Source organism: Haematobia irritans, chromosome 2 (genome assembly GCF_050003625.1).
Source record: "Haematobia irritans isolate KBUSLIRL chromosome 2, ASM5000362v1, whole genome shotgun sequence".
Lineage (NCBI taxonomy): Eukaryota > Metazoa > Arthropoda > Insecta > Diptera > Muscidae > Haematobia > Haematobia irritans.
The window spans coordinates 90119950-90264128 of NC_134398.1; the positions used below are offsets into that span (position 1 = coordinate 90119950).

At 34.1% G+C, this 144179-nt stretch overlaps 3 protein-coding genes and 3 long non-coding RNA genes across 6 annotated transcripts; all 6 read right to left on the bottom strand.

Annotated features, from left to right (window-relative positions):
- Positions 1–3851: 3851 nt before the first annotated feature.
- On the bottom strand, positions 3852–50521 carry LOC142225735 (proton-coupled amino acid transporter-like protein acs). The gene is made up of 5 exons (XM_075295564.1): positions 50366–50521; positions 49958–50294; positions 11372–11908; positions 11146–11318; positions 3852–11018 (listed from the first exon to the last, which is right to left on the bottom strand). The coding sequence occupies exons 1-5, from the start codon at positions 50490–50492 to the stop codon at positions 10774–10776; spliced, it is 1419 nt and encodes a 472-aa protein (XP_075151679.1). The 5' UTR covers positions 50493–50521; the 3' UTR covers positions 3852–10773.
- LOC142225736 (uncharacterized) lies at positions 36984–38288 on the bottom strand. Its single transcript, XR_012719391.1, has 3 exons — positions 37841–38288; positions 37314–37537; positions 36984–37246 (listed from the first exon to the last, which is right to left on the bottom strand). It is a non-coding gene; the product is annotated as an uncharacterized LOC142225736 (long non-coding RNA).
- A 10044-nt stretch (positions 50522–60565) lies between the features above and the next one.
- Positions 60566–62712, bottom strand: LOC142224755 (uncharacterized). Its single transcript, XM_075294542.1, has 3 exons — positions 61849–62712; positions 60656–60725; positions 60566–60609 (listed from the first exon to the last, which is right to left on the bottom strand). Exons 1-3 carry the CDS (start codon positions 62710–62712, stop codon positions 60566–60568), a joined length of 978 nt encoding a protein of 325 aa, XP_075150657.1.
- An 8011-nt stretch (positions 62713–70723) lies between these two features.
- Positions 70724–72696, bottom strand: LOC142225737 (uncharacterized). Its single transcript, XM_075295566.1, has 2 exons — positions 70972–72696; positions 70724–70916 (listed from the first exon to the last, which is right to left on the bottom strand). The coding sequence occupies exons 1-2, from the start codon at positions 72361–72363 to the stop codon at positions 70908–70910; spliced, it is 1401 nt and encodes a 466-aa protein (XP_075151681.1). The 5' UTR covers positions 72364–72696; the 3' UTR covers positions 70724–70907.
- A 44917-nt stretch (positions 72697–117613) lies between these two features.
- LOC142224387 (uncharacterized) lies at positions 117614–118057 on the bottom strand. The gene is made up of 2 exons (XR_012719137.1): positions 117962–118057; positions 117614–117896 (listed from the first exon to the last, which is right to left on the bottom strand). It is a non-coding gene; the product is annotated as an uncharacterized LOC142224387 (long non-coding RNA).
- A 9929-nt stretch (positions 118058–127986) lies between these two features.
- LOC142223223 (uncharacterized) lies at positions 127987–129043 on the bottom strand. Its single transcript, XR_012718634.1, has 2 exons — positions 128937–129043; positions 127987–128871 (listed from the first exon to the last, which is right to left on the bottom strand). It is a non-coding gene; the product is annotated as an uncharacterized LOC142223223 (long non-coding RNA).
- Positions 129044–144179: the final 15136 nt, after the last annotated feature.

Genomic DNA, 144179 nt, shown 5'->3' on the forward strand with positions numbered 1-144179 from the left:
ATGGCCCTTTTGAAATACCCTGGTATGACCATTGAATACAAACCAGGGAAACAAATGCTTATAGCGGATTGCTTATCGAGAGCTCCTTTGTCAGATTGCTCAGAGTTTAATAGCGAATTGTCTGGGGTAATACATTCGGTGGTACAACGTGTTATAATGTCTCCGCAGAATAAGAAGGTTTATGTTGATGCGTTGCAAGGAGATGAAAGATACAGTCGTGTCGTTGAATATGTTGCAAATCGATGGCCATCATATCACCAACTTGATGATTTGAGTCAAAAATTTCATAAGTATAAACATGAACTTCATTTCGAAGATGGGTTGTTGTTCAAGGATCACAGACTAGTAGTACCGACTAAATTGCAAAGAGAAGTTTGTTTAGGGCTGCACGAACCTCACTTGGGCATCGAGAAGACTTTGGCGCGGGGAAGAATGTTATATTTTTGGCCGGGAATGTCAAATGATATAAAAGAAGTGGTTATGGCTTGTACCGTTTGTGAAAAGTTTAGCCGTATGAATACGAAAGAGCCTTTAGTTCAGGACTCAGTGCCTAGATATCCATTTCAAAGAGTAGGAGTTGATATATTTGAATATGCGGGTAAGAATTTTGTTGCTATGATAGATTCATATTCGGGAATGGTATTTGGGGAGCATATAGGGGAGAAGTCTAGTCGATGTGTAATAGGAATTTTACAAGACATATTTTGCCGGTATGGTTATCCTTCGGAAATGAGATGCGATAACAACCCATTTGGTTCCGTCGAATATGCGAGGTTTGCGAATGAATGCAACATTACCCTATATTTTTCCAGCCCCCGGTATCCGCAAAGTAATGGCATCTCGGAGAAAGGTGTAGCCATAGTGAAGAACATTTTAAAGCGCTGTTTCAGTATGGGGGAGGTACATAAATTTCAGTATCGACTTCTTGAGTACAACACGACTCCGGTTGCTGGTATGGGGCAATCGCCATCGCAATTGTTCTTTGGCCGTCTGATCCGAACACGTCTGCCCTGTGCACCACATTTGTTAGAACGTAACACCTTGTCCGAAAGTCTTATACAGGGGAAATTATGTGAGAAACGGAAAAGTCAAAAATTTTACTATGGCCGTGGATCGAAAGAATTACCAACCTTGAATCCGGGGGATAAAGTTATCTTCAAAAAGAACAGTAAGGAATGGTCCAGTGGAGTTGTAGTAAGAAACTTTAATAATCGTTCTTATATTGTTAAAGATATATATGGAAATCATTTTCGTAGGAACGGAAGATTTATTAAAAAATCTTTTAGTGATAGTGTTAAACCAATGTCTGAGGGAACGTCACTTGTGAATCCATCGATTGGGGTGTGTTTGGAAGGAACACTTCCCAATGATTGTTTGAATAAAGAAGTCAGGTATGATTCCCAAGAAGACAGAGGGGACTTGGAAGATTCCAATGTAACGGTAGATGATGATCGAAGTTTTACATATATAAGTTCCCAGGAAAACAACGTAAATAACGATAATGCCCCAACGCAACTTGTGGAATCATATACCACACGGAGTGGACGTTCCATCAGACCGCCTCAGCGATATATAGAAATCTAAATTCTGTATTTGAATTAATATAAGATATTTATATACAAATTTTTTAAAAAAAAAGGAAAGCGTGTAATAAGTGGGATTCTAGTATTTTAATAACATCTGGCATGTCTATTAAGTATATTGTATTTTCGTATGGCAACCAAAACTATCATAAAAGGTCATTGTATTCTAAGCGCCGGTAGCATAAACTTGTAATAAGAACAGAACGTTTTATAATAAAGAGTTGTGAACTGTAATCAGCAGTGTACTGTTTTACTAATAAATTTGATACTTAAAACAATCGGTCATAATCTGTTAGTGTAAATGGTTTATTGTCAAGATCTTTATCCATTAACTGAGGTGTTCGACAGGGGTCAAATTTGGGCCCACTGCTCTTCTCTATCTATTCTATCGATCTTCCCCGTCATATATCGTGCTCCAAGGTGCATTTATATGCCGGCGACGTACAAATGTCTTACCGAGCTCGAAAATTGTGTTCGCAGATTGAACCATGATCTGGCGAGAATTCATACCTGGGCGAGTGCTAACGGTATTTTCCTAAACCCTTTAAAATCGAAGTGTCTTATCATAGGTAAGAGGAAGTCGATCCGATCCGATATAATGTTGTATCAGTAACATCAGTATATCGCTTGTAACGTCGGCAAAGACTATTGGGGTTATTTTTAATGATACTCTGACATGGTCGAATCATATTTGCTACGCTATATGACAGAGCTATGCGAAACAACGAACATTCTGGTCGACGCATTCTTATACTCCCTTAAGAATCAGATGTCTTTTTGCTAAGACTTAAATTTTACGGGGCTACTGTACGGTACTGAATTGTTCGCTGTGATTCTGCGAGTCGGAGAAGACTGAATGTTCTTTTTAATAGTATAACGCGCTATATATTTGGTTTGAATCGCCGGGACTCCGTTACACAATACTCACGGACATTATATGGCGTATCTTTTGATGTTTTGATTTCAATCAGGAGCCTTCACTTTCTCCACAAAATCGTCTACTCCAGTGCACCTGAGTATTTATTCGAAAGACTTCGTTTCACTCACTCCAGTAGGGGTAAGTAAATTATACCGTTAATGTAACGCAGCCTTGTTTCCGAATGGTAATTCTTCGTATCGTCCGTTCGCCTTTGGAACGCTCTACCTATAAATATTCAAACTGTTAGTGACACCAAGAAATTTAAGGCGAAATTGTTTAATCACTTCGCTATCACTTGAAAGTTTTTGTCTCATTAATTTTTTATTGAATGTTGTGTGCTTTTTTTTACCAATATAAATGTAATTTTTTTTTTATTTTTCACAGCTAGTTCATTTATTAAATCATTATTCTACCAATTTTAATATTTTTATAATCATGATAGTAAACCTATAGTTTAATTGTTAACTTCTATATCTTGTCACATTTAAATTTCTATAATATTTATTTTTGTTACGATTATTCCAATGTTGGTAAATTTAAATTATCATTAACTTCATTGATATCTTATACAGTCGTACTCAATCAGTTCTGAAGTTTCCTTTGCTTTGTTGTCTTCATCCTTCATCTTCATCTCTGTAGCCTTTTGTCTATAATTATTATTATTTTCCAATTACTTTTTCTTTCTATGTAATTATATAAACATTGGATAATTGTCCTGTACTCTAATTATAAGAATCTACTATTCTTGTTATACAGGGCTTTGAAATAAATAAATAAATCAAATCAATCACCGTGGTAACGGGAACCTTAAAATAATAAATATGACGATAAATCTCCACTTGTGGCAGCACTGACTTTTACAGAACTGTCGGATTGCTATCTTAAATATATATATTATAATTCATTAACTCATATTTTTTTTCATTTCTAAGAAATGCACTGCTGCAACACTAAATCCAAAGACAATATACCTAAGGAAGATGGGAAATTGGCATGCGTCACACCAAATGTTGCATTGACGGTGTTAGTTACATACATATTTGTAATTTTTTTATTTGTTTTTCGTTTTTATTTTTTTAAATGAAAAACTTAATTTTCTTAATGAAACAATGTTAAATTTTAGGCAAAAAAAAAAATACATTTTCCCCTTTATGGAAGTTTATTTCCTGCACTTAATTTCTTTTTATTTGCATTTTAATGCTATGTCAACACTTCTCGTATACGCGTTTGGTTCGATAAACGAAAAATATGGAACTAACACCGTAAATGGCTTAATGTGCTCAGTAGCCAATTTCCCATCTTCCTTAGCTGTATTGTCTTTGACTAAAACACTAAGATAACGACAAATATTTTGAAGTAATTGTAATTTTTATTGTCATATTTAAACATTATATACATATAACTTATAATGAAAGGTATGAATATATTTGTCATACATTGTAGTTTGCGTTTATGTGCATTATTATTGTCAATTGATTAGTTTCATCTCAATCACACATATTTTTGTGTAACATACGTAACTACAACACTATATCGACTGCTATAAATCATCACAATATAATTAAAATATACTTTCCTCCTAAGTATTATGATAAATCGCCTCTTTGGCATCAGTGATATTGGGCCTAAATACAACTTCGATGTCCAATAAAATTAAAGAATTTTGATGTAATTAAAATTTGTTTTAGTGTTTCCAGATTAATTAGATTATAGATTATTAAAGGGGTTTTCATATTTGGACATGTTTAGGGGTAAAAAATATCTTACACATTATAAAGTTTAACAACTGCTTCTGAATTTGTTCCTTTTTTGTTAAAAAAAAAGTTTCTTACTATAAGCAATTATGTTTATTTTTCTACGCGAATTTTCAATTATATATTTTGTAATTCATTTTATTTAAGACATTTATTCATTGAATTATTTTGTTTTATCTGTTTTTTAAACTGATAACCAAATTGTATTATTATATTGATTAGGAAAACCATGTTGTACCTATATACATTACTAAAAACTTGTTGGATGTTTTTAAAAAATTTAGAACATTTTACGGGTTTTTCCTTAATATTTAGGGGAAGGTTCGAAAATCACATGGCAACACTGAAGTACATCCCAACGAATTTGTTAGTAGACACAGCATAACAATCTGCTAAAACACCAGTCTTCTTAAAACGGGAAAGCAGTCTATTTAACTTGATTACCCATAAACATGTTTTATTTTAAGATGGGTACTATGTTCGGTTTTCGAGTTAAAAAACCACTTTATTTTCACGATTGCTTTGTCTTAAATAATCAAAATTATAAATGAAAACAAACATATTCCTGTAAAGTCTTGCCAAAATCTAGAGGAACAGTATATTGAGCTATTTTAATAAAGTAACCGCGAAAATTTCAACGCGAAAAGCGAACATAGTATTTACCTTTAGCTGAAACAGCCAATAGTTAAACTGAGGACTATCGTTTATATATAAACAACTTTTTGGTTCTAGAAAATAAATTGTGTAAAATTTAAGAACCTACAAGTTTAACGAATTGTTGTCTGCTAAACTATAAAATACAGAAATATAAAAGACTGCTTTTTTATCAGACCAAACATGACCATGCCTGTTTTTGTGTTTTTAGTTTTAAATTTCACTTGTGAGAAACGAACATGGATTCCTGCTAATAACATCGTTCATACCATTTATCATACACAGAAGTACACGAATATAATCCTGTGTCGGATCTACTCAGAATTCGATACCCCATATTTAACAATGTCAATAAATTAAGTATTATCGAGTATAATTACAACAAATCAAATAAAACATTATCTAACTGTACACAGAATGTTTCAGGCGTATTTGTTTAAGTTTGGCGAAATTTTTTAATTTACAAAAAATATTCTCTCATCACGCGACAATAAAGTGGTTATATTTAGGCAACTTTATTACAAATTATGTATTACATTTAATTAATAAACATTTGGAATGGTAATCGGGCAAATAACTAATTTTTCTAAAATAAAAGTTAGGTATGGAGAGAAAAAATACTTAACTAATTAGTTAATTTCTAAGAACATGTTAGCGCAAATGTTTTAATCCTCTAATACGTTGTAATGAAGACTACATTTAGGCGGTCTTCATTACAAATGAAATATTTTAGTGAAACCCGCAACAAGGCAAAAGAGACTATATAACATATACTGGATTTATAGTATCGAGTTTTTGTTTTGTTTTTGATACAATAAGGAAAGAGTTTTTGTTTGATTGTTTTTATAAAAATTTATAACGTTTGTCCAGTTTTATAAAGTTGCAAATTCACAAGAAAGCGTTTTTTTAATAGAAACGATTTTATATTTAATTTCCACAAACTCCATTATGTTTCTTTTAGAATTCTGGAGGCTAATCACGGCATTCGATATCGAATTCATAATCGTATCCAAAAAATTGTTGATACGATTAAAAATTTGGATCACGGCATTCGATCGAAATTTGATGCAATTTCTCTAGCATTGCCATCAGCAAAAAACGAGGCAGAACAAAATGAAATGACAAAATTAAGTTAGCGGCACAAAATAGAATGTAGAAAAATACATGTTTTTGAAGATTTCAAAGTAAATTGTATTAAATTATATCTTATGGACCCATATATCTTTTTACATTCCTCCGAATTGCTTCCCAATTGGAGGATGAGATGAATATAAAATAATTCGGCGACAAATAAGGAATAAAAGTGCACATTGTTATTGGTGTAAATACATGGATTTGAAATGGTGTGCACTGTTAGAAAGTCAACTTTTGCAGGCTCAATGGACGATATCGGCTGACGAAAGAGGCGTTAAAATGGAAAATAATTTTTGGTGCCATGTCAACGTCAATTCTATCGCTTTACAATTGTCCGCCGTCTTAAAACTTTTTGCCAGTGGAAGCCTTCAGTGAATCTATTCTTACAAGGTGGTCCAGAAGTGGATATCAATCTAACATGTGCACTTTATATATGGTTCTTTGCCAAGCTAGGATGCTCGCTCCCGAACTCGACTAAGACCAATTTTTGTTTAACTTTTATTGGAGTTGCATTAGTCCTAAATATTCAAAATATGTTCATTATATGTAAATTTACTACAAATTAGCAATAATTCGAACTAAAACTAATATATTTACTATTCCTATATGGCGAAAACAAGTGAAAATTTTTTTGTGATTGCAATTTACCAATCGAAAAAATTGTCGATCAAAAAAACTCGATATCGACTCCCATGATCCGAAAAATTTAGATCTCGATCACAAGTTCTCGATATCGAATGCCGTGATTAGCCCCCTGTTTTGTTTTAAAAATATTCCATCTATTTTCATATTTCTTCAATCTAAAAAAGGAGTTCTGGAGTCGTAAGTATTAGGTATAAGCACAAAAATGTAGTTTCATTGAATTTTATATGTTGTTATTCGATTTTTCCAATACTTTCAACATAATAATACTATTGAATCTCAATGGTCAATAGAAATTTCAAACATAAAAACATCAGCGTTGGTGTATTCGTTAATTGTTTTTAACATTTATGCACTTATGAACGGCTTTGGGTTTTAACAGCGTTTGGACTACACCCAAAGAAATTTGTTAGTAGGGACAGCAGAAAAGTCTGCTAAAGCAGCAGAAAGTCTGCTGAAAAAGGGACAGCAGTCACTTTTTGCTGAAAGCAAACATTTCCTGCTATTTTTTAAGCTCGATTACACTAAAACATGTTTTATTTTGGCTAAAACAAATGAACATGTCAGCTTAGGAGCTATCCTAACATAATTAAAACAATATTTTATGAATGTCTATAGTATTTGACCAAAAATCTGAACATTTATTGTGTTGAGTTGAGACAAACAAAATGTTCGCTGATCGTATTTAGGAGCTTGTAAGTATATTACAGTGCAAAAACATACCAAAAACTACTTTTGGTTCTTAAATATGCTTTGGAGAAAAATTTATAACCTAAAAATTTTATAAGTTGTTGTTCATTAGGTCCTGAAGTACAAAACTATAACAGCAGACGTCGACTGCTGTTTTCAGCAGACTTTTCTCTATGAGTGTACTTATTCCAATTAGAATTACTATAACTATATCCTAATATTTCGGAACATTTAGAATTTTTATATAACATTTTTATATAACAACTTATTTTAATTGCTTAGACCTAAACCTATTCATGCCCCAAAACTACTATGGAATGGAAAATTGCAACACTAGAGGCGTATGTATTCAAAAAGTACAGGGGCCAACGATAGTCACCACATGCAACTAAAAATAAGAATTATTACAGGAATTTTTATATCCTTTTATTACTATCACTTGATTTTGTAATTTTAAATGAATATATTCAACTATAACAAAATTATAGAGAAAACCCGTTTAGTCTACTACTGAATTGTTATCACTTTTGTTAATAGCAAACGCTGTCTGCTGTTTTTCAGCAAACAAAATGCTGCTGTTTTAGCAGTTTTTTTTTTTGCTAAAACAGCAAACAATCTGTTATTTTGGAACAGCAAACATACTGCAGGAAAGTCAGTTGTTTGCTGAAATTTTCTGCTGATCCGAATAAAATTATAAATTCACTACGGTCAAATGGACAATAATAAAATGGTACACATTATATAACATGAAAAATTAAAAACAATTCGAATTTTTTATTATGTAATAACATTTGTGAACAAACTATCCTTTTTAGTAATTTACATTTTTTTAAAGTTAAAGTATTAAATGGTTTACGGGTTTCATTTCAACATATCGTTAAAAAACGACAAATTGTTTTGCTGGGACAACAAACATTTGTAGTTGTCATAGCAGTAAAAATGTTAGCTATTTCAAGTAACGCAGTTTGCTACTTTAGCAGCGATGTTTGTCAAAAACTTTTAGCAAACACGTTTGCTAATTCAGCAGCATTTGTTTGCTATTTTAGCTGTAAAAATGTTTGCTGTTTCAACTAACGAATGTTTGCTGAAACAACTATATGCTACTGCTGTTCCTTTTTCAGCAAACAAAAACTCCTGTATTAGCAAACATTTTTGCTATTATGAGTAACAAAATTTTTTGGGTGTATATTTTAAAAATCCATATTCTTCAACAACATAATTATTAACTTAACATAAAATTGATTTAGGGTACCACAATATATGTATTTTAGTTATATAGGATTTCCCTTCAGTAGTGAGTAGAGTAGTGAGATTCTGCCTAAAGTTTTGTGGTAAATTTTAGATTTTATTGTTTAAAGTATATTTCAAATCTCCTGTGTCCGAGTGAAAGAAGTGGTAACACTGGAATTAGAATCACCCAAAAGCTTTAACATACATAAAATGCATGTTCCACAATGCGCCTAATAATATTAACATTGTATTTTTAATGAAAATTTGTTAACGGGACCCAAATATTATGCTATAATCACCATTTCGTTAAACCCGTATTCATTATAAACGTTGTCATTTATGTAGAGAATTTAATACATCAACATTTGGACTGAAAATAAGTTCGTTAAAGCCTGTTTTCGCAATAATCTTGTTCGACTGTATATATAAAGTCTATTTGCGTACTTTTCCAGTAAAAATTATCCAGCCAAACTTGCAAGATAGTAAAAATGGATTTTACTCTATTTGATAAAATTAGAAAAAATTTCCGCGAATGCCATCAATTACTAATTTTTCATGAACCATTTTACAGGTTTCAAATCAATTATAACAACATATTCATATTTTTTAACACATTTGTTGTTTAAACTGTTAAATATACTGCACGTATGATTTATTTATGACTAAAAACATCTGGGGGCTAATCACGGCATTCGATATCGAGAACTTTTGATCGAAATCTAAATTTTTCGGATCACGGGAGTCGATATCGAGTTTTTTAGATCGACAATTTTTTTCGATTGGTAAATTGCAACCGTAAAATATTTTTTTATTTGTTTTTTAAATTGTTTTAGTTCGAATTGTTGCTAATTTGTAGTAAATTTACATATAATGAACATATTTTGAATATTTAGGACTAATGCAACTCCAATAAAAGTTAAACAAAAACAAAGAACCATATATAAAGTGCACATGCTAGATCGATATCTAAGAGATTGTGATCAACCAATTACCGGCCAGTCCGTGACAACATAACGCTTCTGGACCACCTTGTAAGAATAATGAATGATGAATGCTTCCACTGGCAAAAAGTTTTAATACGGCAGACAATTGTAAAGCGATAGAATTGACGTTGACATGCCACCAAAAATTATTTTCCATTTGAACGCCTCCTTCGTCAGCCGAAATTGTCCATTAAGCCTCTTTCTAACAGTGCACACCATGTACTTACACCAATAACAATATGCACTTTTATTCCTTATTTGTTGCCGAATTATTTTATATTCATCTCATCCTCCAATTAGGAAGGAATTCGGAGGAATGTAAAAATATATATGGTTATGGACCCATATATAATATGATATAATGCAATTCAATTTACTTTTTACTTTGAAGTCTTCAAAAACATGTGTTTTTTTACATTCTATTTTGTGCCGCTAACTTAATTTTGTCATTTCATTTTGTTCTGCTTCGTTTTTTGCTGTTGGCAATGCTAGAGAAATTGCATCAAATTTCGATCGAATGCCGTGATCCAAACTTTTAATCGTATCGACAATTTTTCGATAAGATTATGAATTCGATATCGAATGCCGTGATTAACCCCCTGGTATGTGATAACTCTTGCAAGTTTTTACTGGGAAAAATCTCCAACAAAAAAACTTTTCTATTTCTAAAATGATTGAATCTCTCTCTGGCCCTCTTTTGATGGCTTTGCGAAGTAAACGAACAACTTCCAGTAAAAATTTGTGATATCTACAAAAAATTATAGGATATTCGAACGGAGCTATAGTTATGTGTTTTTTATCACTAATTAAACTATATTCAATTAGCGTCTATTTTGCACCACAGATTTTATGCAATGTTTATAACACCAATGCATTACAAAGCTTTCAAAATTCATACATACAAGCAGTACGTTGTAAGCACATTTGACTATTTTAGTACATTAAAAATTTTACGTGTACATTTTCGTTAAACTAAAATTGTAATAATTATAATAGACACATATCACTATTAATTGCAGAATTATTTTTATGGGCGTAGTGTTTATACTCTATTGACAGTCAGTATTAACATTTTTGTAAATACACACACACATAAAGATAATGAAAAATGCTTATCATACAACTATATTAATAAATATTCCTTTGTCTGATCAAAAACGCAAAATTAATTTTGGTGTGTATTTTTAGTTAGCATTAGGATTTAAAATCTGAGCAATACTTGCATATGTTCCGAAGAAAAATCCGCATAAACCAAAAATTAATATACCAATGTCTTTCAACAGGATCCATTTGTAGCGTCCAAACCCAATTGGCCAAAATGTTATTATTTCTAAAAGTGGGGGAGCAATGAGAGCTAAGGTAGAACTACTAACTGCACCAACCAGCGATATTATAGGACCAAGATTTGGAATACATGCAGCAAGAATAACTGGAAAATAAACAAGATTTAATTAATCATAAAATAAATAAACAGACATTGCTATAATAAATGTCCATTTCCAATACAGTTGTATAATTTGAAGCAAAGTCGGTGATAGTCCATTAGTAGTACTTACATGTGAAAGTTACTAGTCCAGCACGTGTTGTTGTAGCCGCAAGTTCCTTTGCTCTGGTCGTTTCAAAATAGCCTTTAACAATAGGCTCAACCACATTCACAGGTACATAAAATTGCAGTGAATACGACAGAAATATTGCAATCGCCATAGCAATTCGAACCATTTGTGATAATCTATGAAGTCAAGAGAATTATTTTTTTTAGCTTAATGAAAGTGTAATTCATACATATCATCCTGTGGCAAATTCAATGTTATGCTGCCTTTAACACCGTCTCCATACTTCAAATATCCAAAAAATCCAACTGACGTATATAAGCATGCTACAATTACCATGCCAGTATTGAGTACACCAGTAAAGCCTCCAAAATCTTCTGGGGTTTTCATATTATTTTCTAGCGGTAGCACAACCCCTATACCCTCGAATGCATATATAGCTGTTCCGAAATACAATGGAAGTGTGGACCAGGAAGCTAAAGGTTTGACAGTATCCGTGCTGGGTAAATTTTGTAGCATGTAAAAGAATGAAATAGCTAATCCAGTCACAGTTAAAATAGCCGCAAACAATGAAACAGGAGTTAAGTATTTAAGATTCTTAACTAAATTTAATAGAATCATTGGTATTAACAATAACATTAAATAAATTCGAACATCCAGTTTAATAAAATAGTGATCTATAACTTCTTTTATATTGAGGGCAACAAATAGAAAGTAAACGCAACAGAAGCCAATTTGAGTTATAAAGAGGAATGTTGTTATCATTTTCCTGGAAATATAAAAAAGAAATATTAATAAAATTTAGTAAATGTCATCGCACAACAGTAAGTTCGAAAAAGGACCAATCGAGGATGAAATTAATTGAAAATGGGTCTCAACTAAATAAATAAGACCCAAGGCTGTTTGTAGGTGAACTACGTGAATAAGGCCAAAACTCCTTAAATACCCAGATTCCCACTACCTATCTTAAATATTTCGCAACACCCAATAAATAACTATTACAAAGTGCGAACATTTTTATTTATTATTATTATACCCTGCGCCACACTGTGGAACAGGGTATTATAAGTTAGTGCATATGCTTGCAACACCCAGAAGGAGACGAGATAGACACATGGTGTCATTGGCAAAAATGCTCATGGCGGGCTCCTGAGTCGATATAGCCATGTCCACCTGTCCGTGAACACATTTTTGTAATCAAAGTCTAGATCGCAGTTTTAGTCCAATCGACTTCAAATTTGGCACAAGTATGTATTTTGCCTCAGAATAGAACCCTATTTTGGAAGAAATCGGATCAGATTTAGATATAGCTCCCATATATATTTCGCCCGATATGGACTTATATGGCCCCAGAAGCCAGAGTTTTACCCTAATTTGCTTAAAATTTTGCACAAGAAGAACAATTAATACTATAGTCAAGTGTGCAAAATTTTATTGAAATCGGTTCAGATTTAGATATAGCTTCCATATATATTGTTCGCCCGATTTACACTCATATGACCACAGTAGCCAATCCTTTACTCCGATTTAATTGAAATTTTGCACAGGGAGTAGAATTAGCATTGAAGCTATGCGTGCCAAATTTGGTTGAAATCGGTTCAGATTTAGATATAGCTCCCATATATAGCTTTCGCCCGATTTACACTCATATGACCACAGAGGCCAATTTTTTGCTCCGATTTAGTTGAAATTTTGCACAAGGAGTAACATTTGCCCCTGCAAATGTTACTAAGCAAGCGTACTTTGCGCTTGTTGAATCCCAATTACGTCATGGTATAACAGCATTCGGAATGTGGTACATATTGCAAAATCTTACAACAAACGCGAAATAGAATTATAAGGATTTTAATGAAGAACAAACACAACCAAGGTGAAAGCGTACAACAAGGAATCAGTATTCAGAGCTCTGCCAAACAAAACAACTTTCTGAATTTGAAAAACCTATACAATTTTGAACGAATTTCGTGAAGACAAATTACTGAAATCTATACAACGTTCATATAATTGCAGAAGAGGGTAAATTTAGAAACAATTACGGAAAGAATTCCCTAAACATACTAATGCGAAGAATCTGCAATTGAATACCAGTAGATATTGTGGAGATACGGAACGTTTTCAGAAGGAAAAAGAAAATAAAAGAGCACTTAATATCAATGCAATGGTGGTGGGTATAAATATGGGAAACATTTAAATCTGAAGCAATTTTAAGGAAACTTCGCAAAAGTTTATTTATGATATATATATATATATATATATATATATATATATATATATATATATATATATATATATATATATATATATATATATATATATATATATATATATATATATATATATATATATATATATATATATATATATATATATATATATATATATATATATATATATATATATATATATATATATATATATATATATATATATATATATATATATATATATATATATATATATATATATATATATATATATATATATATATATATATATATATATATATATATATATATATATATATATATATATATATATATATATATATATATATATATATATATATATATATATATATATATATATATATATATATATATATATATATATATATATATATATATATATATATGTATGTGAGATGCATACTTTGGCGACAGTAAAAATTTTAATTTGTCTCTGATTTTACAATAGTTCAAAATAGTTTTGTTTGCCACGGAAAATCAGTTCTATTTCTTGGCATACATTTTTCTTGTTCTGATTTTTTATAGATTTCATTAAATTTGGTTAAGTTCAAATGCCGTTTTCTTAGCTTTTGTTAAATCATATAATCATTTTTAAATGTTTGGTTAAGTTCAAATGCCGTTTTCTTAGCTTTTGTTAAATCATATAATCATTTTTAAATGTAATCCCTCCGTTAGGATTTGTCTACACCTTCTCTGCCTTTCGGTACGAAAATAGGGACATTTTCTAACGTCAAATGCCATCATCAACCCCCGCCTTTCGGCATCCAAGCTTTTTAACATTCTTACTTTGGGACTTTCTCGCTTTGGTATTTCTTCTACGAAGGTAAATATTGTTTGACGGGCAATAATTAATTCAATAAAGCCCAATATTTTGGTTCAAATTCTAAACCAGTTCCTTTTTATTTCTTCTACTTTTATGCCACGCATTCATTGGTCCATTCGAGCCGAATAATTATTGGAAAGTATTAATTCGGTGTTTTTTATTTCTTCTTCGAAGGCAAAGGCTACGCCACCAACAACAACAAACGATTGACGATCACCATCCTCTACGAGGCATTTTCAATTTATTACACAAATATTTTTATTATCAACAACCAAGGTATGTACTTTCAGTGATAATTAAAAAGTGAGCATATCCTTCGGTGTAAATATAAATAAAAACAGAAATAAACATTCGCTTACGGTCGCTTTACAACTCGTATTTTATATCGGTTGTACATTAAATCTCTACGAGAAAAAATCAAATTATCCGTCGGTCTTTAATACCCAGTTATACTCCTATAAAAGTGTTGAAAAGTGCTTGTAATTCTGATTTGTTTTCATCCAAATATTCTACGTCAAAGTTGAATTCAATTTCGCTGTATTTCTCCATTTCATTACATTCATATTGTGTGTTTTTCTTTTGGTTTTTTGATCTTCGATCTGCATAGAAATAACAAAAACAATTGCATTGGTTGTAAGCATTGATTTGCCTATAGGCATCAATAGTAAAGTGTTATACAGTTGCCGTTCAACTTGCTATACACACGTACGCACACAGGTGTTACATCCAGCATACGTTCGAACGTTGGTTTATTGGCGTTGGTCGCTTACACACGAAATTATTAAAATAATTTTTTTGCGAGTTCAGTTGGAAAAAGTATTTATTGTTGATTCCTTCGGATATCGGCCCTTGACTACTATCGTTCGTGTTACGTGATAGTGTACCCTACAGTCGGTCGATAAAGACAATAAAATAACACAATTTGATATATATTATATTATTTTGATATTGACATATTTGAGTTTCCACGAAACTTTTTGATTTTTATATTATTGTTGTTGTTGGACCTTACCGTTTGGTAGCGTGCACCTTACAGTCCGTGCACCCTACAATCGGTCAAGTTGACATTTTACAATTTAAAGTTCACGACTTTTTATTGTTTTGTAATTTTTCCATTTGGCAAGTGATATTCACGATACACTTGCACAAATTTTGTGTATCTACGTACACTGGGAGAAATTTTGGATAATATATACACTGAGAGAAACTCTCTCGTAATACATAAAGTTTTCAATTTTTTCGATAATTCGCCACGCTAAAATCATTCTTTGTATTCTACGATACACTGAAAATAATTTTTGTATTCACGATACACTTGGAAAAATTTTTTGGTACACAGGGTACACTGGAAAAATATTGTAATATTTTCCAAATAAAGATTTTGCATATATTTCGCCACGCGAAAAAGGGTTTCTTGTATTTACGATACACTTGAAGAAACTTCACGCGTTTTCATACACTTAGAGAAATTTTTCGCCAATTTTTACAAAAAGTTAAGATACTTATAATTTACCTTACGGAGCTAATTTTAGCTGGTATTTCCAATACACTGTAAGGAAATTGGTGTACCGACGATACACTGTAAAAAATTGGTTGACTCCGTACCCTGTGAGAAATTTTCTGATCTCATTTTTTGTGTTTTGTGGTAATTACGTCACCTTGTTCACATTTCTGGTACTTTCGGTACACTGCGGAAAATATTGTGTGTTGACGATACACATTTCGCATACACTGGAAAAAAACTGAATTTTCATTTGTTCGACGACAAATCGAAGTAGCGTTTGGATCGATTTATACTCTTTTCGAGAGTTTTGGACATCACGTGTCAATTTTTTCGCCCTTTAAGTTTGACAGTACTTTGTCATAATGACTACTACACCACTAACTGCTTTCACAAGAGCAACTAACGCAGTAGTCCGATTTGAAACGAAGTTTCACAGTTTGCGAGACGATGATCTAACCGCCTATAGACTAGAATGTTATGGTTCCGAGGCTAAGTCGTTGTGGGAAAAAGTTAATAGCTTATTCGACGAATGTCTTGACTTTGTGCACACAGAGCAACGTCATCGAGGCAGTCGCCGCTGCTGACAGCAAATATGATGTGGCTTATTATTGTTATCTGAACGTTATGGAATCAATTCAACGTAAATTGGATGCACTACGTGCACCATATAAGCATTCTGCTTAATCGCCTCGGTTGGAGGACCAAACATCACTTTTGAATGTTTCTCATAGGTCCGCCTTCAGAGGTTGCCGAAATGTACTGTTACACTTTGGGAACAGAGTATTAAGGACAAGTCTGCTTTGTCAGATTTGGACTTCTTTCTCACGGAAAGAATCCAGACATTGACATGTCTTCGCGATATCCGCGGCATTGACGCCAGGCCTCCATATCTGCTCCGGTCGTTTCCGCACCGCTTATACGAAATACCGAGGTGGTATCGTTGGATGCCCATCAGCCTTCTACGTCGACTGGCATTGTGTCAGGAACGTCGAGTAGACAGGTATTCCATACTTCACGTACTGGAAATGTATTATTAGGGACTGCAATGGTGAATATCGTTCAACAGGGTATCACGTATCCTGCTAGGGCCTTAATAGATCCCGCTTCGGAATCATACTTTATTACGGAAGGATTGCGGAACCGACTTGGACTGAGTACGTCTTCGACTTCGGCCACAATTTCTGGTGTGAATCAAAGTGTTTCGATCACGTCGAGAGAACTTTGTTCACTTTGCATTGGTACCCCACTAGATGAGTCGCTCCTACTGGAGACTACAGCGTATGTTCTTCCGAACATTTCCGGCAACCTGCCATCTTTTTCTCTAGATCGTGACATTGTGTCTAGTATGCTAAATCTACGTTTGGCCGACCCCAATTTATTTGTTTGTCGTCCTGTTGACCTTCTATTTTTTTATTTATTTGAATGAAATGTCAGGCTGGTACAACAAGAATTTATTCTTATAAATGACAGTACCAACTTTATAACGATATTAAGTTTTAGACATTTTTTAACAAGTTTATAAACATTTTTTAACAAGACGGATTAACTTATGCATAAAACTTATAAATTTCTCTCTTGAAGTGACTGGCATTGCTTAATATTTGTAGTTCAGGGGGTAAAGAGTTCCAAAGACGAATGGTAAAAATGAAGAATTGTCGCTCCGATACTAGAGATTTGAAGCGTGGTAAGATTAATTTCTTTCCTCGATTTGACCTAGAAAAACGTAAGCGGGTGAAGAGGTATTGCGGCACTTTCGTGTAAATAATCTTATGAAGCATTGTCAGGCATTGGGCTTTAAGCAAGTTATCGAAGGATATATTGAATATTTGGTAAGAAAACGCTGATATACTATCGCGACGGTTTTTATTGTAAACATATCTGGCGATATTGTTATATGCAACATTAAGTTTTGAGCGGTCATTGAAATCGCAGTTTGCAAATACTTCACATCCGTACATTAAAGCCGGGGCCAAGTATGCTATTGGGCGCGGATCTTTATCCGAAAATTTTATTGCACGGCACTCGGACGAATATTTTGGAATCGCTACTAGCGCAAAACACAGTCTTCGGCTGGGTTGTCGCGGGTCCTATCCCTTCCTCGAATATTTCTGTCTACACGACTTCTGTGGACCTCTCCAAGGAAAATAGTCTTGACGAGACACTTCTCCGCACTTTGGGAACTAGAAGAGTTTCCCCGACGTCCTCTCTTATCTGATTCAGATAAGTTTTGCGAGGAAAATTATAAAACGATAACCCGACGGTATTCTGAGTGAAGATACTCTTCCTCTTGAATCTTATTTCTTCGGACAAATCGGAAATCAAGGACGAGTTGCCTGACACAATTTCTTCGAAATTAGGCATCCCTCTTGTGAAAACCATGAATTAAGACGATTCACCACGACTTTGTGCGGGGGTATATTCAGTTATACCATATGAGGCCAGTTTAGGTTACGCCTACAAATGAAAATTTGTTATCTGCCTTATCGCCGGTCATCCAACGATAAAAAGACAATTTGACTTCGATTGGTTTTCACTGCATTGAACGACATTTTTACACGTCGGTCCGACTCAACAATCAGACTTGTTTCTCCTCGTTTTGAGGTGGAGGTTGTATAAATTCGTGTACAATTGCGATATCACACAGATGTATCGCCATATATATGTTGACCCGTCCTAGACATTTCTGCATTGAATACAGTTAAGATATTCTCTGCAAAATATTATCCGGAACTTTTAGTTACAGACAGTGACTTGGACAACTTTTGCATTTGGTTGACGGCACGGAGAATGTTTCCTCTTTATGTACAAGTCCTACGGAAGTGCATGTACGTTGACGACGTATTGACGGGGTACAATATTTTGAATAATGCGTCTGATTCAAAGAGCAACATACACCACAATTCTAAGCTGTCTTCTAACATTGAACGCGACGCTATTTTACCACTACTGGTTTTAACAATGAGATTATGTGGAATGCTTTACAGGTCACGCCTTGATGATAACCCAAGGTTATATTTGCAGAACTGTCTGCTTATCTACGAAAGCGGAAACTTTACATGCTACTTTTGATTTGTCCACGACATTCTCGGCGAGAACTATTACTCCCCACTACGTGGAAATTATGTCGTCTTCGCGATATTCATCCGGGTACTAACGGTCGTCGTTTATTCAAATTGATTACATGCTTGTCTTTTAGGGTGTTAACATAGGTCTATCTGTCGCGCAATGCTCGCGTCCTCCCTAGTTTTTGTCTACGTGGAAAATCTATGGTTTGATGGCCGCGTTCGAATCGCAATAGATCGGACTACAAGTTGTAAAGCGACCTACGGTTTCTGGTTACCCTGACCATTATGTTACTTTGGTTTTCCGTTCCGAAATCTTTCTATATTTTCATAGATAGAAAACATAGCAAAGATGGCCGCCACCCTTCCAGAGTCTGAGGACGACGTCCCCATGTTGGATGAGGAACGGTAGATTAATTCAAGCATCGCACCCCTTGCCGATGAACATACCATCAGTACGACTACTGATTCTGCCATTCTGGCCGACAATGTTGCAACAGCAACCAATAAAAACCCGTTGACGACGGCTTCTGGAGTTCCTCCAGGAGAATTATTTGTGGCTTAGCCACCCTTTTCACCAGTCGAAAGAACCAGGGCTCGAGTATATCGACATATAGGCATGGCATCTTTAACGTGATTGCAAAGAATTCGGGCCGATGCGCTTTAAACGAAGACTCTAGACCGTAGTGGTTCACAAAATGAGACCACAAATATACTCTAGCCCCGGTCACCCATGGGCCCAACTCACAAAGTTTGGGTGGGTTATATCGGGTCCATATCACACTTGGGTGTAAGGTAGTCTTCAACTGCCTTCTGACTTTACGAGTCTTCGACACGAGCACATTTGCAACAATACTTTATGAAAAGAAAAACGAAGCATGAAATGGAAAATATAACAAGAAAAAGCAGAATTGAACTGAAATAAAATGCTCTCTTTTTGTAAACTGAAATGTACACTCTGTATACTTTCACTATTTCATTATTGAACATGTAAATATTAGTTAACTTATTTTTAAATTTTGCAACATGGCTGGATGTTGCAAGGCGGGCGGCAATGTTTAAGTTCAAATGCCGTTTTCTTAGCTTTTGTTAAATCATATAATCATTTTCAAGTGTAATCCCTCCGTTAGGATTTGTCTACACCTTCTCTGCCTTTCGGTACGAAAATAAGGACATTTTCTAACGTCAAATGTCATCAACCCCCGCCTTTCGGCATCCAAGCTTTTTGACATTCTTACTTTGGGACTCTCTCGCTTTGGTATTTCTTCTACGAAGGTATATATTGTTTGACGAGCAATAATTAATTCAATAAAGCCCAATATTTTGGTTCAAATTCTATACCAGTGCATTTTTATTTCTTCTGCTTTTATGCCACTCATTCAAAATTTATTCACTATTTTTATTAATTTATCTTCACACCTTCTATCATCCACGATGTAAGCCCAATTCTCACTTTTTATCAGCTTATTTACTTTATATGAGTTTATACTGTTTTTTTTTTTTTTTTTTTTTTTTTTTTTAACGCAATTTTCACTTTGCTGCAACGCGACATTGGCATCACTGGTCTCATTAGTTTTGGCATCATCCACACAACCGAATATCGAATAGTGATCTGATATGGTACTCATAACAACAGCTGATTGTCCACTTACGATTGGCTTTGTATTTCTTACAAAGAGGTGGTCTATACATGTTGCTTTGTTTTTATTTAAAACTTCTCTTGTGTTCTCTTTCACAAGACATTGGAAACCAAGAGCTGATATCATAACAGGTTGGCTGATAACTCCCCGGTCTAACAAAGAAAAACACAATTTTTTTGTCAAAATTCGTTTTTATTATTCAACATAGTTCCCTTCAAGAGCGATACAACGATTATAACAACCTTCCAATTTTTTGATACCATTTTGGTAGTACTCCTTCGGTTTTGCCTCAAAATAGGCCTCAATTTCGGCGACCACCTCTTCATTGCAGCCAAATTTTTTCCCATCCTTTTAAGGTCTGAGAACAAGAAAAAGTCTCTGGGGGCCAGATCTGGAGAATACGGTGGGTGGGGAAGCAATTCGAAGCCCAGTTCATGAATTTTTCCATCGTTTTCAATGACTTGTGGCACGGTGCGTTGCCTTGGTGGAACAACACATTTTTCTTCTTAATATGGGGCCGTTTTGCCGCGATTTCGACCTTCAAACGCTCCAATAACGCCATATAACAGTCACTGTTGATGGTTTTTCCCTTCTCAAGATAATCGATAAAAATTATTCCATGCGCATCCCAAAAAACAGAGGCCATTACTTTGCCAGCTGACTTTTGAGTCTTTCCACGCTTCGGAGACGGTTCACCGGTCCACTCAGCCGACTGCCGTTTGGACTCAGGAGTGTAGTGATGGAGCCATTTTCCATCCATTGTCACATATCGACGGAAAAACTCGGGTGTATTACGAGTTAACAGCTGCAAACTCGGGCGGCACCCATTTTGCACAGAGCTTCCGCATGAATGATATGACCAACACGTTCCTTTGATATCTTTAAGGCCTCTGCTATCTCGATCAACTTCATTTTACGGTCATTCAAAATCATTTTGTGTATTTTTTATGTTTTCATCGGTAACCACCTCTTTCGGGCGTCCACCGTGCTCATTTCACCACGCTTGAATTTTGCATACCAATCAATTATTGTTGATTTCCCTGGTGCTGAGTCCGGAAACTCATTATCAATGCAAGTTTTTGCTTCCACCGTATTTTTTCCCTTCTTTTATTTATATATAATTCAACATGCATTGATTCAAAAGTTGAGGTAATTACATTCATTCTTTCAGCGTTTAAGCTAACATTAGTGTATATCGCAATTCCTCCCCCTTTACTGGACTATTCAAAAACATTGAATTGAAATTGGGTATATGATAAAAAGTGTTCTCATCATCGACAATATTAGTTTCAACAAGTATTCTTATTTTTATTTTCGATATAATTTGTTGTATACTAGCAAGGAAGAAGTTGAAGTTTTTTCTTAAAGAACGAATGTTTAAATATAATAAAGTTATTGGGTAATTCAGTGCCTAATTCCATTGAAACTTGATAATAATTTACAATTATTTTCCATGTTTGCTTTATTTTACACGTTTTCTTTTTTCTATGCAATATGAAAAGATCGATGAGGTATTCTATTTATTTAAATTTTTTTTTTCGAGTCTATTTTCTCGCAACTATAGTTTAAATTTTATGTGTAAACTTGATGTTTTGTTGTAATATTTATTTATTATAAGTTAACAAATAAGTTCAATATCTGCTTCACTATTTATTTTCAGAATACTTTCATTCTTCATTTTACGACCAAAAATATCACCTTCGCGAACCCATATAAATTTCCACTTAGACTCCTTTGCTTTTTTCTTAGCTAACCACAACAAACGACGTTTCTATGTGGTTAGTTGATCATTAATGTATAGGTATTTGTTGTTCTCATCATTTCTATCTTCATTTATGTCGTTCGCGTCAACTCTGCGTTTGTTTGTCTTACTCATCAATTCTCTCTTTTTGCGAAGAGAGCAAAATTCAACTATGACTTTATTTTTCCTTTTATTTTGTACGCGTTCTCTATGTCGTTCTCATTTATGTCCGTATCTAATTTGTTTGCAATTTTATCTATTATTTCATCCACGCTTATATTCTCATTTTTGATGTTGTTTATTTCAATGTTCTATCTTGAGTTTTTGTTCCAATTTGTTTGTTATTTCCATTTCATTTATTTTTGTCTCTTTTTCTTTGTTTTGCATTTGGAGCTCAGACTTGGTTGTTTAAATTTAAAAGGTTTTCGTTTATTTGAGTTAGTGTCCCTTGTTGGTTTTGTAAATGAACATTTATTGATACAAGTTGAGTGGTGATGTTGGCTAGATTTTGCACCATTATTTGCATTGGATCGTTCTCCACATTTATTTGTTTTTGGGTTGGTGTAAGAAACACAGGATTATGATTTGGTTGGTGTAACACAACACAGAAATATGGTTTGGCTGTGGAGAGAGGCTTTTAAAATGTTTTGTTGAATCTTCAACAAATTTAACGTCGTTGTAATCTTCTTCGTTTTTGTTTTTGTGTACTAGTTTGTTCTGATGTAGATATTACCACTTCATATGCAGTATTAGAGTTTTTTCTTTCTCTGCATTTATGACATTTCCATGCCGCTTTTTTCACTGAGTTCATACTCGCATACGATGATTGTTGCAGCGAACAACAAGTAGAGAAATGAAACAAACAATATGCTTATCTTTAATATTTAAACCGCATTGGGCACATATTGGAAATTGACTGCAGGACTTACCATCGCGTTAATATACGAATAAATATTTAACGATTTTTTTTAATCTGTGAAAAACTGTAAATTTTCGAAATATTTGAGCACAGTCGCTCAAACACTTCCTTTCGCAATGAAGGCTAGAGAGAGACTTATTCTTGATGGGGTCGAATTGATCTTCCCGGGATCGGGCGGCTTCTAATGTGCTCATACAAATATTCCTCTATTTTCCGATTGATCCAATATATGACAGCTGTATGTGGCAATCAATAGGATTATGTCTAGGATGTGGGTCTTGGGCAGCATTGTTTTAGAATATATTAATTCGCCTATGGTACTTTGATACAGAGAACGAAAACAAATAAAACGAAACGTTTCTATTTGTTTCGTTTCGTACAATCCACATAACTAAAATGAAACCCAGGATAACGGCACTTGCCTTTGGTTTTGTATTGTTTTTGTTCGTGAGTACAAACTCAACCATTTCATAGAAAACAAAACAGTACACACTCATTGCAAACGTTTGCTTATTAAATCATTACAATAAGAAAAAGCTCAAATGTTATTCTTTTTTTGCATTATTTGTTCAATTTATTTTTGGAAAAATAACACCTGTTATATTGCTAAATGAGAATATTTTTGATTATGTCCCATTGTTATGATCGTTTCGCATAGCAAACGTTTTATTCCCATTTCGTTACCGAACGAAATAACTTGGCGACGCAAATCCGAAGAGTGTTAAAGCAATCGTTTTGTTTTGTTCTCTTGTGCTTTGAAATGTTCGTTGTTATGTTTTCATCTGCGTACAAAACGATTCACGAATATTGACAGGTTTGTGACTTTGAATGATATGTACGTCAATTTGTTTGTTTGTTTTCGTACTCTGCTTTGATATAATTTGCTAGATGCCGTAGAATTAATACCGTTGTCTAATATTACTGAAATTTTCAAATTTCTTTTCTAATTTAAAATTCAAAAATTGATATTAGTATGTAAGGCTTAAAGGTAGGTACTATGTTTTTCAGTTGAAAAACTGACGTAAAGCGTTGAGATTAATTAGTTTCAAAACATGGCGCCATTTGCAATGTGAATTAAGAAATAATTTATTTATCAAATGATTTGTGTGAAATTATAATATATTGTGGTTCGCGTTGTTATTTAAAAATGCAATAAAATCGATTGACGAAATAAAAATAACATGAAGTGGTATTTTCGTAATAAACTAACAATCACAATCTAGTCGCTCCCTACTACATGATAGAATAAAAATAATGTATATAACATGAAATTTGTAGAAAAGTGTTAACAAAATAAAGTTTTATTTAGTCAATTTAATTTTACAATCGTTTCTTTTTACTGGGCATAGGGATAATGAACACAAATGCTGGCATTGCATCGTAATTATAAAGGAGGCAGTGCGATTGATTTTGCAGTACTATAGTAGCATGGTTCTTAAATAAAATGCAGCATTATAGAATTAGTTTTTCAGAACAAAGTTATATCCAAAATAAATTATAAATGCTTATGCCACATAAACAACTAATTTTTTTTTTTAAATAACAAAATAATTTCCAAAATGATTGCGATAGGCTGGAATGAAACGATTTAATTTCATTTTGGCTTTTGGGAGCAATATCACCAATTCAAACACTTCTCGTTAAATTTCATTCAGCGGATCCGATATAGAATGTTTATATGTAAGTTAGATCTTTCATTGTTAGTCCTAACCTAGCCAACCCATTTTTTTATTCCAAAATTATTTACTGTAATTTGTATGCCCTGGAAGCAAACTACATTTTCTAAATTCACGCTGTTCTCATCGGGTGTGATTTGAACTTTCAATTGACCTTCAACTGGTGTGTCACGATGCAACTGGTGTGTCACAAAGTGATTTTTAAATAGTTGGAGGATAATCTTTTGAATGTTATTTATGGTCATGCACACATTGGGCATTAGCTCAATTTCTTGTTCAGCCCAACTTTTGTTGTTATCTTTTAAAATGTATGGTACAATAGGGTACACTTCTCTGTAGGCCTATAAGAGGATAATTTTGAAGTGAATTAACCAAGTCGGGATGGAGGCTTATAAATTTTTCTTCGTTATTGTCGGCATTAATTATGCATATAACATATCTTGAATTTCATCGATTCAAAACACTCGATCAACTTCATTTTACGGTCATTCAAAATCATTTTGTGGATTTTTTTGATGTTTTCGTTGGTCCTCCTTGCTCATTTCACCACGCTTGAATTTTGCATACCAATCAATTATTGTTGATTTCCCTGGGGCAGAGTCCGGAAACTCATTATCAAGCCAAGTTTTTGCTTCCACCGTATTTTTCCCTTCAGAAAACAGTATTTTATCAAATCACGAAATTCCTTTTTCCCATTTTTTCACTATAGCAAAAGTTGCTTCCCAATAGACGCTCTATCTCACAAACTAATTGACTTACAGACGTCAAATTTTGACACGAATCATTTGAAGGTTGGTACTATATAAAAATAATATGCATTTAATACTAGCTACGCCATCTATGTGTCAGACCGGGGACCTGTTATTTTCAATTTTATCGATTCAAAACACTGGTTGAATTTTATAACGTGACTGAAATAGTTATCGGAACTTATACATTGGGAGAGTATAACAAGAAACATTCTACAGTAAACCAGCCACTTTGCATTTCAATGTATTAATTTCAGTCAACGAAGAGTACCTGGTATAGCACACTAACATCCCATTATCTTGCGAAATATAAGTCGGGAACAGTGACTTTGGCTTAGGAACTACCCTTGGCAAACAAAAACAACAAGTTTCACTTTGACTTGAGCTATTGTATGGTGTACGCGTTTTAACTGGTCACCGCATGATGTTATTCCCCCGATGTAACAACATTGGCAAAAGAAATGGCGTTATTATCCTTTGTGGGAACCGTGGTGGTGACCACTGGAATTGAAATTGCTAGTGAGGCGGCAACAGCATGGGCGTAAATACACTCTTGTCCACTGGTATTGCAATGCGATTGAGTAGATATTGTGGACACCAACGAATTAAGTTTGTTGCTGAATGAGCCCATTGCTGCGCATGATGTAAACGTTTGTATAACACCGGAATTATATGTTTGTTAGATGGGCGTTATAATTGATATCGTTGAAATTGGTATCCATTTGGAAAAGCTGAAGAAGATAATGTATCACATGTTGTAAAAGCTGTTGCAGAATGTGGTAAGACACCATGAGTAGAGCGGCATGGGGTTTATTCTTAACAATTATTAGTGTCCAGTTCTGTGTGAGATTTGGTTGCAAAACAATCTAAAAACTGGTAGAAAAAAACTTCAAAAAAATTATTATGAATGCGTGTGTGTAAACAATCTAATCAGCTGCTGCGTATATATATGTAATCATTTCGTGACGTTTGGCGATGTTGTCAATTAAATTTCGGAGAAATAAACGCGGAATAATTCCAAAATGGCTGTTTTCTTCCTTCGAAATCTACTGTCAACACTCTCATTTTTCAACGCGAAAGAATGGTTAAGTGAAGTTTTTTTTCGTGCCAACAAACATAGTACCCACCCTAAGACGCGAAAAAAACTTTTGAAAATTTTTATTAGTTATCGTTTTGAAAAAATGTTCGAAAGCTTTTTTTGCACATTTCCCAGACGTTGAATCGAATACAACCAAAGGTTATATACTAGCAGTGGAAAGCATACAGGTCTTCAAAAATAATCGCTTCACCATAAATATACTCAAAAAGCGCGAGCGTGATGCTCTCATTTCTACTTATAGATTTTGTCCTCTCTTATAAATTAGTTATGTATTCTCGGCCATTTTCATTTCATTTCATTTTATTGAGTACCTACACAACAAAATTAAAATCTTATAATTACAGTGCAGGATTATAAATGTTAAAACATCTCCGATTAATAATAAGTACAATAATTAAATTTAAAGATAAAAAGAAAATAAATTAAAATTAAAATAAATAAAAATTGTATTAATAATAGAAAAAAAAATATATATATATATAGAAATTACTTTTAATATTCAATTGCATTGTATTATTGATGATTGAAATTGAAATTGTGATACTATATTATATCAACAAGCAAATTTTTAATGATAAATATTCTAATTTTGAAATACATTTTGAATACTCTTCTTAACCCTCTAATGCCCCAATTTTTTTGCCAGCTGATTACATTTTCAATGTTAACGGCACAAAAGCAAGAGAACTAAGCAAGAAAAATTTATACAGTAAAATTCAGCATATGCTGAATAGTTTCAAATAAGTTTTCTTTTTATTTTGCCCATTTTTGTTGTCTTAAGGTGTGTTTTACTAAAAGCTTCCCTATTAAATGAAGCCCGCCTTTAGGCATTAGAGGGTTAAAAGATGATGCGTTGCTGATACATTGTATATCGGGTGGTAGAGTGTTCCAGAGACGTATTGTGCCAATAAAGAACTGCCATTCGGATACAAGACTTGTCCTTATAAAGGGTAATGGCAATGAAAAAGTATCTCTGGTGTAAACCGTCTGTAACCGATTTTTAAGATAGGAAGTTATGAGAGAGGTAGCAGTAGGTGAGAAATTGAAAAATCTTTGAAGTTTTAGACATAACATTTTGTGATCAACAGTATCGAAAGCCTTTGAGTGATCTAAGAGTACAAGAAAACTAACATGGTTCTCATCAATATTTCTCCTAATTGACTCCGATACTTCGATCAGTGCACTCAAACAACTATGATCTCTGCGGAAACCAGACTGCCTTTCAGATAACAAGTTACCGCGAAGAAGATAATCATATATCTGCTTATGTAAAATCTTTTCGAACACTTTAGAAACATAACACAAAATAGCAATGGGTCGTGACTCTGAATTAGATTTCGGTATCGGAATAATCTTTGCATGCTTCCATATCGTGGGATAAGTACTGGAGGGCAGAATTGTGTTAAATAAGTAGGTGAAAAGAGGTATAAGTTGAGGGAGCAGTATTCGTATAAACCTGGGGTCCATTTCATCCAGGCCAATAACATTCGACTTAACCATGAAAAAAACTCTCTATGACCTCATCTTCGGTAACGCACCTGAACTCGAATTCGTTCCTCTCAGATAAGTTTCCTCCTATGCCGTCATCCGTGTCATAGAAGGATGTGTCCGTCGGAGGTGCAGGGATATTAGTAAACATCTCGTTCAAGTCATTTGGATCACCTTGATAACCGCCAGATGACCTAGACTTCCCAACGCCAATATCATGTATAATTCTCCATTTTTCCCTGGAATCTACAGCAGAATTGAAACGCACAGAGTAATACTCAGTCTTCGCCGCATTGATATTTCTGTTCGCTATTCTCCGCGCCGATCGATACTCCTCTAGAAGATGTGGTAATCTAAAGCGCTTCCATCGTGAGTATGCAATATCCCTTTCCCTAATAGCAGTCTTAATCGTGTCGTTAAACCATGGTTTAGTACCTGATTTCACTTTGATCCTCTTAATAGGCCCAGTTGCGTTATATAGATCACATATAGCATTTCGCAAAAAATCGAATTGCTGGTCAACAGATATGAGTCCATACATGTCATGCCAATCTATTTGTCCAAACATATCCTGCAGTCCAATATTATTCATATTACGAAAATCACGGTACGTGTATTCGATCTGATCCTTCTGTAATTCAAGATTATAAGACAGGAATATAAGGTCGTGTTTCGAGAAACAAGGAGCCGAAATCTGGTCGTACAGGAGGACGTCAGACAAATTATTTACAGAGAACAAGTCCAGAAGAGTATTAGAAGAGGAAGAAAATTGTGTCGGATTCGTATTATTAGGTGTATATAAACCAATAGCCAACATATTATCTGTTAATGTGGAATTGGTAATGTGGAATTGAAACTGATCCATACTTATTGTATTATTGGGTCGATAACAACATCCAACTAAAATCTTCCTTGAAGTACACACAAAAAAAATTTTTCTGGTTCAATCACGAAATTAATTGATCCAATTAATTTTTTAATTGAAATGTCTTCAATCACAGAAATGATAGTATCAATTAAAAAAATAATTGAAGGTCAATTAAAAAATTAATTGATCCAATTAAAAAATTAATTGATACTATTAATTTTTGTGATTGATTTTTGTTTCAATTAAAAAATTTGTTGATTCAATTAAATTTTTAATTGAATATTTTTTAAAACTCAATTATAATTTTAATTGGAAAAATTTTCGTGAAAATTTTTTCTGTGTAGACACAAGTTCAACAAATACATACTCTATTCTCTCATCGCGGGTAGATTTCGTACGAAACTTTGCCTTCAAGGTATTCCTCACAAATATTGCGACCCCTCCTCCACGGCTTTCCCTATCATATCTGAACACGGAATATCCCATTAAATTTATCAATCCATTGGGAATGGATGAGCTTAACCAGGTCTCTGAGACGCATATAATGTCAGTACCCGTATCTACCCCTCTCTCCCAAATGTCTAAAGCCAATAGATGCAGCATGACATTAACGGTATCTGTTCCTGTCTTACTAGCATATCCAGTGTGCGGTTTAAGTTGAAATGGGGCCAAATTTGCTTGGTGTCGTTACAACCCCTGCAATTCTCCCATAGAACATTTGCCATCATAACAGCCTTCTCACGCAGTATGAGCTTGCAGCAGGTAGCCAGGGGCATACCAACAGATTCTAGTTCCCCTGGAATATGTTATGTAAGGTAGTCCCTAGCCTTGCCAACTCATCCGCTTCGCAGTTCCCCGGTAGGTTTCTATGGCCAGGCACCCATATTAGGTGAATATTGTGCTGCTCAGCCATCTCATTTAGAGATTTGTGGCAGTCGATGGCCGTTTTCGAGTTAAGGAACAAACAGTCCAAGGATTTTATTGCAGGTTGACTGTCTGAGTATATATTAATGCCAACATTTTTTGGAACATTACTTCTCAGCCAATTCGCCACCTCTCATATTGCTAATACTTCAGCCTGAAAAACACTACAGTGATTAGGTAATCTTTTCGTTATTCGAAGTTCCAGATATTTAGAATATACTCCGAAACCCACTTGTTCATCCAATTAGAGTTTCAAACCTTTTGTCGAAAAGTGGTCTCGCCAAAGTATAATCCACTACGTTAGGCACATGTGGCATTATTTTGAGGACCGAACTGTGACCGTAACTTTTTCCGACCACAGCGATAGCTCGCGCAACCACACAGCCGTTGTTGCAGCTGACTGTTTGGCCAAAATGTCTAAAGGCAATAGATGCAGCATGACATTAAGGGAATCTGTTCCTGTCTTACTGAATGCCACGCCATACGCTGAACTTTATCTAAACCTGTCGGTTGCTGATGTGCCGGCCGCCAAACTACAACACCATATAGCATTATAGGTCTAACCAGTGCCGTGTATAGCCAATGCACAATTTTCGGTTTTAGTCCCCACTTTTTTTCCTATTGCCTTTTGCACGAGTACAAACCTACCGTGGCTTTTCTCGCTCTTTCTTCATTATTAAGCATAAAGTTCAGCTTCCTGTCCAGAAAAACGCCAAGGTATTTTGCACACTACCAAAGGGAATTTCAATACCCCCTAACGATATCGGCTAAACCGTGGGAGTTTTGCGATCTTTGCAGGATTTACTCCAAGACCATTCTCTTTCGCCCATTTCTCAGTCATCCGGAGGGCTCTCTGTATAACATCTCTGATCGTGGATGGGAATTTTCCCCTGACTGCTAGAGCCACATCGTCTGCGTATGCCACCACTTTTATCCTTTCTTTTTCTAGGGGAACCAGAAGATTGTTTATAGCAACAATCCAAAGAAGAGGTGATAGAACTCCTCCTTGGGGAGTGCCTCTGTTCACATACCTTTGTATGTTTGCTTGTCCTAGTGTGGCCGAAATACGTCTCCTCATTAGCAGTTCGTCTAGCAGCCTAAGTATACCCGGATCAACATTCAGAGTTTCCAATCCATTTAATATAGAGCTCGGATGGACGTTATTGAATGCTCCCTCGATGTTTAGAAACGCCACAATTGTGTATTCATTGACAGATAGTGAGGTTAGGTTATGTGGCAGCCCGATGTATCAGGCTCACTTAGACTATTCAGTCCATTGTGATACCACATTAGTGAGCTTTCAATAAAGCTGACTAGTTCATGCAAAGCGGTCTCAGTAGACCTGCCCTTCGAGTATGCATGCTGTCGTTTCGAGAGCAAACTTGAATCGACGCTAGTTCTAAGGTAAATGTCTATCATCATCTCCAGAGTCTAAAGTAGCTGATTGGTCGGAAATCCTTCGCACTCGAGTGCGAGGCTTTTCCCGCTTTAGGTATGAAAACTACTTTTGTTTCCCTCCACTTTTCTGGAATATATGCTAAGTTTATACATCCTTTATACCACCGTCAACCAGGGGATAATTCTTTCAGTCACTGCTTGTGACTCCGCCGGAGTAATTCCATCAGGTCCGGGGGATTTGAATGGCTCAAAGCTATTTAACGCCCTTTTTATTCTAGCTTCCGATACAATTTCCTCGATAGGAAATGACCTCTGAGCCACAGTGACATCGCCAGAACATGGTTCAACCGTGTGATTTCCAGGAAAACCTGGAGCAGAGTTAGTGGATGCTAGTACCTTCCGTAGTCTGGAAGCCTCGGACGTATTCTCAATACTGCTGCAGTACACATTCCTAGAGTTATGCTGAGCCATTCTCAGTTCTCGCTTGTATCCTCTCAGATTCTTCTTGTAAGCGTCCCAATCCTCAGGAGCTCTAGTGGACTATGCTTTGTTAAAGAGCTTCCTGCAGGATTTTCTCATATTACTTAACTCCGTAGACCACCATGGTGGTCGATTTTTTCCCTTGGCTTCCCTCTAGGGCATGCAGCTTTCAGTGAGATGTTGAAGGCCTTAGTAATACGCTCCACTGCGTGTTCGATATCTTCCACAGTGCTCTCCTTCGGCTTCGCAAGATTTTTCATCTTCAGACTCTTCATCTTCTTGTCCGTTTCGGAATCCATTGGCTGATCGCTTTTGTATACCTTAATATGGATATCATGAAAGCCATAACATACACGGCCTTGGGTCTGGGCTAGATGTGGCATCGACCCAATGGTCAATATAAACACCGCATGTCGTCTTGGTCCATCCACCTCATCCAAACGACCAACCTTCCAATCGGCGGTTGGAAGATTTGGGTTACATTCCTTTAGTCTGTTTAGTATTGACTCAGGATCAGGAGGGTTTGCAGGTATACATGCATGTGCTCTAGGTTTAGCCGATGTCTTTTTTATCGACTAACTCCAAAGCCGCTCCTTCCCAAACTTCACCAATTAACATTAAAGCAGCTTTAAAGCAGCCCATAGACCTCTGGTCCGCAAATGCTATCGTCCTTGATACCATCCAGCACCTTGCCGTCGAGGATTTGGTCCGGGAAACTTTTTTGAGTCTCTGAGTAGATACCAGACATCGCGTTCTCAATTTCCCCCATTTTTGCTTTGGAACCATACCGTCCAATGCTCCTTTATTAATAATAGCCATCACAAGGCTGTATTTTGCAACTGAGGCAAACGATATTTGATCCCGTTTAGAGGATGGCAGTTCATCCGGTGATAGCTCCCTTTCCGTTTGCAGGAAAAAATGTCCCATTGTTCCGCATGAGGAAGGCTGTGAAATAGATTCGCTTGATACTGACGTTCAACAAACGGATGTGAGTATACAAGGTTTTCCTATTTTCTGCATAAAGGTAATTACTGTTTCTACAATGAAATAATCCGCTATTAAAAACACGTCCGTTCAGTTCGACGGTTGAATAACATTATCAACAATGTGATGTATTGATATTGTTTCGTCGTAAACACTTTAATCCCGATTTATTAACTACCCTTCCAACATTTTTTGAATTTGACGGCACTACTGAGAATCCCCACCACGTCGAAAACAATCGTACACGACATCAAAAACTGGTCGGAAAAGCGCCGTCATTATTGAGAAGTTGTACCACGCCAAGTTACTACAAAAAAGTTTCTCATAAGTGCAATTATTAGGTGTCTTTTTAGATTAGTTTAGAACGACGCCAATAAGAGCCCCTGCAAACTATCAGAAAAGTGCATTTAAGGTACTTGTAAAAGAATCATTGTGGTCAAGTAAAATACGATTGTGTAGATGTTTATTAATTTGATTAAACATTTATAAATAAAAAATATAAATATAACATCTTTCCGTTTATCCCATCACATTTAACATAACTTTTTTCATTAATAAAAGAATCATGTTGATTTACACGTTGCTGATAGACGCTGCAACATGTAACTGTTGCAGCGTCTATCAGCCGTTTTTTATCCTCGATGGAGGCAGCGTGTATGGAAAAATATCTGAAAAAACAATCACTTAATTCCATTTGGAAAAGTGAAAATTGTTCACCATATACCTTTCACAATTTAATAGTAATAATTATGTTTTCAGAACTTATTTTCGTTTTTATTTAAATAAATTATAATAAGCTAGTTGCGCTTGGCATTTCACAAAATATAAAACGGCTCTTCTAACAATAGTGTTGGCAAAATACTTTAAGGACTACTTTAAAGACTAAAAGAAAACAGATTACTCGTTTATCCAGGACATCTCCAAAAATATGCAACACTGTCAACAGCTGTTTAAAAACAATCACAGAAAAGATGTGAAATCTTGCATTTTTAATGTATGAAATGCTACAATTAGTAATAAATATTTAATGCTTCGATTATTTATGACACTGTATCACTTTGAATTTCATGTTTTTCGATAAAATAGTCACAATAAATTGCTATTGTGAATCGAAGAAGCGTCACTTTATCCAAATACAATCTGGCAACACCGGCGCGACTTGCACTGATTAGATGTTCTGGATAGAACACCAGTGCAACGATGTTCTGGATAGCCCATACAAATGTTGCATCCAGTGCAAAAAGAAAACAGCCCTAATGTATCGATACCCTCACTAACGCAACATGCTGCTTGAAAGCTACCTTACTTAACACACAATATGCAAATTACGTTATTGTAGTCGAATATGTCAAATTTGTCAAATTATCAACCAACACAAACAAACAAATCGAAGCAAAGCGGTAAATACAAACTAAACAGCGGCAAAATTAATAAAAAATAAGAATGCTTCAGCCTCTTAAAAATTTACAACAGCCGGAAGGATTTATGTTCTGGTGCAGCAGGTGGTAGGCCATATCATTCATATTGGTATGGATTTGTAAAAAAGAATGAAAATGGAAAGACTGTCGCGCAATGCAAGAAAATGTATCCGTAACACGGCTGGTAATAGGATGAAATCCCATCGGTAAGTATTTTGCAGTGCAAGTTTGTTTATTTTAATATTTTCCATTTGCAGGGAAAAATGTCCCATTGTTCCGCATGGGGAAGGCTGTGAAATATATTCGCTTGATACTGACATTCAACAAACGGATGTGAGTATACAAGGTTTTCCTATTTTCTGCATAAAGGTAATTAATGTTTCTACAATGTATATTTTTTATACACGTTGCCACCATCAACATCCCAAACCAACAACAAAATTTTTTTCGAAAAATAACGAAGACAGATAAAGCCAATCGGGCAGCTAAATTCTTTTTGCTTGTAATGTACCTTTTGTAACAACAAACAAATATTTTAAGGAATTTTGCAAGGAATTTTTCATCTTCACGACACGTCTTTGGAACTCTCTTCCAAATAACATATAAATAATAAGCAATTCTAATGCATTTAAAAAAAGCTTTACAAACTATATATATTAATAGTTCATATGTTCATTATAAAGACACTAAAATGTTTTTGTAAGATATATTTTAAATGTCTATTGTTTCTGTTTCTTATTTACTTATATTACTTTAACTTTAATTTTTTTAATGATTTTATTTTTTTTTTTATTTTTGTTTATTGTTTACTTCTTGCATAAAAATATATATTTTTAGTACAGTCATTTATAAGATTTTGTCTTGTACTAAAATGACACAGATAAATAAAGAAATGAAATGCATCCAACTTATAAAGCTCCAAACAGAAAAATATTAGGTGGGCCACTTTTAGACGCACTGCATCAAGAACAAATTGATTTTAATAAGAAATATTTGATAGAAGGTATTATTAATAGATAGAAAAATTCCGCTTCCAACACAAAAAATGTAGCTGCGTTGTTGCACAACTGCGATCATAGAATTTTTCTCGAATCTTACGACTTCTCCAACATTAGAGGAACTTCTGAAAACCTTGCGGATATTGTAAAAAAGGCGTTTAATTTGGGCAAGGATAGATATGGTGTCAACGTTTTTGCAGTTGTAACAGACAATGCCGCTAAAATGGTCTCGATGGGTCGAATTATTAGCCTAATTCATACAACTTGTAATGCACATACCGGAAATTTGCTATCGAAGGATATAATTCGCAAATATGGAAATATTACAGATTTAAAATCTACTTCCACAATTAAATCTGGTCAACAACGCTAAACAAGACTTCATTCACAACTGGTTGAAAATGTAGAAGTGTTTCAGGAGGACGAAGTCTACGAAAACTTTGCAGTACTTGGCAAAGTTCATAAAATAATCAACGAATTCAAAAAAGTCCATCTCGAAAACAAGGTGTGTTTACTTGGCCCTGTGGCCATGCTAGTAAAAACTGCCAACGATTAGAGTTCTCCATAGCGGATTCTTTGGAAGGATGGATAGACCTACTTACTAATGCAAAACCGGAATTGTACGAGGTGGCTAAAGAAAGATGCAAAATCAGCAATGTGGAGTTGACTGCAAACACACACAAGGCTTTGGCAAAATTTGCACGTAAGCTACTAATGATACCAGCATCCACAGCCCAACTGGAAGGAACTGGTCACATGTTTACACTGACCTTCGAAACAGGCTAGAATCGGAACGATCGAAAAAATTGTTGGAAGTATATTTTTCTTTAAGAATAGTAAAGGCGACTTTAAATTTAATATAGAGGAAATAGATTCGTTTGAAAATGAATCTACAATATATTTTATGTTTGCTTAAATTAGTCATATGAAATATATAGAAGAATATGTTTAAGTTTTGATAGGTTGGATGAATTGGCGATCTCAAAAAACGTTTTACAAAATAAATTGTCTGGAAAAACTTTTCTTTATTTTTAATTTTTCAATCAATATTTTGATTGAATCCAAAGAGTTACAAATTACAAACACATTAAATTTTGTTAAGTTTATATTTTTTGTTTATTTTTTTGACACGCTAATTGTTAATGAAATCATTAAATAATCTAATTCTAATAAAAATTTACATAATAAAAATTTTTATGTGTGTGTGTGTTTTTTTTTGTCAAAAACTTATTGTTTTTGCTATGTAAGGTAAAATAAAGGTGGAGGTAATGTGGAATAATATGGTTAAAGTTTGCGTTTGTAGTGGACGATGAAAATGCACAAAATATGTTGGTTTATGATTGGCTAGAAGAGCTGGCAATGAAAATTAAGTTTTTGAAATCAAATGTGGTAATAAGCAATCGAAATCTAGTATGCAATACGATTGATAAGCATGATTTCAGAGTGCCGTGATACATTCACACAATTTGTTTTTTTTTTTTTATTTCAATCACGAAAATCGTGGATTCAATCATTTTTTTAATTGAAATGTCTTCAATCGCGCAAATGATAGTATCAATCACCCATTTTGATTGAAAACCAATACGATTTTCAATTAAAAATTTAATTGACTTTTGTCACTGAATCAATTAATTGTGTGATTGAATCAAACGAAAACGTGATGATTTTTAACATAAAATTCAATCACAGTTTTAATTGAATCAATTAAAATTTTAATTAATTTCGCGACAAAAATCTATCAACTATTCGATTCATTCAATCAAATAATTAATTGAAATTGGCTATAAATTCCATTCAAAAAATTTATTTGAAATAAAAGAAAATATGTGTTTCTTATAAAACATATTCAATATTTTATTATTTTTTGAATTATGCAATAGACAAATAAGTTTGGTTCTTCTCATTTGTGTGTTTTGTTCTAACATAACTTACACCTACAATTTCTGTCAATAACAACTATAGGGTCAAAAAATAAACTATATAAATCATTATCTTCCTTATCATAATAACCATGTCAGCATGTTCCTTCTAATATGTAGATGCGCCTAGATTTCCAATAAATCAGCAGCCTGTAAGCTAAATTAGTTTTTCTGAAAGTAAACAGAATAATTCGAATTTAATTTTGTTCAATTAAAAGTTAATTTTGTTAAACATTACCTGTATATAATATCAAGTTCAATTCTTAGTTCCAGTTTGCAAATTTATAATCTTCTTTTGCAGTTGTAGTCTTTTAGGTGGTGCATTAAGGAGCTCGGTAATTTAATTCCGTTCCAAAATTTCCACGCATTGAAATCGTCTATTAAAATTTGAACCAATCAAAGACCAAAATTATGGGGAAGCAGTGTAATATTTGGTATTATATTGATGATACTTTGCAAATTCTGGAAATAGAAGAAAATATAAATGGAAAATATATATTTTTATTATTTTCGGATATTTTTCATATTTTTAAATCCAAAAGAAAGAACTTTGTACCATTACATAATTCAGCTCATTAGTTTATATATCAGATATACTGTTCTCTACTTGGGTTCAAACTGAAAGAGTCAGGTAAAACAAAAAAGCAATTTAATGCCAACGCTACTTCGCAAGGTGAATCTTCCAACAAACCCATACCGCTCTTGGTTTTAAGAAAACTAGGAGTGAAAAAATTTATAATTTTAAAAGATCAATAAGGTACCCACCTTTTGATTGCAAACATATTCTTATATATTTGATAAAATGATGGAGTTGATGGGATAGATTGGTCAATTTCACGAAATAAAATTGGTCACTAAAAGAAATGAATAAAAAATATATTATTTTAGTCGGTTTAATGTAAACAGGCTTCAATGGAAAACGGTATTCATATTTCACAATTCCTTACCTTCAATAAACGAAGATTGTTTTCCATTTTTACAATACCACAAAACACAAACACAGGTTCAAATGCGTTCTGTCATATATTTTTTCAAACCTTTACCACGGGGCCATTTGTTGTTGCACACTTCATCTATTTCAACCCTTTGCTATGATTTGTTGTTGCTTTCAAAATATTTATGCACACATTTTGAATGCAGCAGACAGAATGTCGCTAATCATGTTATTCAATTTACGCGAAAAACAATAACCCAACCGTTCGTTACGAGTTACATCCACAGACTGATCTCTCAATCACACATTGTTGAATAAATACCCATTCTGTTGTTCTCTTTTCGCTCTTTCCATTGCTCAAAATTATTCAATTTAAATCACAAAGGTGATTGGATAAATCCCATGTATAATTGGAAACGGAAAAATGTTCAATCGTGTTTGTAATTGAAAATTATTTCCGAATTGATTTACAAATTGATTGAATCAATTAATATTTTAAATGGAAACGTAACAAATATCAATCATTTTTTTAATTGGTTTTTATTCGGATTTGATTATTTAATTGAATCAAATGCAGTTAAGTGTTTAATTGAAAAAAATTGTGGTGATAATTTTTTGTGTGTTGTTAAAATCATTACAAGAGTTAAGCAGTCAATACTCAACTGTTTTTTCACCTGAATTGGGGTTGTGTATAACTTTAAAAGCCAACATTAAATTGAAGGAGGGGCGGTCCCAAAATTTTTATGCCATATAATTTTCACAATACGAGACTGTACGGTCGGAGTTAAAATGGTTGGAAGAACTGGGTGTACCGAAGTCTGTTTCAACAAGTGAATGGGCAGCGCCGATGGTGGTAGTTAGGAAACCAAATGGGATGTTGCGGATCTGTGCCGATTTTAAAGTGAAGAATTATTCCACAAATTACAAGGAGGTCAGTTCTTTACGAAAGTAGATTTGAGCGAAGCATATCTACAGGTGGAATTACCGGATTGTGCAAAGAAATTGAAGGTGATAAGCACTCCATTCGGGCTGTATCAATTCCAACACATGCCTTTCGGTGTATCTAGTGCGCCAGGGTTATTTCAAAGACTAATGGAAGAGGTTTAAATGGTTATTCCTCAATGTGTTATTCCTCAATATTTAAATGGTTATTCCTCAATGTCCTATCATCGTCACTAGGTCAAACAATGAAAATCATATTCGGAATGTAAGAGAAGTACTTTACAGGTTTGAATCGTATGGGTTAAGATGTAAGCAAGAAAAATGTAAATTTGCCCAAAAGGAAATTGAGTATGTTGGACACATTCCGTCCGAGAAAAGAGTTCAGGTAATTCGTCTTATGCCACGGCCACAAAAGATACACGAGTTGGAGACGTTTATTGGAAAAGTTAATTACTATAATAAATTCATCGATAAATTTTCAACACTCGCCGCACCTCTAAATGAGCTTAGGAAAAAGAATGTGATGTTTAAGTGGACCGAAAAATAGCAGTATTCATTTAATCAATTGAAAGATGCGATAGTTAAAGCGACAAAACTAGATCATTTCGATGACAATTACCCCATCATACTGGCAGTCGATGCATCCAGCAAAGGTTTGGGCGCAGTTATCTCTAACAAATATACTGATGGGACAAAGTGGCCGGTAACGCATGCTTCGAAAACTGTAAATAAATTACAACAATCGTATTCGCAAGTGGAAAAAGAAGCGTTGGCGGTGGATTTCGGTGTCAAGACGTTTCATCAATATTTATATGGATGGCTTTTCGAACTATTCATAAGGCTTTGACGACAATTTTCCACCCGGCTAAAAAGTTGCCTATTGTAACCCTTCATCAGCTGTAGCGATGGGCTATCGAGTTGTTAGGGTGCGAGTTTTCAATTCGGTACAAGAAATCGTCAGATAACGCAAATGCTTCAACAACAAGTTGTTGAGTTGTTACATGATGGACACTGGGGTAAGAGTCGTATGAAATAAATGGCCAGACATTATGTGTGGTTTCTCAGCATTGACAAGGCAATAGAAGAAAATCACAACAAATGTAAAATATGTATTGAATCAACTGTATGCCTGAAACGTGAGTTCGCAGCTTGGCCAGAAGCAAGTCATCCATGGGACCGAATTCATTTGGATTTCGCTGGTCCATTCCATAATCGAATGTGGCTTATAGTGGTAGATGCCTACTCAAAATTTCCATACACCATAGAACTCAATGCAGCCACGACAGTGTCAACAATTGCATGCCTCCAACGAATTATGTCGATCGAGAGACTCCCTAATACCATCGTGACGGACAATTAGACGCAATTTAGGTGGTGTGTAGGGTGACCTATTGACTTTTTAAAATCTCTGTAACTTTTTTGTTTATGAATATACGTAAATACTTCAAAAGCAAAAGTTTCATATTTTGTTAAGATCTTTATAATGGTTATCAGAAATGAGCATCAGAAGCGTATATGAAACGAAATAAAAAAAATTAAAAATCAAATTTGACGTCGGAGTCAAAAATGACCAATGCACGAAATATAGCCCCTGATCAACCACGAACAACGATATGCGTTTCTTTTCGATCGGACAAATGACGACTCAGCACAATAAATATACATATACCTGGCAACCCTACTATGTTCAGCTGAACAAATTTTTGCATTCGGGAAATCAATTGAATTATAAATAATAGTAGAACATTAATTGATAAATAACTTTGGTCATCAATCAAGTTGCTACTCATTTTATTATATATTGGAGTTTCTGGTGTTTGCTGCCGCTATCTTGAAAACGAGTCGGTTTTTTTACACGCATTGGTTTGAGCTCTATCGCCAACTGCAATTGTAAACAAATTCTTCTTCTTCTATCATGGCTCCCGCTAAACCTTTGATTTGCCCTTCTTGTGAAAAGCCAATTGGGAAAGTTTATTGTGTTGGATGCTCTAAATGCAGCAACTTTTTCCATCCAAAATGTATTGGTTTAACTGATACTGAAGTTAGAAACAATAAGTTTCTTGGATATACATGCGATAAATGCACTGTTACAAGCAGTAAAGTTGTTGGTTGTAATGAAGTCACACATGAGTCTGAGCCATCGAATCATTGTTTTTCTGATATCATTATTAATTCGCCCGAGCAATGTGATGATAGAATTATTGAATCTCCTAGAGGTGGCATTTCAGAGGCTAGTATGAATAAACGTTTCAATGATCTATCGGAGACTTTGAGAAAGAGAATTGATGAGCAAATAAAAAAATGCACTGACAATTTCCACGCCACAGTCGACGAAGTTGTTGGCTCCTTTCGTCACGAATTTATGGGAGAGCTGTGCAAAATAAAAGAGCAGGTAAAGCAATGCAATGTGAAAATTACAGCTATGGACGACTGCATAACTCAACTAAAAAAAGAGATTTGTGATGTGAAGAATGAAGTTCAATCACTTAAGGTGATTACTTCTCATGTTAAAATCCTCCAGAATAAAGTAGAGTACATGGGGAAGCAGAATAATATATTGAATCGGCGGTTAAATCGATCAAATATTGTCATTAGGGGTCTTCCTAACGGAATTCGTAACCTTAATGAAAATATTATTAAAATATGCAGCCTTTGTAATGTAAATGTTAACAGCACAGACTTGCAGCACTGTTGTTACCTTGGTAGTGGATCGTCAATACTAGTCAAATTCAATTCCGTACTTATGAGGGATATGGTTATGGCAAACTATCATCGCGGCCAGCCTATTAAGCTAAGTGCTGTAATGGGAGGAGATTTACATTCTAGAATCTACTTGAATGACCATTTAACTCCAGTCTCTAGCCGTTTAATGTTTCTTTGTCGTAAGCTTTGGAGTATGAAAAAATTTCGAAAATACAAATTGGAGAATGGTGATGTTCCTAATGTTGTAGTAACTTTTTCTGACGGTACGGAAAAATATCTCACAGTTGAGGATTGTGAGAAACTTCTTCAAGAAAATGCCAGGAGTGAAAATTTTTTGCAGACGTAACTACATCTTTCTTATAATTATTATGATACTCTCTTATAATTATTATTACACTTATGATCTCATTTATACAGTGAGCGGAATAATGGGGTGTACATACGTATTTGTTGCAAACTACTTTATTTAAATCTTTATATTTACAATTTTATTAATATAAAGTCTTTATTTCTCTAATTAAATTTAAACATAAAAATGAATAACAACCCTATGTTCAGTCTATTTTGACGCTCACTGTATGTACATATGTATTTATTTCCTCTTTTATTTGTACACACAACAATTTTTTTTTTTTTCTGATTCCATCACGAAATTAATTGATCCACTTGATTTTTATTTTTTAATTGAAATGTCTAATCACGGAAATGATAATGTCAATTAAATTATTGATCCAATTTAAATTAATTGATACTACCAATTTTTATTATTGATTCTGTTTCGATTGAGGGATTTCTTGAATCAATTAATTTTTTATTGGAAAATTTTCGTAGTTGTTTTCTGTGTAGATTCACTGCACACATCCTAAAGTAGTAGTACTAGAGTTAACGTTTCTGAATTACTATGTATTACCATGTATTTTAATTGGTTTTCCTTGCCACAGTTTAAACATGATTTTACTTCATATCAAATTTTATTTTGTGTTAACTATTCGGTTCCCCAGCATAGGCTTTCTTCATTTGATTTATTATTATGGGTTATGACAATCTTGGACCCATTGTTGATAATGCTTCTTATTTCAGAGACAAGTTTAATTCACAACAGGGATGCTTATCATTCGGTCACTTGAACTGCCAAAGTATTCGCCCCTCTACTTATAATACGAAAATTAATGACCTTGGAGCCTTACTTTGAGGCAGTAAGTTCGATTTATTTGGGGTATCTGAGACTTGGCTCAAGTCCTATGTAGCATCCAAAGCTGTTTCGATTCCTGGTTTTTCGTTTGTACGTAACGACCGTCCTAATGTTCGTGGAGGCGGAGTTGGTATTTATATCTCGACCAAACTAAAATTTCGTATAGTTCATCGCTCGACGGATTTCGGGATCTGCGAATCCCTTTTTATAGAGATTGGTTCCGGTGCTAGTAAGATTTTATTTGGAGTGGTCTATCTGCCGCATGGCAATATTTCTTTATTTGAGAACACTCATTATCTTTTGTTTGCGAGGTACGAAAATGTGGTTGTTGTTGGAGATTTCAATTGTAATTTATTTAATGTCACCCGATCCTATGACATGCGAGCTTCATGTTCACGTATGGGTTTATCTATTTTTCACAATTCTCTACCGACGCACCATGATATTGTGCACTCGTCTACATCGTTACTTGACTATGTACTGATAAGCGATATTTCATGTCTTAGAATGTCGGGCCAGATCCAGTGTCCGTCAATTTCCCGTCATTCATTAATTTATGGATCTGTTGATCTGGGCCTACGTAGACATTGTAAGTTCTTAGAATTTCGGGATTACAGTAGAATCGTTTGGGCTGATGTTATTGCATATTTGTCATCTATTGATTGGTACCCTTTTTTTGCGTGCTCTGATATTGATTGTCTTGTTACATTCCTAGGTACTCATTTTCTAAATCTTTTTGGATTTGTCCCGGTTGTTCGACGTTATGTATCCGAAGATTTAAGTTCTTGGCTTAAATCAAGGGATATCCTAATGTCGAGATCTCTCAGGGACATTGCGTACAAGGAATATCTTAGGCATCCGACTGACGTAAATCGTCAGGTTTATCGTAAATATAGGAACCGAGCGAAGGCCATCCTTCGGAGGGAGCGTAGACGTTACTACACGGAGGCTTTTAGTGGTATGGGTACTTCACAGATGTGGAGAGTTCTCCGTGAAGGAGGTTGTATATATAGTGATGATGATTTACATGGCGTATCTTTTGATGCGTATGATCTCAATAATTTCTTCGTTATGTCGAACTCGAATGTAACAGACAGACCGGATTTGAGAAGTGAATTGTTTTCTGATTCGCGCTTTTCCTTTGATTGTGTTTTCGAGGAGGACATTATCAGGGCTATGGACCGTGTTAAATCTGGCTCTCTTGGCGTAGATGGTATTCCCATTAAATTTATTAAGACTTTTTTCCCTTATATTTCTCGATGTCTATTTCACCTATTTAACACTATGTTTATGACATCTGTTTTCCCCACCGCCTGGAAGAGAGCTCGGGTTATCCCTATTCCGAAGAGTAGGAATGTGACTTGTATTAATGATATGAGACCTATTAGTATTCTCCCAGCTCTATCCAAGATTGCTGAACATTTAATTAAGAGACAGATACAGGAATATGTTGACGACCGTCAGATGCTTAGCAGTTTTCAGTATGGTTTTCGGACAGGTCTAGGTACTTCCTCATTGCTCTTGGATTTGACGGAGACGATAAGGGGGTTTGTTGATACTGGTGAGAGTGGTGTGCTTGTTGCTCTGGATTTAACCAAAGCATTTGACAGGGTAGATTACATTAAGCTGATTGGTAAATTGAGGACCAAATTTTTATTTAGTTCTGATGCCTGTAAATTGATTTTTTCGTACTTATCAGGCCGCTCCCAATTTGTCCAATTTGATGGCATTACGTCCGATACACTTTCAATTAGTAGTGGCGTTCCTCAGGGCTCGGTCCTAGGTCCATTGCTTTTTATTCTATATCTTAAAGACCTTTGTAGCTGCATTCCAAAGTACTGTATTCCTTTCCTGTATGCTGATGATATCCATCTCTTTTTCCATAATAGTTGTATTTCTCAGCTTCAAACAAGTGTTGACTGTGTCTTGAATATGGTTGGTACTTGGTTGGAGTCTAATAATTTAGATGTCAATGTCTCGAAATTCAAATACTTGCTTTTTGGACCAGTACTTGAACAGCCGTGGAGAATTGATGTTACTTATAAAGGTACGCCAGTTACAGGTGTTGATGTGATGAAATGTTTGGGTGTTTTTCTAGACGGAAAACTTAATTTTGGGGCCCATATTGATTACTTGTTTTCGAAGGTATTAATTTCCCTACGTAGGCTCTACAGTACTAACATGTACTTACCCTTGTTTGTCAGGAGAAAACTTGCGTTTGGTTTACTTATGTCGAATATTTGCTACTGTATTGAAGTGATTTCCGGTACGACTGGGGAGAATATGCATAGGCTAGAAAGGATATTCAATATGGTAGTACGTTTTGTGTTCAGTTTGGGTCGATTTGACCACGTTTCGGAACAAGCTATTGAATTCCTTGGGATGCCTTTTGCACTGTACGTTCAATTGCGGAACCTGATCTTCTTTTATAGGGCCATCCATTGTGGATCTAGGTTGCTTTTTCTTGATAAGGTGTTTTTCTCCAGATCGACTCGCAATCCACAGATTATGTTGCCTCGTATATCGCATTCTATATGTGAACGTTCCTTCATTGTCCGCGTTGCTCGTATATGGAATAGACTACCTTTAAACCTTCGTAGTTTTAATTTTCCTATTAATACTTTTAGAGCTAGGTTTTTGGAGCTTTCTTTACCACGAATATAATCATTGTTAACGCATTATCAACGGGTGTTCCATAACTCTAAATACACATTTGCAAGTCCTTTGGCTGGGGAGCCATTTTTTCAACGCTTAATATGAGATATTTACTATATCTTAATATATATTTAACATTTAGTATTTTTACTATTTATAAATATTTTTTTTATTATTATTTCTATTTACTACACCATTGTCTTAAAGATTTTATCTAGTTTTTTTTTTTATATATACCATTGTTGAAGTTTATATTTTATTACAATTTTGTGTGATGCAGGATTTTAGGTCTATTTATTGACTTTTGTATCACTTTGTACGATAATAAATGAAATGAAAAATGAAATAAATTGTATTTCGGGGAGTCGTAGGGTGCACGGAAAAAAAGTTTTGGTGTTGTGAAATTGTCTTCGAATATGCTATTTACAAAACTGGGGGGTGACCGCATCGACTTTTTTTCATGTACATTATACAAACTGAAAACATTGTTCTCAAACGACACCTACACCGCAAAACTAAAAACTGTAGAATTTTCTTAGTTGTCATAAATTTCTATACTGATTGACATTTATCTTCATCAATTGTCATTCGATCACTTCCTTTTGAGCTTTCTTAAAATGAGCATCGAATTGTAATCCTTTCAAAAGTGTTTGTTAATAAAGAATATTTTTTAAATTACAACTCTAAAGGCCGACACACAATGAACACGCAGCTTAATTCTTTGCTTCAAAAAAGTTGAAACGGTCATAATTATATGAGTGTGGGCACAATAAATATAAGCTTGGCGCCGAAGCGTGAAAGTAAGTTAAATAAATTTTAACTTTTTCGGCTTCTATTGGCTTCTTTGCTTTTGACGTTAAAAACATTTGTTGCTTGCAGGTTTGTATATGGAAATATAGGGTTGTTTATGTTGTGTTGGAAAAAAGCCGTTTAAAGCTAAGAAAAAAAGCTACAGCATACGCCTGCTTTTTATGCCCACCACCATAGAATGGTGACGGCGGTATAATAAGTTTGTCATTCCGTTTGTAACACATCGAAATATCGATTTCCGACTATATATAAATTCTTCATCAGGGAGAAATTCTAAGACGATATAACCATGCCCGTCTGCACGTCTGTCTGTTGTAATCACGCTACAGTCTTCAATAATGAAACAATCGTGCTGAAATTTTGCACAAACTCGTCTTTTGTCTGCAGGCAGGTCAAGTTCGAAGATTAGCTATATCGGTCCTGGTTTTGATATAGTCCCCATATAAACCGACCTCCCGATTTGGAGTCTTGGGCTTATAGAAACCGTAGTTTTTATCCAATTTGCCTCAAATGTTTTGATATAACATAGCCTCCATATAGACCGATCTCACGATTATACTTCTTGACACGCAAAAAAATTATTCTTTCCTCCCAAACGAAATTTTAGACAAACAAAGATCGTTTCTCATTTGCTTTTCGCTGTAAGGAAGTTTCTTTGAAAGAAAAGTATATACTTTTTGTGATAAACGTTTATTCTTTTCCAGGATGTAAAAACAATTTCATAAAGACTAACTCAAAAAACAATCTTTTCTGGTTAATTGCATTTTCCCTCACATCTTTCTCACTTCCACGTGGTTTTTTAGTTCTTAGCACCTAAATATTTCTGTAATACTAACAATGTAGAAGAAATTATTCGATTTTATAAATTTTCTAAATTTTACCTTTCGCCTGTACGGAGAATCGAACCGCGGACCATGCAATTTGTAAGCCAACACACTATCCACTGAGCTATGTAGCTGTTATTGTCATCAATAGACAATTATCCATATAAGTTATATTTATATAGCATAGCTTGGAGCAGTGGCTGCTCCTTGCATACTAAGGGTACTGGGACCGAACACCAAAAAGTTTTTTTCTGTTTTACATATATTCCAGATATGTTCGGAAAATTCCGAAAAGGTGTTCATTACATTACATACTACTATATTAAATTTTTACTTTGAAACTGTAAAACGTGTCTTATTAAAGGTTTAAAGTCACAAAAGAACAGTGCTTGATATAAACGAAATGGACTGTGTTGTTGGTTCAAGAATAATTTTGTTTATTGGAAAAATAAAAATTTTGTAACAAACGATTTTTTGTTTTGTTGAGAAAAGTTTAAAATTTTGGAAGAAATTCAAAAAACTCTAACAAAAGAAAAACGTTTTCGGTACACGTTTTCCAAATGTTTTTTTCTTTGCGTGTAGAAACCGTAGTTTTTATCCAATTTGCATGAAATTTGAAATCTAGAAGTAGTTTAAGACCATAAAGAGGTGCGCCGAAAATGGTGAGTATCGGTCCATATTTTAGTATAGCCCCCATAAGACCGATCTCTCAATTTAACTCCTAGGGTTTCTAGAAACCGTAGTTTTTATTTTTATTTGCCTGAAATTATAAATATACTGGTATTTTAAACTCACAAAACGTGTATCGGATTTAGATTTTATCGGTCCATTTGGTAAGGCTTCCATATAGACCGATTTCACTTCTTGAGGGTATAGAAGGCGCACTGATCATGAAAATTTGAAACTGAATGTAAAATTTCCAGATTTTACTTCTCGTAATCATTTATATAATGGGGTTGAAAATCTACAGATTTAAGATTTCAAATCAAGACGTTATTTCATAATTTTCTTGTACACTTACAAGAGATGTTAATGATTCGTCTAAAACTCAAACAAAATTGGCTCTTATAAATCTTTATATTTATCTTGTACTATCACCCTCAGAAAAAATCGCTTCTCTAACATATGTTCCAAACATATTTTGCAGGAAGCACATATATTAGCGGATACTGCCGAAACATTAATATGTTTGTTTTATGTGAACATATAAGTTGTGAAGCATTTTGAGCCCAAAAATATTATATGCTTGGAAGAATTTTCCCCAAAGAAGATTGTGTTCATTCCCTCACATAATTTTCACTTCCACGAATTTTTTTAGTTCTTGGCACTTTTTTCTGTAATACAAATAATGTTGAAGAAATTATTCAATTTTATAATTTTACCTTTCGCCTGGACTGAGAATCGAACAGGGAACCATGCAATTTGTAAGCCAACACACTACCACTGGGCTACGTAGCTGTTATAGTTACCAATAGACAAATATCGTTATAAGCATAGTTTGCAGCGCCCACGAGCCGATGCAAACAAAACATTATTCAACAGAAACATATATTTGTTGGCCACGTGGAGCAGTGGTTAGCATGTCCGCCTTGCATGCAAAAGATCCTGGGTTCAATCCCTACTCCGACCGAACACCAATTTTTTTTTTAATTTTTGTATTTATATTTTTATATTATTAAATGAAATTTTTACAATGAAACTTCGAAATGTGTGTTATTAAAGATTTGCAGTCAGAAAAGAACAGTGCTTGATATAAACGAAATGGACTGAGCTTTTGGATAATTTTTTTTATTGCAAAAATAACAAATTTGTAGCAAAAAACTGTTTTTGGTATAAAAGCTTAAAATGTTGGAAGGAATTCAAAAACTCTAAAAAAAAGAACGTGGAGTCGAGTATAAACATACATAAATAATTTTATAATATACACATAAATTTAGTTAGCCGTGAACAGTTTTTTACTAGCATTTAACACCATTTTAAATGCATTTAAAACTTATCGTGTTTTGTACTTAATTTCATTTTTACCCTTAAGGCCGGTATTAAGTTGGCATTATCGTTCTAAAATGACCCTGTTTTGCCTTTTACTTTTCTTTAATAATTCATTTTAAAGAAAATAACCTTTTTCAATTTTTTAGCAAAACTCGAACTTAATGCCCGCTTCCGAATGTCTATTCTCTTTACACGAGTATTCAAATTAAATAATATTTAGACTTTCTGAAACAACATACAAGCAGTTTCACAGAAATTGCTCTCTTTTGATTCTCTCGCTGTGTTATGTTGATATCTCTCGTCAACCCTCCCGGTTTCCATCTCTATTTCTTTCTCTATACTCTCTCTCTCTGTCGCTCTCTGAATAAAATATCACAACATATATATGTTTACTCGAAATTTGTAAATTTATATATGTTTACATTCACACATATTATTTTTATGAAAATATATTCTAACATATTAACATAATATATTCTAACATATTAACGTATGTGTCCCAAACATTTAGTGTTAGTTTAGGAACATTACATGTTTGCACTTAAATATATTGTGTTTAAAAATTGTGCCCGAAACACATACATTTTGTTTATATCGGAACATATGAAAAACATATTTTTCTAACAGTGTAGTTGAACTGCCCTGCTTGGGAGAATATCTGTCACCAAACCCCCCTGAAATTTGAAAGGAAACTACAATATTTGATTCATGGTGGTGGGTATTTAAGATTCGGCCCGGCCAAACTTACTGCTGTATATACTTGTTTTCATTGTGTTCGGCCTTAACAGGTACCTATTTCAATTATAGTCAAATTAGTAATGTATTTCACTTACCTTGCCAACGGTCCATAACGTCGTAGTGATAAAGGTCCAGTTTCAAAGCTCCAATATCCAACATCAGAAAAATTTAATGAAGGTTCATGAATTCTGCAACTTAACTCATGCGAACACTTTACCAACATATGCATACAGTGGGTACATATTGCCCCCATTATTAATGTTCCAAATAATCCCATGTATAGACCAGCATTTTTAAACGCATCCGGCATTGCGAGTATTCCCGTGCCAATATTGCCCTTTAATAAATGTATCATAGTATCCAAGTTTGATGTAGGATGCTCTAAACTACGATGCATTATAGGATTGTAATCTGATGTATCCGAATTATTGACTGTGAAATTGAAATCAAAATGCATGTATTAAACATAAGTCCTGCCACATGGACCGTATTAATTTGTTTACCTTGCGTTTCGTCATTTTGGACATTAACAACCATATTCTCAGGTGAGTTACGAATGTCTGGGCGGGGTAAAGTATTTGAAGCGATCTCGGTACTTTCAGTTCGCAATAAAGGCTGTCTTTCTGACATTTTGGAGTCAGCATTCTGTTCGAAGTAAAAAATAAAGCAATATATAATAAACATTAAACATTATCAAAAACCAATAATGTTGACATTTGGAAGATTGTGTAAATGAAATATGGATAAACGAATACAATCTGTAGAATATGAGTTTTATATTAATATGAATTTAAAAAATTTAATATCTGACTAATTGCATATTCCCCACACATTTCTCACTTCCACGAGGTTTTTAGTTCTTAGCACCTTTTTCTGTAATACAAACAATTTTGAAGAAATTGTTCAATTTTATAAATTTATTAAATTTTTGCCTTTCGCCTGGACGGAGAATCGAACCGAGGACCATACAGTTTGTAAGCCAACACACTATACACTGGGCTACGTAGCAGTTGTCATCAATAGATAATTATCGTTATAAGTTATATTTATATTGCATAGTTTGCGGCGCACACGAGCCGATGGAAACATAACATTATTCAACAGAAACATGCATTTGTCGGAGACGTGGGGCAATGGTTAGCATGTCCACCTAGCATGCCAAGGGTCGTGGGTTCAATCCCTGCTTCGACCGAACACCATTTTTTTTACTTTTTTTACATATATTCCAAAAATATAAACGACTGAGCTTTTGGATAAAATCTTATTTTTTTAATGCAAAAATAATAATTTTGTACCAAAGAATGTTTGTATAAAAGTTTGAAATTTTCCAAGAAATTCAAAAACTCTAACAAAAGAAGAACGTGAAGTCGTGTATAAACATATTTAGGAGTGAACTATTATCTAGCATGCCAAGGGTCGTGGGTTCAATCTCTGCTTCGACCGAACACCATTTTTTTTACTTTTTTTACATATATTCCAAAAATATAAACGACTGAGCTTTTGGATAAAATCTTATTTTTTTAATGCAAAAATAATAATTTTGTACCAAAGAATGTTTGTATAAAAGTTTGAAATTTTCCAAGAAATTCAAAAACTCTAACAAAAGAAGAACGTGAAGTCGTGTATAAACATATTTAGGAGTGAACTATTTTTTTACCAATGTTTAACACCATTTTAAATGCATTTTAAATTTAGAAATACTTTTTTAATTTATTTATTTAGCATAGCGTGCTACTGATTTTAAACAATACTTCGTTAAATTATTAAATTGGATTGGGTAATTTTGACATTACAAAACTTGATCAAAAATTTTCTTTTACATATGAAATGAGAACGTTTTGATAAAAATTGATTCTACTTACAACTGCAATACTTTCGCTGTCCCCCAGTTATCCGTGTGGATTTTCTAAATCAACTTATCGGTTTCCACGCAATTTTTTGTTGTTTATGTCTTTGAGATTCCAATACCTTCAAATCGGGCTTATTGATCTCCGTGGGCCGTTTTGCAACAATGGAGTTGTGCACAGACCGATTAATATATATATATATATATATATATATATATATATATATATATATATATATATATATATATATATATATATATATATATATATATATATATATATATATATATATATATATATATATATATATATATATAGATATATATATATTATATATATATATATATATATATATATATATATATATATATATATATATATATATATATATATATATATATATATATATATATATATATATATATATATATATATATATATATATATATATATTAATCGGTCTGTGCACAACTCCATTGTTGCAAAACGGCCCACGGAGATCAATAAGCCCGATTTGAAGGTATTGGAATCTCAAAGACATAAACAACAAAAAATTGCGTGGAAACCGATAAGTTGATTTAGAAAATCCACACGGATAACTGGGGGACAGCGAAAGTATTGCAGTTGTAAGTCAATAATACAACATTGAACCATCTTATCATAAAATAACTCATATACTAGATTAAGACTTAGAATATTATTTGTAGCTCATAATTTGATATAATATTCTTATTCCTTGTAAACTTCTCCTCCGGTATGAGTACAACGGAAGACATACCTAATGGAAATCAAAGGAATTTCCACGATCAATTGCTCTTCCAACAAAACACGACACCTGGGGCGCTCGAAATCTCTGCGGCATCTGTGAAACTGCCCCAATTTTGGACAAGTTGTCCGGAGGCGTGGTTCATTCACTCAGAAATACAGTTCGCAAATAAGGGGATCACGCAGTCCAACACAAAATATGAACACATTGTGACAGCATTACCTGAAGAGGTTGTAATGACTGTTTTAGATTTTATTCAAAACCCGCCTTCTGATGATAGATACGAAAGAATTAAACAAATTTTGATAGAGCGTCACACAATTAGTGAACATAAGAGACTAGACAAAATTTTGTCGAATACGGAGATAGGGGATCGTAAGCCATCCGAATTTTTTAGGTCACTATCGTTGCTAGCAGGTACCAACTTTGGGCCTGATTTTTTAACAAAACTTAGGATCAGGAAGTTACCCAAAAAATTAAGCGTTGCTTTGACTGCGTCTAATTTATCGAATTCAGACCAATTAACGAAATTAGCAGATAACTTGTGGGAAGTAATGCAAGAGGACACTGAGCTTGCAAGTATCAAGCAAACAAATTCAGGTAACGCCAATTCAAATAATCTTGAAACAATGGTAAATACTTTGGCCCAAGCCACAAATAATCTGTGTGAAGGGTTTAAAAACCTTTCGCTAGAAGTAAGTGCGATGAGAAGGAATTGGGAAGACAATCAGCGACAATCGCGTAGTTTCAGGCTTAATAGAGGAAGATCACGCTCCCGCAGCCGAGGATGGCTCTGCAAGTTCCATTATAGATATGGAGAAAACGCTATAAAATGTGAACAGCCGTGTTCTTTCGTAAATCGTCAGAACCAAACAAACGAGTAAAACCCATTGCCGAGGCGACTGACAATGGGCAAATAGGATTAGGAACACGTCGCCTATTCATATATGACAAATCAAATAAATTAAGTTTTCTAATAGACAGCGGTGCTGATATTTCTGTGTTACCAGCATCCATTTTTAAATCCTCACAAAAAACATCAGATATTGTTCTCTCAGCAGCTAATGGCTCCAGTATAGTGACATACGGTAGAAACCTTCTCCAGGTGAACATGGGACTCCGCCGTGAATTCCCATTCGTATTTACTATTGCTAAGATCGAAAAACCAATCATCGGCGCGGATTTTTTACACAAATATGGCCTTCTAATTGACGTGAAGAATAAAGCATTGTTGGATCCCCTGACTAAATTGGCCACTAGAACCTTTGGTCAACTGTGTAATATCTCACTACCAAAGGCATTCGCGGGAGAAAACAAATACACTGAACTGCTAAGGAAATATCCTACACTGATTTCGGAACCTGACTATTCAAGACCCGTTAAACATTCAACAGTACACAGACTTACCACGACAGGACCGCTTCCTTTCTCGAAACCAAGAAGATTGGATCCTTTCAAATACAAGGTTGCAAAGAAAGAATTTGAGTTTTTAGTGAAGTCTGGCATTTGTCGACCATCAAACTCATATGTTTCTTCGCCCTTGCATTTGGTTCCTAAAAAAGAACCAGACGATTGGCGACCGTGCGGAGATTTCAGAAGGCTGAACGTTGTAACTGTACCTGATAGGTATCCTTTACCGCATTTACATGATTTTAATAACAGCTTAAGAGGCACAACAATTTTTTCCAAACTTGATTTAGTCCGGGCATATCACCAAATTCCGATGGCAGAAGAAGATATTCATAAAACCGCCATAACTACCCCTTTCGGCATGTTTGAATTTTTAAGGATGCCTTTCGGACTCAGAAACGCTTCTCAGACCTTTTAGAGGTTTATAAATGAAGTACTAGGGGAATTCGATTTTGTTTTTGCATATGTAGATGATGTTTTAATTGCCAGCAAATCTGAAGAAGAACATTTAATGCACTTGGACATAGTTTTCCAGCGGTTAGATGAATATGGACTAAATATAAAGCCAGGGAAATGTTCTTTCGGAAATGCAAACTTAGATTTCTTAGGTCACAATATATCCCAAGAAGGAATTAGACCAGCCGAGTCTAAAGTTTCAGCCATACGTGAGTTTGAACGACCTACCTCCCTCAAGATGTTACAGAAATTTATGGGCATGATAAATTACTATCATAGATACATCCCAAGATTGGCGGAGCTCGCACACCCTCTACAAGAACTAATGACAGAATCGCAAAAGCGAAAAAAGTATCTGATAAATTGGAATGATATTGCCACTTCAGCGTTCGATAGAATTAAGTCTTGCTTTGCGGATAATGTGTTGTTGAACCACTCTATTGAAGACGCCCCTTTAACTTTAACTGTAGACGCATCAGAGATTGCAATAGGTGGAGTATTGCAACAGGTAATCGGAAATCGGGTTGAACCGTTGGCTTTCTTTTCCAAGAAATTGACAAAGTCAGAATCTAAGTATAGCGCGTTCGACCGTGAACTGTTAGCGATTTATTTGAATATCAAACATTTCCGATATATGTTAGAGGGCAGACAATTCACCATATATACAGATCATAAACCCTTAACTTTCGCACTTGATTCTAAAACAGAAAGGAGTCCAAGACAGACTAGGCATTTAGAATATATAGCTCAATTCACGAGTGATATTCGGTACGTTCGAGGAGAATCAAATGTAGTGGCTGACGTCCTATCCAGAAGCTACAGACTGGAATCGATGGAAAGAAACGATATCAATTTGAGGCGGTTGCATGTAGAACAAGGTCGTGATAAAGAGCTTACAGAAATTCGACATAACGATGACAAGCATTTAAATTTGAAGCTATATAAAATTGGGAATTCAGAAGTGGATCTGTGGTGTGAAACTTCAATGAATACACCTAGACCATATGTTCCGCATAACATGCGAGAAGAGGTGTTTAGAAAACTAAATTCGATTTCACATCCAGGCGTTAGAGCCACTAGGAAGTTGATTTCTCGTCGCTATTTCTGGCCAAACATGCGTAAAGAAATAAATACGTGGGCGAAGAATTGCCTTTCGTGCCAAAGATCAAAAATTCATTGACATACTAAATCCCCAGTTGAAAGAATAGAGGTTCCTATGGGCAGATTTGAACATGTACATATAGATATCGTTGGACCGTTACCACCTTCTAGTGGACATCAATATATTCTCACAACCATAGACAGATTTTCTCGGTGGCCAGAGGCTTATCCGATTAAAGATATATCTGCATCGACTGTAGCTAAGTGTTTTGTGGTAAATTATATAAGCCGTTTTGGTGTTCCTACATATATAACTAGCGATCGAGGTTCCCAATTCACGTCGAAACTTTTCTCCGAGTTAACTCAAATGTTAGGGTGTCACAAGATAACAACAACGGCTTATCATCCTCAGGCCAATGGTATGGTAGAAAGGTTTCACAGACAATTGAAGGCATCAATTTTAGCAAGTGGGGAGAGGAATAATTGGTACAATATTCTACCAATGATATTGCTGGGATTAAGATCAGTAGTTAAAGAAGATATTGGAGCATCACCAGCCGAGATGGTATATGGTCAGACATTACGACTGCCAGGGGAAATAGTAGTTCCAAGTTCGTGCGAGGCTACATCAGATTTTGTAAACAAATTACGAGCACATTTCAGGAATGTGAACTCATCACAAAAAGGCCAATGAAAATGTGTACATTCCTGCTGATCTCACTACTTGCGATTACGTATTTATGCGTGTCGAACAGAAGCGGTCATTACAATTTCCATACGAAGGTCCTTATCGAGTCTTAGAAAAACGGGAAAAATACTTTAAAATTGACATTAACGGCGCAGTTCGTACCATTTCTATTGATAGGCTAAAGCCCGCATTTATGGAGAGTCCTAACTCAGGAAGGTGCGAAGGGAATGGCAAGAAGAAAAAAAGCGTAACATTTAACTTACTAGATATAGATTCTCCTGGAGGGGGAGTATTGTAGCTACTTTGTTTTCTTATTTAAAATTTAAATTAAAATATTTCATTTTGTAACAGATAGACATTGAAAATATTGTTAGTGAGTTAGTTGTCATAATTTTTATTCACTGGAATGATATTACAAAGAACAATAAAACTATTGGCTTCAATTAAATACTTAACGGTCTACAAATCATTGGACACTCGGGAAACGTTGACCCTTGGCACCCACACACCCATAGTGATGAAGTACCAATTTCGAAGCCTGATCAACTTTTAATTTGGGAATGCACATCACCCACTGATATACGAAATATGAGAAAACTCGAGTTTATACCGGATATGCAGAGAAAGAAAACAGTATTTGAGATAAGTGATAGCAATGTATCTGTGATATACAGTGATAATCCATCGAACACTAAGGTGACTTTGGAGAAACTTATTTTGAAGATGCAACAGCAACGGATAAAAGAATTAGCGATGAGCAAAAATGATGCATTGTTCAAATCCATGGCCATGGAAGAATTCAAAGCAATTATGAATAAATTAATACAAAAGAATAAAGTAAATTGAAGATAATAGCGGAATACCACGACTCACCACACGGAGGACATTTAGGAGTCCGCAAAACATTACTGAAACTAAAGCAACGATACATATGGAAGAATATGTCGAAAATGGTCAAAAGATATGTTCTAAGTTGCCCACAATGTAAATTAAACAAACAGACTAGACACATAAAAGAAACACTTACGATGACAGATACACCAGGAACAAGTTTTGAAACTGTATCAATAGATACGGTAGGTCCATTAAGGGTTTCCAATAACAACAGGTACATATTAACCATACAATGTGGGCTAACAAAGTATGTCGTAGCGTATCCAATGGAGTCAAAAGACGCAAAAACCGTTGCGAAAACTCTAGTAGAGCAATTTATTTTAATTTATGGGAATTTTAATATTCTAAAGTCGGATAAGGGTACTGAGTTTACGAATCAGCTAATGGCGGAGGTATGTCGTTTATATGATATAAAGCAAATATTTAGTGCTCCATACCACCATGAAACATTGGGTTCAATAGAGCGAAATCATAGAGTTCTTAACGAATTTTTATTAAATTTCACCAAATTTTACGTTTGCCTATAATACGACACCACATGTTGATACTAATTATTCACCATATGAGCTAGTTTTTGGTAGGTTACCTTATTTACCGAACGATGAGATAAGAAAAGCTAATAAATGTTATAATATGGATGATTACGCCAATGAATTGAAGCAAAGACTTAAATATTCTCTTGCTAAGTCAAAAGAGTATTTAGAGAAATCAAAAATAAAGAGAGTTCATAGTAACCAAACATCTAATCCACTTATTTTGAAAGAAGGCGATTTTGTACTTTTACGCCAGATGAATAGAAAAAAGAATCAATCACCGTATTTAGGCCCATATGAAATTGTAAATAGAGAGGGCGTAAATAGTTTTAGAAATGTCGATGGAAAAATAAAGAAATTCCATAATAATATGTTAAAACCATGGAATTATTTAACAATGAATTCAACCTAATTGTGATTATATATTATATATATTATATGAAACTTTTTTGCATTATGATGATAAGAAAAATTTATTGTAACTGAATTGAATAATTTAATATTTATAAAAATAATTTTTTCATATAAACATTCAAATAATTTTTTTTATAGGGTGAGGGTGTAGTGTAAACGGTATTATATGTGTGAATCAGCTGTTAAGTAGTTTGAGAATAATTGTATTTTTTATCAGCTGTTTAGTTATAAGTTTAGATCATATGTTATGTTTAAGGATTGTTATTTATTTTTAGGGATAATGTTGAAAAAAGAATTAAAAATTATAAATACCGTTATTTAAGTATAAAAGATGAACAATTTTCAATAAAGTCAATCATTCAAGTTCAGAAAGCCTAAACTGGCATTTCATTTAATTTAAAAGGATAAACTTGCTGTGGCACTGAATCTGTGCCTGCAAGAAAATAAACAAAACTTTTCTGCGGTGGCGTTTTTAAGCTCCGGCTTAAAAACGCAGGCACAATAAATGTAAAAAACATAAATTTGTCAACATACCACACAGCTTCATCCACAACAACACAAAATTAAAACGACAAACTTTACAACTGAATCGTTTAGTGCATGTTCGTTCATGCTGAGAAGCAGCAATGTATTGTGCTTCTTGTTACATATCTTACACGACCGCGATGTGGCCCCCCTCAAACGGTTAAAACACTACCTTTGCGTCTGGGCTTGTCCTTTCAGGCTCAGATAGCGGCAAGAACTTGGAGCAGCTGTAAAACACATCCTCTCCTTGAGGGCACAAACTGCATTTGCTTACCTGATTTTCTAACGTATTTACAGATGACATTTTGTTGCCTATTCCTTCTCTACTGCTTGCGGAATCTATCGTTTGAAATTTGAATTCCAAAAACAGCAGTAACTCAATTTTTAGAGAAATAGATATAGAATAACTTTAGCTCAGAATGTAAAGCAAACTCTTTAGATGAAATTCAAACCAAGCGCTATTTACTGAATGGAAAAAATCCAAAGTGATTATTTTACCAAAGAAACTGTTATCCAGAAAATATACGCTCCATAAGTTTATTACTTAATATTAGCAAAGCTTACGAACAACATACACACAAAGAAAAAAAACGTGTGAATTGCTTCGAAAATTTTAAACTTTTATCACAAAAAAATTCGTTTGTTACAACATTTTTATTTTTTCAATAACAAAAATTATTTTTGAACCAATAACGCAGTCCATTTTGTTTATATCAAGCACTGTTCTTTGCTGACTTTAAGTCTTCAATAAGACATATTTTACAGTTCATAGTAAAAATTTAATATAGTAGTATGTAATGTTGAACATCTTTTCGGAATCTTCCGCACATATCTGGAATATATATGGAAAAAAAACTTTTTGGTGTTCGGTCGAAACAGGGATCGAACCCACGACCATTGGCATGCAAGCTACCACTGCTCCATGGTGCCCAACTAAATGTATGTTTCTGTTAAATAAAATTTGTTTAATCGGCTCGTGGGCGCCGCAAGCTATGCTATATAAATATAACTTATATGGATAATTGCCTATTGATGACAATAGCAGCAATATAGGTCAGTGAATAGTGTGTTGGCTTACAAATTGCATGGTCCGCGGTTCGATTCTCCGTCCAGGCGAAAGGTAAAATTTAAAAAAATTATAATATCGAATAATTTCTTCTACATTGTTTGTATTACAGAAAAAGGAGCTAAGAACTAAAAAACCTCGTGGAAGTGAGAAAGATGTAAGGGAAAATGGAATTAGCCAGAAAAGATTGTTTTTTTGTGAGTTAGGTGTTTATGAAATTGTTTTTACATCCTGGAAAAGAATAAACGTTTATCACAAAAAGAATATATTTTTCTTCCAAATAAACTTCCTTATAGCGAAAACAAATGAGAAACGAACTTTGTTTGTCTAAAATTTCGTTTGGGAGGAAGGAATTATTATTTTGCGTGTAGAGAAATTTTGTAAAGAAAATAATTTACTTAGTGAAAGACAGTTTGGGTTTCCATACAAACATTCTACAATCAATGCAATACATCTATTACTTTCAGATATTAATTGGAACTGAAACCAACAACGCTATACAGGAGCTTGCATTATTGATATGGAAAAAGCGTTTGATACTGTTTGGATTCCTTGCATAATTTTCATATTGATGACTTATGATTTTCCTATACATTTTATTGTACTCATTCACAATATGATCAGTGATAAAATTTTCAGAATTCATAATCAGGAGTTATGTGGTAAAAGAACTTTTAAAATGATTAATGATCTGAAACAAGGAACGGTTAATTCACCGATTTTATTCAATATATTTTTTATCTGATATTATAAAGAAAATTCAAAATAGCATCTCTTATGCTGATAATATTGTAATATATTACGCTGACAATGCAGTAGAAATGATTAGATGGGCTTCAAAGTTTGTTTGATCAAGTTGAAAAATATACTATAGACTGGAACATGAAAATCAACACCGACAAGTGCGAGGCAATATTATTCAGGCCGCCTGTTAATAAATGTAATTATAATATAAGAAAAAACTGGAAGCTTTTTGGGATCAAATCTAATAGATATGACTCCACTATCCCAAAAAGTGTATGGGTATGGGTCCGTTGGAAGATTCACCTTCAAGTTGCGAAGTTGCGTTAAATTGCAATTGTGTTTTACCTACCTTTTTCAGCACATATGACAACTAAATGAGCTGCATTACAATCTCTATGTAATGGTAAGAAATTTCTTTCCTTTGGATTTAGAAGATATGAAAAACATCGGACAATCGCAATAAATACTCGTACGTAGTCTACCAGTCTATTGGAATGCCGGTTTGCAGAAATATGACGATAAAAAATACACCGAAAAAAAGGTACCCATTGTTTACGAAAAATGAATCAACACATAGTAAGAATGACCATGATTTAGCGCCAAAGATTTTTTCATCTAGATAAGTTCATGATTTTCTTATATTCCTATATATTTGATAAAATGATGGAGTTGATGGGATTGATTGGTCAATTTCACGAAATAAAATTGGTCACTAAAACAAATGATTAAAAAATTTATTATTTTAGTCCGTTTAATGTAAACAGGCTTCAATGGAAAAGGGCATTCACATTTCACAATTTCTTAGCTTCAATAAACGTAGATTGTTTTCAATATTTACAATGCCACAAAACACAGCCACAGGTAATTTCAAATACGTTCTGTCATATATTTTTTCAAACCTTTACCACGTGACCATTTATTGTTGCACACTTTATTTATTTCAACCCTTTGCTATAATTTGTTTTTGCGTTCAAAATGTTTATGCACACATTGTGAATGCAGCAGACAGAAAGTGGCCAATCATGTTTTTCAATTTACGCGAAAAACAAAAACCCAACCGTTCGTTACGAGTTACTTCCACAGACTGATTCTCCATCACACATTGTTGAATAAATACCCATTCTCTTGTTATCTGTTCGTCGCTCAAAACTATTCAATTTCAATCACAAAGGTGATTGAATCAAACACATGTTTAATTGGGAATTGAAAATTATTTCCGAATTGATTAAAAAATTGGTTGAATCAATTAATATTTTAATTGGAAACGTAACAAATATCAATCATTTTTTTAATTGGTTTGTATTTGGATTTGATTAAATAATTAATTGAATCAATTAGCATATTAATTGAATCCGTTTCCAAATTCAATTAAGTGATTAATTGACAAAATTTCGGTGATAATATCAGCACCGCTGTCTATTAGAAAACTTAATTTATTTGATTTGTCATATATGAATAGGCGACGTGTTCCTAATCCTATTTGCCCATTGTCAGTCGCCTCGGCAATGGGTTTTACTCGTTTGTTTGGTTCTGACGATTTACGAAAGAACACGGCTGTTCACATTTTATAGCGTTTTCTCCATATCTATAATGGAACTTGCAGAGCCATCCTCGGCTGCGGGAGCGTGATCTTCCTCTATTAAGCCTGAAACTACGCGATTGTCGCTGATTGTCTTCCCAATTCCTTCTCATCGCACTTACTTCTAGCGAAAGGTTTTTAAACCCTTCACACAGATTATTTGTGGCTTGGGCCAAAGTATTTACCATTGTTTCAAGATTATTTGAATTGGCGTTACCTGAATTTGTTTGCTTGATACTTGCAAGCTCAGTGTCCTCTTGCATTACTTCCCACAAGTTATCTGCTAATTTCGTTAATTGGTCTGAATTCGATAAATTAGACGCAGTCAAAGCAACGCTTAATTTTTTGGGTAACTTCCTGATCCAAAGTTTTGTTAAAAAATCAGGCCCAAAGTTGGTACCTGCTAGCAACGATAGTGACCTAAAAAATTCGGATGGCTTACGATCCCCTATCTCCGTATTCGACAAAATTTTGTCTAGTCTCTTATGTTCACTAATTGTGTGACGCTCTATCAAAATTTGTTTAATTCTTTCGTATCTATCATCAGAAGGCGGGTTTTGAATAAAATCTAAAACAGTCATTACAACCTCTTCAGGTAATGCTGTCACAATGTGTTCATATTTTGTGTTGGACTGCGTGATCCCCTTATTTGCGAACTGTATTTCTGAGTGAATGAACCACGCCTCCGGACAACTTGTCCAAAATTGGGGCAGTTTCACAGATGCCGCAGAGATTTCGAGCGCCCCAGGTGTCGTGTTTTGTTGGAAGAGCAATTGATCGTGGAAATTCCTTTGATTTCCATTAGGTATGTCTTCCGTTGTACTCATACCGGAGGAGAAGTTTACAAGGAATAAGAATATTATATCAAATTATGAGCTACAAATAATATTCTAAGTCTTAATCTAGTATATGAGTTATTTTATGATAAGATGGTTCAATGTTGTATTATTGACTTACAACTGCAATACTTTCGCTGTCCCCCAGTTATCCGTGTGGATTTTCTAAATCAACTTATCGGTTTCCACGCAATTTTTTGTTGTTTATGTCTTTGAGATTCCAATACCTTCAAATCGGGCTTATTGATCTCCGTGGGCCGTTTTGCAACAATGGAGTTGTGCACAGACCGATTAATATATATATATATATATATATATATATATATATATATATATATATATATATATATATATATATATATATATATATATATATATATATATATATATATATATATGTGCAATTCCGATTAATATATTTTGAGTTGATTTGTTACTCAGGATTCAATTTGGTTTGGCTATGGTCTAACAATTGATGACTTATGTATGTAGAATTCCTCTGACGACATTTAGGGTCAATATCTAAAGTGAATTAATTTCCCTCGAGGAAGTCGCCTGATACATCTAGTTTGGACTAGCCAAATTGGCAGGATCGCCAGTTGTGGGTGCCAAGGGTCAACGTTTCCCGAGTGTCCAATGATTTGTAGGCCGTTAAGTATTTAATTGAAGCCAATAGTTTTATTGTTCTTTGTAATATCATTCCAGTGAATAAAAATTATGACAACTAAATCACTAACAATATTTTCAATGTCTATCTGTTACAAAATAAAATATTTGAATTTAAATTTTAAATAAGAAAACAAAGTAGCTACAGGTGTCATCGTTATGTTTTTGTGCATGCAACTCTTTCTGCATGCTTCTAGTAATGGCTAGGACTTGAGCGTCTCGCTCGATTGAAGTGGGAATCATCGCTTTCAAAGTTTCGCTATTTATGTTTATTCTTGACAAAGCGTCAGCATTTGTATTCATCTTCCCTTTTTTGTACACTATTTCAAAATCATAGTCACATAAATCCATTCGAATACGTGTCATCTTAGAGGATGGATTCTTATGTGAGAACAATGAAACAAGTGGTATGTGGTCAGTCACAACTATGAATTTTCTGCCATAAAGGTAGGGTCTAAAAAAGTTGATTCCCCAATGAATGGCAAGGAGTTCCTTTTCTAACACTGGTTTATTTAAATCATGTTTTGATAGAGTAGCGCTGGCGTACGAAATTGGTAAATCGCTGCCAATTACCCCTTGAGACAGAACTGCTCCCAGAGCATAATTAGATGCGTCTGTCGTTAATAAAAATGTTTGTGAAAAATCCGGGTATTTTAGTACAGGAGGTTTAAGTAAGCTTGTTTTTAAAGTTTCAAATGCACTTTGGCACTGTAAATTCCATTCGAATTTCTGATTTTTTTTCAGAAGCATATTCAAGCATTTTGCTTTATCGGCAAAGTTCGGTATAAAGCGCCTGTAATAATTACAAAAGGCTACAAATTGGTTAGTAGTTGTGTGGCAGACATGATAATCACTTAAAGGATTCAACTCACAATCAATATTATCTATAGTTACATCTTTATCAGTGGAGTTCAGTAATTTAACATGAACAACCCCGTGTGCTGGTATAATGCAATTGGCTAGATAAACTCCTTCTTCTAATTCTTTGTTGAGTACTATACTTTCTTCTTCAACTTTAATGTTCAGTGGCAAAATGATTTCTGACCTTGATGGTATGGTTATACAGCGGTGAGTCACCGGTCTAGTACTCATGGGTAATACCACATCTGTATTATTTACGTTAAACGTAATTGTGTATGTCTCAAAATCAATTCTGCATAAATATTCAGATAAAATATCTCTTCCTATTATTCCATCAGTTGGTATAGGAAAATCGCCTTGAACCACATAGAAATTGTGCACAATGGCATCATCCTCCATTTCCAAACGTAAACCTGATGTACCAATACATTGAATTGCCTCTCTGGTGATCCTAGTTAACCTTGCTGTGTCTCGTGTATTTATCCTCATAAAGTCTTGAACTTTACATACAGAAATATCTGCACCAGTATCTATCATGAATGTTAACATTTTACTTGAGCAGTTCAGTATTACAAAAGCATTTGTTTTCAATTCAATATTAAATATCCTTAATTTTGGGCCACTTGGATGACTTCCTGCGTCATCCGGCCATTTGAGTTTTCCTGTTCACACGTACAAGGAAAAGCTCGATAGTTTCTTCCACTACTGTTTGTATATGTACGGCCTCTGCCACCAAAATTGCGACTTCCAACACTATTATTGTTATTGCCATTTCCATTAGAATATGTTGTGTAATTACTATGATTTTGCCGATTATCTCGATTAACGTGGCGAGAGTTTCCTCTTTGATTTTCTTGCATGCCCATATTATATCCGTTACCACCGCGGTAATTCTTATCGTCATTGTGTCTATAATTGTAATTATTATGTGTGTTATCGTATCTGTTGTTTGGGTTGCCGTACCTCGTATTGTTTCTGTTATTTCCATCATATCTATTTCTGTGGTAGGTATTACCTCCACCAGCCCTATGAACCGGAAAAACTTGCCTTGTTTCAACACCTAAGCTTTTCTCAGCTGTTAGCCAATAATATCGGTTTAAATTCCGAATTTACACCCTTCATAAAACATTTAACGCCATATTTTCATTTGCCTTGTAAATGGCATCCTTAGTGTCCTGAGTCGGATTTGTTAAATTCCTATTTCAAACCTGCTGATCTCATCACTAAGTTCCGAAATTTTCTCCCTAAATGATGTCATGCTAGAATTGCCCTGTTTTGTATTTCCTAACTCCGTTAAAATCTGTTGTATGGACCTCGGATTAGGGTAAGCGTCTTCCAATGCTTTTTTCAAACCCGCGACGTAGTCGGTCTATTAGATCGGCCTAAAGTGCTCCTTACTTGAGCCGTAAGTTTGAAATTGTAGACGTACTTAACGAATATCTCCTTATCTTCATCTCGAAGTAGGTAATGCAGCAATTCTGACTGCGCAATAAAATCCTCCAAATAGTTGAACGAGCCCTTAAATACTTGTAGGTTTTTACCCACCATTGATATATCAAACTGAGCCATAGTTGGTAAATTCCTTATATCCTTGATATCTTTTATTTTAACATGTTCAATTAGTAATTCAACTTCCTCCTTCAAATCAAAAAACTCTACTTTCAATTCAGCTAATTCTTTACAATCAAAAATAGTATCATTCACCGTATCCTGCAAAGTCTTTAATCTTTCTAATTTAGTTTCTTTATAATTTTCAGCCAACAATTTATTTTTACTTTTCTTTAAATTGGATTTCAATAACTCTAATTCATTAATACAATCTTGCAATTTCTCCATTAATTCGATTTCTTTTTGTTTAATACTTTCTTTTTTTTATACAAATGTTTTTTATTATTTTAATTTTTTTCGATTTTTCTTAAAACCTCAGAATATTAACTTATTTCAAAGTTCAAACGTGTATAATTCAAGTGTGATCGCAAAAATTCAAATGCGAACGCAAAATTTAAAACGTGAACTGGATAAATCGTACAATTTTATCTACGCCGTGTGAACCTCCCTTTTATGTTATAATCGATTATTTGGTATTCGATAATCGATTACAACACTTCAATTTTGACATTTTACTTTCATAATCGTTTGTAGATGACGATTAGTTTTACCATTCGCGAGTGATATTGTTATTATTTTATCTCAATTTTGTATTAAATATCTCCCGCGTATAAATTATTTCATTTCGGTGTTCAGAATAATAATAGTAAAAATTCTAATTCATTCTAATATATGTATTTTCTTTTCAAATAAATAACTATAATACATGTACAAAATGTATATCAGTGTTGTGTTTTTTTGCTTTCATGGTGTTTTAATGTTGTACGGTGTTTACATTTGGTTTCTTCTTTGGCATTTCGGCTTCTATTGCATCAATCCTTTGCCATATTTCGCAAGATCGTTGCCAATATAGTGGTGGATCTGCATTGGCCAATTCTTTTAACGCAGCCAACTCCCGTCGCAGCCGCACAATACGTCACCTCTTCTTTGTTTGGGTTTTTGTGTCGGTGGTATACGGGTCAGTCGCTCTTCCACTGCTCGCTGCTGTCTCTTTAAATAATCTTCGACAGTCAACTTCTTGGGACCCACGTTCAGCGCAGCTGGAACGATATCCTCACTTGGTATTTTATCCTGGTCCGAGTTGGGCAGGATCGCCATGTAAAGTTTGTCGTTTTAATTTTGTGTTGTTGTGGATGAAGCTGTGTGGTATATTGACAAATTTATGTTTTTTTACATTTATTGTGCCTGCCTAATTGTTTGCTGGCGCTTAAAAACGCCGCGGGCAGAAAAGTTTTGTTTATTTTCTTGCAGGCACAGATTCAGTGCCACAGCAAGTTTATCTTTTTAAATTAAATGAAATGCCAGTTTAGGCTTTCTGAACTTGAATGATTGACTTTATTGAAAATTGTTCATCTTTTATACTTAAATAACGGTATTTATAATTTTTTACTTCTTTTTTCAACATTATCCTTAAAAATAAATGGCAATCCTTAAACATAACATATGATCTAAACTTATAACTAAACAGCTGATAAAAAATACAATTATTCTCAAACTACTTAACAGCTGATTCATACATATAATACCGTTTACACTACACAGTACGTCGAGGACAGTCAACGGCGATTGTGTAGTCAGCGTCGATGGATGGTGAAAGTACGAGGAATGTATATGTAGGTTAGGTTAAAGTGGCAGCCCGATTATGATTCAGGCTCACTTAGACTATTCAGTCTATTGTGATACCACATTTTAGTGGTATACTTTGTCCAATTTAAAAACACTTTGTTGGGGTTTTCTTTTTGTTATTTTTTTTTTATTTGTTAAGGACGCCGAAGTCTTTTCGGTTTGACGATCGTATACAAAAGTGTCTGGTTAACTCACATGACAGCTAACGATTTATGAAACTTAACTTAATCGATAACATGGCAACTTACGATTACTAGCTTAAACGTAACTTAATCGATAACATGACAGCTTACAATTATTGGCTTAACAAACTACTTACAGGCTAGTTATTGGAACGTTACATACCAACATACTACAATTCGGCCTTCCTGACTAAAAGGATCCCCTGATCCGTATGCCTAATGAAGTATGTGAATTCTCTCACGCGACACTTTCCCCTTTTCCGCGAAACCAGCGCTTAATATTCTGAACTGCCCACACTCCTTTGTATGGTCTCTGAGCTTGTTGAAAACCATCTACATCTTCTACAACGTATCTATCGTTCCTTAAAACTTTCGATATCTTATAAGGACCTTTAAACTTGGGGATTAATTTCCTGGCAACTCCAGAGTTACTATCAAAGTTTCTAATCATAATATAGTCACCTATTTCGTACGTAGCTGGATTTCTACGTTTGTGGTTAACAAAATCCGCGTTATATTTTTGTGCCTTTATCTCCTTTTCTCTTGCCTTTTTTCTAACCTCTACAATATCTTTATAACAGTCGTTCATAATATTTTCTCTAACCTTGTCCACAAACTTTCCTTTTTGATTTACTCCAAATAACATAACGCTTGGGTGCTCATTTATAGTCCTGTTTGCTGTGTTGTTCAACACGAATTCAACAGATTGAAGAACATCGTCCCAGGATGTCCTCTTCTCTGGGTCCCTAAGTTTCGAAATCATCGGACCTAGGCTTCGGTTTATTCTTTCTACTTGTCCATTAGCCTGTGGAGAGCCTGTTGCAATCGCGATGTGTTTAATATCGTTTTCCTCCATAAAGGTTGCAAATTCGTTAGAAGTGAAACTGGTACCTCTGTCAGAAACTATACATTTCGGGATGCTATAATAACGAAAATATTCCTTGAGTGACTTGATCACCTCTTTAGTTGCCGTTGTCTTAGTTGCATAAAGCTTAACAAACTTGGAGCATGAATCCACTACGAGAAAAATATGTTTTCTTGTGTCGTTGCCATTTATTGGGCCATAATGGTCAATATGTAACATCTCGAAAGGTCTAGAAGGTTTCGGAATGTTATGTAAAAATCCCTCTACTTTTCCACTTTTATCAGAAAATGCTATGCATTTCAGACAATTTTCCACATGTTTCTTCACTTTAGCCCTTAGTTGTGGAAACCAATAACTTTTCTCAACCAATTCAGTAACTTTGTTGATGCCTACATGACCCATCTCATCGTGATACTTGTACAACACATGAGACTCCATAGCACTAGGAACATAAAATCTCAACTTGTCCTTCTGTATCTTCTTGTATATAACATCATTTCTCATCTCGTATAGTTTGTGCTCCTTATTCTGTAACTTTTCCTTTAAACGTCGTATTTCCGGGTCTCTATTCTGGCATATTACTAAGTTTTCCTCAAACGTGTTTGTCTCCACTACCATTATTTCCTGGCATCTACTCAAAGCGTCTACATGCTGCATACGCTTTCCTGACCTATGTTCAACAGTATAATCAAAGTTCTGCATCTCTAATGCCCATCTAGCTATTCTAGGATTCAAATCTTTTTTATTCAACGTCAACATCAATGAATTACAGTCCGTGACAATTTTAAAAGTCCTTCCATGCAAATAGGCCCGAAACCGCCTCAACGCGTATATAATAGCCAAAGTTTCTAGTTCATAGCTATGAAATTTGGATTCTGATTCTGTTGACCGTTTCGAAAAATAAAATACTGGGTGCCACTTCCCATCTCCTTTCTTCTGTATCAGAATTGCACCAAACCCTAATGCACTGGCGTCGCAATGCAGCTCTATTTCTGCCTGAGGGTCGTACAACGCCAAAACAGGTGACTCCAAAAGTTTATATTTCAATGTTTCAAAAGCCTGTAATTGGTCATATCCCATCTCAAATTTTCTATCTTTCTTCGTTAAATCATATAGCGGTTTTGCTATTAAAGAAAAATCTTTAATGAATCTTCTAAAATAAGAGCACAAACCTAAAAAACTCCGCAGTGTGTGAACTTTGTCTGGCAGAGGAAAATTTCTAATTGCCTCTAAACCTTTCTCATCCGCACGAATACCTGCCGCATCAATGGTGTATCCAAGATACTTAATACTACTCCGGAAAAATTCACATTTGTCGAGGCGCAATTGTAATCTGTTATTGACAACCCTTTTCATAACTTCTTCAAATATTTCCAAATGTTCCTGCATACTTTCTGTAGCTATCATAATATCGTCCAAATATATTATAACTTTTCCTTGCCGTACTAGGTCCGCAAAAATTTTATTCACAAACATCTGAAAAACCGATGGTGCATTTTTAAGCCCAAATGGCATTCGTAAAAACTCGTATTGACCCAAAGGCGTCACGAAAGACGTATATTTCACGGATTCTTCACTCATATAGACGTGAAAGAATCCATTCCGCAAATCCAGTTTCGTAAAAACTTTCCTGTTTGTCATTGTCTCTAGTAAATCATCTATTAAAGGAATTGGATAATTATATTTCGCTGTAATCTTATTCAAATTTCTAAAGTCAACACACATTCTTAATTCACCAGTTTTCTTTTTAACTAAAACAATTGGAGAGGCAAATTCGGACTCACTAACTCGAATTACCCCCTTCGCTAAAAGATCGTCTAATATTTCCTGTAAGGCCTGTTTCTCGCTATACGAGAGCCTGCGTGGTGGACAATTGAATGGTTTAATATTGTCAACAATTAGATTCATCTCTACTCTTGTTTCTGGCTCAAGAGGGCGCTGCATATTTATATAAGTGTCTCTAAAAATTTTCTCTGTACTTTTCCTAACATTTTGGGGTACGTGAGATTCGAACTTAAAATCTATCTCCTCCTCATCCGAAAAAAACTCAACTGACATGATCATTTTCTCGTAGCTAGTATCGTCGTGGCTGTACATTTGTTCTGATTCAACTGGTTCACCGAAAAATATTTTTGAATTCGTACTCGCTAAAAAGTCTCTTCCCAATAAAATAGAATACTTCATAGACTCAGCATTTACCACAATTAACTCGATTTCAAAAAATTTATTATTCAATTCAATTAAACAAGAACATTTTCCTTCAACTTTTAATTCAGAGCGATTTAAACCATATAAAGAAACTGAGTTGTATTCAGATATTTGAAATTCATTGGGCACCACATCTCTCCTTATGAGGCTAACCGGACTACCAGAGTCTATCAGGCATTCTAAAGAAAACTTAACATTAATATTATCATCTAAGCAAAAATTAAAATACCTTACATAAGTGTTGGTTTCCTTAAGGGTCTTCTTCTTATTTTGTTCACAACCAGAGACTGTGTGTCCAGTTTCCCCGCAAGCATAACATGTGCCAGGTGCTCGTCTGGGCTTACTACATTCTGCCGCATAGTGTCCAATACTATTACAATTATAGCACCTTACGCCAGCCTTTAATGTTGTTGTTGGTTTTTTCTTGGTTGGTTCAGCCACAGCTGATTTGGGTAACTTAACGTTTACCAATGATTTCAGCAAGTCCGAGGCTGTTTTATGTTGTTGCATTGAAACTTGCGTTCTCACCTGAATATTCGATATACCATCGATCAAATACTCTAGCAACTCATCATCGTCGAGCTTCAACTTACTGGCCAACATAATTTTTTCACCATAGTACTCACTGAAATTCTCTCCAAAACACCACTTGCGTTGTTCAAATTTTCGACGAGTCTCCAGCTTTGTCTCTCTTGAACCGAACGTCATACAAAAATGCTCCAGTAACTCATCGACATGTTCGTTTGGTTCACTACGTCTCGTGTGCAACCATACCTGGGCTTTGCCGACTAATTTTGTTGCGAACAAAGCACGGAACATGTGATCATCGAGATTGTACGTTTGTTTGATGTCTCTCAATTGTGTGACCCAAAATTTCCCATCTGTCGTTCCATCAAACTCTGCAACAAAATTGCTAAGCATATGGAGCGAAACACCAACAGAAGAAACCTCGGTATGTTGTCCAACCATTTTTAACATATGGTTCTCTCTAAGCAGTATGTCATGCTCACGTTTCAACAATTCATTTTCCCTCTTAAGTAAAGCAATTTCTTTGTCTCTTAAGTCTGAATCTGACAACACACCGACTGCGCCAACAGCGCTGCTTACGTTGGTATGTGTGTATGGTGTTTCTGTTGTGTATACGATTTCATTTTCCTGTACATTTATCCTTGCTTTATCCTCGTCAGCTCTTTGTTTGTCGTTCGGTAATTCTTTGTTGATCGTAACATTGTTGTTGCCTGCAAATTTTGTCTGTAAGTTTTCAATAATTTCGTCTTCTTGCTCTGCATTTTTTTCATCAGCAATTTTATTTCTGTTTGAACACCCGTTACTTGACATTGAGTTGTTGTTGGTTTCTTGCAAATCGTCACCAACCGACACAAGATGATGGCCTGTACTTTGGCATAACTGCACATTTTGCATCCAATTTTGTTGTTGATGTTGTGTCAATTCGCTTAAATTAGCAAGTGGATCTTCTTCCATACCTTGTACCACATTTTTTAAAACGGCTTCAGGCACCTCTTTTAAACGCAGGATTAATTGTCGTTTTGTGCCGTCTGGTAAAACATTCAATTTAAGGCATAACCACTGCAATGTTGTTAATGGTAGCTTATCCAAACACTCCATTTTATCGGCAAATAAATTCTTTTTAACACCTTCGAACGATTACTTGCGTTTTGGTAAGGCCCACTTCTGATATACTTTAGTGGTATACTTTGTCCAATTTAAAAACACTTTGTTGGGGTTTTCTTTTTGTTATTTTTTTTTTATTTGTTAAGGACGCCGAAGTCTTTTCGGTTTGACGATCGTATACAAAAGTGTCTGGTTAACTCACATGACAGCTAACGATTTATGAAACTTAACTTAATCGATAACATGGCAACTTACGATTACTAGCTTAAACGTAACTTAATCGATAACATGACAGCTTACAATTATTGGCTTAACAAACTACTTACAGGCTAGTTATTGGAACGTTACATGCCAACATACTACAACATTAACTAAAGTACCTATTATGGCTGCTAGCGCCACATCATCTGCGTATGCCACCACTTTTATCCTTTCTTTTTCTAGGGAAACCAGAAGGTTGTTTATAGCAGCATTCTAAAGAAGTGGTGATAGAACTCCTCCTTGGGGAGTGCCTCTGTTCACATACCTTTGTATGTTTGCTTGTCCTAGGTGGCTGAAATACGTCTCTTTATTAGAAGTTCGTCTAACAGCCTAAGTATACCTGGATCAACATTCAGAGTTGTCAGTCCATTTAATATCGAGCTCGGATGGACATTATTGAACGCCCCTCCGATTGGGGTGTGGTACGTATGATTATTTATGCCCTATAATATACCCAACATAAATGATCCACTCCTATATCGTGACGTATCTTTTACTTACTTCCTTTAATTACAGCCGGTCATCATCAAAAGAATGGTTTGAACAGCATTGTGGATGCCACTTTGTAGCGGTTTAAATATCGTCATTTGTGACGTTTAATTGAAAAAAATGTCTTTTTTGAGCGCCAAATAATTAACAAACATTGCAGTGACATTTAAAAATATTTCAAATAGGATTTGGCTGTGAACACTGTATGTTAGTGCTGATTGCTAAATGTTACGAAATTTATTTAAAGTTGGTTGTGCCAACAGAATTCGAAACAAATGCTTCAAAATATATAGATATATATGGGCATCTTCGAACTATATCTATGTCCCCTTTCATCAGGAGAACTTTTAAGGCAGCACATGCAGTCTTACAATGATGAAGATTTATCTGGAGGATCCGTAGGACCATCGAGATTTTCAACAACCGTCACATCAGTCGCTTTAATCGAGTCGTCAAGAATGTTCAACCATTTGTCTTGTATCACAAACGAAATTCTATTGAAATGATTGTCAATCATTTGTAAGCATTCCTATTCCCTATTCAACCGTCGAACGGAACGGACGTGTTTTTTAATAGCGGATAAACTCATCGTAATAAGTACCTACTACGAATTTCAAGTGTGTTGGGATATTAAGCCACCATGCAGCGAAATTCAAAGAAATCCACTGGGTTGCTAACTACAGGGCCCAGTGGACGGGTATCGACTGGAGTTATAAATTTGGGCAATGACCAAGAGTTAGGCCTATAGTCGACCTGTAGACGGGTCGACAGGTGGCGACACTTTGACTAGTCGAACCTTTTCCAAGGTTACGGCATCAAAAGGAGGTAATCCCTCACGAAAGAGATTTAAGGAACGCATAAATGCTTTGTTTATCCTAAAGAAATTAGGATCAGTCGACCCAAGCACGTTGTCGACTAAACAAAGCGAGTTCTTAAAATGGGCTCAAGGAATTCTTCCAAGCACGTTGTCGACTAAACAAAGCGAGTCCTTAAAATGGGCTCAAGGAATTCTTGAGGCTGGAAAAAGGGAACAATCACCGGATGAGCTGCCATCCTCCAAAAGGGATCAACGATCGTTTGCCTAAGTTGCTAAAGACAGCCTTGTGATGGCTATCATTAATTAAGGAGCATTGGACGGTATGGTTCCAAAGCAAAAATGGGGGGAAATTGAGAATGCTTTGTCTGGCGTCTACTCACAGTTGCTGGAAAAGTTTCCCGGCCCAGATCCTCGACACCTAGAGGCTGGTTGGTATCAAGGACGATTTAAGCTAGTCGCGTTTGAGGACCAGAGGTTGTAACGATCTACCATACCATGTCCCTATTTCCCTTGGAGTTGGCTACCTAGTGGCCCCAGCTATGCTCAGTCGTGGGGGCGTTCTTTTCCAACAGAAATAGGAGTCGATGCGAATACATAAAGAAAACTTTTAGGTAGCTCTTAAAAATATTAATACGATAACTGAAAAGAAAAGGATTAGATAGAAAGATATAAGGAGAAGGACGTTATTAAGTAGGTATTAAGGCACTTAATACCTACTGACCTCGAGAGTATCCTTTAGCAAGAGTACCGAACCTTTCGTGAATAAAAAACTATGTTTACGAAAACATTATAATGTATATTAGAATTCAAAGGACAACAAATGGAATGAGATTAAATAATATTTAAACAATGATTTTTATAGAACAATAATTGTGTATTATGGAAAATGTAACGAAAAAAGTCCTATGATATGTTTGGAATTATGATTAACTAAATTAATGCAATAAATCGTGTTAAAATAATATATAGAGAAAAAAATGAAAAATTACGTTATAAAATGTACGTGCTTCATTTGTTCTTTCGAGCATAAAAAAATTATTTATTTAATATGAAAATTTGCAGTGACTTACCATTGCTGTCCCACACCAAGGGAAATATGGCCATGGTAGATCGTTACAAGGTCTATAGAATGTTTTAAAGCTGCTCTGTTACTAATTGGTGAAGTTTGGGAAAGGCTTGCTCTAGAGTTAGTCGAGAAGAAAGACATACAGGCTAGACCAAGAGCACATGCGTGGATACCTGCAAACCCTCCTGACCCTGAAGACTGAAGCAATGCAATCCAGATCTTCCAACAGCTGATTAGAAGGTTGGCTGTTTCGATGAAGTGGATTGACCAAGACGGCATGCAGTGTTTATATTGAACGCTCAGTCTTTGCCACATCTAGCAAAGTCTCAGGGCCGTGTATGTTATGGCTGTCATTATATCCAAATGAAGGTATATAAAAGCGATCAGCTAAATGATTCAGAAATGGACAAACCCCTGTCTGAGGGAGATACCAAAGATGCAGACATGGATAGACACCGTATGCGAGAGGAGGTTTCTACTGCCTCAAAACTCACCAAAGTTGAACCTATGGTTATTGCGAGAGTCACCGAGATCTCTGAAGAGGACATTCTTGATGACTCGATTGAAACGGCTGTGTGACGGTTGTTGAAAATTTCGATGGTCCTACGGATCCTCCAGATAAATCTTCACCATTGTAAGGCTGCATGTGCTGCCTTAAAAGTTCTCCTGATGAAAGGGGACATAGATATAGTTCTTATTCAAGAACCATATGTTTATAGAAACAAAATATGTGAAATAAGTACTCCAGGGTTCAAACTATTACAGTATACTGGTAATGATGTAAATCGAGCCTGTATAATTGCTAAAAACGAGCTCAACTTGTTTCTGCTTCCTTCAATGTGCAATAGAGACACTGCACTATGGGCGGAAATTAAAAACTTGCGGCAAAAATTATTTACAATCAATCTAGTATCGCCAAACATGGTATATCGAGATATCTTATCAAAATCAAATGTTACCAACAGAAATGGAGTCAATCCCTCTTATTCCAGGTGCGTTACTTTAGAGGGGTCGAAATTGTAAGTCCACTTGGAGTACTATAGAATATAAAGGGTGATACGGTCAAAATTTGGTCAATATAAACTTGACGTATTTCTTTCAATTTTGCATTTAAAAAACCTGAACACCCCTCATTTTGAAGGTGTGTGTGTAGAATGTTGCTCCTATTTTGATTTTGGAATTCACTCTTCAGTTGTCAAAATGCCGTCTAAGCAAGAAGAGCAGCGTATCAAAATTTTGCTCGCGCATCGCGAAAATCCGAGCTACTCGCACGCAAAGCTGGCAAAATCGCTAAAAGTTGCCAAATCAACCATTACAAATGTAATTAAAGTGTTTGGGGAACGTTTGTCGACAGCCAGGAAGTCTGGATCGGGGGGAAATCGAAAACCGGAAGCCGCTGAGACGACAAAGAGAGTTGCCGGTAGTTTCAAGCGAAACCCTAACCTCTCCGAGATGCCGCAAATAAGCTGGGTGTATCGTCTATAACCGTACATCGAGCCAAAAAACGAGCCGGACTATCGACTTACAAGAAGGTAGTGACTCCAAATCGCGATGATAAACAAAATACGACGGCCAAAGCGCGATCCCGGAGGCTGTACACGACGATGCTGACGAAGTTTGACTGCGTAGTAATGGACGACGAAACCTAAGTCAAAGTCGACTACAAGCAGCTTCCGGGACAGGAGTTTTATACGGCAAAAGGAAGGGGAAAGGGAAAGCAGATATTTTCAAGCACATAAAACTGTCAAAGTTCGCAAAGAAATATCTGGTTTGGCAAGCCATCTGTACCTGTGTCTTGAAAAGCAGCATTTTCATAGGTTCCGGGACTGTCAACCAAGAAATTTACGTGAAAGAGTGTTTGAATAAACGTCTGCTGCCTTTCCTGAAGAAACACGATTGTTCCGTACTGTTTTGGCCGGATTTGGCATCTTGCCATTACGGTAAAAAGGCCGTGGAGTGGTACGCCGCCAACAACGTGCAGGTGGTTCCTAAGGACAAGAACCCTCCCAACACGCCAGAGCTCCGCCCAATTGAGAAATCAAGCGGAACCTAAAGAAGACCAAAAAACTGCTAAGGACGAGCAGCAGTTCAAGGCAAACTGGCTTTCTGCGGCGAAGAAGGTGGACAAGGTGGCTGTACAAAATCTGATGGCAGGTGTCAAGCGTGAAGCCCGGCAATTCGGATTTGGAAAAGCGAAAGCCTAACTGAATATTTTTCCTGAATTTTATACTAATTGAACTTGAAAAAGAAATTTAATTTGATTTTTTAAATAAACGATTTCACCGATTTACACGCGTTTTCCCTTGACCAAATTTTGACCGTATCACCCTTTACTCTTAGATGGAGTTTAATTTATACTTGCTTATTTGTTTGTTGTTCGCAGGATTCCGGTCGCAATTATTAACCGATTTTGATAAAATTTGGTACAACGTGTTTTCTTGATCAAAGATTTCGAGAAATGAGACCATACTGAGCTTATTTACTACCGGATTGTCTTCAAATTTAACACAAAGTAATATTTTATAGTACCCTTAAAGGTAAGTACTATGTTCGGTTTTTTCACCAAAACACGAAATTAAAAGTACAAATATATTTATGAAGACGATTATATTTTGATCGAGTCTTGCCAAATAATGGATTGAAAAGATCCAAGGAATTGATTGCAAATAATTTTATATTTCTAAATTAGTTAATTAAAAAAAGTAACCGTTTTCAGCTTGAAAACTGAACATAGTACTCAGCTTAAAGGCCGGTACTCTGTTCGGTTTTCGCGTTGAAACTCCATACAAAACCAAAAAATGCGAAAAATTTGCGAAATTTTTTCCATTTGTGATACTTTGTTTTTTCGTGTTGAAAAACTGACGTTTATAGCACGGCGCCATTTGCAATGTGAATTAAGAAATAATTTATTTATTAAAAACTATTTGTGCGGGTTTATAAATCAAACACGGACCATATTTATGTTCCGAAACTATACAAAGGATCAAAGGAATAGCAGATCAATTGCCCAAGGAAAAATAAAATGTTATTTTGTAAAAACAAGCAACAACCACCAACTTAATCCAATATCGCTCCCTGTAAAATAGCGCTCCAAGCTACCTAAAAAAACGCCGCTTTCTATGTGCGAAATAATGGTTTCCATAAAAATTTTTCGCAAGAATGAACATAGTACCGGCCTTAAAGTGTGAAAAATTTCATCAAATTCGGTTCAGATTTAGATATAGCTCCCATATATATGTATTGCCCGATTTTTCCAAATTTGACTATAAAACCCTTACATTTATTTTAGTATGGGCAAGTTTGGGCAGACAAACCTTGCAGTACGCAAAAGTATACTTTCTCACGAAAAAATTTAAGCAACAATTTTCATTAACAATCGTTAACATTTTTAGTTCTATTCTTCGTAAATATACGTATGTACTAAAATTTTCACATATAAACAGCACTTTTGAATCCACAAATTCAAGATCAAAAACAAAAATATTTTTTTATTCACTTGTATTGCGAAAAAAATTAAGCACGAAATTTTTCAATTTTTGCTCTCCTAGATTGCACGCAACTTGCATAAATGTTGGTAAACATTGGCAACCTTTTTCTCCTGAACAGGGTTGCCAAGTTTTAAACTAACTTTCGATTTGTACTTTCCAAGATGTTCTATAGTAATTTCAATTGGAACATCCAATAATTTTTCATTTTGAAAATTTTACTTTTTGCCGCTGTTTTGCGATTTCCGCCCATAGTGCACTGTCGTTGCCAGTTAGAAATAGCCAAATGCAAATATTGGGTATCTTCGGTCTACATGAGACATGATAGGGAGATGCCTCCATGTGCCGTTAACACCGTAGTTGAGGAGTCATTGATAACAAAGACAAAACTCATTATGGGATGCGATGCAAATGCACATCATAGTATGGGAAATGGTGACAGAGTCATTCCTAGAGTTTATTTTACGTACAAATTTAGTAGTTTGCGATAAGGGAGATGCCCCAACCTTTGTCACTAAAAACAGGCAAGAGGTTTTGGACGTCACCTTGGCCTCACAAGAACTGAATGAAATGATATCTGATTGGCAGTTTTTAAGTGAACATAGCTCTCAGATCACCACCAAGACCATACTTCCGCCAAATGTTAAGAATAGGTATAGGAAATCGTTCAATATGATGATACCGGAAATACCAGAGACAAATATGAGCACTGTGCAAGATATCGAACACGCAGTGGAGAGGATTACTAAGGCCTTCAACATTTCACTGAAAGCTGCATGCCCTAGAGGGAAGCCAAGGGGAAAAAATCGACCACCATGGTGGTCTACGGAGTTAGGTAGTATGAGGAAATCGTGCAGGAAGCTCTTTAACAAAGCAAAGTCCACCAGAGCTCCTGTGGATTGGGACGCTTACAAGAAGAATCTGAGAGGATACAAGCGAGAACTGAGCATTGAGAATACGTCCGAGGCCTCCAGACTACGGAAGGTGCTAGCATCCACGAACACCGTTCCAGGTTTCATTAAAACATCGGAGGGCAATTGGACAACGTCCAGTGAGGAGACGCAGGAGGTACTATTGGACACACATTTTCCCGAAAATCAGACGGTTGAACCATGTACTGGCAGTGCCACAGTAGCTCAGCGGTCGTTTCCTATCGAGTAAAATGTATCGGAATCTAGAATAAAATGGGCGTTAAATAGCTTTGGACCATTCAAATCCCCCGAACCTGATGGAATTACTCCGGCGGAGTTACAAGCGGTGGCTGACAGAATTATCCCCTAGTTGTCGGCGATAAATATAGGATGTATAAACTTAGCATATATTCCAGGAAAGTGGAGGGAAACAAAAGTAGTTTTCATACCTAAAGCGGGAAAAGTCTCTCAATCGAATTCGAACGATTTCCGACCAATCAGGAAGGATTTCCGACAAATCATTCATACTTAAGAGTCTGGAGAGGATGATAGATATTTATCTTAGAACTAGCGACGATTCAAGTTTGCTCTCGAAACGACAGCATGTATACTCGAAGGGCAGGTCTACTGAGACCGCATTACATGAACTGGTCAGCTCCTGTGGATTGGGACGCTTACAAGAAGAATCTGAGAGGATACAAGCGAGAACTGAGCATTGAGAATACGTCCGAGGCCTCCAGACTACGGAAGGTGCTAGCATCCACGAACACCGTTCCAGGTTTCATTAAAACATCGGAGGGCAATTGGACAACGTCCAGTGAGGAGACGCAGGAGGTACTATTGGACACACATTTTCCCGAAAATCAGACGGTTGAACCATGTACTGGCAGTGCCACAGTAGCTCAGCGGTCGTTTCCTATCGAGGAAAATGTATCGGAATCTAGAATAAAATGGGCGTTAAATAGCTTTGGACCATTCAAATCCCCCGAACCTGATGGAATTACTCCGGCGGAGTTACAAGCGGTGGCTGACAGAATTATCCCCTAGTTGTCGGCGATAAATATAGGATGTATAAACTTAGCATATATTCCAGGAAAGTGGAGGGAAACAAAAGTAGTTTTCATACCTAAAGCGGGAAAAGTCTCTCAATCGAATTCGAACGATTTCCGACCAATCAGGAAGGATTTCCGACAAATCATTCATACTTAAGAGTCTGGAGAGGATGATAGATATTTATCTTAGAACTAGCGACGATTCAAGTTTGCTCTCGAAACGACAGCATGTATACTCGAAGGGCAGGTCTACTGAGACCGCATTACATGAACTGGTCAGCTTTATTGAAAGCTCACTATCTGTCAAAGAATACACAATCGTGGCATTTCTAGACATCGAAGGGGCGTTAAATAATGTCCATCCGAGCTCGATATTAAATGGACGGACAAGTCTGAATGTTGATCTAGGTATACTTAGGCTGTTAGACGAACTTCTAAGGAAGAGACGCATTTCAGCCACACTAGGACAAGCAAACATACAAAGGTATGTGAACAGAGGCACTCCTCAAGGAGGAGTTCTATCACCTCTTCTTTGGAATGTTGCTATAAACAACCTTCTGGTTACCCTAGAAAAATAAAGGATAAAAGTGGTGGCATACGCAGATGATGTGGCGCTAGAGGTCAGGGGAAATTCCCATCCACAATCAGAGATATTATACAGAGAGCCCTCCGGATGACTGAGAAATGGGCGAAAGATAATGGTCTTGTGGTAAATCCTGCAAAGACGGAAATAGTCATGTACTGCAAGGATCGCAAAACTCCCACGGTTAGGCCCATTTCCTTAGGGGGGTATTGAAATTCCCTATGGCGAGTGTGCAAGATACCTTAGCGTTATTTTGGACAGGAAGCTGAACTTTAAGCTTAATATTGAAGAAAGGGCGAGGAAAGCAACGGTAGCTTTATACTCGTGGAAAAAGGCAATAGGGAAAAAGTGGGGACTAAAACCAAAAATTGTGCATTGGCTATACACGGCAGTGGTTAGACCTATAATGCTATATGGTGTTGTAGTCTGATGGCCGGTACTTCACCAGCCAACAAGTTTAGACAAAGTTCAGCCTATGGCGTGCTTGTGTATCTCAGGTGCATTCAGCCAGACAGGAACAAATTCCCTTAATGTTAGGTTAGGTTAAAGTGGCAGCCCGATTAAGATTCAGGCTCACTTAGACTATTCAGTCCATTGTGATACCACATTAACTAAAAGTACATATTACATACGGGCACTTCTAGTTTTAACCGTTGAACCTTCTCGATTATTTTCTTCTGTTGAACCAACCAGATTGTTCCAAAAACATTAGCAGACTGCTTAAGTTAACGTTTTCCAGGTCCGCCAGTAATCTGAAGCTATATGCCCCTAAAATTTGCTTACGCCTTACACAAAATGCAGGACACTCACACAAGAGGTGTTTTATTGATTCCTTTTCCTCCGCATCATGACAGCTCATACAATAGTCATTATACTTCGCACCAATAGTTTTTGCAAAATCGCCTATCAGGCAGCGACCCGTTATAGCAGATATCAGGAGTGATATCTGGCGTCTCGAGAACATAGCATATCTAGTGTGCGGTTTAAGTTTAAATGGGGCCATATTTGCTTGGTGTCGTTACAACCCTTACAATTCTCCCATCGAACATTTGCCATCATAACAGCCTTCTCACGCAGTAAGAGCTTGCAGGTAGCCAGAGGCATACCAACAGATTCTAGTTCCCCTGGAATATGTAAGGTAGTTCCTAGCCTTGCTAGCTCATCTGCTTCGCAGTTCCCCGGTATGTACCTATGGCCAGGCACCCATATTAGGTGAATATTGTGCTGCTCAGCCATCTCATTGAGAGATTTGCGGCAGTCGATGGCCGTTTTCGAGTTGAGGAACACAGAGTCCAAGGATTTTATTAAAGGTTGACTGTCTGAGTATATATTAATGCCAATATTGTGTGGAGCATTACTTCTCAGCCAATTCACCACTTCTCTTATTGCTAATATTTCAGCCTGAAAAACACTATAGTGATCAGGTAATCTTTTCGCTATTCGAAGTTCCAGATCTTTAGAATATACTCCAAAGCCCACTTGGCCATCCAATTTGGAGCCATCAGTGTAGATATCTATATATCTTTTATTCCCCGGGGTCCGTGTCGAAAAGTGGACTCGCCAAAGTGTAATCCAGTACGTTAGGCACATCTGGCATTATTTTGAGGACCGAACTGTGACCGTAACTTTTTTCCCACCACAGCGATAGCTCGCGCAACCGCACAGCCGTTGTTGCAGCTGACTGAAATGTCTAAAGGCAATAGATGCAGTATGACATTAAGGGAGTTTGTTCCTGTCTTGCTGAATGCACCTGAGATACACAAGCACGCCATACGCTGAACTTTGTCTAAACTTGTCGGCTGGTGAAGTGCCGGCCACCAGACTACAACACCATATAGCATTATAGGTCTAACCACTGTCGTGTATAGTCAATGTACAATTTTTGGTTTTAGTCCCCACTTTTTCCCTATTGACTTTTTGCACGAGTATAAAGCTACCGTTGCTTTCCTCGCCCTTTCTTCAATATTAAGCTTAAAGTTCAGCTTCCTGTCCAAAATAACACCAAGGTATTTTGCACACTCCCTAAAGGGAATTTCAATACCCCTAAGGAAATGGGCCTAACCGTGGGAGTTTTGCGATCTTTGCAGTACATGACTAGTTCTGTCTTTGCAGGATTTACCCCAAGACCATTATCTTTCGCCCATTTCTCAGTCATACGGAGGGCTCTCTGTATAATATCTCTAACTGTTGATGGGAATTTTCCCCTGACTGCTAGCGCCACATCATCTGCGTATGCCACCACTTGTATCCTTTCTTTTTCTAGGGAAACCAGAAGGTCGTTTATAGCAACATTCCAAAGAAGAGGTAATAGAACTCCTCCTTGAGGAGTGCCGCTGTTCACATACCTTTGTATGTTTGCTTGTCCTAGTGTGGCTGAAATGCGTCTCTTCCTTAGAAATTCGTCTAACAGCCTAAGTATACCTGGATCAACATTCAGGGTTGTCAGTCCATTTAATATCGAGCTCGGATGGACGTTATTGAACGCCCCTTCGATGTCTAGAAACGCCACGATTGTGTATTCTTTGACAGATAGTGAGCTTTCAATAAAGCTGACTAGTTCATGTAATGCGGTCTCAGTAGACCTGCCCTTCGAGTATGCATGTTGTCGTTTCGAGAGCAAACTTGAATCGACGCTAGTTCTAAGATAAATATCTATCATCCTCTCCAGAGTCTTAAGTAGGAATGATGATAAGCTGATTGGTCGGAAATCCTTCGCATTCGAGTGAGAGGCTTTTCCCGCTTTAGGTATGAAAACGACTTTTGATTCCCTCCACTGTCGTGGAATATATGCTAAGTTGATACATCCTATATATATCGCCGACAACCAGGGAATAATTCTGTCAGCCACCGCTTGCAACTCCGCCGGAGTAATTCCATCAGGTCCGGGGGATTTGAATGATCCAAAGCTATTTAACGCCCATTTTATTCTAGATTAGGATACATTTTCCTCGATAGGAAACGACCGCTGAGCTACTGTGGCACTGCCAGTACATGGTTCAACCGTCTGATTTTCGGGAAAATGTGTGTCCAATAGTACCTCCAGCGTCTCCTCACTGGACGTTGTCTAATTGCCCTCCGATGTTTTAATGAAACCTGGAGAGGAGCTCGTGGATGCTAGCACCTTCCGTAGTCTGGAAGCCTCGGACGTATTCTCAATGCTGCTGCAGTAATCATTCCAAGAGTTATGCTGAGCCTTTCTCAGTTCTCTCTTGTATCCTCTCAGATTCTTCTTGTAAGCGTCCCAATCCACAGGAGCTCTGGTGGACTTTGCTTTGTTAAAGAGCTTCCTGCACGATTTCCTCATATTACCTAACTCCGTAGACCACCATGGTGGTCGATTTTTCCCCCTTGGCGTCCCTTTAGGGCATGCAGCTTTCAGTGAAATGTTCAAGGCCTTAGTAATCCTCTCCACTGCGTGTTCGATAACTTGCAAAGTGCTCATATTTGTCTCTGGTATTTCCGGTATCATCATATTAACCGATTCCCTATACCTATTCCAGTCAGCTTCCCTAACATTTGGCGGAAATATGGTCTTGGTGGTATGAACATCAAATTTTAAACTGATGTAGCGATGATCTGAGAAGCTGTGTTCACTTAAAACATGCCACTCAGATATCATTACATTCAGTTCTTGCGAGGCTAAAGTGATGTCCAAAACCTCTTGCCTGTTTTTAGTGACAAAGGTTAGGGCATCTCCCTTGTTGCAAAACTACCAGATTAGTACGCAAAATAAACTCTATTAGCGACTCTCCCCTTGCATTAGTATCACTACTTCCCCATATACTATGATGCGCATTCGCATCGCATCCCATAATGAGTTTCGTCTTTGTTTTCAGTGACTCCTCAACTAAGGTCTTAACGGCATATGGAGGCATCTCCCTGTCATGTCCCATATAGACCGAAGATACCCAATATTTGCATTTGGCTATTTCTAAATTGGCAACAACAGTGTCTGCATTGCACATTGAAGGAAGCAGAAACAAGTTAAGCTCGTTTTTAGCAATTATACAGGCTCGATTTACATCATTACCAGTATACTGCAATAGTTTGAACGCCGGAGTACTTAATTCACATATTTTGTTTCTATAAACATATGGTTCTTGAATAAGAACTATGTCTATGTCCCCTATCATCAGGAGAACTTTTAAGGCAGCACATGCAGCCTTACAATGATGAAGATTTATCTGGAGGATCCGTAGGACCATCGAGATTTTCAACAACCGTCACATCAGCCGCTTCAATCGAGTCATCAAGAATGCCCTCTTCAGAGATATCGGTGACTCTCGCAATAACCATAGGTTCAACTTTGGTGAGTTCTGAGGCAGTAGAAGCCTCCTCACGCATACGGTATCTATCCATGTCTTCAACTTTGGTATCCCTCTCGACTTCGCAAGAGGATCCGCTTACTTCTGATTCAGACAGAGGCTTGTCCATTTCTGAATCCTTTAGCTGATCGTTTTTATACACCTTCATTTGGATATAATGAAAGCCATAACATACACGGCCCTGGGACTTTGCTAGATGTGGCAAAGACCGAGTGTTCAATATAAACACTGCATGCCGTCTTGGCCCATCCACTTCATTCAAACGGCCAACCTTCCAATCAACTGTTGGATGATCTGGATTGCATTGTTTCAGTCTATTTAAAATAGATTCAGGGTCAGGAGGGTTTGCAGGTATCCACACATGTGCTCTTGGTCTAGCCGGTATGTCTTTCTTCTCGACTAACTCTAGAGCAGCTCCTTCCCAAACTTCACCAATTAGTATCAGAGCAGCTTTAAAACATTCTATAGACCTTATATTACATGTTATCCTGATACCGAAACAGGCAATTGACGTCCAAATGCATTATATCTAATTATACAATTATTTTTCGAGCTTTATGGACAGATATAGATTAAGGAACATGGTTAATAGAGCCATTGAAAAGAAAACGCCAGATACAAATCTATACACGCCTGGACTGTACATGTTTCGGTTCGGGCGAATGAACCTTTCCACAGCCTTTAGTATAGATCTGGCTGGGAGAGATAACTCAATTTTGGGCCCTTTATGCTAACTCCTTATGGAGAAAACATTTGGGAAATTTCCTCTTACAAAATGAATCATCTTTTCTCCCACTGTACATCATCTTTTCATATAACTTACAAGTCCCTTAATCTTATTTTTATTTTCGGTTTGTTACATAGTAATGCAACAACACGAAATTTATTTTTAGAAAGCTAATTTGTTAGAATTCACCTAAGTGGTGAACAGTCGAACAATGCTTATTGTTTCTACAGTCAACTACAACATATGACAATTAACAGAAACTGGTTTCCAGGATACAACAACAATTCTAACGCGTACATTAGTCGTGTTTTTCCTAGTTTTACGACGGGCTCATCGTTGCTTATTATATTACATGTTAGCCTGATACCGAAACAGGCAATTGACGTCCAAATGCATTATATCTAATTATACAATTATTTTTCGAGCTTTATGGACAGATATAGATTAAGGAACATGGTTAATAGAGCCATTGAAAAGAAAACGCCAGATACAAATCTACAAATCTTTTCAATGGCTCTATTAACCATGTTCCTTAATCTATATCTGTCCATAAAGCTCGAAAAATAATTGTATAATTAGATATAATGCATTTGGACGTCAATTGCCTGTTTCGGTATCAGGCTAACATGTAATATAATAAGCAACGATGAGCCCGTCGTAAAACTAGGAAAAACACGACTAATGTACGCGTTAGAATTGTTGTTGTATCCTGGAAACCAGTTTCTGTTAATTGTCATATGTTGTAGTTGACTGTAGAAACAATAAGCATTGTTCGACTGTTCACCACTTAGGTGAATTCTAACAAATTAGCTTTCTAAAAATAAATTTCGTGTTGTTGCATTACTATGTAACAAAACGAAAATAAAAATAAGATTAAGGGACTTGTAAGTTATATGAAAAGATGATGTACAGTGGGAGAAAAGATGATTCAATTTGTAAGAGGAAATTTCCCAAATGTTTTCTCCATAAGGAGTTAGCATAAAGGGCCCAAAATTGAGTTATCTCTCCCAGCCAGATCTATACTAAAGGCTGTGGAAAGGTTCATTCGCCCGAACCGAAACATGTACAGTCCAGGCGTGTATAAATTTGTATCTGGCGTTTTCTTTTCAATGGCTCCATTAACCATGTTCCTTAATCTATATCTGTCCATAAAGCTCGAAAAATAATTGTATAATTACATTCTATAGACCTCTGGTCCTCAAATGCGCCTAGCTTAAATCGTCCTTGATACCAACCAGCCTCTTGGTGTCGAGGATCTGGGCCGTGAAACTTTTCCAGCTCCTGTGAGTAGACGCCAGACAAAGCATTCTCAATTTCCCCCCATTTTTGCTTTGGAACCATACCGTCCAATGCTCCTTTATTTATGATAGCCATCACATCACAGCTCATCCGGTGATCGTTCCGTTTTTCCAGTCTCAAGAATTCCTTGAGCCCATTTTAAGGAATCGCTTTGTTTAGCCGACAACGTGCTTGGGTCGACTGATCCTAATTTCATTAGGATAAACAAAGCATTTCTGCGTTCCTTGAATCTCTTTCGTGAGGGATTACCTCCTTTTGATGCCGTTACCTTGGAAAAGGTCCGACTTGTCAAATTGTCGCCACCTTAATGTTATACTGCATCTATTGCCTTTAGACATTTTGGCCAAACAGTCAGCTGCAACAACGGCTGTGCGGTTGCGCGAGCTATCGCTGTGGTCGGAAAAAAGTTACGGTCACAGTTCGGCCCTCGAAATAATGCCAGATGTGCCTAACGTAGTGGATTACACTTTAGCGATACCACTTTTCGACAAAGTTTGAGACTCTAATTCCTAACAGTGAGGCGTGGTGTACACGGACCCCGGGGAATAAAAGATATATAGATTTATACACTGATGGCTCCAAATTGGATGGCCAAGTGGGCTTTGGAGTATATTCTAAAGATCTGGAACTTCGAATAGTGAAAAGATTACCTGATCACTGTAGTGTTTTTCAGGTTGAAATATTAGCAATAAGAGAGGTGGTGAATTGGCTGAGAAGTAATGCTCCAAGCAATATTGGCATTAATATATACTCCGACAGTCAACCTTTAATAAAATCCTTGGACTCTGTGTTCCTCAATTCGAAAACGGCCATCGACTGCCGCAAATCTCTCAATGGCTGAGCAGCATAATATTCACCCAATATGGGTGCCTGGCCATAGGAACATACCGGGGAACTGCGAAGCAGATGAGCTAGCAAGGCTAGGAACTACCTTACATATTCCAGGGGAACTAGAATCTATTGGTATGCCTCTGGCTACCTGCAAGCTCTTACTGCGTGAGAAGGCTGTCATGATGGCAAATGTTCAATGGGAGAATTGCAAGGGTTGTAACGACACCAAACTAATATGGCTCCATTAAACCGCACACTAGATGTGCTATTGGCGCGAAGAATAATGACTATTGTATGAGCTGTCATGATGCGGAGGAAGAGGAATCAATAAAACACCTCTTGTGTGAGTGTACTGCATTTTGTGTAAGGCGTACGCAAATTTGTGGGGCATATAGCTTCAGATAACTGGCGGACCTGGAAAACGTTAACTTAAGCATTCTGCTAATGTTTTTGGAACAATCTGGTTGGTTCAGCAGAAGAAAATAATCGAGAAGGTTCAGCGGTTAAAACTAGAAGTGCCCACATGTAATAGGTAGTTTTAGTTAATGTGGTATCACAATGAACTGAATAGTCTAAGTGAGCCTGAATCTTAATCGGGCTACCACGTTAACCTAACCTGACCTTTGTGACGAATTATCTTGCGAAATATAAGTCGGGAACAGTGACTTTTGCATAAGAACTACCCGTGAACTTGAGTTACGGGCTTACGTTGGTTGAACAGAAAGTTTCACTTTGACTTGTATGGTGTACGTGTTCTAACTGGTCACCCCATGATGTTGTTCCCCCCGATGGCAAATGAAATGGCGTTATTATCATTTGTGGGAACCGTGGTGGTGACCACAGGAGTTGCAATTGCTAGTGAGGCGGCAACAGCATGGGCATAAGTACACTCTTGTCCACTGGTATTGCATGCGATTATGTAGGTATTGTGGACACCAACGAATTAAATTTGTTGCTGAACGGATTACGAGCCCATTGCTGCGGATAAACAAACTAAAAACTGGTAGAAAAAACTTTTCAAAACAATTATCATGAATGCATGTGTGTAAACAATCGAATCAGCTGCTGCGTATGTATATGTAATCATTTCGTGACTTTTGGCGATGTTGTCAATTAAATTTCGGAGAAATAAACGCGGAATAATTCCAAAATGGCTGTTTTCTTCATCCGAAATCCATTGTCAACACTCTCATTTTTCAACGCGAAAGAATCGTTATTATAACTTGATGGGGAATAGCCCAAAGCAAACTTTCATAAAGTTTGTATTCCTTAAAGTGGATTAATTAAGGAAAGTAATCGTGGAAAATGGCGATTTTAGCGACTAAACTCGAACTTAATATCCACCTTTAGCCGCTAAAATCGTCATTTTTTTCACGATTACTTTTCTTTAATAATCCATTTTAAGGAATACAAACTTTGTTAAAATTTGCTTTGGGCTATTCCCCATCAAGTTATAATGAAATCTGCAACAAATATGTATAATTGTATGCTTTTTTTACTGCTTTAGTTTTCGCTTTAAGGTGAGTATTAAGTTCGAGTTTAGCCGCTAAAATCGCCATTTTTTCACGATTACTTTTCTTTAATAATACTTTTTAAGGAATACAAACTTTGTGAAAACTTGCTTTGGGCTATTCCACATCAAGTTATAATAAAATCAGCAACAAATATGTATAATTTTATGCTTTTTTTTACTGATTTAGTTTTCACTTTAGTGAAAAAACTCGAACTTAATACCCACCTTTAGTGAAAAAATGACGATTTTAGCGGCTAAACTCGAACTTAATACCCACCTTAAAGGTGAGTACTATGTTCGGTTTTTTCACCAAAACACTAAGTTAAAACTACAAATATATTTATGAAGACGATTATATTTTGATCGAGTATTGCCAAATAATGGATGGAAAAGATCCAAGGAATTGATTGCAAATAATTTTATATTTCTAAATTAGTTAATTAAAAAAAGTAACCGTGAAAACAAGCTGGTTTTCAGCTTGAAAACTGAACATAGTACTCAGCTTAAGTGTGTAAATATAATCATTGCGATAGGCGGTAGGCGAAACATTTTTGCCGCAACGGCAAATACAATAAGCTTGACGGCGAATAATTCCCTTTTTCACGTTTCCTAGCGTTTTTTGTTGTCAATACAGCATGCTTTGACAATATTAAACAATGAAGTTGAATAAAAATATACAATGGCTTGTTATTTGTTGAGTTATTTCAAGAAAAAATAATCTACGCGTGTCCAGGCAACAGCAATTCCTAGTGGTGAGTTAAAAAAATTGATAAGCGATGGCAACACTATACCAGTTTTCGCCAAGGGGTTAGAATAATAATAAGTTTTAATTTAGCGACACGCCGCTAGCCGTCACGGTATTCCGTCGCGGATTTTGGGCTTCCCATAAGAAATACATGTAAATAAGTGTTCGCCTACCGCCTATCGCTATGGTTATATTTACACACTAAATGTGAATTTCTAGTTTCCATGGTAAAGGTGGGTATTAAGTTCGAGTTTAGCCGCTAAAAACGTCATTTTTTCACGATTACTTTTCTTTAATAATCCATTTTAAGGAATACAAACTTTGTGAAAATTTGCTTTGGGCTTTTCCCCATCAAGTTATAATAAAATTTGCAACAAAAACGTATAATTTCATGCATTTTTATACCCTCCACCATAGGATGGGGGTATATTAACTTTGTCATTCCGTTTGTAACACATCGAAATATTGCTCTAAAACCCCATAAAGTATATATATTCTGGGTCGTGGTGAAATTCTGAGTCGATCTAAGCATGTCCGTCCGTCCGTCCGTCTGTCCGTCCGTCCGTCTGTCCGGCTGTCCGTCCGTCTGTGGAAATCACGCTAACTTCCGAACGAAACAAGCTATCGACTTGAAACTTGGCACAAGTAGTTGTTATTGATGTAGGTCGGACGGTATTGAAAATGGGCCATATCGGACCACGTTTACGTATAGCCCCCATATAAACCGATCCTCAAATTTGGCTTGGGGAGCCTCCCGGAGCAGCAAAATTCATCCGATCCGGTTGAAATTTGGTACGTGGTCTTAGTATACGGTCTCTAACAACCATGGAAAAATTGGTCCATAATTATATATAGCCCCCATATAAACCGATCCCCAGATTTGACCTCCGGAGCCTCTTGGAGGGGCAAAATTCATCCGATCCGATTGAAATTTGGTACCTGATGTTAGTATATGGTCTCTAACAACCATGCAAAAATTGGTCCATATCGGTCCATAATTATATATAGCCCCCATATAAACCGATCCCCAGATTTGACCTCCGGAACCTCTTGGAGGAGCAAAAGTCATCCGATACGGTTGAAATTTGGTACATTTTGTCAATATATGGCCTCTAACAGCCATGTAAAAATTGGTCCATATCGGTCTTTAGTTATATATAGCCGATGACTTATTACACAAAAATTGGTCCATATCGCCAAAAATAATCTACAAAAACTTTATTTCCATAGAAAATTTTGTCAAATTTTATTACTATAGAAAGTTTTGTCAAAATTTCATTTCTATAGAAAGTTTTTTCAAAAGTTTATTTCTATACAAATGTTTGTCAAAATTTTATTTCCATAGAAAATTTTGTCAAAATTTTATTTCTATAGAAAATTTTGTAATCTACCAAAACTTTATTTCCATAGAAAATTTTGTCAAATTTTATTACTATAGAAAGTTTTGTTAAAATTTCATTTCTATAGAAAGTTTTGTCAAAAGTTTATTTCTATAGAAATGTTTGTCAAAATTTTATTTCTATAGAAAATTTTGTAAAAAATTTATTTCTGTAGAAAATTTTGTCAACATTTTATTTCTATACAAAATTTTGTCAAATTTCATTTCTATACAAAATTTTGTCAACATTTTATTTCTATAGAAATTTTTGTCAAAATTGTATTGCTGTAGAAAATTTTGTCAACATTTTACTTCCATAGAAAATTTTGTCAACATTTTATTTCTATAGAAAATTTTGTCAAGTTTTTATTTCTATAGAAAATTTTGTCAAATTTTTATTTCTATAGAAAATTTTGTCAAAATTTTATTTCTATAGAAAATTTTGTCAAACTAGATTATATACGTATTTAATCGGCCTTTTTTTGTTTAATATATACCCCGTATGGGCTAACTTACAATTTAGAAGACAGTGTTAAAAAGTTTTACGATACCTTGCCATCAGCAAGTGTTATCGCAACCCAAGTAATTCGATTGTGGATGACAGCCTTTAGTAGAAGTTCCTACGCAATCCATGGTGGAGGGTACATAAGATTCGGCCTGGCCGAACTTACGGCCGTATATACTTGTTCTTACTGATTTAGTTTTCACTTTAGCGATTTTAGCGGCTAAACTCGAACTTAATACCCACCTTAAGGTAAGTACTATGTTCGCTTTTCGAGTTGAAATTTTCGCGGTTACTTTAATAAAACAGTTCAATATGAAGCAGATAAATTAATTCAATTGATGTGCAGTTTCTTGTTCCCCTAGATTTCGCAAGACTTTACAGGAATATTTTGGTTTTAATTTATAATTTGGATTATTTCATGAAAAGTAATCGCGAAAATAAAGTGATTTTCAACTCGAAAACCGAACATAGTACCCACCTTTAACTGTCAAACTAAAACATCTCAACTCGGTGTGAACGGTGAAATGTTTTGGAAAAACGAATGAGGAAAACGAGTCAGTGGGAACATAGAGTTACTTACACCCACACCCAGAAAACAAATTCGTTGTCTCAACCGAAGTATTTGCCAACCGAAAGCGGGTGGTTCCATCACTATCAATGATATCTGTCAGCACAACTAACATTTGGCAATTGTAACTGCATGGTTATATGTTGGACCAACTTTGCATTGGTTGTCGCAATCTCATATTATTTGTTTGGTTTGTTGGTGTAACCGCTCTCGATGTTATTTATTATTCACTAACCAATTGTTACACCCAGAGAAATGTTTGGTTGCAATTCGATAATTACAATGAGGAAATAATGTCAGTAACTTATTTTTTGTTACAAGAACAATGTTTTGATTATTTTCCCCATTATACATCCAACCATAAGCGTAGGAAGGCCTCTGGGGAGGGGGCTTAGACCCCCCAGAAAAAATTTAGCCCCCCCCAGAATTTTAAATCCTATTTACGATTTTACATTTTTATAAAAATTAAAGAAGTCTATACAACCGCACAAAGTTCCGCTAAAGACTTTCATGCAAAATCGAACTACTTGGGTAGTGGTAGCAGTTGCCGACTGCAATGTTTGAAGTCTGATATTTATGAAATAGAGCTATGATTGAACTTATGGTTTAGTTGAATAACTAAAGCTCCTTTATTATATTGTTTAGTCTGGTTTAGTCATCTTAAATTAATATCTTAATAATGCTGCAAAAAAGAGTCGCCAAAAAAGAAGTGAAAATGTTTTTTTTGGGTCCGGAAGTGGTGCAAAATTGGCGGAGAAGCGATGAATGTAATAGGACCTCGTCATAGAACGAATGTCCACCGTTTCAACATCCGTTGCAATAAATTGGCATCACTTCTTACGGTGTGATCCGAATTCAGAGTTTTGAATGTGAATTAAAAAATTGTGTGATATTTTCCGAAATAAATAATTTTTATTTATTCGTTTTTTATTTGATTTTTGGTCGACCTTTTGTTAGAATTATATAAATATTTATAAAGACCTCGAGCTTCAAGAAACATTAATTTATAATAATTTTTATATTTTTTTTTATGATTTTTAATGCATTCTAACGCTTGTTTGAATATTTTCAAAAATTATCGATTTTTCTATAATGGATTTAGCATTTTTGTGGCAAAATTTGAATAATTTTTACCATTTTATTTATTCTTACTCTTTTTTTAAACTATTTGAAACTATTTTTTTAAACTATTTGAAACTATTTGACAAAAATTACGCTTTAAAATATGAAAAAACTGAAGTAAAAAACTTCCTGTGTAGTTAATATAATTAACTTCTTTGTGAGGACATTTTTGGAAGTGCTTTTAAAGTTCTGCCTTTAAAACAAATCCCAATTTTTTTGCTGGGAAAAGTGTAGAACTACTTTTAGTTGCTGTATTATATATTATTTTTGTATTCTTTTTTATGGAATAAAACAATAATTGAACCTATAAGTTCAGTATATAAATTTTTAGCTAGGGGGGCTATAGCCCCCCCTAGGAAAATTATCTAGCTACGCTAATGCATCCAACACGACCATAAAAAAGTTCACAGGATCAAACCGAAATTCCCATAACCATTCAATTGGTTACAATAACCAATGCCGATAAATTTGGTTTTATGCTGCATAAAATTGTTGAGCTAACCACCAGCATAGTGAGACCTACATCATGGGAATCAACAAATGGCTGGTACAACCAAAAGTTGAGTATACTAATAGAACCTTAGTTCAATTATAGGACGGGCGTAAGGTAGTTGTTGCAACAAATAAATATTTATATCAACATCGACATGGTAAATGGTATGACGCCACAAAATTTGCAAAACGGGGAGCATTTACTTGATAATAGTCCGCAATACATTGAACAAAGTTTATCCCATAGAAAAGAAGATGCCTTCAGGTAAATATCGCACCGATTTATAAAAAAGGAATATTACAAAAGTTTCCATAAAAATTGAAGGCTTCATACACCAACAAACACAAATACTTTTTATGGCTAGCGAGTTTTTTTTTTTGATTGTATTAAGAATACGGGACGAGCCTAAGTCGATTTGTATTTATATCTAAAGGCTTAAGGAAGAAATTTCTGGCAAGTATGTATTGAATTAGGTTCTGTAGTTCGACCACATAATTGCAACCTAATTACCATCTGTCATTGGTATACAAACATTACCTATAAAAAATTGTAAATTGTAATGTAAATTGATCTCACATATACACAGTCTTACACAAGTTTACATACGGTTTAAGAAATTGTATTTTCTTTAATTATTAAAATATAATAAAATATGCATATATATGCTTTAGATTTTGTAAATTAATTTGAAAAACAAAGTATTTGTCCATTTTCAAGAAGATGTTTTTAGTCTGGATTATAAACAACAACAAGAAACATGTTTAGTTATAAGGTAAAAACCTCAAGGGTATGTAAACTTATGTGAGACTGTGTATGTAGACCAAAAGCCTTTGTTGTTAGCACCTTTTGTATTTATTTTCGTAGTTTGTTATGATTGTAAATCTTGTAATAAATTAAGAAAATCTCAATATAATCTGCCCTTTCATTTGATATTGGAATTTGGTTAGGAAAATAGTAAAGAAAATCGAGGGCGGTTGCACCAACAAACAAAACAATTAATATGAAATTGCGACAACCAATGCAAAGTTGTTCCAAGATACTACACACAGAAAAAAAGTGTCTTGTAAATTTAAGGACCATTTTAGCTTTCACATAGTTCAACAAATTTACTGTAATATAGTTCATTTTTCGTAACCTTATAAAAATTCAGTAAATGATTTTTAGTTCACTAACTACGAAATGGGAAGGATTTTGCCTAAAATAAATTTCCAACACAGTACTTAATGCATCGTTGATTCTTTTATAAAAATACATGGGCAATATAAAAATCTTACTACGAAATGTGGACAATTTACTAAGAAAAAATTTTTGTAGTAAAAATTATCTTAACGACATTACCGATTCGTACGATGGCTACCTACAGATTATTTCCCTTTTTATTATATGTTTGAGTGTTTTTACTCACATTGAAAATTGTAGATAAAGTAGAATAAAAAGTAGTTAATATAATCTTGACGGGTGTATATAATTTTTTTTTATAGATTCCTCATAGATTTGGTATATATTTTACCTTAACTTATAGATAGAATTCCAACTAATCAATAAAGTTGCTACTAGAAAATGTGAGTGCATCATGTGAGGTAGTTTTTAGAGACATTTTGTGTATATCTCGTATGATTGTTTGTGTTTGTTATTGCGTCATTTATGCTGTTGTTGTTTGTTTTGATTCTAGAGACAATGGAATGTTCCTTGTGTGTTGTTGGTATCTTTTGTGGTGAGAGTTGTTTTCTTGCAATAGCGAGATCAGAAAGGGATCGTGTGTGTGTGTTGTGTTCCTTTACGACAGGTATGTATCGTTTATGACTATTTGTGTCTTTGAGTTTTATTGCTGCATTCAGTTCTGTTGATGCATTTATGAAGTGCACACGTGGATTTAATTCTGCAAAATTGTACGTGCGGTATTGGTGTTTATTAATGAAAATACATTTATTTCGAAGCATTTTAGAAACTGAGAAGTGAATGATGTGATATTAGAGAAATCAAAAACGCTTTTTATTGATAAAACAAATAACAGATTAAGGAACTGTCTATTTCTGTTAATGGTTTAAAATTAGTGCGGATTTTTAATTGATTTACATAAAAAATATACAACATGAGTGGTAATAGGATGATCTATATTTATTCTACATCTGTTAATAGTTTAAAATTAGTGAGGATTTTTAATTGATTTACATAAAAAATATACAACATGTGTGATAATAGGATGATCTATATTTATTATACATCTGGATAACAGGTTGGAGATGCAACCATTTTTTTTAATCTATATTTTTTATGTTGCGGCAATTCCTACAGGTAAGTACTAAGTTCGAGTTTAGCCGCTAAAATTAAAAATAAATCACTATATGTATATTTGTTTGCATGTAGACTGGTTCAAAGCCTAGTAATATTTTTGTTTCTCTGTTTTAAAAAGGCGTTGTTGTCAAATCTAACGTTAAAAAAGAAGAAACATTTCGCAAATAATCCAATGCTTCTTAATATCTTGGATGGAACGACAATAGCACTATTTGATATGATTTGATGAAATATGTGCTAGCATTTATTTCTGCAATGAAGCTCTTGTATCCGATTCTCTTGAAAGATGGTACAAGAATTGAATTTTTTATTAATTTGAATATTAATAACAAAAAATGTCTTGTTTATTTTCAGGCAGTGTAGCTAATTTACGAAGACTAACAACCTCGCTGCTGTTAAACGTTCAAGCGAATCATGAGCAGTTTTGGAATGTGTTCCGAATTTCAACTATGACAACAACACTACAGATTTTTGACCTGTAGTCTTTGGAATGGAGAGGATCACAGAAAATTGATTTGGATCAAGATATTTTGATTTAGATTTTTAGATTAAACTATATATACACTCATAGAAAAAAGTCAGCTAAAAAGCGCAGTCGATGTCTGCTGTTATATTTTTGTACTTCAGGGCCTAATGAACAACAATTTATAAAATTGTTAGGTTATAAAAATTTCCCCAAAGCCTATTTAAGAAACAAAAGTAGTTTTTGGTATATTTTTTACACTGTAATATACATAGAAGCTCCTAAATACGATCAGCTGTCCCTTTTTCAGCAGACTTTCTGCTGTTTTAGCAGACTTTTCTGCTGTCCCTACTAACAAATTTCTTTGGGTGTAATTAAAAATCGTCTTACTTAAAGGCATTGTATTGAAGCCTAGGGTAATGTCACATTGAGCAAATATTTGACGAGAGTAAGTTATTGAATGGTATTTTGGGATCACTCCATTTTCATTTTTTTTATATTCAATGCGAGCTAAATTTGTTTGTTGGAATGATTATGGCAAAGACTTTTGATATCTGTCAAATATTTGTTAAATATGACCACATCCTAAATTTCGATTTTATTTAAGCTTCTTCCACCAAATAAAATAATTGACATGTGATTAAATAATCCAAACCAGGACTAATTATTTTCTAATAGTATTACGACATAAGAAAATGACGCAATTGGTCCTGAGGGAAAACACCCTTTTAAGAGTTATTCTCAATAAGTTATTTATATTATTTGTGAAATATAATGGAAAGGCTGTGAATTTATTTAGAAAACAGTGTATCATACCAATCTTGTACAAAGCAGTTAAAGAGTTCAAATCAAATCACATTGGTAAAAACAAATATATTACTAAGGAACAATAATCCTTCAAAAAAACGATTCTTGCACTAAAACAAGCCAGTTCTCCAACTTGAGGACAATATCTCAACAATAATTATGTTTCCAACGAACTATTTGTAACGCTTCGTTGGTCTAGGAACAAATTAAAAATTCCATAAAAATTATGATATGCTCAAGTAAAGGGTGATTTGTTAAGAGCTTGATAACTTTTTAAAAAAAAAAAACGCATAAAATTTGCAAAATCTCATCACCAAGTTCAGTTCTTCCATTTTTGGCAACAAAAAGTTTGTTAGCATCGAACGATAGCGATCGCCATTCACCGTAACGTTGCGTCCAACAGCATCTTTGAAAAAATACGGTCCAATGATTCCACCAGCGTACAAACCACACCAAACAGTGCATTTTTCGGGATGCATGGGCAGTTCTTGAACGGCTTCTGGTTGCTCTTCACTCCAAATGCAGCAATTTTGCTTATTTACGTAGCCATTCAACCAGAAATGAGCCTCATCGCTGAACAAAATTTGTCGATAAAAAAGCGGATTTTCTGCCAACTTTTCTAGGGCCCATTCACTGAAAATTCGACGTTGTGGCTCGTTAGTAAGTCTATTCATGATGAAATGTCAAAGCATACTGAGCATCTTTCTCTTTGACACCATGTCTGAAATCCCACGTGATCTGTCAAATACTAATGCATGAAAATCCTAACCTCAAAAGAATCACCCTTTATAAAATCAAGGTATTGAGATGATGATCATATTTAAATTTACCAACAACAATTGAGGGTTAAATTTAATTAATATACATTGTTGTAATTCGAAAAATTATTTTTTATTTAATGGTTTTTATTATAGTTGTAATAAAAATGAAAATAAATACACAAACATTAAAGTCGTTGTTTTTTAGTTAATATAGAAAATTACATTGAAAATCATTTGTACTTGTTAATATAAAATTCGAATATTGTTGTCGTATTCTTATTTTGTTTTTTAATTAATTTAAATTAATTAGCCACCATCCTAAATAATTATTAAAATATTTATAAACATGAAGTCTTACAATATATTTTTGTAATTTATTTTATATATTCTGTAACACGATGAGATGTACACTGAAAAAACAGTGAACCCACCAGGAAAGATAACTTTCGATTAATTTTAGAAAATTTGGAACATTTTTAGAAAATTTTAACTAAACGGTATTACAAGCGCTGGCATCACTCCGATATGGCAAAAATAAGTAAATATTTTTCGACAAATTCAAGAAAATTTATTAGACATAACTAAATTTTTGCAGTAGTTAAAGAAAATTTTGTAGTTTTAAGAGAAATCTTGGAGTTCAAAATTGCAAGAATGTCTTTAGTGACATACGAAGTTCACGATGGACACATTTTTGGTAAAATTTACAAATTTAAAGAAATAATGAACTATTTTGTAAGAAATACGAAATTAGAAAATCTTTATGCTTTATTTGTGTATAACCTTTTCCCGTTTTTTAGTTCATTTAACTAACATACGCAAAAAAATATTTGACTAAAATAAACTTTTTCCAAACATAATGATTCTATGAACTAATATAAAGTTAATATGGCTTTAGTGAAATAGAGAGTTCACTTTTTTTGAGTGTAAGATGGCCAAATTAATTTGTTTTTTTTGTCTTTGTAGTCGTATATAAATTATGATATTTCAAACAAAGAAGAAACGGAAAGCAAATTAAAGAAAAGTTAAAAAAAATTTACAGAAGAAATGGCATCATACTTTTTATGTTTCAAAAGGGAAAATATTCAACGATATAGTTCGTACAAAATAACTACGACTAAAAATGGCGGTGTTATTATTGTATACATTGTTAAAATTTAATAAAAATAGTTTCGAAATGTAGAAATTATATATTAACCGAATTAGATTAATATAATAAAGACAACCACAACCAAACAATTAATTCATACCATATTTTTTTACAAAGTATAAACATAAAAATAAATAAGTATTTGATAACCTTAATATTAATAATAACATAAAATCTTAAAATTTACCTAATTCTTGTGTTGGCATAGAACCAATTTTCAATTTTGCATGTCCGAAGCAATCGTTATGAAAATGACGGCTACATATACGGGAAGATGGTGTTAAGTCTTTGTAGTTCACTTTAAGATTATAACACCATTTTTTAATATACCTATTTGGTATTCTGAACATTTTAATGTTTTGAGATGTTTTTCCCGGGCAATTTTTTACTAAACAATTCATTTTTATATATTATTTATATATACGGAGAATACAAAAGCCAAAAAATATTACGACCGATGAAGGGTCGACGATGAAGATGACTAAAATATGAACTTTTGAATGGATATTCAATTTTATTTTCAGTTAAACAGACATCCGTTCTTGTCTATGTAGTAGTAAATTTACAAATACAAGTACGTGTTTTCATATACAAATATGGTATTTTTTATATTCTTTCTTGCTTAAATGATGGTTTCTAAGTGTTTCGTGTATAAATGTTAACTTGCAGTGAGAGAGAAAGAGCAGTTTTTCAATATGGAGAACGTATGCATAAAGGTACATTTTCACACATACACTTCCATATATTGAGAATTAAAATGATAAGATTTGATTTTGGCCGTTTTTTCATGGAAAGCTATTAGGAGTTAACCCGTATATGTATGCATGCATAGTTTCTCAAAAATAACCTATATTATTTTCTGAGATCCCAATATTTTCAATTTCAATCCAATTGTTTTGTTGTATTATATACACATAAATAATAATTATTAGTTATTATTATTATAATTTGGACTGCAGTTTTGATTTTTTTTACCTTTATAAAATAAGCACAAGAGAAGAAATGAGAATTTGTAAACCTCATTACTTACTGCACATCCACATATATCCAAATGCAAAATGGGAACATCCCCTTCAAACATTTTCAATCACATTTGACTCATAAATGATTCTTCAAACTGATTAAATCAATCATATACGATATGATTTTTAAGTCAGATATGAGTATTTTGCATAAAGAAAGTATGCCCTCAAAACGATTTGCCTCAGTGAGTCTTTAAATAATCATTTTAGTGATCGATGTAGCACTCCTTTCATATAAACATTTCGGAGTCAAATATGAGTATTCTGTATAAAGAAAGTGTGCCCTCAAAAAGATTTTTATCCATATTACTCTTTAAATAATCATTTTTGTGATTGATTGTGCATTTCGCAGAAATGTTCGTTCATGAGTCTTTACATGTGATGTTTTCTTTTTTATTTTTTTATATTATCTAATAGTTTGCATTATTACATATAAAATAAGAAAAGAACGTAAAAAATATGGTAACTATTGTTTTGTTTCATGTCCGTAAAATGCATTATAAATGATATGGGCTTATTGTGTTAGCATATTTTATTCAACTGAAAAAATATGTATTCTATTTCTCAGACATATAAATTGTCAAACCAAAGCAAACAATAAACGATGATTTATCAATTACATGTATGCTTGTTTGATGAGCGTTAGCTTTTTTCTTCTGAAAATCAGCATATTAAAACAAAAAGATTAAGAATATACTCTTTAATGTGTTTCATCACACAATCTTGAGTGATGAAGAAAATATTCTACAAAATGAGTTATGAAAGTGAGAAAGTCACATTTTTAAATAACTAAAGAGTAAAAAATTACTCATGATGATAATTAATCCATAATTGAACATCAGTCGAAGTCTTAAAATAGTCATTCCAATGAATCAGCCATCCTAAGACTCTCAGAATGTTTGGAGGGTCAGTAGCAACATTTCATGAGAACTAACATTTCATTTAGTTAATTGTTTCTCATTTTTTTCTATTCTAAGCTATGTTAATGAAATGTATGAAACAAACGACATTAATTTTCTCTAAACCCAAAATACAACACTGTACCCAAAAAGTTACGGGATCCAATGTTGGACTGAGCTCGCAAACTTCGAATTTTCGATTCGAACTTGATGCAATATCTTTATAAATATATACTCTTTGATATAAACCCCTAACAGAGGGAGCTGTCAAGTCAGTCGTATGCAGAGAATGAAGCCGACCCATTTTTGTCGGCGGTGGCGTACACTAAATTTTTGCCTTCGGTGGCGGCGGCTTGACGGCTGAGCCGATATAAATTTGTTCACTCGGCGGCGGACAATTATCCATTATAAAATCAATTTGGAGTTAATCGAATGGTAATGAGATTAGTTGTACAACCTATCTTACAAACAAATTTACTTTTCGTTCAAATTTTCTGAGCTAAATTTTTGCTAAATTATTATAGCAGCTTAGATATGATTGGTTGTGTTGAAAATTTTGGAAAAAATACGACAATTATATATAAATTTTTCTGATTTAAATCGACATTTTTGATTAATTGGCGGCTAAATTTGAGTCGAGATGAGTCGACATATTCGGCGGCGGCGTCGACTGCAAAAAATGGTCGGCGGCGACTGAAATCGGCGGCGCGACTCGGCGGCTTCATTCTCTGGTCGTATGCTAAAATTCATACAGTACGAATCGTAGAGCAAATAAGTGAAACCTATCGTTAAGCAAATAAATTGTAGATTGTAGTTATTTGAAAAGAACTGTCTTTGAAATATCGTGTTACTAAAAACACGCCTCAATAGAAAAAAGTAAAAATATTGGAATTTGGTAAGTATAGCTAACAATTTATTAAGGTAACAATAAATAACGTCAAGGGCGGTTGCGCCAACAAACCAAACAATTAATATGAGATTGCGACAACCAATGCAAAGTTGGTCTAACATACTACCATGCTGTTACAATTGCCAAATGTTAGTTGTGCTGACATTAATAGTTGATGGCACCACCCGCTTTCGGTTGGCAAATAATTCGGTTGAGGCAACGAATTTGTTTTCTGGGTGTACTTGCTAATTTCAATAAAACACACAAAGCTGGAAGAGAAAAATGGGCAATATTTTCAATCTATATAAAATTCCCTTTAATTTAAGACCATTTAATGCAGTTCCCCCCGACGAAATTCTAAGAACGGATTAGAAACTTTGGATTTTTAAAATATTGCAGAAAACTCTTTTGTAATCGAAAAGGAATCCATTTATTCCTATTAACAGTAACCTACCAATATACCTTTCACAATTTTAAGCGAAATAACTATGTTTTCAGCAATTAATTATCGTTTTTATTTAGTGTATCACAAAATATAAAATGGCTCTTGTAACAATAGTAATGGCAAAATACTTTCATGTACATTTCGTACTTTTTGATACGTTTCACCCATCACAGCCGGCGATTGTTGTAGTGTCACTTACGAGTGTGGTAGCGATGAGAATGAAATGGAACTTTGAAATGCTGGCGGGGTTTTCGCAATTATTAAAATTGCCAAAGCAATCATTGTACTTGATCGTTAAATACAATATATATAAATATATACTAATTGGTTTATTTACCTCGCTTCCATTGCAGATTTTCATAATGTTATGTTTTTCTGCGTGTCGAAGCTCGAATTGAAAATATTCCTCGGCAGCGATAACAATTTTTTTTATTGTTGAAATGTTGCTAGTATATTTCATTCAATGTTGCTAGTATATTTCATTCAACAAACAGCACTATATGATTTTTTAAGCGCGAAGTGGAGTTTTACGCCTGACCCCCACCAAGTATGGAGTAGAATAAACTATACACCCGTTGCAATACACATTCTATTCAGCACTTTCTAGGAATTTGTGCAAAGAATTTAGAGTTGTTTATTGCCACAAACCTATTTTAAACCAATACGAAAGGATATGGCTAAACTCTAGTTTAGCTATACCTCTCAGATTTTTTTCAAAACTTCATATATGGTAGTACTCTATGAGTAGATTACAACGATAACTTTTTTTCCTGGCGGTCGTAACCGGATAACCGGTTATTCGGTTCTAAAGTGTAAGTTAAAAATCATTAATAAAACCGGTTCTAGAAAACCGACTACTTTGAAATGTACATCACTAGAAAGGTTTTGAAGAGACCTTTAAAATGATGAATGAACCGTTATATCAGCTACATCCGTTCCAGCTGTACAGGTAAAAACTAGTTTTTTTTCGGAACCGGTTTTTTGCAAATAAGCTAATATCTTAAAAAATACTCGATGTAAAGGTATTAATAAACCGATTGTAGCTAACACTTCTACCTATCCGTGAAGGTCAAAGTCAAGCTGCTATATCTACTATAACCGGTGATATTAACTATTATATATCCATATCCGGTTTGAAAAATAAAGAAAAATAAAAAACTTTTTCAAAAAAATCGCGCAATTTTTTTGAAAAAATTTTTCGCCTGAGGCGCTTTTTCACTCTTACAATTACAAATGTTAACAGGTTTCAAAAGTAGACGTTCACATTAATTCACATTTGATAACAAAAATAAAACAAATGACACTTTTTAAAAATATTTAATAGTATTAATGGATCTTCACAAACAATTAATTTTTGAAGCACATGGTTGCATTTAACGCCACAGCCGATGTTATAACGGCGCTTTTCATATTTACTTCCCCATAACCGGTTTTAAACTGGACCTTTTTTCATTCTACCCCGAAAACAACTTTGAAATAAAATTGAATATATTTTTTTTGCAAAATTCTAATTTCACGGCTACAATTAAATACACCAGCAAATATCTCCGATTATAACAGAGATATTGGCTTGAATATGACTTTAACGGATAGGTAGAAGTGTTAGCTACACAATGCAATTAGTTATTTTGCACATTTACATCGAGCGTTTTTGGATTAAAAGCCGGTTTTGTCTGAAAAAAAAAAACGTTTCAAAAACACATATTTTTTCATCTAAAACCTAAACTGATAACCGGATAAACTAATTTGAAAGGTCTTACAGCCTGTTTCTGTATGTCGAATGAGCTGTGTGGATCGACTAAAGTGGAAAAAACATCTGAATTTATAACCAAAAAACAGCTGTTTCATGCATTTCAGTCGATCGATTGAACTCGTTCGACATACAGAAACAGGCTGTTACCTTTAGCTTTTTAGTGATGTAGATTTCAAAGTAATCGGTTCACTAAAACCGGTTATATTAACGATTATTTGCTTACATTTTAGGCTCGAATAACCGGTTACCCGTTACGAACGCCAACCGGTTACTGTTTATTTCGATGTCAAATTTAATTCTCTATCGACCCAAAAAAAAAACATTTTTAACGAGGTATAGCTAACTAGAGTTGCTCCAGAGCCCCTTCAAACTATCAGAAAAAGTGAATTTTAAGATGGTTCTAAAGAACCATTGTGGTAAAGTAAAACACCATTGTTTAGATCTTTATTAATTTGATTATACATTTATAAATCTTATAAATATAACATTAATACGAATATCACATCATATTTAATATAATTTTTTGCATTAATAAAAGAATGATGTTGAGTTACATGTAGCAATTTACATCCCGAAAACAGTCAAATACGATAGCCAAATCCTCGCAAACGCGCCGTAACTATTGAGAAGTTGTACCACGCCAAGTTAATACAAAAAAGCATCGCATGAGTGCAATTATTAGGAGCCTTTTTATGCGCTTTACAGACTAAAGGGTGATACGGTCAAAATTTGGTCAATATAAACTTGACGTATTTCTTTCAATTTTGCATTTAAAAAACATCAACATCCCTCCTTTTGAAGGTGTGTGTGTGTGGAATTTTGCTCCTATTTTGATTTTGGAATTCACTCAAAATGCCGTTCAAGCAAGAAGAGCAGCGTATCAAAATTTTGCTCGCGCATCGCGAAAATCCGAGCTACTCGCACGCAAAGCTGGCAAAATCGCTAAAAGTTGCCAAATCAACCGTTACAAATGTAATTAAAGTGTTTGGGGAACGTTTATCGATAGCCAGGAAGTCTGGATCGGGGGGAAATCGAAAACCGGAAGCCGCTGAGACGACAAAGAGAGTTGCCGGTAGTTTCAAGCGAAACCCTAACCTCTCTCTCCGAGATGCCGCAAATAAACTGGGTGTATCGTCTACAACCGTGCATCGAGCCAAAAAACGAGCCGGACTATCGACTTACAAGAAGGTAGTGACTCCAAATCGCGATGATAAACAAAATACGACGGCCAAAGCGCGATCCCGGAGGCTGTACACGACGATGCTGACGAAGTTTGACTGCGTGGTAATGGACGACGAAATCTACGTCAAAGCCGACTACAAGCAGCTTCCCGGACAGGAGTTTTATACGGCAAAAGGAAGGGGAAAGGTAGCAGATATTTTCAAGCACATAAAACTGTCAAAGTTCGCAAAGAAATATCTGGTTTGGCGAGCCATCTGTACCTGTGGCTTGAAAAGCAGCATTTTCATAGCTTCCGGGACTGTCAACCAAGAAATTTACGTGAAAGAGTGTTTGAATAAACGTCTGCTGCCTTTCCTGAAGAAACACGGTTGTTCCGTACTGTTTTGGCCGGATTTGGCATCTTGCCATTACGGTAAAAAGGCCATGGAGTGGTACGCCGCCAACAACGTGCCGGTGGTTCCCAAGGACAAGAACTTGGGAGGGTTCCAGAGCTCCGCCCAATTGAAAAATACTGGGCTATTGTCAAGCGGAACCTAAAGAAGACCAAAAAAACTGATAAGGACGAGCAGCAGTTCAAGGCAAACTGGCTTTCTGCGGCGAAGAAGGTGGACAAGGTGGCTGTACAAAATCTGATGGCAGGTGTCAAGCGTGAGGCCCGGCAATTCGGATTTAGAAAAGCGAAAGCCTAACTGAATATTTTTCTGAATTTTATACTAATTGAACTTGAAAAAGAAATTTAATTTTATTTTTTAAATAAACGATTTCACCGATTTACACGCGTTTTCCCTTGACCAAATTTTGACCGTATCACCCTTTATAAGATATTCCGGACGACAATGTCCGCGTCCAACTTTTCGATTAAAATCGTACGCATTGACCACACTGCAATTTTTGGTTGACAGACCAATGAAAAAATCGATAGCAGAAATCGATATGATATCGATATTTTTTATAAACAATAACATTGAGGGGAAAATTGTGACGCTGTTATGCCTCAATTTGATAAATATTCAAATTTTTGGGTAAATACTATTGAATGCGTAACACCGAAAAATAAAATAATTAAAAACACAAGGATTTAGTTTTCTTTTCAATAATCTTTCAATAAAACGTAATTTTATTGAATTTTGGGAGATTGATATTTACCTTTTTCACAAAATCGTTGTTACAAGGACGTAATCCAATAACGAATAAAAACAAAAACTTAGACGCCGAAAGATGGTAATGGTGCGACTCGTTAGAAAAATGTAACGAATTGTGCTGAAATCACAGAGCTGCATCCAGAGCTTAGGGTACATTTTCTAACGAGGGGGAAATTGTCATTTTACAATATTTTAAGTCCCCATCTAACGAATAAATTTTGATCATATGAAGTTGAACTTAAACAACTATAGATATTCATAAAACATTGTTTTAATTTTGTTATGATAGCCTCTGTGTTAATCTTTTTATTTGTTTCAGCCAAACTAAAACATGTTTTAGTGTAATGTATGAGTCGGGCGAAAGCTATATATGGGAGCTATATCAAAATTTGAACGGATTTCAACCGAATTTGGCATGCATAGTAAGAATACTATTTCTACTCCATGTGCAAATGTTCATGTAAATCGGAGTTAGTGTAATCCACCCATTTTGAGATCCAAAACAGAGGTTGCGCTGCTGGGTCAGTATTCTCATTTCCTTGCAAAAGTCTTGCCTTGGTATTTATGAGATTGGTTAACTGTTGATATAGACTTTCAATATACATTGTGTTTACAAACATGGGCTGAAGATGTGATGGCATCATGCAAGTTATTCTTAAGAAAAGTCGATTCCAGTCTCGTATCTTCTTTTAAGCCATTTAATTCAGAGGATTACAATGAGCATTCTCATAATCCATGGTCACATATGGTTCTAAACGTGGTGCCAGTTCTCCAATAGTTGGTCAGAAATAAAGATTGTGATGTGAGAAATGAAGAACGTGGAAGACCAACAAAAAAGTTTGAAGATGCTGATATTGAATGGAGATGACACCTTGAATCAAAAGCAAATGGTAGCAATTTTAAATCTTGACCAACAAACAATGGGAAAGATTCAAATAATGGACAAATATAAATTATCGTATTTATTTGTGTGTGCAAAAAAGATCTTAGTTTCACATTTGATGCCAATTGAACTCTCTATTTCAAATTTAAGGCAATATCTGTTCTATGTTTAATAAATAAAATAATTATATAAATACCCATCACAATATTAGCAGCTACCAACAGTCTTCAGTATATGTATTTGTAGATAAGTAAAGAAAGTTCAAAGTCGGATGGAGCTCATTGTATTATACCCTCTACACATTGTGGACCAAAACTATTGAAGCCATCTCAAATCCCTTAAATTTTTTATTTATAAAATGCATTCATGATTCATCAGTCGATATATATGTATTAGAGGTATAGGAACATTTGAGTAATTTTTACAAATTTTTACATATTTTTTGCTACTGAAATAAAATTTTGACAAAAGTTTCTATAGAAATAAAATGTTGACCAAAATATGCATAGAAATAAAATTTAAAGAAAAATTTCTATAGATATAAAGATTTGACAAAATTTTCTATAGAAATAAATTTTTGAAAAAATTATTAATAAAAACAAATTTTTGAAAAAAAAAAATTTATAAAGTAAATAAAATTTAGCAACATTGCAAAGTTTTCTATAGAAATAAAATTTTGCAAAATTTTCTATAGAAATAAAATCTTGCAAAATTTTCTATAGAAATAAAATTTTGACAAATTTTTTTATAGAAATAAAATTTTTACAAAATTTTCTATAGAAATAAAAGTTTTACAAAATTTTCTATAGAAATAAAATTTTTACAAAATTTTCTATAGAAATAAATTTTTGAAAAAAAAATCTGGCAATATTCGCCATATGTATATGGTTTTAATGTAAAATTTAAAAAAATAAAGATTGTTCGAAATATTTCAAATAAATTGTTTTGATGGTGGACATTAATATGGATTGATTCAACCCATCTGCTAGTCTAACATTTTAGGACACATAAAATGACCTCCTTAATTGGAAGTTGCTTTTCATTTACATTACTTACATTTATCGAATTAATAACGGAATGGAAACGATTTTGCGTAAAAGCTTGTTTAATTACAAAAATGTGAAGTGTTTTAAAGAATTTAGTTTAGCCGGAGTCGGAGTTGAGCAAACTTTTTACAACTCCGACTCCAGCAAAATCTTCAGACTCCGACTCCACAGCCCTGGTTTCGACGTTTGTGCAATTTTATAAAAATAAAATATTTGTTTTTAATTTATATGTACATTTCACGGTTTTTATTTGGAAGTTATTGAAATTCAACAAAACAATATCTATCAATATACGTGATGGCATATAAAGGAAATATGACATAAAGGAAACACCAGTAGAACAAGTCCATTCATTCGTCTTTATTGTGGAATTGTTTATGATGAGGTAATATTCAGTGACGCTAACCTTTGGGGGAAAACTCTTTTATGATCTTCTATTCGTAGGGATTGAAATCCGAAAAGGAGGTCAAAATCGTTACGGCAGCAACTTAACTGGAAGGTAGAAACAATGGATGAGAATAAGTAATTTTACTTTAATATACATTTAATTTTATATATCCTATTGCATGTATTAATAAAATAATATTTCAATGTCAGTAGATGCTATGATTTGTAATAAATATAACTAATAGAATATAAATATATAATAAAACAAGTAAGTAAAGTCTGAGGTCGACTATTATATCCTTCACCACGATGTACACCAAAATTTGTGTTACCATCTCAACTCCCTCAAATTTGTTGGGAGTTATTATGAAGGTTTATATTCCCATATTGAAATATTTATATCTTAGAAGATATTAAGATAATTTTTTGTACAAAATCTCTAGAATTAAAATTTAAATCGGCTAACGTCCTGGGATGAAACACAATGATAGAAAAAAAGTATAGGAAATATAAACCAAAAGCAATTTTAAGGCATTTGTACAAAAGAGCATTTATGATTTATCGGGCGATTCATATGTATTCGGAATAAATGACAATTTGAGTAATATTAATAATCTTTATTATTCTCTTTGATTTTCTTCAATCTTTTTATGTTATAATAATAAATTAATGATTTTTCAAGCTGGAGGTCTTTTTTCAATATTTATCTTTCCCAATATTTCGCGATTGCCATATTGAATCGCTTCTTCAGGGGGTCTACAATAGATTTTAAGAAATTACATTTCATAAATATCACAGTATTAAAAAACAATCATAAAATTTTTAAATAAGTCTATAAAATATTGACTAAAAGAAAATAATATATTATATTATATAAATTATTGACTAAAAGAAAATAATTTATAGACTTATTTAAAAATTTTATAATTTTTTTTAATACTGTGATATTTATGAAATGTAATTTCTTAAAATCTATTGTAGACCCCCTGAAGAAGCGATTCAATCAGAGAATGAAGCCGCCGAGTCGCGCCGCCGATTTTAGCCGTCGCCGACCCGTTTTTAGCAGTCGACGCCGCCGCCGAATATGTCGACTCATCTCGACTCAAATTTAGCCGCCAATTAATCTAAAATATTGATTTATATCAGAAAAATTTAATAACATTTGTTATAGTTTTTGCCAGAATTTTGAACTTTCCACCTTCAATGAATTAGTATCATGTTGCTATAATAGTTTTACAAAAATTTAGCTCAAACCAGTAAGGAAAGTCTAAAGTCGGGCGGGGCCGACTATATTATACCCTGCACCACTTTGTAGATCTAAATTTTCGATACCATATCACATCCGTCAAATGTGTTGGGGGCTATATATAAAGGTTTGTCCCAAATACATACATTTAAATATCACTCGATCTGGAAGAATTTGATAGACTTCTACAAAATCTATATACTCAAAATTTTAGTCGGCTAATGCACTAGGGTGGAACACAATGTTAGTAAAAAAATATGGGAAACGTTTAAATCTGAAGCAATTTTAAGGAAACTTCGAAAAAGTTTATTTATGATTTATCGCTCGATATATATGTATTAGAAGTTTAGGAAAATTAGAGTCATTTTTACAACTTTTTCGACTAAGCAGTGGCGATTTTACAAGGAAAATGTTGGTATTTTGACCATTTTTGTCGAAATCAGAAAAACATATATATGGGAGCTATATCTAAATCTGAACCGATTTCAACCAAATTTGGCACGCATAGCTACAATGCTAATTCTACTCCCTGTGCAAAATTTCAACTAAATCGGAGTTAAAAATTGGCCTCTGTGGTCATATGAGTGTAAATCGGGCGAAAGCTTTATATGGGAGATATATCCAAATCTGAACCGATTTCAAGCAAATTTGGCACGCATAGTTACAACGCTAATTCTACTCCCTATGCAAAATTTCAACTAAATCGGAGCAAAAAATTGGCCTCTATGGGCAAATGAGTGTAAATCGGGCGAAAGCTATATATGGGAGCTATATCTAAATCTGAACCGATTTTGCTGATATTTTGCAAGTTTTTCGAGACTCATAAAATATTCGGATGTACGGAATTTGAGGAAGATCGGTTGATATACACGACCAGTATGACCAGATCGGTGAAAAATATATATGGCAGCTATATCTAAATCTGAACCGATTTTTTCCAAAATCAATAGGGATCGTCTTTGAGCCGAAACAGGACCCTATACCAAATTTTAGGACAATCGGACTAAAACTGCGAGCTGTACTTTGCACACAAAAATACATCAACAGACAGACAGACAGACGGACAGACAGACGGACAGACAGACGGACAGACAGACAGACGGACATCGCTAAATCGACTCAGAATTTAATTCTAAGCCGATCGGTATACTAAAAGGTTGGTCTATGATTACTCCTTCTTGGCGTTACATACAAATGCACAAACTTATTATACCCTGTACCACAGTAGTGGTGAAGGGTATAAAAATTTGAATGAAATGTAAATTTGATTGTATGATTGGTTGTACAACTAATCTTATTACAATTCGGAAAACTTCAAATTGATTTTATAATAGATAATTTTGCGCCGCCGAATAGATAATTTTTTATCGGCTTAGCCGTCAAGCCGCCGCCGCCGGAGGCAAATATTTAGTGTCAGCCGCCGCCGACAAAAATGGGTCGGCTTCATTCTCTGGATTCAATATGGCAATCGCGAAATATTGGGAAAATAAATAAAATATTCAAAAAAGACCTCGAGCTTGAAAAATCATTAATTTATTATTAATAACACTAGTCTACACTCAAAATGTACACTTGATGAGAGTCAACTTTTCTTATGTATTTTGTTTTAAAAGTAAATTTTAATTGTTGATGTTATTGCGATTTTGCTCCATGTAATATTGCCATAAGCATCCGGAAAATTGCTGTACGCATGGATTATTCAGCGCGATCATGACCTCCAGCAACAACGGATTTCCAATAATCGCAAACGCCATAAAATAACCATTAGAAAATTTTAAAACAAAGAAAGTGTATTATTTTTGTTTTAAAGGCTTATGATCTCCATTTGAACCTAAACCATAGGATATCATTTAATCCTAACCAATGTCAAGAAGTTTCATAGAAGTAATCAAACGGCATGGCTATAGTATCAACAATTAATTTTTATAGTTAGAAGTTACAAAAACTTTACACAATTTTTAAATATATGAGACACTATCGTATGTTTCACTATCGTATGTTCCTCCATATCTTTATGCACTTTGTATTACTTTTTGTTTTTTGTAGATGTCCAGTTTCTCAATAACACTTTGCATCTTAACTTTGCAACAAATTATTTGGAATATGGCGCTTTTTCCATTTTCTTCTTCTTGATTTTTGTCAGCACATTTTGACAATTCAAAACTAAACGATAATCGATAGCTATCGATTACATATTTATCGTATACAAATCTGACCGATTGGACACACTGTACGATTTCTTTCCAACACCGACATTCCGTCCGGAATAACTGATAGTCTGTAAAGCGCATAAGAGCCCCTTCAAACTATCAGAAAAAATGCATTTTAAAATAGTTGTAAAAGAATCATTGTGGTCAAGTAAAACACGATTGTTTTGATTTATTAATTTGATTAAATATTTATAAATTCTTATAAATATAAAATAGTTATACACTCATAGAAAAAGTCTGTTGTTAATAGCAAACGCTGTCTGCTGTTTTTTAGCAAACAGAATGCTGCTGTTTTAGCAGTTTTTTTTTTTGCTAAAGCAGCAAACAATCTGTTATTTTGGAACAGCAAACATACTGCAGGAAAGTCAGTTGTTTGCTGAAATTTTCTACTGATCCGAATAAAATTATAAATTCACTCAGGTCAAATGGGCAATAGTAAAATGGTACACATTATATAACATCAAAAATTAAAAACAATTCGTATTTTTTGATTATGGAATAAAATTTGTGAACAAACTATCATTTTTAGTAATTTACATTTTTTTAATTAAATAGGCCCCGGGATTTGTATACGCTTAACTTCTATGAATGGCTAACGTAAATATTTGTCCCGAACCACAAATCTAACATGTCAATGTCTTCGGTAGTCAATATATGGCTGTTCTACAAAAGCCTAATTTCATTTCCGGTGCAAAAACAGCCGCAGAAAAACTCAACTTGATGAAGATCTTCTAAAAGGACTCTATATTTTTGTAAAGTATTTTCCACGAAAAGCTGGTACTTTCGTATTCGAAGAAAATTTTAATGTTTTGAGATAAATGTTCGGATGTTTATTTCATAATAAAGCGAAAAGTATGCAGTTGATAATGAAAAGCAATTTCATCCAAATATATTCATGTGAATTCTATCGTTGAGGCTGTGATTCGACGCTGGGTTGATAGCATTCTTTCACTTGGTTAAAGTCGCAATATCTTGGTGACTTATTATGATTGTCCAGCTTGCAAACGTATCCTGCAAAAGAGTTGCTTGTGTGACACGTAACTGTTAAAAGTTAGAGTTGTGCAGTTCAACACCAACCAGCTCCAACAATGAAACAAGTTCATTTGTTGAAAAATCAAGTAAAGACCGGTACTCTGTTTGTTGGTGCGAAAAAAGTTCCCATCAATCATTGTTTCGCGTTGAAAAATGATAGTGTTGACAATACACTCAAAAAAAAGTGAACTCTCTATTTCACTAAAGCCAATTTAACTTTATTTTAGTTCATAGAATTATTATGTTTGGAGAAAGTTTTCTTTACTCTAATAATTTTTTGTGTACGTTAGTTAAATTAACTAAACCCAAGGAAAAAAAATATACTCAAATGAAGCATAAAGATTAACTAAATTCGTATCTTCCACAAAATAGTTCAGAATTTCTTTAAATTTGTAAATTTTACCAAAAATGCGTCCATCATGAACTTCGTATGTCACTAAAGACATTCTTGCAATTTTGAACTCCACACGCTCACAAAAAATCGCTTCTGTAACATATACTCCCAAACATATTTTGCTTCAAGCATATACATTTTTGGGTATTGCCCAAACATTTATATGTTTGATCTCTTCCAATATATAATATGTTTGAAAGCATATTGGTCTAAACAATATATGTTTGGGTAGTCTAAGTTCCAAACATTTTGTATTTTTGCATCCAAATTCAATAATGTTGTCTTCCAAAAAACAATATGTTATTATGTGAACATATAATATTTATGTTTGGAAGCATTTTGCACCCAAAAATATTATTATTATAATTCTCCCAAACAATATTGTGCTCAAAATTTTATTTATTTATTTATATATTTACAATCATAATGAATTATGAAAATAAACAGGTAATATAGGTGCTAACAACATAGGTTTTCGGCCTGAATGCTCAAAATTTTGTTTCTGCCCAATTGTATATTCCCCGACATCTTTCTTACTTCCACGAGATTTTTTAGTTCTTAGCACCTTTTTCTGTAATACAAACATTGTAGAAGAAATTATTCAATTGTATGATTTTTTTTATTTCAATTTTACCTTTTGCCGGACGGGGATTCGAACAGCAGACCACACAGTTTGTAAGGATCAAAGAAGTAGCTGATAAATTGCCCAAGGAAAAATAAAATGTTAATTTTGTAATAACAAGCAACAACCACTAACTTAATTCAATATCGCTCCCTGTTAAATAGCGCTCCAAGCTACTAAACACATATATGTTTATAGGCTATTTCTAAATTAATATATGTTTGCATCCAAGCATATTATATTTACAAACATTTTATGTCCCAAACATAATATGTTCTAACATATTAACATATATGTCCCAAACATGTTATGCTAGTTTATGAACATTATATGCTTGCACTCAATAATATTGTGTTTAAAAATGTGTGTTCCAAACATATAATGTTTATAGCCAAACATATGAAAAACAGTCTTTTTCATCCGTGCACGTTTTTCCTTCAAACTACAAAATTTTCTTTAACTATTGAAAAAACTTAGTTATGTCTAATAAATTTTCTTGAATTTGTCGAAAAATATTTACTTATTTTTATGACATCGGCGTGATGCCAACGTTTGTAATACCCTTTAGTTAAAATTTTCTACATATATTCAAAATTTTCTAAAATTAACCGAAAGTTTTCTTCCTGGTGGGTTCACTGCTTTTTCAGTGTATAGTTTGAAGGAAAAAGACAGCCATTTTGGAAGTTTTTCGCGTTTATTTCGACGAAATGTATTGACAACATCGGAACATGTCACGAAATGATTACATATACATAGGCAACTACACGCTCACAAAAAATCGTTTCTGTAACATATACTCCCAAACATATTTTGCTTCAAGCATATACATTTTTGGCTATTGCCCAAACTTTTATATGTTTGATCTCTTCCAATATATAATATGTTTGAAAGCATATTGGTCTAAACAATATATGTTTGGGTAGTCAATTTCCAAACATTTTGTATTTTTGCATCCAAATTCAATAATGTTGTCTTCCAAAAAACAATATGTTATTATGTGAACATATAATATGTTTGGAAACATTTTGCACCCAAAAATATTATATGCTTAAAAAAATTCTCCCAAACAATATTGTGCTCAAAATTTTATTTGTTTATTTATATATTTACAATCATAATGAATTATGAAAATAAACAGGTAATATAGGTGCTAACAACATAGGTTTTCGACCTGAATGCTCAAAATTTTGTTTCTGCCCAATTGTATATTCCCCCACACATTAGCGTAGCTAGACAATTTTCCTAGGGGGGGCTATAGCCCCCCTAGCTAAAACTTTATAGACTGAACTTATAGGTTCAACTAATGATTTATTTCATAAAATTGGATAAAAAATAGACATCAAAATAACTCGACAATCAATTTATAATAAAGCAACTAAAAGTACCCTACGGGGAAATTGGTGCAAATTGCCACTGACGGACCTATCACAGAACTGGTACCTGTGCTCCAGTTAGTTGCAATTTTCACATTTAGTGAAATAAAATTATCAGAATAACCTTTTGTTCGACATATTTCAAAAGTTTTTTTTTTTCATTTCGGGTTCGATTAGGAGCCCAAATTGGAAGAGATTTCTAAGAGTTTGTCCGAGACTGGTTCTTGAGGACCTGTTTATGGGTTGCTCCTGCTAAATTGTCCCAGGACGTGTCCTTTGGGATGAGTCCAAGACGCGTCCTAAAATGTAAGTTTACTCCGTCAATGACAAACCCATGTTAAAGTGGTAGGTCCCTTCCATAGTTTTTGATCAGAACTGGGACTGGTCCATACACACCAGGGACTAGTCCTGTACCAGTTCTGGGGTTGATCCATTTCCCGTAGGGTAGTTCCACACTTTTCCCAGCAAAAAATTGGGAGTTGTTCTAAAGGTACAACTTTAAAAGCACTTCCAAAAATGTCTTCACAAAAAAGTTAACTATTTTAACTACACAGGAATTTTTTCTTCATTTTTTTATGTTTTAATGCGTAATTTTTTGTTTTCTATTTTCAAATAGTTTAAAAAAAGAGTAAGCATAAATAAAATGGTACAAATTATTCAAATTTTGCCACAAAAATGCTAAATCCATTATAGAAAAATCGATAATATTTGAAAATATTCGAGGGAAAACGTTTCAAACAAGCGTTAGAATGCATTAAAAATCATAAAAAAGTATAAAAATTATTTATTTGGGAAAATATCACAAAATTTTTAATTCACATTCAAAACACTGAACTCGGATCACACCTTAAGAAGTGATGCAAATTCATTGCAACGGTTGTTGAAACGGCGGACATTCGTTCTATGACGAGTTCATATTACATTCATCGCTTCTCCGGCAATTTTGTACCACTTCCAAACCCAAAAAGAACATTTTCACTTCTTTTTTGGCGACGCTTTTTTGCAGCATTTTTAAGATATTAATTTATGAAAGAATAGTTTTAATATCAATTACTATTTTTTATTCAACTAAATCATAAGTTCAACCACAGCTTTATTTCATAAATATCAGACTTCTACCACAACCCAAGTAATTCGATTGTGCATGAAAGTCTTTAGTGGAACTTTGTGCGTTGTACGAGTATATACTTGTTTAATTTTTATAAAAATGTAAAATCGTAAATAGGTTTTCAAATTCTGGGGGGGGGGGGGCTAAAATTTTTCTGGGGGGTCTAAGCCCCCTCCCCAGAGGCCTTCCTACGCTTATGCCCCCACATCTTTCTCACTTTCACGAGATTTATTAGTTCTTAGCACCTTTTTCTGTAATACACACATTGTAGAAGAAATTATTCAATTGTATGATTTTTATTTTATTTTAATTTTACCTTTTGCCGGACGGGGATTCGAACAGCGGACCACACAGTTTGTAAGGATCAAAGAAGTATCGGATCAATTGCCCAAGGAAAAATAAAATGCTAATTTTGTAATAACAAGCAACAACCACCAACTTAATTCAATATCGCTCCCTGTTAAATAGCGCTCCAAGCTACTAAACACATATATGTTTATAAGCTATTTCTAAATTAATATATGTTAGCATCCAAGCATATTATATTTACAAACATTTTATGTCCCAAACATAATATGTTCTAACATATTAACATATATGTCCCAAACATGTTATGCTAGTTTATGAACATTATATGCTTGCACTCAAAAATATTGTGTTTAAAAATTTGTGTTCCAAACATATAATGTTTATAGCCAAACATATGAAAAACAGTCTTTTTCATCCGTGTAGTGGCTCGATTTACACACACACGCATACATAACAATTAAATTGAAAAAGAAGAAGCAGAAGTTATTTTACAAATAACTTTGGATTTAAAAAATCTAATTTTACAATGCTGTATTTTATTTTTTGGAACATAGCAATTAATTCTTGTGATTATATTCATTGCTGGCCCGGTACTATACATGTTGGTTGAAGTGCTATTGCTTGTTTTGCAACATCAATTGCTGTGCTCCTTTTGTTAACATTTTGTTTTGTGTTTATTATCCCGATGCCCAGTACAAATGAAACAATTGTAAAATATAATTCACCAAATAAAGCTTTTATTTTGTTAACATATGTGTTTAAATTTCATGTTTTATATATTATTTATGTTCTACAATATAGTAGCGAGCGGCTAGATGTTTGTAGCTAGTTTATTACGGAAATACAGCTCCATGTTATACTTTGTTTTATCAATCGATCAGATTACATTTTTAAATAATAATCCGATCCACGTTTGCATTATAAATTCACAAAACTCAGTTTAATAAATAAATTATTTCTTAATTCACATTGCAAATGGCGCCATGTTATGAAAATACTGACTGATCGATTTACGTCAGTTTTTCAACTCGAAAAAACAAAGTATCACAAATGGAAAAAATGGAAATGAGCCTCATTTGTGAATATGATTTTTCGATGAAAATCCGAATTCTGTGACAACAAACATTATTTTTACCTCCTCCATATGTTATTGAATCGCGAATACAAAGGGAGCAGCGCAGCTATGTTTCCATTAAAAAAAATCTCTGCCAATTTTCAACTACTTTGTTTTGTTTTAACTTTGATAGCATATTTATTTAGTGTTCCGTTCGAGAAGCCAATAATTTTTGATAATTATCACAATTTTTTACAAGAAGCCGATTGATTACACCAAATAGCCGACAAAAGAGAGGGGAGACTACTTTTGACAGTTATCAGATTGAGAAATTGCAAGTTTTTGCTAGAGTGTTTGATAACAACTAAACACAAGTAAAATGTACATGTCCGCAATTATACTGGAAGCTAAAAAAACTGAATACGTTTAATGTTTTTGAAGCTCAAATTTTTAATATACAAATAGTTACTGGATTGCATTCTCGTACTTTTCAGCAATTTTAAGCAAAGAGAGTAGAATGCACTTTTACTCTCGTGCTAGTTTTTATTGGATAATTATTTGCTCGAATAGTACGCGAACAGACCTATTGTTGGTTTTCACAAATGTAATGCTGGTGACATTTCTGAGTGTGTCAATATAACCATAGCGATAGGCGGTAGGCGAACACTTATTTACGTGTATTTCTTATGGGAAGCCCAAAATCCGCGACGGAATACCGTGACGGTAGACAGCAGACGAGATGGGAGGTTGGTACTTCTTCCTGAGAGAAGTCCCTTCGGATTCGAGAACATTTACAGAGAATGATAATATAGTTTCAGTCCACATTGGACCACTAAGTACCCAATCGAATATTGTATTATTCGCAGAGGTTTCTCCACATATATTTTTCCTGATTCCGTCAATGTTAATGAACTCAGTGATGCTTTGGTGCTTTTAGCACCAAATTTAGTGCTTTTTGCTTTCTAAAAAGCACCAAAGTAGAAAATTTTGGGTGCCTTGCCTTTTCATTTAGTGCTTTTGGTGATTTTTTTTTTTTTCATTTTGAACAGTATTAAGTTTAATTGATAAAAATAAATTTGGATTAGACTTGCAAGAGCTTAAGAAACTCAACTTTATTGCCAAATATAGAATTTGATTGTTATGAAGGTGATATTGATTATTTTTTAATTAATATTGTTATATATGGTATTCTGTAGAAAAGTCTAGCGACGAGTGCCGAATTTTTGAACTGGATAAAGATGTCATTAGAAACGTTTTTATTAAATTCACAATAGCACGCAAAACTGAAATAAGCATAAGAAATAGACTTCTTCCATATATTAATACTTTGAAAGTTGAAAGACATTATTGATCAAAATGAATAGGATGAATAGCATTAAAACAGATCAAGATGTATACTTGAATAGCGGTTCATAACTTGATAAAATTATAAATTCAATACACAAAAGTTCTATGTCTTCATCTTCGGAAGTTTTTTTTTTTTTTTTTTTTTTTTTTTTTAGTAGAGCATTTAATTTTTGATTTTGTGGTGGGAAGTGGTATGTTAGAATTTATAATAAATTTTTTGGTGCTTTTTGGCCTTGGCGAGTTGGCAACACTGAATGAACCGTTCAGAATCATTTCCAAAATCAATATGGGAAGATTTATTAAAATGTGGATCCGCCAACTCGAGATCGTTTAATTCAGAAGGATTCGGAATTTCGAATTAAACAGTAGGAAGTTTCTTGGTTACCTTTGGTAATACAATAGCAGATACGCTAAAACGAATATCTCGGTTTTTCGAAACTATAACCATCTGGCATAGCTTGTCAGATTTCTGAATTTGACCTCCAATTCCTGATATCTCAAAGTTGGACTTAATTGTTGGAAGCAGTAATAGGTTCTGGATTCGCCGCGAAATAAAAGTTCGTTGAGAGCCCGGATCTATTAGAGCTCTGACCGTGAAAAATTCTCCCATGTGTTCAACCTGCACTAAAGCATTTCGAAGCAAAATCATATCATTATTTGAAGCAAAATTTGCTTGAATGTGTGAGGATTTAATTTGCCTTGACGAAGAGGGACCTTCATATAACGGTAATTGATTTGTATCATTTTTAGTGGGCTTTTGATGATTCTGGCTTTCATTTTTAGATTCATTGTTTACAGGATCTCGATTTTTATTCTCATTGTAATTATTTCTGAGATGAAGGTTTTAGGTTTAGGTTAGGTGGCAGCCCGATGTATCAGGCTCACTTAGACTATTCAGTCCATTGTGATACCACATTGGTGAATTTCTCTCTTATCACTGAGTGCTGCCCGATTCCATGTTAAGCTCAATGACAAGGGACCTCCTTTTTATAGCCGAGTTCGAACGGCGTTCCAAATCACTGAAACCACTTAGAGAAGCTTTGAAACCCTAAGAAATGTCACCAGCATTACTAAGGTGGGATAATCCACCGTTGAAAAACTTTTTAGTGTGCGGTCGAAGCAGGAATCGAACCCACGACCTTATGTATGCAAGGCGGGCATGCTAACCATTGCACCACGGTGGCTAGTTTTGAGGTGAGATGATGAAAGCCAATTACTGCAATTTTTATTTTTGTATACCACATCTACACGTTGTTGGGCGGTAAGTTACCGGAACTTCGGACAATCTCGCAAAGTGTGATTTGTTTCATGTAGATGCAAGTTTTTCTTGAGAATGGTACGTTTGAATTTTGCCAGAGCCCTGAGATGAGCCTTTATTGATATGATCATTTTTATTGGAAATTTGAGATGAGTTGTTATGTTGCTGCTTGGTATATCGAATACTTGATATGCGTTCAACTACTTCGAATCTATTTATCAAAAATTCATCAAGTTGGTTCCATGTTGGCAATTCTCGATGAGACCTAAGGGATTGTTCCCATAGAGAAAGAGTCTCATCGGGTAATTTAGTAGAAATCTAATAAATGAGTATTGGATCCCAACCACTTACGTCGACATCGAGCGTTCGAAGTGTACATAAACAATCATTAACTGTAGATTGAATCCTTTGAATTGATTCACTGTTCTCTACAGATGCATCGGGTATATTAAAGAGAATTTTCAACTGATTGTCGACCAAAACTCGTTTATTCTCATGAGAAAATATATCCCCTGAAATAATAAACTAATTAGCGGAGTATGCAAATGTTGCGAAAATATAGTAGTTTACTTGTTCAAGAGAATAATTGATGAAGTAAATATGCGAAGGAATGTAATGAATCAATTTTAATTGACTGCAGTTCATGAAATGTAATTGAAACAATTTTAATTGTGTCCCCACAAATACCGAGATGTTCTATTTTATATAGAATGTGACAACATTGACGAATTTGACTTCGATAAAAATTGATTTAAACCGAATTTTCAAAATAAATCGATGATTTCCACAATTATTTCAAGAAAAACAAAATACTTCTTTCCTTGAAAGAAGAAGATATTATCAAATTTCATTGAGAGAGTGTTTTTCAGTAAAAGTTTGATCTTGGCGAAATATATTGAACACTTTCTAATTGAACTATGACTTTCTGGAATTCTTTAGAATCGAAAGAAAGTTCAAGAATTCCTCCAAATATTTCCGTAAGCACAACAGGCCATATAATTGTAAGCTTCACAGAGCGAGAAATTTAAGTTTTAACGAGAAATATATTGAATTTTGCCAGAGCCCTGAGATGAGCCTTTATTGATATGATCATTTTTATTGGAAATTTGAGATGAGTTGTTATGTTGCTGCTTGGTATATCGAATACTTGATATGCGTTCAACTACTTCGAATCTATTTATCAAAAATTCATCAAGTTGGTTCCATGTTGGCAATTCTCGATGAGACCTAAGGGATTGTTCCCATAGAGAAAGAGTCTCATCGGGTAATTTAGTAGAAATCTAATAAATGAGTATTGGATCCCAACCACTTACGTCGACATCGAGCGTTCGAAGTGTACATAAACAATCATTAACTGTAGATTGAATCCTTTGAATTGATTCACTGTTCTCTACAGATGCATCGGGTATATTAAAGAGAATTTTCAACTGATTGTCGACCAAAACTCGTTTATTCTCATGAGAAAATATATCCCCTGAAATAATAAACTAATTAGCGGAGTATGCAAATGTTGCGAAAATATAGTAGTTTACTTGTTCAAGAGAATAATTGATGAAGTAAATATGCGAAGGAATGTAATGAATCAATTTTAATTGACTGCAGTTCATGAAATGTAATTGAAACAATTTTAATTGTGTCCCCACAAATACCGAGATGTTCTATTTTATATAGAATGTGACAACATTGACGAATTTGACTTCGATAAAAATTGATTTAAACCGAATTTTCAAAATAAATCGATGATTTCCACAATTATTTCAAGAAAAACAAAATACTTCTTTCCTTGAAAGAAGAAGATATTATCAAATTTCATTGAGAGAGTGTTTTTCAGTAAAAGTTTGATCTTGGCGAAATATATTGAACACTTTCTAATTGAACTATGACTTTCTGGAATTCTTTAGAATCGAAAGAAAGTTCAAGAATTCCTCCAAATATTTCCGTAAGCACAACAGGCCATATAATTGTAAGCTTCACAGAGCGAGAAATTTAAGTTTTAACGAGAAATATATTGAACTAATTCAAAAGAAATACGACTTAGTAAAGTTCAAAAATTTCTTCCAACTGCAATATAGCACAATAGACAAATATAGTAATATAGCTCACAGAGCAAGAGATGTTATCTTTACAGAGCGAGAAAATTATGTTTTACCAGCCAACTCGGCTTTGAGATGAGATTTCACTTTTCAATCGTATAAGCAGAGATGTAACTGTTATTTTTTACAGAGCGATAAATATGTGTTTTACTAGCCAACTAGGCTTTGAGATGATATTTCACTTTTTAAACATATGAGCAGAGATGTAAATGTTATTTGTTTTAGGATTCGGAAATTGCGATAAATGTTCACAATTTTACATATAAGCCGCCAGTTTTGATTTCAAATAATATTCGTTGTATGTTCACTTTTCACAATTTACCTCTTATTTTGGTGAGTCATTCACACCATACTTTTAATATTGGTTTTGAGTGTTGTTGTAATCGTTGATTTGATCAGTGTATATTTTGGGTGATAAAAGGAAAATTTTTCTGAGTGTCGTAATTTTGAATAATTTTCCGTACTTATTTAAGTCGAGAATTATTTTCTTCAGTGTAATTCAGATTGAAATTGAATTTTCTCTGCAGTGTATTATGATGATACCGAAGAAAATTTCTTTAAGTGTACTTAGTATGTTTCAATTTTTTTCGTAGCCAATTTTGATTTTACGTATATTTTGACAAATAATGTAAATTCTTTAATAAAATTTTGCTTTTTGTGTTTGTGAGTGTGCAAACCAAAAATAATAATTATAAGCAATTTTTATATTTTATACGAGCGATCTGATTCAAGAATATTTTCTTGAGTGTATTTTGATCGAAATTAGGGATTTTGATAAAATTTAGATTTTTTCATTATATTTTGATGAAAATTAGAGAATTTTGCTTTCTGATCAAAATTAGTTTTTTCCAGTGTACTTGATAATATTAGAAAATTTACTTTTCTTTGTAATTTTTTTATCAAAATTTAACGCAATTTTCGTTTAGTGTGTTTTAATAAAAATCAATTCCTTTACGTGTATTTACTCAATATTACTGTATATTAATCAGATTTTTTTGAGTGTAGTGTTTTTAAAAAAATGTCTTAGTTTTTCAGTCAATTTAGATTTTTTTATTGTAATTAATTTTTGTAGAGTGTACTTTTATCAAACGTTGATATTTTTAAGTGAATTTTAATCAAATCAAAAAAAGCTTGCTAACTTTTTTTTTGGAGTGTAATTTTATCAAAATGTTGTAATTTGTTGAGTGTATTTTAATCAGGCTTAGCAAAATTGGTTTGTGTGTAATTGTGATCAAAATTATCGATTTTATAATATTTTTTGAAGTGTAGTTGGAATTTTTAAAAATTTTACATATATTTTTTTAAGTGTAATTCGATCAAATTATTTAATTATTTTCTTTTTATAATATTTCGTTTAAGTCTATTTTGATGAAAATAATTGAATTTTTAGAACATTTCAATCAAAATGATCTTTTAAGCGTGTTTTTTCAAAATTAGTATTTTTTGTAAGTGTAATTTGACCAGAAATTTAATTCTTTCTTATATATTTCTTCCAAGTGTACTGGGACCAATAGTTTTATTTTATGATATTTTGTTAATTGTTTTCAAACTTAACGACAGAAAAAATTTTCATAGTGTAAATAATTTCCCGACGTGTATTGTTGAAATTTTTATGATGATGAATTGTTGTGAAAATTAAATGTACCACAAATGGCTATATGTGTTTGTATTCTTTTGGGTTTTCGTTTCAATATTAATTAGATTTGATTAATTTTTCTCTCTGTGCATGCATTAAAATTTTTGTACCGTATATTAGACAATCAAAAAAAAATTTCGATAAATACAGTGGTGGTCATACAATTAGAAACGCTATTTGTGTACTGAATTTTTTTATCACCTTTGCTCCTATAGAGCAGAATTTAAGTAAATGTGCAATACATGTTATAGCTAGTACTTTATCTTATATATCCTTGCTATTTATCCTATGTTTTTTCTTATTCCCGAAGATGGCTTCTTACAGTTTCGTCTTAAATCCAAAATTGTTGTGGTCACATAATTAGAAACAAAAACAAAAATTAATTTTATTCCAAATTTTCTGTGAATTATAATACATTTAAATTAATATAACAAGAATGAATAATAAATAAACTTAGTATTTCGTTGGATAACCTTTATTTTTAATAACTTCGGCCAATCTTCGTGGTAAACTCTCAACCAAATTCCGGCATCGTGAAGCTGGTATCGAATTCCAAACTTCCCTTATATTTCGAAAGTGATCTTCATTATTTTTAGGAGTCTTTGTTTTTAACATTCGTTCCACATCCCCCCACAGGTTTTCTATGGGATTTAAATCTGGACTTTGCGGTGGCCAGGACAAAACCGTGGTTTTTGTATTTGTAAACCATTGTTTTACTACACGCGAAGTGTGCTTCGGATCGTTATCCTGTTGAAAAATGTACGTTACAGGCATATGCGCGAATGAGTATGGTTCCATTATATTTTCCAATATATTTTTATATTGATGTTGGTCCATGCGTCCATCTATGCGATGTATCGGGCCAATACCATACCAACTGAATGCTCCCCATACCATCACATTTCCGCCTCCGTGTTTAATTGTCTTGATTGTGTATTTGGGATCCAATGATTTGTTCAGAGGCCTTCTAACGTAGCATTTTCCATCCGATCCGAACAAGTTAAACTTTGATTCGTCACTCCATAGAATTTTTTTCCAGAAACTTAGAGGCTTCTTCAAGTGCTCCTTTGCAAATTCTAACCGTTTCTTAATATTTTTACTTGTAACTAGCGGCTTTTTTCGTGCAATGCAGCCATAAAGCCCAGCTTCATTAAGTCTGCGTCTGATAGTTCTGGATGAAATAGGCTGTGAAATTTGTGGGCTTACAATATCATTTATTTCACCCGAAGTCAAAAATGGATTGGCTTTGCTCGTTCTAGCAATAACTCTATCGTCCTGTTGAGTTGTTTTTCTAGGTTTTGGAGCTCTTTTTGGGTTCTCGAAGCTTCCAGTATCTCGATAAGTTTGTATCGCACCAAAAACCATTTTTTTGGAACAACAAAATCGTTTTGCTATGGTGGACACAGACTGCTTTTCTTCGTAATAGCAGCGAACAATCAACTTGCGAAGTTCCGGGGTACATGACTTATTCTTGCCCATATTTTATCTGAATTATTTTATAATGTAGTTGGATGTTAATTAAAAATAAAAAGAAACACTACTTACCTTGAGGTAATCAAAATTTGCACCAACTATAACGGCGTTTCTAATTATATGACCACACTCAAGAACACGTGTAAGACAAATTGACACAATTATTTCAAAATGGTGCAAATGTTTATTTCAATATACACTTGCAACAACATGTTGAACAGTAGTGAGAACATAACGGGAATATCGAAAGAGAGAGATGAACTTTGAGAAAGTTGTGAACTCAAACGCAAATGAAAACTCATCGTTTCTAATTATGTGGCCACCACTGTATATAATATCAATAGATGATATGTGGATTTTGCAAATGGGATTAGTGATTGTGCGATTATTGAGTTGATTGTGCAATTGTATGTAAATGTGTGCATGTGAAATTGAATGTGTAATACGATCAAACTGGTGTATTGTCTTTTATTTTACTTTCGGTAACATATCTTCAAATGGTAATTATCATATAATATGCATTTAATTCCAAACATTTGAATTCGAGTCAATTTCACATCTTTTTATTATGTTAGTGGGATTAATATGGCAACACACTAAACCACAATGATTGTCATATGATCATATGTACATTGTTATTGTGGAATATATTGATGAGATTAAACGGGAGAATTGGTCGAAATAAACCAAATGAAAAAAGAATAGAATAATACCTGTTTTGATGATGGTGGATAATGCTGGAAATGCAATTTTTTTGTTTTTTATATTCACAGTTTCACTGACTTCGTTACTCTATGTTCACAAAGTAAATTGCAAGGGGAAATTCTTCTTCCTGTTACCCAATAAACACAAACGTTTGAAAAATGCTAAATTTCAACAATTTTTCAAATATTTTTTCAAAGGATTAGGGTAATATTCAAGTTGAGAAATTGTTAAGAAAATCGCGTTCTCAACAAAAAACAGACATTACCCTCAACAGTGAAATTCAACACATTAGCAATAATATCTCAAGTGTTATCCTCAAATTGAAATGCATCGCTACTCAATTATTTGTCAAACAATTTTCGATGCGAGTCAAATTCAAAATTAACATCGTTGCAAATACTTTTCAACCTAATATCATTTTAGTATGAATGATATCCCCACTTCAAATTGAAAGTCAAAGCCAAAATTCTATGCATTTTGTATAATTTATTCATTTTCATCAAAATAAAATATATAATAATACACTACACTACATAATACACTACAATACCAATTGATAAATAAAAATCTTATTAAACATATCATCAAATAAGAACAAAAAAAAAAAACAAACAACAAAACTTTAAATATCTTAAACATTATTAGTAAACACTTTCGCATTGATAGTTCGATTTCCTTCCTTTTGGTTCCTTCCTTTTCTTAAAGGCCGGTATGCACCTCTAGCGAAAAATTTCATTCCCATAAGAAATGCATTGCTGTTTATGCTAACGAAATTTTCGGTAGCGTTCAATTTCGTAAGCTGGTACACACCTCTAATGAAAATAACAGGGTTGTCAAAAGCATATTTTGGCAGCAAACATTTAATTTATTACAATCATTGTGTGCGTAAAAGTTTTAAAAGGTCTGTAAATAATAAACAATTTATTTGAGGAATATTTGGAACATATATTAACAATTTTTAAAAGCGATTAGCTGGTTTAAAATTTGTGTACACAGCCCTGTTTTTTTGTTGTAGACTTAAATAAATGTTTGCTACCGAAAATTTCGCTAGAGGTGCATACCGGCCTTAACATGCGGGCAATTTGAAATTAGGAACGTACTGGAATTGTTTTCCACCAGAAGGAATTCACAAAATATCCATTTTAAACTGATAATAGCATATGAATTAAACTGACGATGTGATGCACATTTTCATCCAGAAGTTGTAGATTTCAACAATTTGTTGTTTTTAACAATTTTAATTGGTTGCACTTGTAATGTTTCTGGAAACTTCTTGTCGATAAGCCACTCATTTTTCATTGGTCAGCTTCTAATTGTTTGCAAGAATGTAGCATCCAAAGATTTTAGCTTTCTGCAAAGAGATTTAAATTTAGTGACTTCTCTAAAGTGTTGATTTAATTTTTCATATTGACGTACCAATTATTATAAACTATTTGAAGCAGTTCCAGTTAATTGTCCACCATTTTTTCATTGGTCAGCTTTTTAATGTTTTCAAGAACGTAGAATCCATAATTTTAGTTTTCTGCAAAGAGATATACATTTAGTGACTTCCTTAAAGTTTTATTTCATTTTTTATTTTCACTTACCTATTTCTATAAACTATTTGGTTATTTGTCTAAAATTTTCCATTTTTTATTTCATGCAATTGACCACGAACTTCATTGCACAAATAAGTATTGAAAACCACATGGTTTTTTCGTTGCATTTTAGGGTAGTGTTTTGTCAAAGTTTTCTCATATTATCTTCAACACCTTTTCAAAGATTTCGTCAACATTTTGGCAAATTGGAAGTAATTCGCAAACAATTTGAAGATGTATTGAAGATGAGCTATTTCAAGTCAAGTTGAATTTATGTTGAAAATTATACTTACCCTCAAACTGAAAAGTTGTTGCATTTGGAAAACGCTCATCCTGTGTTTATTGGGTTGTAACAATAGGGCTGTTTTCTTTTTGCACTGGATACCCTAAGCAGTCACGGACTAAAAGAAAACAGAGTACTCGTTTATCCAGGACATCTCCAAAAAATATGCCACACTGTCATCAGCTGTTTAAAAACAATCAAACAAGTGAAATCTTAAATTTTTAATGTATGAAATGTTCAAATAGTTATAAATATGTACTGCTGCGATTATTCATGACACTGTATCACTTTGAATTTCATGATAATCGATAAATTTGTCACAATAAACTGCTATTGTGAATCTAAAAAGCGTCACTTTATTAAAATGCAATCTGGTAACACCGACTCGACTTGCACAGATGAGATGTTCTGGATAGAACACCAGTGCAACGATGTTCTGGATAGCCCATACAAATGCTGCATCCAGTGTTATGGTGGGTACAGTAGGTAACGGATATAAGCACATCTCATATAAGAAAATTATGCATATAAGAAAGTCATTAAAAACACCATACCCTCTTTTTCTTGTGAATAATAATTTCCTATAAGAAAAAAACGCATATAAGAAATAAAACTTGTGTATTTTACTCAGTTTCTTATATCCGTTATCCACTGTATTAAGTTTGAGTTTAGCCGCTAAAAACGTAATTTTTTCACACCCAAAGAAATTTGTTAGTAGCAGAAAAGTCTGCTAAAACAGCAGAAAGTCTGCTGAAAAAGGGACAGCAGTCATTGTTTGCTGAAATAGCAAACATTTCCTGCTATTTTTGAAGCTCGATTACACTAAAACATGTTTTATTTTGGCTAAAACAACTTAGGAGCTATCCTAACATAATTAACACAATATTTTATGAATATCTATAGTATTTGACCAAAAATCTGAATATTTATCGAATTGAGGCATAACAGCAAACAAAATGTTTGCTGATGGTATTTAGGAGCTTGTAAGTATATTACAGTGCAAAAATATACCAAAAACTACTTTTGGTTCTTAAATAGGCTTTGGAGAAAATTTTATAACCTAAAAATTTTATAAATTGTTGTTCATTACGCCCTGAAGTACAAAAATATAACAGCAGACATCGACTGCTGTTTTTAGCAGACTTTTTTCTATGAGTGCACGATTACTTTTCTTTAATAATCTATATTAAGGAATAAAAACTTTGTGAACATTTGCTTTGGGCTTTTTCCCATCATGTTATAATAAAATTTGCAACAAATACGTATAATTTCATGCATTTTTCTTACTGATTTAGTTTTCACTTTAGTGATTTTAGCGGCTAAACTCGAACTTAAAACTCACCTTTAAAAGAAAACAGCCCTAATAGTGATGGCAAAATATTGAAATCTGGCAACGCCATGAGCGTGTAGTTGAATTTATTGTGTAGCCCTGCAATAAATTAAATAAAACACCAGAGTCAATGGAGTAACAGGTGGTGATGTTTCATTACACTCTAAAATTGATAAGATTCTGACTGTGATGGAAGTAGACAAGCTGAGCTTAAAATAGACTTTATGGTTGCTGAAATTCGAAAAGAGTTCTCTGTAGCTGTTACTGACCTGCGTAAAGAAGTGGATGTTTGTAAAAATGATGTCTGTAAACGTAACGTTGTTTGTGGGAATTTGCAATGTGTCAGTTGAAATCAATTCTCTGCATAGGAAGATAAACCGACATGATATCAAAATTAATGGACTACCAGTCGGGCTGGAAAATCTTGTTGATTGTGTTGTTGCTATTGGGCGTTTTTATGATGTCCCTTGAGAAGAAGGATGTGGCCAACGGTTTCTACATCAATAGAGGTCAGTCTGTGATAGTGAAGTTCCACTCAGTCCTTGTTCGAGATGAAATTTTGTCAAAGTACTTCAAATCAAAGAACCTAAAAGTCAAAGATGATATTGGTAGTGAGCTTTGTAGCCGTGTTTACTTAGGTGATCACTTGACTCCAGCCGCTAATCGTTTGAACTTTTTATGTCGTCGAATTCTTAAAGAGAACAAAATATCTAAGTTACTGCTGCTGCATTCTGATGGCGAAATTGACTTACATTCATGGTTATGTCTCTGTTTGTGGTTATGAAGATTGTGTAAGAATACTTAACCAGTAGACCGTTGGATGGTGATGCTTTGATTACACTGTGTACTTATGATCTCGTAATATTGTTTTGTTACTATTCTATTTTTACCTATATACATTTTATTTAGTTTTATGCTAGCTGCATTATTTTTATATTATTTTTAAGTTTTTTTTTCTATAATTTAATAACTATATTCTCTTTTATAACATGGCTCCCCAAATTTTATACACATTTTGATGGATCTTGAGATAAATCTCGGCCCTTTGATCAGTAGCTCGGCCTATCTTAATAGAAGATTGAGGAATTATAGACACAATTTCACATTCGGACATCTCAATTGCCAAAGCATTCGTCCCTCTAGTTATAGTACCAAGATTGATGAGCTTAAAAACATTCTTGTTGATAATGGAATTGATGCCTAGTGTTTTAACTAAATCTGTATCTATCAATGGTTACTCATTTACCAGAGGAGGCGGCGTTTGCATTTATATATCTAAGAGACTTAAATACAAGACTGTTTTTAATCTGATAGCTTTGGTGACTGTGAGTCTTTGTTTCTTGAAATTCAAAGATGACCTGCTAGATTATTGTTTGGTGTCGTGTACCTGCCTCATGGCAATCTTGATGCATTTGTCACTACGCATACTGACTTAATGGCGAGGTATTCGGAAATAATTATTGTCATGCGGTGATTTTTGGATCCTATTATTTTGATATAACTTATACGTTTGTTGAATTTCGCGACTATAGGCGTATTAACTGGGATGGTATTATGAATTATCTGACTTCATTTGATTCTACTTCGTTATATGCTTCAATAGATATTGATTTTCAGCTTCATGTTATCAACGATCTCATTTCAATTCTTTTACACGATCTCATTTTTTTTCGTTACTCTTGTTCGTCGTAGCATATCTCATCTGAAAAATCCTTGGTTGTGTTCAAGGGAAGTTGTAGTTTATAGGTCTTTGATGGATATTGCTCATAGGGAGTATAGGCAACATCCGTCTGAAGGTAATTTGCGTATTTTTAGACTTTATACACCCTCAAAAAAAATCGCTTCTTTAACATATGTTCCAAACATTTTTTGCAGGAAGCACATATGTTATTGGATACTGCCGAAACATTAATATGTTTGTTTTATGTGAACATATTATATGTTTGGAAGCATTTTGAGCCCAAAAATTATATATGCTTGGAAGAATTTCTTAAAGACGATTGTGCTCATTCCCTAACATAATCGTAATTTTCACCTCCACGAAATAGTTTAGTTCTTGGCACCTTTTTCTGTAATACAAATAATGTTGAAGAAATTATTCACTTTTATACATTTTTTAAATTTTACCTTTCGCCTGCACGGAGAATCGAACCGAGGACCATACAGTTTGTAAGCCAACACACTATCCACTGGGCTACGTAGCTGTCACCAGTAGATATTTATCGTTATAAGTTACATTTATATAGCATAGTTTGCAGCATCCACGAGCCCATGCAAACATAACATTATTTAACAGAAACATACATTTGTTTGCCACGTGGAGCAGTGGTTAGCATGTCTGCCTTGCATGCAAAGGGTCGTGGGTTCAATCCCTGCTCCGACCGAACACTTTTTTTTTTTTTTTAATTTACACATTTATATTTATACTATATTAAATTTTTATAATGAAACTTCGAAATGTGCGTTATTAAAGATTTATATATAAACGAAATTGACTGATTTTTGGATAAAATATTATTTTTTTTTATTGCAAAAATTACAATTTTGTAACAAAAACTGTTTTTGGTACAAAACTTTAAAATTTGGAAGGAATTCAAAAACTCTAACAAAAGAAGAACGTGGAGTCGAGTATAAACATACATAAATAATTTTATAATATAAACATAAATTTAGTTAGGCGTGAACAGTTTTTACTAGCATTTAACACCATCGCTCTAAAATGCCTTCTATTTTTCTTTAATAATTCATTTTAAAGAAAATAAACTTTTTAAATTGTTTTAGCTGCAAAACTCGAACTTAATGCCCGCTTTTATATATGAAGGTGTACGTCAACTCCTCGTGGACTACTTATTAATAAAGAGGAACTAAACTTTGTTTTTATACATTTTACTGTGTAATTTTTCACTATTTCCTCCTTATTTCATTTTACTGTCCCAACTCTAAAAAGAGTATTGTGCCCTTTAGTTATTTTTGTGAAGACACCTGATTTCTTTTCTCTTAAATAATATTTAGACTTAAGCATATCAAAGTTTTGGCCTTATCATAAAACAGTTTTCCGAAACAACATACAAGCGGTTTCACAGAAATTATTCTCTTTTGGTTCTTTCGCTGTGTTATGTTGATATCTTTCGTCAACTCTCCCGGTTTCCATCTCTATTTCTTTCTCTATATGTTACTCTCTCTGTCGCTTTGAATGAAATATCACAACATATGTATGTTTAGTCGAAATTTGTAAATTTATATATGTTTGCATTCACACATATGATTTTTATGAAACATTCATGCCCCAAACATAATATATTCTAACATATTAACATAGATGTCGCAAACATTTAGTGTTAGTTTAGGAACATTACATGTTTGCACTTAAATATATTGTGTTTTAAAATTGTGCCCGAAACACATTTTGTTTCTATCGGAACATATGAAAAACATATTTTTCTAACAGTGTAGAAATAGAGCGAAGGCCATTATGAGGAAAATGCGAAGGGAATATTGTATGCGTGATTTTGATTTTGTTGTGCCAGATGTAGATGTCGAAACATTGAATGGATATTTTGTTGGCAACTCCGTCTTTCATTCCTTCAGTGATGATGGCATTGATGTGAGTGAGCATATTAATGAGTTCGCGTTTGATTGTAAATATGAGGATGATATTTATGATGCGGTTCAACGTGTTGGATCGGGATCTGTAGGCATTAACGGTATTCCAATTAGGTTTATTAAGATTATTTTGCCCTATATTTTGAGGTATATTTTATATTATGTTTGCTCCTTTACTTTACTCGTAGTAAAAAGTAGTAAAATAGAGAAATGTTAATTCTCTCAGAGTTCAAAATTTGATAAAATGTACAGGAACGAAAAATAGTAATAAATAGTAATAATGTTAAATAAAAAACAACTGATGTATTTTCATTTCAATTAATATTTCTTCAAACATGGAATCAGGTAAGTTAAATATTTTTTTTTGCAATTATTTTTAAGTTTGCACGTTTTTTTTTCAGAAAACTTAGAAAATATTATTGCGATGGAAAATGAGATTGGTTTTCCCCAATTTGCCACGAGCGGAATTCAAATATGGTTCGAAGCTCCAACGAAATTGTTGCTGGCGAAGCTAGAGGATCTTCTTCCCAATGTCGGGAAACGTTTTTATTTAAAAAGTAAAAGGAAGTTATGGCAAGTAATTGCGGACCATTTGGAGCAACATGGGTAAATTTATAAAATATTTTTTAAAAAATATTTGCACCACATTTCCAAATTCTTGCAGTTACCAATTGAAGCGGAGTGGGGGGATTTCAACGCAGAGAAATGGAGCAAAGCAAAGTATACTGTGGTTGTTATTGTGAAGTACCCCTGTAGAAAACGAGTGGATTGTATGAGCGTGTTTTGATTGATTATTTCTCAGAGCAATGAGAAATAATCAACGATATTATGAGGAAGTAGCCAACCGGAAAGAAAATAAATGATAACACAGAGAAGTTTAGTTTAATGCAAATATATAATATTTATTGAGAGATTGGGTTAAAGAGAGTTAGTGTAAATGGAGAAGAGATGCTCACCGTTCGGAAGTTGAAGGGAATGTGAATACAAAAGAAAGCGTCTTAAACCGATGATATCTTAATGTACTAAATTCAATTAGGAAAAATTCATAATAGATTTTAATCTATAACAATTCAGTAAGATTTTACTAAAAGTTATTGAAAATAATTCACATTTATGATTCAAAGCAAGATAGAGAGTACATTCATTATTAATTCATTAATTCAAAATGCAATTCATTAATATGTAATTTATTGAAATTCATAATAATTTAGACAATTTACTCCAGATCAAGTGGAAATAAAGTTCAGGGCTGTGGAACGGCAATTTAAGAAAGTAAAGTTGAACAATTCATTGACGGGCCGCAATAAACAACAATGTCCGTATCAACGCGAACTGGAAAGTATTTTGGTTAACAAAAAATGTATTAAACCAGATTTTGTTTTGGATAGCGAATCAGTTATCGAAAGCCCTGAAAGAAATCTTTTTGCTGCTGACAACTCTAGCGATTTAGGTAAGTTCGTTTTCATTGGTTTAAACCGTCTTTGCCGTCAAAGTTTAATCCAAACCAACGATTAACCCAAACCAATTTTTTAAAATACTTCTGTTTCTATTTTATATAGATGAAGATGTGACAACCCATTCAAAAAACGAAAAATCTCTTGAAGATGGTAAAAACCGAATTTATATCCGAATTTTAATTAGTAATTTTTAACAAATTCTATCTCTCAATAGAGTCAAAGTTAAAAAAGGTAAAAAAGGAAGAAGCGCGGCCATTAAGATATTGGAGGAAATGGCCGAAGAAAGGAAAACATACCATGCATCAGTACTTAAAATACTAGAAGCAAAGGAAAAACGATCCCAACGAAAAATAGAGTTGCTTTAGAAAATAGCCTGCAGTATTAACAATTAGCATTTGAAATATTTGGTAGATATGAATCGATTGTCAATATGCATAACTTTTCATATAAAATAAATGCAAAAATATACACTTATTTGTTTATTTTGCCAAGGCACATAAATAGAAAGAATTTATTACTGTGCTACATAAAAGAATGAATAAAAAAGTTTTCATTTATCAAATTTATTGACTATGCTCAAGTTGGTTACATAACATATCTCTCAGTGCACTGCTGGATGCTACATATTCAAATTCAACTTTATGTTAAAGTTCTTTTTAGCTCTGCTTAAATGTCCATTATCTTTATATGGAGCAGTGTTGCCAGGTGATTTTTGATTCTTCCCCCCAAATCTTAAGAAACAAACCCCTAAATTGGTCTAAGCTTTTTTCAAAAACCCCCAAAAAATTTCAGAGTATAAAAGTACAAAAAGTGGTCCCAAAATTACGTGAAAAAATCCTGTAGTAATACACTTTAAAAATTAAATTTAACACAAATATATATCCTGAAAGAAGAGTTCTTTCCTGAGAAACGAAATTTTAGAAAAACTAAGTTTTCTTTTGATGCTAAAATTTGTTTTCGTTTGAAGTAAATAAAAAATAAAATTTGCTATTTAAGAAAATAGTTTAAAACAAAAGAGATTTTCGTTTGTTTAAATTTCATCCCTGAGGAAATTATTTTTTTTTATGGATGTAATAATACAATATGTATATCAATTTAAAAAGCGGGCTTACTCCTAAAAAGCTTACAGCTGCTAAGTTAAAATACGATTGTTTTTAATTTTGTCAAATATTAAAAATGCCCTTTCAACAGAAGAGTTTAAAAAAGATAACGAAAATAATGCTATTGGATACTTGTTTGTATTTAGGATCTTCTTGTTGACTTTCCGCATCTTTTTTCTCATAACTCATGCTAGAATTGTTCCGAATTTGCTTGAGAATTGCTCCACTTTATAAGGTATGAAATAATTTTTTACCCCCAAAAATCCCCCCAAATAAATTTTACCCCTAAAAATTTCCCTAAACGTGAAGAAACCACCTAAATTTGGGGGGGGGGGAACCCCTAACCTGACAACACTGATATGGAGTTACAATGACGTTGCTACATGGATATCCCGAGTGACCAAGTAGATAGAAGTCTGAAATTTGTTTATGAACTATACAAAAATGCATCGTTTTTATTATTTCTGTACCTCCACAGTAACTTTGCATTTTATGGTAAACGGGCGAACTTTTTAAAACCCAACTGTCGTGGGAAGAACCTGGATAACCCAAAAAATGTTGGTAAACATTCTAGCTTCATTACAAATTCCTTGCATTACAATGATAACATTACCCTTTCTATCAATATACTCATCTTTGCAATTTTTGGTGGGTCTATAGTTATATATGTTCCATCTATGCAACCTAAAGAAAAAAGTATTAATAAATATTGAGATTATCCTGGACGATATTCATACACTGAAAAAAAGAATGTCCGGTTGCAAAGATTTTATCTTTAAAATAAAGTGTTGGAAAACCTCATGTATTTTTAAACACTTTTTTGATATAAAGCCACGATGCAAAAAGTCAACAAATTTAAGGACAATTTTATTAATTTTGAAGAATTTTTAAGAATTAGTAAAACCAAGTTGACCTTAGTCCAATAAATTTTTTTTTCATTTTAAGATACCCATTTTTAAGTTGAATCACTTAATTGTAAAGACAAAACTACTTCATTGAAAGGATTATCGACTTTTTAGCAGAGAAAAAACATTATTGTAAAGAATTCCGTCTGCTATGTAAAATTTACATACGTATTTTAAGACCATGAAATCTTTGGACTCACGACAATATTTTTTCAATTTACGGAAAATTACAATTACACCGGAAAATCCACACTTGTTTTTGAAAAAATCATTTGTTTGCTGTTTTTCTTGGTCTGCTGGCCACTTGATTACAAAAGGACTTAAATTGCTCAGAAACGCGGTCACCCGTGAAAACACTCTGTTGACTGATGATATAGTCACATTAAATCTATCAGAAATGTCCCGAAAACTGCAGGCTTCATGTCCAGCAAACCAAAGAAAAATGACCAAATGATCCTCTGGTGGAAGCCTTTTATCTGCACGGAGTGCTTGATATGTAATGCTTTCTTCGAACTTTTGACACAACGAATTAAACAGACACACAGTGGGCGATTGGGCCTCGTTAGCGGCATTTAATTAATAACTTCTAAACGAAAAAAGATATCTTCAGACGGGTTTTTTCACAGCTCAGAAAAAAAAGTCATGGAATTTTTTAAGAAAAAAAAATTGTGTGTTGTTTTGAGCTCAGCTTTAAAACCATTGTGTTGACTAAACTACAAGAGTAGCTTAACCAACAGAGGAAAAGAATGTTTGTCAAATTTATTCTGATAATTGGTTGATAGTTTTGCTGCAAGTAGAGGATGCTGATGAGGAATGTGGTAATTCCGAAACGTGCGTCCATCCAACCATCTTGCAGTCTATAGGGCTTTGTCCAAATAAATTTGACAAACATTCTTTTCCTCTGTTGGTTAAGCTACTCTTGTAGTTTAGTCAACACAATGGTTTTAAAGCTGAGGTCAAAACAACAAATATGATTGAAGTACAAACCCACAATAAAAAACAAAACACAAAAAAATTGTTTAAATTTGTTTAAATTCATTTTTTTAATTTTTACATTTTTTAAATTTTTTTTAAATATTTTTTTAATTTCAAAAAAAAAATTTAACTTCAATAAACAAATTTTATAAATAAAAATTATCTTCGGAATCAGTATCAGGCATATCTAGTTGCTTCATTAAAAGCAAGCTCTTAACATCATCGTCCCTAATAATATTTTTTGCAGACGAAATTGAAGACCCATTTGACATTGAAGATATCAAAGAGTCAGACGAAACTAATAAAGCATTTATGATATCTTCCATTGTTTTTTTCCTGAAATTGCTTCTTGTATTGCTCTCGCGTATGTTTCGATAGTCCTTGTTCCTGGCTTCAAGAGCTTCTTCGGACATCATACCAATCGGAAGGTAAAAATGGTTTATTATATCTGCTGCATGAATTAAAATTCTGTGAACAGACGATGGCATGCAAAATCAGGAGTAAACTTTAACAAAAATTTCGGCAGTTTCCAATGCGTAAGATCCGAATGCGTTCGAATTTATGTCGTATCCACAAGCCAAGGTTAGGTTAGGTTAGGTTATGTGGTAGCCCGATGTATCAGGCTCACTTAGACTATTCAGTCCATTGTGATACCACAGTGGTGAACTTCTCTCTTATCACTGAGTGCTGCCCGATTCCATGTTAAGCTCAATGACAAGGGACCTCCTTTTTATAGCCGAGTCCGAACGGCGTTCCACATTCCAGTGAAACCACTTAGAGAAGCTTTGAAACCCTCAGAAATGTCACCTGCATTACTGAGGTGGGATAATCCACCGCTGAAAAACTTTTTGGTGTTCGGTCGTAGCAGGAATCGAACCCACGACCTTGTGTATGCAAGGCGGGCATGCTAACCATTGCACCACGGTGGCTCCCATCCACAAGCCAATGCTCGTAAGACTACGCTAAATCGATATATTAAATCAAAGCTTACTCCTGTTATGTTATACGAGCAGCCAAATTTGGTTGTTGGAAAAACCTCCTTGCAGTGTTTCCGTTGTTCGTGCTGCCAGTACCAGCCATTGGTATATCCACCGACAAATGCATTTCTTCCCTTAGCTTCTGCTGAATACTTCTTTTATTTTGTTCAATCCTTGTCAGCACCACGAGCTTGCCACTTTTGTATTGGTATTCTATATGCAATGTGCAAAACACACTCGAAAAACCTAATCCATGCGTGGAGACTTGATAAGCCATATTCAAATAGGTTTTCCTTAATAGGAAAGATTTTCACCAAATTTAGATCGTTCATATTTTTGGGAGTCGCGCTACAGATTCCGCATGTTTGCAAAGCAGATTCCGATTTGACACTGAACGTTTTGCCATCAAGCATGGTCATATGAAATTGGTGATCAATTCTTAAGGTACTCACAAATGTTGGAAAAATATTCAATATTTGGCTGTTAATGTTTTGAATTTCTCTGCGAGACAAGTCTGCCGATTCTTTCTCGCAAAGTAATTTAATGGGTCGACAATATCGGGTAGAAGAAGGCCGATTGTTTTTCCATAAAACTGTCGGTCCTTTCTGCACTATCAATGGTACCATCCAAATTGAAAATAAATATTGATCTATCATGTCTCCATCGAAGTCATTAAATTTTTGCCTGTAAGTAGAATGGCCGCTGCTGCCATCACAACCCCATTTGTAGGTAGCAGTTAATTGGGTGTTATTATTATTTTCAATATGGTTTTGAAAACTTTCTGGGTGTGCTTCAATAATCCTAGCAATCGTATGGTCTACTAAGCTTTGTAATGGTACTTCAGCGAAATGATCAGTGACCGTGATGATACTAGGATAGCATTTTTTTTTTCACACAACGCAGTTTGTCGTAGCATGGATATATATCGGCGTTTTGCCCTTTAGCGGCTCTCTTTGACAAATTCCATGTGTACTTGGTATGTCCAACATCTACAAATAGCGCCAGTGCTTTTTCATCAGAAAATTTTGTCGGTAGACGCTGAGGGGTACTCATAGTTTTCAAAATCCTACCGCTAAACTCTTCGTCGGCGTTTAGCATTGACACCACCTGTGAAGCACTACGTTTTCCACCTTTATACAAGCTGCAGCTTGCAGCTACCAACAATGCTTCTGATGGCACATCTTCAGTAAGGCCTGACAATTTCTTAACTTGAGTTTTTTTTGCAACACTCCGAAATTTGTTTTTGTGGACGTCCAATAATTTCGGAAGATGATCTTTCAATCAATACTAACGGCGTATCTAGCCATTCCTGGATTTATAGACCGGTCACAAAAACTGATTTTTTATGTAATACATACCTTGAAGTTAATAAAAAGCCACACTTTTAATAAAACAAGTAAAAATTGTAAATTTCCAAGGAGCTCGAAATCAATGCGCAAAACAAAGAAAAAATATTGTAAATCACTTGCTAAAACATATTTTGTGTTTGACAGCTCACAGCTGATGATCAGCTGATCGTAGAGCTTATAAAAACGCCAAAAATCTAATTAAAGCATCTGTTATCGATTTGTGAAAAAATTAACGCTTTTTCAAATTTGAAAATTTGAATTAAATGCCGCTGCGAGACACCGGGAAATACGAAAATGCGTTTTGAACTCTTCTTCTGAGTAAGATGTAATAATCTCTATTGTAATATACAACAAAAAATTAATTCCGTTTATTTGGAAATTATTGCGTGAATTTTTGTGAACTTGGAACTATATTTTATACTTACACTGGTAGAAAAATGGCGGTACGTGACCATTACCGTTTGGTATTGATAGACTGGTTCACGATACCTATTAATTTTAATACCACTTTATATCAAAAGATTTACATCCAGTATTGTTATGGTATTAACCAGGGCTGTGGAGTCGAGCCAATTTTGCTCGACTCCGACTCCAGCATTTTTCATCAGCTCGACTCCGACTCCGGAGTCGACTCCGGCCAATATACACTGAAAAAACAGTGAACCCTTTTCCATTGCAAAATGAACTAAACTGTAGTAATATTGACCATGATTTAGCCCCTAAGATTTTTTTCAACTTGTCTAGTTTATAATTCTTTTAAATTTTAGTTAATCTATAACATTGTATTTTAGTTCATTTTTACAACACCATATACCCCTACCAAGTTAAAAAGTCAGTATTATTTTGGTTTATCTGCTTATTTTTTGGGAAACCCGATAATAAAAAGTGGTTAACAGTCTCCTTAAAATGTCGACGACTAAACTATTTTTAATCAATCATTCCACAGTACAGAGAAATTAAATAATTAAAGGAACAACAACCCGTTTTACTATTATGAAAATTTTCATACATTAAAATTCAACTTTCTTTAAGCAAAAGTACTTTATTATAAAAACTTATGATGAGAGTTCTTAATACAATGTTTTTGTGAATAAAAATTATGACCACGTGGAAAAAGAAAATAGTTTATTTTAACTCGCTATTTGGACATTTTGACTTTTCCTTAGTTTTTTATTCGTCGTTAGTATATTCACATATCTTGCTGAAAAAAATGGAAGGAATAATGAAAATTGTTAAAAATTAACATGTAATAAAATATATTTTTTAATCTCTTTAAATTAGCTTGTAACTTACCATATTTGGGGGCATTTTATTAAATGGTGTAAAGAATTCAACTTTTCTTAGATAAACGTACCTCATAAAGTTTGTACCTGAAACAATTAGAGAAATAATGAATTAAGTAATATATTAACTCATAAAACTGTGTTGTTATCGAAGTGAAGGACATAATACAATAAATATTCTTGTCAAAAGAAAGCCAAAGTTTTAATATAAAACTTACCAATTCTCTATTAAATTGTACGCTGAGGTTAAAAAGTTATCGAAATTCATTTGGGGATACTCTGAAATTAAATATTTATTTTTTACATTAAATAGAAAACATTAAATTGGTTTCCAAAAAATCTAATTAAAGAAATAATATGCATAAAAAAACTAAATATTCTGGTTAAAAGAATGTTAAAGAAAGCTTACCAATTCATAAAAATGTTTCCAAATTGTTATTCTGAAATTAAATATTTGTTTTTTACAATAAAAATATTAAATTTGTTTCCAAAAATATTTGGTTATTGTAATACTAAAATAAGGTATTAAAAACATGTAATTTTGATAATAAAAAGGTCATAAAAATTTAAATATTCTAGTGAAAAGAAAGCCAAATTTTAAAAGAAAATTTACCACTTCTCTATTAAATTATACGCTGAGGAGGAATATAAAAATATGCCCGAATCCATCTTGGGGTTGCTCTGAAATTAAATATTTTTTTACAACAAAGAAAAACATTAAACTAGTTTCAAAAAAAAAAAAAATAATAATAATTAGCAAATAATGATATAAATAAAAAATATCCTTTTTAAAAGAAAACCACATTTTAAAAAGAATACTTACCAATTTATGATTAAACTATATGCTGAGGTTTAACAAAAATTTTCCAAAAATATTTGATTAAAGTAAAACTAAAATAAGGTATTAAAACCTGTAATTTTTGACAATAAAAATGTCATTAAAACGTAAATATTCTAGTGAGAAGAAAGCCAATTTTTAAAAGAAAAATTACCACTTCTCTATTAAATTATACGCTGAGGAGAAATATAAAAATTTGCCCGAATCCATCTGGTGTTGCTCTTAACTTAGATATTTTTTTACAACAAAGAAAAACATGAAACTTGTTAATAAAAATAATAATAATAATTAGCAAATAATAATATACATAAAGAATATTATTTTTTAAAAGAAAACCACATTGAAAAAGAACTCTTACCTATTTATCATTCAACTATACGCTGAGGTGTAACAAACAATTTTCCAAATTCATCTGGAGTTACTCTGAAATTGAATATTTATTTTTTACATTGAATATTAAAAATTGCATTAGATAAAACAATTTCAATATACTTTCCATTTCAGCATATTTTCCTAAATATTGAACATTCTTAATAACTTTTTTCTAAGCTACCGATCATCACTTCGCCATCGTACATCTCATCGCTAAAATATTAATAACTTTCATTTCAAAGTTTTAATAAACAAACACCAATATATGTCTAAAAAAAAAACAAAATATTCCATACCTTTATATTCTCTTGTTACATACTTGCTAAAAAGATGCAACATCCCACGCGAACGCCAACTATATAACTGAAGCATGCCACACAAAACCAAGCAAAACCAAAACATTCCTACAACAACAAAAACACATGTGCCTTCATTGAAAACAACACCTCATCCAGACAAATAAACCATTCGCCAGTAATAAACACACACACAAACAGTGGTGCCAACTGTTTTGGGCTTAAAATCGTCAATTTTTAAAATATTTTTCGTCAAAATCGTCAACTCGTCACATAAAATTCGTCGAAAAATCGTCACCCATGAAATAGTCGAA

Bases quoted from the DNA above. Each gene is read 5' to 3' on its own strand.
- LOC142224755 (XM_075294542.1), bottom strand. From the start codon at position 62,712: ATGAGTACAACGGAAGACATACCTAATGGAAATCAAAGGAATTTCCAC. The intron at 60,726-61,848 runs GTAAATCGTCAG...CTAAATCCAAAG, and splicing joins GTGAACAGCCGTGTTCTTTC to GAAAGAAATTTCTTACCATT. The intron at 60,610-60,655 runs GTAGGTAAAACA...CGCAACTTGAAG, and splicing joins TGTCATATGTGCTGAAAAAG to GTGAATCTTCCAACGGACCC.
- LOC142225737 (XM_075295566.1), bottom strand. From the start codon at position 72,363: ATGGAGTGTTTGGATAAGCTACCATTAACAACATTGCAGTGGTTATGC.
- LOC142225735 (XM_075295564.1), bottom strand. From the start codon at position 50,492: ATGTCAGAAAGACAGCCTTTATTGCGAACTGAAAGTACCGAGATCGCT. The intron at 50,295-50,365 runs GTAAACAAATTA...TCAATTTCACAG, and splicing joins CCAAAATGACGAAACGCAAG to TCAATAATTCGGATACATCA. The intron at 11,319-11,371 runs GTATGAATTACA...TTGACTTCATAG, and splicing joins AATTTGCCACAGGATGATAT to ATTATCACAAATGGTTCGAA.